Consider the following 144,179-nt stretch of genomic DNA (forward strand, 5'->3'; position numbering starts at 1 on the left):
TAGTAAGATGCTACATTGCTAATTATATAGTGCTTATTTTTATAATTGCTTTATAACTGAACAACAGAATAACAGAATTTGAAGAGACCTTGGAGATCTTCTAGTCCAACCCCCTGCTCAGGCAAGAAACCCTATACCATTTCAGACAAATGGTTGTCTAGTCTCTGCTTAAAAACCTCTAGTGTTGGAGCATTCATACTTCTGAAGGCAAGTTGTTCCACTGATTAAATGTTGTCAGGAAATACACACACACATACTGTTTTGTGTTGCAGAAGAAAGAAAGGATATATAATCTAATAAATAGGGATTATTTATTCACATTACAATTTCTCTTTATAGGCCTCCAGTGTGTTGAATGGAGGAAAATTTAAAATTGGGCAGAAACATGGACAGATAGGAGCTGAAGAAGAGATGAAGGGCTTGCTGCAGATATGTAAAACTGGAAGGAACCGTTATTGTTGTATAAACACTGAACATATCCTTTCTCTATATAGAAATAAATAGAGGATCTAGAGAATTAAACTAAACAAAAATAAAGGGATAGAACACAAATATTTGTAATTGCAATAAAAGCCATGCCATTGTTTCACAAAAAGTTATAATTTCAAAAAAAGAATGTTGTATTCGCAGCAAACTTATCAAACTAAGCAAATACAGTACATTTAGCTGAACTGTAATGAGCTTTAGGAAAAAACTGGTCCTGGAAAAAAGAATGCGTGAACTTCAGCCTGTCTTAATCGATGCCAAGAGTTATTCATTTTCAAACTTAAAACCACTTGAGACCACTTGAAGATTAATATATTGCTAAGTTACTGACAAACATTCTCTCACCTATGCCCAGGGAAAATTAGCGAAACTTTATTTTTATTAATACATTGCATTGGAATAATATCATACCCAAGTACAATTAGATGCCTTCATTCATCTACATAATTGCTGGGGAAAATCAATTCTTCAAATGTTTCCTATCTGCTCCATCCATAGACACACAGATTCCAAAACCATGTTAAAAATTTCAATTTCATTAGTTTAGACAGGGTAATTTTTTATATTTATTGGGCTGGAATGGCACTGAATATTTTAATGGAAAGTATTTAAAGGTGTGAAGCTCAACTCTATAATTATTGTTCCCCTTACATTTTCTCAACAAATTCTTCCATAGTGACTTCCCATAGTTGTACAAACTAAATTAGTCCCCAGAGTCCATAGCTAGTATGGAAGAATTCCATTCTGGTTGCTTTGGTATCATATCATGATTGATTTTTCTCTGGTTAGCTTCTCCACTTCTTTCATGAACCGGAGACATAACTCTTCTTGCCATGGCAAAGCCACGCACTGGACAGCCACAGGGAGTCCCACAGCCCCTTTCACTGCCTACAAAGACAGAATGAAGAAAGCATCTTTTTACAGCAAGTGTCAAATAGATAGTCCTCGAAATAAGAATGCTCACTTAAAGACCATCTGAAGTGCAAACAGACTGCCTGAAAGCTACTTACAACCCCCTTTCGAACTTATAGCTGTTGCGGCACTCCTACAGTCATTAGCCCTTATGACTGACAGCAGGGACACTACAGCCTTCCCTCGTCTCTCTGTCTCTCTCTCTCATCTTGTTCCTCTGGGACCCTGAAGGCCTTGGATTATTTTCCCACACGCCTGTCATCCATCACATCCTTGCCTTTCAAAGATCTCTGAGCCTCATGCTGGGGAAAAAGGGCAGGCCACATGGCTACCCTTCAGAAGGAATGGCCATTTTCAGGTTTCCCACAATTCCTTGTGATCACACAAAGGTGGTGTCTCAGGGTTGGAGAAGGCCAGGGCAGGTCTCCAGGGTTCTTCCCTACATCTAAAGCACACCGTGCTCCACTTAACAACTTGCCTTTTTGTTTAACAGCTGCATCTGCGAGATCATGGAGTGGGGGTTAAATGAGGCCATCTCACTTCATGACCATCATGACATGACCATAATGGACAGGCTCCACTATGGTCATATCTTGAGGATTACCTTTAAATGCTGCTGGGCACTGTCATGAGGCAATTCCAAGTACCTTTGCATGGAGTTTGTCCCCCAAATCATTGTAGTGTCCTTTGAAACTCTTCAGCTCCTCTTCGTCCTCCTTTGTCACTGTTGTAACTGGTACTACTCCAGCAGGGAAGTCCAAGTAGTTATATAACATGGTATTACTACAGACCTCTGTACAGACAAAAACCAGAAGGGAAATTAAATGGCTACTCAGCTCTCTTGAGCAACCTGCAGAGATTAATAGCACAAGGAAGACAGTACTTCATAATTCTAATCACACATGGTATCTCCTCCCCATTCTACAGATGAGAAAATTATTTGGAAAAACTGAAGCTGATCTCAACAACTAAAACAGATACAGAAGGTTTCCTGTTTACAGCTTTATGCGTTGTCTTTAACTTTCCTCTCTTTAAAAAGACACTCAAAACAGTTTTGTACTGGAACCTATATTTATTTATTTATTTATTATTTATTTATTTATTTATTTATTTATTTATTTATTTATTATTTATTTATTTATTTATTTATTTATTTATTATTATTTATTTATTAAATCGATGTATAGGCCGCCCAATCACGGAGGACTCCGAGCGGCTTACATCGAAGAAAATATAATAATAAAAAAATGACAATAAAAACATGTTAAAAACAACACACATACATTCGTTACAATTGGGGCTGTACCTCAACAATGAGGTCAACAGCCCCAGGCCTGCCGGAATAGCCAGGTTTTCACAGCTTTTCTGAAGGCCATGAGAGTGGGCAAGGTCCGGATTTCTGGGGGTAGCTCATTCCAAAAGGTCGGAGCAGCCACAGAGAAGGCTCTCCTCCGGGGAGCCGCCAGCCGGCATTGTCTGGCAGACGGCATCTGAAGGAGGCCCACCCTGTGGGATCTCACCAGCCATTGGGAGGAATGTGGCAGTAGGCGGTCTCGGAGGTATGCTGGCCCTAAGCCATGTAGGGCTTTAAAGTTAATAACCAACACCTTGAATTGCGTCTGGAGACCAATAGGTAGCCAGTGCAGCTCGCGGAGGAGCGGTGTGACGTGGGTGTACCTAGGTATCGCTCGCGCGGCTGCATTCTGGACTAGTTGCAGTCTCTGAACACTTTTCAAGGGTAGCCCTATGTAGAGCGTGTTGCAGTAATCCAGCCTTGAGGTGACTAGGGCATGAGTGACCGTTTGGAGTGCCTCCCAATCCAAGTAGGGCCGCAATTGATGCACCAGGCGAACCTGGGCAAAGGCCCCCCTGGTCACAGCCAACAAATGATGTTCCAGTGTCAGCTGTGAATCCAGGAGGACTCCCAAATTGCGGGCCCTCTCTGAGGGGTGTAAGTTTTCACCCCCCAGGATCAAGGATGGACTGTCTGGACTGTCCTTCGGGGGCAACATCCACAGCCACTCAGTCTTGTCGGGATTGAGTACGAGTTTGTTTACCCCCATCCAGATCCTGACAGCTTCCAGGCATCGGCACATCACATCGGCCGCTACACTGAGCTGGCACGGGGCAGAGAGGTACAATTGTGTATCATCAGCATACTGATGATACTTAACCCCGTGCTGTCGAATGATCTCACCCAGCGGCTTCATGTAGATGTTAAATAGGAGGGGGGACAAGACCGAGCCCTGCGGCACACCACATTTAAGGGGCCTAGGGGTTGACCTATGTCCCCCGACCAACACTGACTGTGACCTGTCAGAAAGGTAAGAGGAGAACCACTGTAAAACGGTGCCTCTCACTCCCACCTCCTCCAACCGTCGCAGAAGGATACCATGGTCGATGGTATCGAAGGTCGCTGAGAGGTCAGGAAGCACTAGGATAGAGGAATGTCCTCTATTCCTGGCCCACCAGAGATCATCGGTCAGTACGACCAAAGTGGTTTCTGTGCTGTACCCAGGCCTGAAACCAGACTGAAAGGAGTCTAGATAATCTGCTTCATTCAAGGTCTGTCGGAGTTGAAGCGCCACCACCTTCTCAACAACTGCTGATGATCATCTGACTACCTTAAAGACTGTATTGTTAAATCAGATTCCCAAAGTCTGCAGTCTATTTAAGAAGAATTTTAAAAATACTTTCTGAACTGTCACAAAAATTGTAGTTATATATTCTCAAAAGAATGAATGTGTACTAGTTTGTGAAGGATGAGTGAAGGAAAACTGTCATCCATCAGCTTTTAAATTGGCTCTTAACTGATGGAAAAGCAAGATCGAACATTATGATTCCATAAGGAATGATTTGGTCATCCCCAGATGAAGGTTTTTGACTAGACAGACATTTAACAAGACAGCTATATATTTGCTTCTTATAAATTGTTAATGAGATAAGATCCTTAACATCAACATGAAACATGCCAATGTGAACTCTTTTGCTTGTAAGCCAGGATGGAACTATGCATGGAATGTGGCAAGATCCATAACAGGAGTATATTATGGTTGTGCAGTGCTTCAGATTTAAAAGTGCAAGCTCTTTAAAGCAGCCACCCCTTTTCCTAGGGACAGGAGAGCCGTAGAAAAGGTGTGTTGGGTTCAAAGAGTTGCAAACAAGCACCATATTTGCTCCCCCCTGTGTTATCCCATGAACCCTTTGCCCAACCTCAAAGCACATCACAGCCCTAGGATTTACTCACATCTGGTTGAATAGGAGTAGGACACTCCATGGGCAAAGAATACCAACATGCTTTTTAAAACTTGGTTTTCCAAGTTTTTTTAAAAAATTACCTGGTAGTTTTGAAGCAAACCCATTCTTAAAAGCAGGACCTATAGCAGGACAAAGCAGCACATCCAGTTCCAATCTTTTCCATTCTTCAGTGAATTCTCTGATATATTCCTAATGATAAAAGATCAATTGACATATTAGGGTTACTTTATTGTTCAATCTATAAACCTGGCATCCAAAAAATACAGCGGACATATGGTAGGGGCAAGAAGACAGATTGCACAGCAAAGGTGGGCTTCTGAGTTGCTATTCTTTGAGCAACTATTTTATGAATGAACAACATGAATCCAGTCTCCTGGGAATTAAGCATGAATGTCTTTTTCTTCTTTCAGCTCTTGAATCAGACTGTTTTAAAATGTAATCCTTAGATTTGAACTGTTATTTCATCATCCCAAGCTGCCCTTCTGAAAATACACAGAGTCAAAAGTCTGGTCTTTTTCTCCCCATCCCCAAAGTAAAAGCACAGCCCCTACAGACTGCACAGAGCCACTGAGTAGAGAACATCCCCCACCCCCAAATATTATCAATAGCTCAACAATGGATTTCTTTACAAGAAATTCTAAATTTAGTAAGGCAGGTAACAACCTCAGTATTTCACACTGAAACACCAGGGAGATGAGGTTACTAGATGGCCGACTTACAATGCAATAGTATTTTATTATATTACAATACAATTATATTATTATTATTGTTTAAAAAAAGAAAGAATATTTTCCTGATTTAATGTTCAACTAGCAATCCAACACATTCTTGAAAATGCTAAACTGTACAGGTAGTAATTGTTTAATGACTGCTCTGTTTAACAACTATTCAAAATTGCAATGACACTGAAAAATAGCTGTTGTAGTGCCTCCAAGGTCACATGATCAAAATTCAGGTGCTTTGCAATTGGCAAACTGGCAGGCATTTATGACAGGCAGTGTCCTTTGGTCACATGATTCCCATTTGTGCACTTCACAGTTGGCTTCCAACACAGAGTCAGCGGGGAAGCCAGGAGTGAAATTACAAGTTACATCCATGTGATGTCTCAGTTAACCACCTGTGGTGATTCACTTAATGACCATACTCAAGATGATACAAATCCAACACAGCTATATGATGCTTTGCTTAACAACTATACCACTTAATGATAACAGTTTCTGGTCCCAGTAGTAAAGTGAGGACTATATATATTTCTGTCACAGAAAATTACATTGAGCACCAGCATAAGTACAAGAAAAATAGACAAGTTTGTGTAGCTGCAAAGCAGGACATGAGAAATGGACAAATTACAATCTCATATTTTAGCTTCTGCTCTTCCCCTGCAAAAAATTTTCTGCAGACACCACAAATCTTTGTATGCAACCATCTGATATTGAACTTAAAACAGTTATTTAAAGGACAGAATAGTTTCCCACGTAGGAAAGTCAGCACTGTTCTTTATCATGGAATATCCACAAAGGCAGCATTTGCAACAAGGCCACCTTTAACTGATTTGGCATCCTTCAAATATTTTACTTTCCAACATCTATTCTAGTGTCTAATGCAACTGGGGAGGCATAAGACTATAGAAGAATGATCTCAAGACTCATTGCGTTTTGCTATTATGCAGTAATTTTTAAAGAATGCTTTAAATCTGTAGTCTGACGCTGAAAAAGACCATGCTATTTTCTCGAATGCCTCAGAAAATATTTACATGTATAAGATTTTTATGCAGTTTGAAAAGATTCTAAAATTTACCTCAATTTCCGTGTGACATTTCCAGAGTTCTTTTACAGACCTAAAAAGTCAAAGAAAATAAATGAACAGCTGATGCATGGAATTGGCAGCCTATGTTCATGACCTGTAATAGCTTCCCCCAACCTGGTGCTATACAGCTATGCTGACTTAATTCCTCTGGGCAGAATGGAATTGAAAATTACCTGGGCACCAGACTAGACAAACATTTTGTATATTAATGGCAGTAAAGTTATCACATTAACTTTGGCAAAATAAAGCAACAGTTACTGAGTTCATTGATATGGAGATCAAGAAATATTTGTAAAAAGCATCAGTAGAAATAAAACGTAATTTTTTAAAAAAAGAAATCCCTTCTGGTAAACATAAATTTTCCTATACTCACTCACTAAGGGAGGCCTTAATCTCCCAACAAAATACCATATTTTTCGGAATATGACACTTTTTTCTCCTCTAAGAGGGTGAAAATTTGGGTGCGCCTTACATACTGAATGTAGCCCTACCCACCCATCCACCGGCCCCAACCCTTTGGCCTCTGCCTCCAAGCAATTTACCTCTGCAGCAAAAGGGGCTTGCAGAGGCTTCAATAAACTATAACAATCCCTGCAGCCTGTAACAGGTGATGATCAGGAGAAATTGAAAGTGAAACTTGCTGTTTGCTCCACATGGCAAATTGCTGAGAGGCAGATTTTTTTTTCTTGTGCTAATCAGGCTGTTTGCTGCAAGGAGGTAAGTCAACAACTATAAATGCCCATAGAATGTTCAAATTATTAGACTTATTTTTTAAAGACTGCTTTATTATTATTCTAGACAACTTAACAAAATGAAGAAGCTTTTTAAAATAAATGCTTGATCTGAAGAAGCCCCATGCTATTGTTTTAAAAAGTGCTATTCTTTTAAATAGCAGAGAATAACTACGTATACTTCCAGAAAGCACATAAATTTTAACAGCATCTGTACAAGTATAGTCTGAAATATAACACTACAAACAGTGTATATTGTCCGTACTGTTTTTTTGCAAGGAGACAAATTGCTCAGAGGCAGAGACAGATATTTTTCTCTTGTTTTCCTCCCCAAAATCTAGGTGCATGTTATACTCCGAAAAATACAGTATTTACCTGTCTTTGATGTTGCTCATAGTTCTTGAATAACGAGGAATCTAAGAAAAAATAAATGGAAAATGCCTTATTTGGGGTTGATGTAAAATTAAGTGGTAAAGATTCTTTGATATTATACTTCACCAAAATCTTAGAATGAAACCAAACTAGTCCAAGAAGCACAAATCTACTTCCTTAGCCTTCCCTGGCTGGAGAACAATATTCCCAACCAACTTGGAAGGTTGAAGATAAAGGGGGCTCAGTTGTTTCAATGCAGCCTGATATACTCTATATGACTTTCATTATATTAATTATGAAAATGCTAAAGCTAGAATATTCACAGTTATGGGTAGTGGTTAAAATCACAGACTAGCATTATGGAGACCCATAGTTCCAGTCCACCATCGCCCATGAAAACTGGCAGACAAACTGCAGTGACTGGGAGTTTCTGATGTGACTACCTGACAAATCTGTCATTCAAAATGTGGAGCAGGGAATTAATGGGTCAGCTATACTGAACGTAATTCTTACTAATAGGGGTGAAATGTTTGAGGGAATGGAAGTTATAGGAATGTTGTGCGAGAGTGCCATGTCACATTAGAACTCCCCAATAACACAGGCACAGATAACTGAATATAGGTTGGGAAACCGTGCTCCAGATAAATAAAGTAAGAGATATTACTTACTATTGGTCTCATAATCCAGGATAGGAATCTTCGCATCCAGTAAGGTAATTTAAGGACCATCATGGTAAACCTTAGTTTCGGATCTACAGGTTCACCTTCACTGAAAGGCAACCCAGACAATCCAAGCACATAAATAAAATGCTAAGATAATTTTCAAAATGGAAATTATCTTCCAAAATTTCAGGTATCAGCTATCACTACTGGCATCTAGAATGTCTGTTTGCCATGTTCTGATTAACAGTTCTGATTAATCTGTAAAAACCAACAGAAAAATCCTATAAATCAGATGTATAGATAGTCCTTGAGTCAAAACTGTGTTTAACAACAGTCTGGAATTATAGATGCTTTTGAAAAGGGTGCTTTATGGCCAATAAAGCTCTTATAGCAATCATAAAATGTTGCAATCCGCAGTCACATGATCGCAATCTGAGTGCTTGGGATTTACCATATTTTTCAGACTATAGGACGCACCAGAGTACAAGAAGCACCAAGATTCTGAAGAGGTAAACAAGAAAAAAAGTTTTTGTCCTCCCTGACCCCCAGGAGCACTCTGCAAGCCTTCCAAAACCTCTGAGTGTTCTGTTTTTCACAAAACCAAGCATACGCAGACGGTTTGGGAGGCCTGCAGAGTGCTCCTGGGGGCTGGGAAGAGCACAAACGGCACTATCAGTGGAGTTTGGAAGGCCAAAAATGGTTTTTCACAAAAATGGGGTGCGCAGAGGGTTTGAGAGGCCTGCAGAGTACTCCTAAGAGCTGGAGAGGGCAAAAACACCTCAATTTCTGTGAAAAATGGGACAGTTTTTCACCTCCCAAACCCCCCGTGCATCGCATTTTTGCCCTCTCCAACCCCTAGGAGCACTTTGCAGGCCTCCCAAACCCTCTGCGTGCCCCATTTCTGCGAAAAACAAGCCGGGAGGCACAGGGCGGGGTTTCCAGAGACTAAAAATGGCTGTATTTGTTGCATAAGACGCACCAATATTTTCACCCTCTTTTAGTGGCCAAAAAGTGCATCTTATATTCCAAAAAGTACGGTATAAAGAATCTTAATTCTCTCTGTTGTGAAAGCTATCCATTTATTCTAACCTTCATCCTAAACGTTTTTAACCAATTAGTGATTTATAGAAGGACCTCTTGTCTCATTACGTCTAAATTTCTTCAAGGGTTTTCAATGATGCATTTTTATCAAGAGCTGAGGGGGAAGTTCAGCATAACATCTTAGTGTTCTGTCAGATCCTAATATAAATATAAGCTACAGCAGCTCAGTTCATCTATCACACTAACCCAAAATCAAATGAACTACTATATATTATCACTTAAAATGATGTGCAAATTCATCCAATCTCTATTAATTGTATTAATTAATTTCAATTTTCCTATGCAAGATAGACATTTAAATTAACTCAGTTAATTTTGGCAGCTCCCAGGATCCATTTCCACTCTAAAAAAGTTATTGCAATTATCTTCCAACCCAGCAATGGGACTCACATTTTTTTTACTACCGGTTCTGTGGGCGTGGATGTGGCAGGAGAAGGATACTGCAAAATCCCCATTCCCTCCCGATCAGCTGGGACTTGGGAGGCAGAGAATAGATGGGGGCGGGGCCAGTCAGGGGTGGTATTTACCGGTTCTCAGGAACTACTCAAAATTTCCAATACCGGTTCTCCAGAACTGGTCAGAACCTGCTGAATACCACCTCTGTTCCAACCCTAGCTAAGAAATTGACTTCAATTACAAACTGCATAAAGCTGTCACACGCTGAAATTCATTAAAGACTCTTATTTCTTACTGGTTCCATGTCATCCTACTTTTAAAAGGCACATTCTAACAACTCCCATAAAATGGTTAAAACTTTTAAACAGGTTGTTCATTTGTAGTGAAAACTGATTTGAATACATTTAGGTATTGAATATATACATGGGCTGATTTCTTGCTTCTGTTATAGTGAAAGCTTTTTTAAAATCTGAATTTATTATAAAAGTAGTTCACTTCTCAAATTCATGTTTTTCTTGTTTAAAAAATCTATTATCTATGTAGTGTGGTTTTAAAAAAGGCAAATATTTGTCCCTGAATGTCTGTCTTCTTCATTCTTTTTACTAACGAAGGTCCTTTTTAAAATGAGAGTAAATATTATATAATAGTTAGGATGCCAAACTGGCCTGGGAAAAGACCCAGATTCTGCAGAGGTGAATTCACTTTGAGCCACAGAAACTCAATGGCTCAAATAAGGACCAATCACTTTTGCTCACCAAACTTATCTCACAGGACTATTTTGTTGGGCAGCAGAATACGGAAGGAGAACTGTCATCTTGGATACTTGGGAGAGAAGTGGTATTCAGGTAGTCCTTGACTTACAACCACAATTGAGCCCAAAATTTACACTGATAAGCAAGACAATTAACGTATTTTTTTGGAATATAAGAAGCACCTTTTCCCCTCAAAAAAGAGGGTGAAAATCTGGGTGCGTCTTATACACTGAATACAGCATTTTTGGCTTCCCAAAACTTCACCCCCTTTGCAAAAATGGCTCTGCATAGCTTCCAGAGTGCTCCTGGGGCTGGGGAGGACGAAAATGACTGAGCCATTTTTTGCATGTTTGTGCCCCCCCCAGCCCCCAAGAGCACTCTATAAGCCTCCTAAAGGCTAATCATGCCCCCCCTTTTTTTTGAGAAAAAATGGGCCTGTTTTTCACATTTTTGAGAGGTCTACAGAGTGCAAAAACTTTTTTTTAAAATTTGCCTCTTCAAAATCTTGGATGTGTTTTATAATCCAGTGCATCTTATAGTCCGAAAAATATGGTAAGTGAATTTTGTGATATTTTACTACCTTTCTCGCTACAGTTGTTAACTGAATCACTGCAGTTGTTAAATTAGTAATATGGTTGTTCAGTGAATCTGGCTTTCCTATTGACTTTGTTTGTCAGAAGGTCACAAAAGGAGATCACATGGCCCCAGGACACTGCAATTGTGATAAACACATGCCAGTTGCCAAGCGTCCAAATTTTGATCACGTGACTACAGATTGCAAGTGTAAAAAGTGGTCATTAGTCACTTTTTTCAGTGCCGTTGTAACTTCAAACAGCCATTAAACAACTGGTTGTAAGTTGAGGACTACAGTATCTAATAAAAAAATAAAATGTTGCCCAAGACTTCCGCCTACTGCGCTCCTCTCTCTAGGCATTCATATTCTGGCATTCATTCAGATTTGTGTATACTATTCTCTTACAATGGCAGCAATATTCTATTTGAGATTTCATTGCCCAATTTAAGCCTCTCACTTATATTGATGTGTTGTCCTGATACATTACTTTGAATTCTTGTATGATATTTATGTATCTTGTTCCCAGCTTTTAATTTGAACCTGACAACAATCCAGGGAATATTGGTACTAGAGGCACTAAATATTGAGATTTAAGATTAAATGCAGCTGAATTTTCTCTATTTAAACATGCTATCCTGTCTGTATTACTTCAGAAAGCTGTTTTATAATCTTACATCCCTTCACAAACACACATACAGGCAGTCATCATTTACCAATTGCCTTGTGTAGCAGCTGTTTGAACTTAGAAGAATGGAAAAAAACCCACTTTTCGACCACTCCTCGCAGTTATGATCATTGCAGGGACATATGGTCTTGTGGTCATCATTTACTGTTGTACAACTGGCTTCCAACAAGCAGAATTAATAGATAAAGCAGGAGTAAAATTGCAAGTCTTGTGATGTCTCCCTTAATGATTGCTGTGTGACAAACGCGAAGAGACATCATAAGCTCATCATGGTAACCTGATTTTTCCATTTAGCAATGGTGGCGCTTAGGAATGGAGTTGCCAGTTATAATTGTGGTCACTAAGTGACCTGTAGTATCATAGATCTATAATAAAAATAAAGCTTCCAGCAGAGTTAGGAGTGTTGTTGTTTGAAGCAGGGGGGAGGGAGGGAAGATTCAAACAGCTGAAGTTCACTAGTCCCAAATGTTTCATTCATAGCAACTTTCAGCGTCACAGAAATTAAAGCCCTGTCTCTCCACCTATCGAAAAGTAATTGGAAACAGACAGAAGAAAGGGGGTGGGAATCACATTCACAAAATGAGCCTTCTACTTCTCTTATTTCCTCAATACTTACAAAAACTGCAGCAAAGCGGCACCACCATCACCAAACAATGTCGCAGGAATGAAGTAGTTCATAAAATGGGTCATGTGACGTGGCTCAAAGGGGACCAACTAAGAAGAAATGAAAGAACATTTTCAATAAAAAGTGAAGTCTATGCCTCTTAAAGTTGCCAAGTTCAAAAACGTTGCTCTAAATTAACAAAATGCATTCATTTGCATGTGATTCAGTCTTACATTTGGGGAAAGTCTCACACAACTCTTACTAAAAGTCAATACAAATGGCAGTCCTGTGTACTAACTACCACTTGGAAACAATCTGAGGGCCACCCCAAATATAAAGACTCTCCTGCGATAAACAAATCCAATCATTTTTTAAAACTGTATGGTGAACACCAAAACTAGCATAATAAATACTGTATTTTTTGGACTATAAAACACACTTTTTTATCTCCCAAAATGGGGTGAAAATGTCTGTGTCTTATAGACAAAATATTGCTGAAGCCCCACCATCACCTGCCGACCATTTTTTGGCTTTTTTTAGTCCACTTTCAAGGCTTTTTTTGAACCACCACCCCTTTTGAAAAAACCGGCTAAAAGCCTAAAAATGGACTTAAAAAGCCTCAAAAACGGGCTGAAGAAAGCCCCCAATGGGCCAAAAAAGCCAGCAAAAGAGGCTAGAAAGCCTCAAAAAAGAGCTGAAAAAAGTCTCGAAAATGAGTAGAAAAAAGACTGGAAAAGGCCCGAAAAAATGTCCCCAAAAGGGTTGAAAATGTAGTGTGCGGAGGCCAAAAACTGTTTTTTGGTTGTTTTCCTCTTCTAAATTTAGGTGTGTCTTATAGTCAGGTATATCTTATAATCTGAAAAATATAGTAATTAATAAGCAAGTTACAGAGATGAAGGCAAAGTGAACCAGAATACAGTAATTAAATACTCAAAAGCAAAATCAGCCAAGTTGCTTTTGGCATGAAACTCCAACCTTTATTGTTAACAGTGCAGAGGAGTTAGTAGGGAGGGAGGGAAAAATCAGATAACAGTTTTGCTCTCTCCTTCTCAGCTCTTGCACCCTCAACAAAAATCTCTTGCATCTACTGATGTTGTCTGCTGAAACAGACACTCCCTTGCTATGACACATACCTCCCTCTCCCCTAATAAGTATACATACCACATGGCCATTTATTTCCAGAAGCTCCTTGGTTTCCATCACAGCCCGTGTCATGGAAGGGGTTGGCATACTATAGGAATTAGTCACATGATATCCTATTCTGAGGGGAGCAGAGCTGGTATAAACCTAGAGCAACAGACGAACAAGAGAAATTTTTCAAAATAATAAATCATAGTAGATGCCTTAAAAGCAGGACATCACACTAGATAAATCAGCACTAGATTAGCTACAGAAACATCCATTTCTCAACCACTCAAGTGCTTTATCTGCTGGTATAAATATTAGCCCACTGACTTAATTCTAGAGGCTAGCAGTCAAGGGTGCTTAAGCCAATAAAGTTCCTTAGCCAACAATTCTGAGGCACAGGACCAAATCAGGAAACGTTTGCCCAGGACATCAGTGACAGAGCACACTAACAAGGTTCAAGTGGGCAAACATGCACTGTGTTTTCGCAACCGAGAGATGATGCGGTTCACTATTATTATTTCTGAACTGAGAGACAAAACGGACACACTGAATTTTGAGGTATACAGTAGGTAATAGCAATAGCACTTAGACTTCTATACCACTTCACAGTGCTTTACAGCCCTCTAAGCGGTTTAGAGTCAGCATATTTCAAATCGCATAATGTTCATTCTCTGGAGATCTGCTTATATGTAGAAACAACCCAAGTCATTAGTAGCTTCCCAAAGGCAAAGTGGAGATATTTTCTTGATTATTCCCTTCTCTCATGCTGCTGCTCAGGGAACTCTCTGGTCAGCCCTTTAATTCCTATGTGGAGTATTTATTTTTTTAAATAATTTTTATTTTATTTTATAACATGAAAATTCCATTTTCAGTTAAACAATGTGTTGTCTGGGTAGAAATAATTTTAGGAAATAATAATCAAAGTGTTTACAACATTTTTTGTTACATTGGTATTATAATTATAATAATAATAATAATAACAACAACAACAACAACAACAACTCCGCCATTGCCGGTCCCAAGCCCGGATGAGAAAGGAGGAGGGTTGGGTCAGGTTGGCATCTGGTCCCGTAAAAACAAACCCGCCAACCCATACAATATGGTGAAAAAAACAAATAAGAATTCCATACCGCATCGGTCGTCGCGCGGGTTAACAAGGGCCGCGGCGGATGTTGGGGTCCCTGGACATCCGTCGACAAGTGGGCTACAAGTGGACCAGCCAACAAAATGACAGAAATATAGTGCAGATGAAAACCGTGCCATAATGGCCTGTTACTACAACTCAGAGCCAGAAAAAAGAGGCTATTTAAAGCGAATGTATGAATTATGGAAACAACAATATCCAGATTCAAATGTTAGTGAACAACGACTAGCAGATCAAAGGCGATTTATTATACGGAATAAAGTGTTTAGTGAAGTTGAACATGAGGAAATTCAGGCAAATTGCAAAACCCAAAAAACAATATCACAAGCGGAAATAACTGATATTCAAGACACAACTAAAGACATTATAGTAGAACTCCCAGAAGAAGCTCTCGGGGAGGAAATAACATCACCACCACTAGAACCAGTTATCACTGAACCAACTGATGAACTAACTCAAAAACAAAAAGAATTGAAGGATAAGATCATGGAGCACTTTCTGCTTAATGAGGAAAGGCAACGTTTACCATCACTAAAAACTGTGCCTAAGAAAATTTTGGCCCCTATCATGAAAATGGTTAATGCAGTGTTTTCAACAACCGAACCGGGATCCATCTTGTAAACAAACCAGTTAATGTACAGCGCAGCTGTAATAGTCACTAATGAACTAGGCATTAAAATTAAAGTACCTAGTCACACAACAGAAAAAGCATCAAAGCCAAAGTGGAAAATCCATTTAGAACAAAAAATCAAAAAATTAAGGGCAGATGCTAGTAACTTAAAGAACATGCATGAGCAACGGCTTAAAAACAACAAAATCATAGATTGGCTAATCAGAAGATATAGATTGGATACAAGAAACATCAATGAAGCTGTAGAGATTGTAAAACAGCAGATAAGAGCAACAGCTAGAAAAATTGAAAGATATGAGGCACGAATCATCCAATATAAACAAAATCAGCAATTTCGATCAGACCAACGGCGTTTTTATCAAAGTCTTAATGTAAATGGTGACACCAAAAGTGAAAAACCAGAAAAACAGGCCACAGTTGAATTCTGGAAAGAATTGTGGGAAAATGCAAAGGACTACAACAAGGAAGCAAAGTGGATACATGACTTTGAGAAAAGCATTAGCAACAAACAAATGCAAGTATTAGAAATAACAACTGAGATGGTCAAAAATCGAGTTAAAAAGGTAAAGAATTGGACATCACCTGGAAAGGACCAATTACATGGTTTCTGGCTCAAATATCTGACCAGTTTACATGCAATATTGGCCAGGCAACTGAATGAAATTTTACAAAAGGGCCAAATTGATGAATGGTTGACAACTGGAAAAACATACTTGATTCAGAAAGATGCAACTAAAGGAACAACACCTGAAAACTACAGACCAATAACATGCTTGCCAACAACCTTCAAATTACTCACAGGCATTATTGCAGATAACATGATGGATTATTTGGAAACAAACAACATCTTGCCAGTAGAGCAAAAAGGCAACAAAAGAAGGAGCAGGGGCACAAAAGATCAGCTTCTAATTGATACAATGATATTAGAAAATTGTAAGAACAGAAAAACGAACTTGAATATGGTCTGGATTGATTACAAAAAGGCATTTGACTCACTGCCACATAGTTGGATCATAAAATGCTTAGAAACAACTGGCATTAGCAAAAATATTACATCCTTTACTGAAAAGGCGATGAAACAATGGAGAACTCAGTTGGCAGTAGGGAATGAGATCTACGGAATGGTTAATATCAAGCGAGGAATTTTCCAGGGTGATTCACTTTCACCTCTTCTCTTCATCATCGCAATGATCCCACTATCAGTAATCTTTAAAAAAATGAAATTAGGCTACCAAACAGCCAAACAAGCTGAAAAAATTTCACATTTACTATATATGGATGATTTGAAACTCTATGGAAAGTCAGAAATAGAAATCCAATCATTGACAAACACAGTCCGAGTATTCAGCACCGATATTTCAATGCAGTTTGGCATGGAAAAATGCGCCACTGTATCCATAAAAAGGGGCAAAATCACTGCATGTGAGGGAATTGAAATGCCCAATGGCCAATTAATTAAATGCAAAGAAAATGAAGCCTACAAATACTTAGGCATTCTGCAGTTGGATAACATCAAGCATGAAGTAAAAACTATTGTCAGGCGAGAGTACACTAACAGAGTTAGGAAAATTTTAAAATATAAATTGAATGGTGGAAATACAATCAAGGCCATAAATACCTGGGCAATACCAGTTATAAGATATACAGCTGGTATAGTTAACTGGACACAAGCTGATTTGGACCTTTTGGACCGAAAAAACAGGAAACTAATGACAATGCACTACAGTTTACATCCACGTGGTGATACTGATAGACTATACCTGCCCCGAAAATCAGGTGGCAGAGGATTATTACAAGTGAAGCAAACAGTTGAAGAAGAAAAACATGCACTGGCTGATTATTTAAAAGAAAGTCAAGAACATCTATTAATCGAAGTAAAGAACAAAAATCTACTGAAGGCCCAACAGACGAAATAAGAATACAGAAAAGATGTGATAAAATCAAGAATGGAGAGTTGGCAGAACAAAGCACTGCATGGCCAATTTCTGGAAAAAATAAAAGATAAAGTGGACAGTGAACAAACTTGGTTATGGTTAACAACAGGTACATTAAAGAAAGAAACAGAGTCACTAATCCTGGCTGCGCAAGAACAAGCTATCCGCACAAATGCCATTAAGGCCAAAATCGAAAAATCCTCTGATGATGCCAAATGCAGACTTTGCAAAGAAGCTGATGAAACTGTTGATCACATACTCAGCTGCTGTAAAAAAATCGTGCAGACTGATTATAAATTGTGGCACAATTCAGTAGCACAAATGATCCATTGGAATTTGTGCAAAAATTATAATATTAAAACAGCAACAAACTGGTGGGAACATCAGCCTGAAAAAGTCACCGAAAATCAGATGGTCAAGATCTTGTGGGATTTCCGTATACAAACAGACAAAATACTGGCACATAATACACCAGACATCACACTGGTTGAGAAAAATAAGGTCACAATCATAGACATCGCAATACCAGGTGATAGCAGGGTCGCCGAGAAGGAACATGAAAAAATCGCAAGATACCAGGACTTAAAAATCGAAATTCAACGACTATGGCACAAACCAGCAGTGATAATTCCAGTGGTAATTGGCACACTGGGTGCTATTCCAAAAGCACTGGAATTACATTTAAAACAGTTAAAAATTGACAAAATCACCATCAGTCAAATGCAAAAAGCCGCACTGCTTGGATCTGCACGCATATTACGAAAATACGTTACGACGTCCTAGGCCCCTGGGTGGGGCCCGACTAGTAACCAATGCCAAATCCGGCGAAACAACTGGCCGCTGTGATACAATTGTATAATAATAATAATAGCAGCACCAGCAGCAACTTATCCATTTTAACAAACCTCCCTTGTATCATTAGTTCTTCTCTTATATTTCTGTTTCTAACTTCTGTTTTTATTAGCTAACCATTGATAAAATAAGTCCCATGTCAAAAAGTATTCAGTTTCTTTCTTTTCTTTAATTGTAAGTGTTAGTCTATCCATTTTGGCACATTCTAGGGTGCCCCCCCCTACATATTCATCTGTAGAGATCTTTTCACTTTTCCATTGTTGTGCAAATACAATTCTATCTGCAGTTAATACATGTAAAATCAAATATCTATTTCCCTTGTTATCCAGTAAAATGCTCAACAAAAATATTTTTGGTTTTAAATCTGTATGTTGCTTTATCATTTTTTTTATCAACTATGTATGTATTTTTTGGGTTCTTTTTCTGGGGTGATGCCATTAGTAGAAGAGCCTGGCAAAGCCACAGCATTTTAAGGGAATGGTAATGGTTCTGGCAAGGGCACCCATGTTTTCTTCAAATAACTTGTTCTACTTCTGATTTGAAGATCTGTGCATGGTTACTAGGATCACTGGTCTTACTTGTTCGTTGAAAGGAAGAGGTGGCACCGTGGGATCCAGATGAAACATTTTCTCACACAAGAGAGCTTTCAGGCAAAGGGCAAGGCCGTCAACATCCCGTGCCATTGGTCCCATGCCAACAAAAACTGGAAGTAAGAAACGAGTAAACAGAAAGCATTTAAGAATAGCTTTTTAGGACTTGGGGAAATTCTGAGACAAAGGTTTCAACCATTGAAGCTCACCAAAAAGTGATTAACTCCTCAAGAGTCAACTCATTCTGATTGAATATGGTAATAAAAAGATAATTAAATAAAGGTCAAAATATGAAACTGATATGGGGAGATTGTAAAGCAGAGGTTTGTGAATCACTTTTTTACATAATTAAACTGAATTGCTAATTGATTGAACATGACAGTAGAAGGACAATTAAGCATGGGTTAAAATATATGAAACATGGATATATATAGAATCTTTAACATGATGAATAAAGTGAGATGTGTACAGTTTGTTATTCTATATAGTAGATTAAGGGAATTGTAATGAACATTGAACAGCAAGGATTGCCATTTATACACAATTAAGGGTAATCTAATCTAAGATATGGAAAAATGGAGAGGGAACATGAAATATACTTACAATGGGAAACTATTGAGATTTAAAGACAGAATCACAAATTGGGGGCGTGTAAGGATGTATAATTATATAAATATAATGAGAATAGCTGGGAATTGTAATCAGGTCTACATCTCGGCCAAAAATAGGCTGGGGGGGGGGGAAGGTTGGGGTTTAAAAGTACAATGACTATATATGTACTGTGTTTCCCTGAAAATATAACCTGTTCTGAAACTAAAACTTTGCCACATTTTTTGCGTGGGCAAAAATATAAGCCCACCCCCAAAAATAAACCCCCTGGACAACACCCCCTTCCGGCCAGGCAGAGCGTCGCTCACCGACATAGCAGTATCCTGAAGGCGCCGGGGGGGGGGGAGGCGCTCACATTGCTTACCACCTTCGAGATACCGCTAGGGGAGTTGCGTTCTGCCTGGCCGGAGGGAGGAGTTGCCCAGCTCTCCCTGCAGCAGCAGGCACTGTCGCCGCGCTCCAAGCATAACGTATTCTCCGGTTCCAAACTCGGCTGCCGAGCTTTTCAGCAGCGGCCGCTCTAGGAGTGCGCTCTATGGTTGTGGGCTGGTTGCTGGAAGACTGTAAGAGAGTTTTCTGGACAGAGAGTCTTCCAGCATCCAGCCTACAACCATAGAGCGCACTCCTAGAGTGGCCGCTGCTGGAAGACTCGGCAGCCGAGTTTGGAACCTGAGAAGACATTATGTTCGGAGCGCGGCGGCAGCTGCTGCAGGGAGAGCTGGGCCTGGACATGTTGAGGCTAGGAGGCATGCCTGCTGGGGGCGGAACAGGCACTCACGCAACCCCCTTCTCCAGCCAGGCAGAGCTCCATGTACTGACCTAGCAGGTATCCCTAATGTGCCAAGCCACGGGAGCTGGGGAGCGGGCAGAGCGCCACGTGGCTTGGCGCCTTAGAGATATCCCCTAGGTCAGTGAATGGCACTCTGCCTGGCTGGAGAGGGGGTGTCAGATGCATCTTTGTTTAATAATCAAGAAAGAAACCACTCAACTCCATGATTCAGAATTAAGTGTACTTTTACTAATTACAAACAATGAGAAGCGAAGCAAAGCAAAGCTGAGTCTAAGTAAAAAGGTGCGAAAGCAATAGATATCATGTATGATTTAATCCCCTCCTCTTGACACCCCAGTTCATAGTCCAATAATTCATCCAACCGTCAGGTGGGAGGTGTCTTCAAAAATCATCATCAGGTTGGAATGCTGGACAGTTGGCCTCGGCGGGAAACTCCCTTCATCCACATGCGCAGAGAGATGGTCAGAATAACTCCTAATAACAATCCTCCAGTACATAATGATTCCCCTCCCAAATACCATGCCCCCCCCTTCCTGTTTCAATGGCAGCCGAAAAGCAGAAGCGAAGCAGAGGCTGACAGGGGGTTTGCCGGGCGGTTGCTCGTGAGCTTGGTCACCTCATGACTGCTTCGCCCGAGGCTGTGCCCGGCTCTTCGGGAGCCAGTTTGCAAGGGAGCAGCTGCCTGGCAACCCCAAAACAATAAGCCCTCCCCTATAATAAGCTCAAAGCCATATTTTGTAAATAAAAAGAAAATAAGACCTTGTTGTATTTTCGGGGGAACACAGTATACTTTTTTGTTCTCTTTTTTTTTTTTAAAAGGAGGAAGATATATGTCAAAATTAAATATGTATATCGAAAAGGAATTATAAGTACAACATAAACATAAAATGGAGCTCACTCAGAAGCTGAAATATACCAGGTAAATGAGATGAAGAGTGTGAAGTAGAGGAGAGAGGTAAGGGAAGAAGAGAGGGATAGGAAAGAGGGCATGGTGGGAGAAGAGGAGAGAAAGGAGGAGTGGAAAAGGAAGAGAGGAGAAGGAGAGAGGAAGGGGTAGTAGAGAAGGATGACAGAGGGAAGAAAGGAGGTAGAGAGGGGGAGGAGAGAGGGAGAAGAAAGTGATGGATAAGGTACAAATATGTTGTATGGAGAGCAGAAGAGCCAATAATTGCTTTTGGGAGTTGATGGTAAGGTGAATTGATGTAAACATTTAATAGTACAATATAATGTTGGCTATGTAATAGTATACATGAGCTTATATGTTATGAATATGGAAAAATAAAAAAACACTTTTTAAAAAAAGAGTCAACTCATTCCCTACTTTTCAGAATGAATGACCTCTCTTCCCCATTTGAACTCTTCATAACACCATAAGAAGAGCAATTTTTCAATAAAATAGGATCAAAAAATGATTAAAGAGTACTGTAAATAAAAAGACATTTGTTTACTCTTCTCTATTTTCAATCTTCTCTTTTTTGGAGAACTTTGTTGAGAAGGTGGCTGGTTTGCAGTTCCAGAAAGCCCTAGATGAAAAGGGCTTAATAGTACTCTTTTCAATCAAGTTTTAGACAGGTTTCATACCTTTTGAGGTAGTTCAGACAAGAAATATGGAACATGAATACTAAGATTGCAGCAGCAGAAGCCCACATGGCTGAAAGTATCTCTTGCCTCCTTTACTTCCACTCTGCTGAAAACAAGGAAAGCCTTTCTAAGGGCCTTTCTCCATCTTCCACTGTTCAGACTGCAATCATTTATCAAACAGCTGCCTGCCATATGGCTCTTTCTCCTGTCTCCCAAGGTCAATTCCACATACCATTACAGAAGAATAATCCATCTGGGGGGAGTTCAGACAAGAACTATGGAACATGAATACTAAGATTGCAGCAGCAGAAGCCCACATGGCTGAAAGTATCTCTTGCCTCCTTTACTTCCACTCTGCTGAAAACTAGGAAAGCCTTTCTAAGGGCCTTTCTCCATCTTCCACTGTTCAGACTGCAATCATTTATCAAACAGCTGCCTGCCATATGGCTCTTTCTCCTGTCTCCCAAGGTCAATTCCACATACCATTACAGAAGAATAATCCATCTGGGGGGAGGGGCCGATGCCATGACGAGACGACGCACGATCTCAAAGTTCTGAGATCGCACTCGACACTTTTATTGCTGGGGGGTTCCAACGGACCTAAATCATCCCGAAGAGATGGTGAACAGGAAGATTACATCTTGCTGATCTCGGGATATCACAAAATCTCCGAGAAAAGCAAGGCAAAGTCTTCTGCTGGCAATAAAAATTCCAGTCTATCGAGGCTGACAAAGTCGGCAATACGGAGGAGAAGTGTTAAGCTGGTGAGAAACTTTTATTGTTTTAAAAAAAATGGACTGCCTATAAAATTTAAAAACTAACTTAAATCAATGAATAGAAGAACTTAGCGGCGAATTTGATTTTTGTAATGGTTCTGGACAGTGGTTATCTTACTTTCTAAATGTTATTTACATGGATTGATTCTAAGTAAACCTTTTCAAATGGATGGATTACCCTAACATTTTTTCTGACTCTCTAAGCTACAAATTGGCTGTTTACATCTTGACACTTTTATTGCTTGGCTATTCTGGCTTAAGATCTGATTGTACAGCCTTTCCTCTGTAGTTTGTTTTCGCTTGCGAGTGTGTTTCAATCTTGCTGAGCTTCTAAGAAAAAATACAACTGCGTATAAACATGGTGTCTCTTCAAGCAATACCTTTAGCTTTGAAGAGGGTGTTTGATACAGAGGAAAGAATTGAGAGAAAATTGGACTATTTGGTGCATTTGGCAACAAAATGTGATGAAAAAACTGAGGATGTTCATCAAATACAAAATAACAAGATGGAAATTCAAAAAATTGAAATGGAAGAGTTTGAGTCTGTTGATATTCGTGGCAATTGGTTTATTTCTGAGGGAGGAAAGAATGGAATATTCGAAGAGGAATTAAATGGAGAGAAAACTTATTTGAAAGGACAGGACATAGAAGGAGAAGAAAGCATTAAAGAACTTATGAACTATGAAATACTATTTGCAAAATATTTGATAACACTGCTGAGAATTAAAGATAAGTTGACAAAGGAAACAGAAGGAGGGCGTCAACATTATATGAGAGATACTACAAACAAGAAGGTGCAAAGAGGACTCTGTACAGACTTGTTTAAAAAAATGTTTGGAGAATTGGATCCACAAATGGCAGTAGATGTAAGATTGTTTTGCTATTGGAGAGATATAGGTTGATAGATGGAAGAGTATAACTCAAAATTAGCTAAACTTAGTTAAATCCAGTGATAATAGGTATAGTTAAATAAAAATTGATAATTATAGTAATGTATACAATGTTGAGCTGTTATGATAAGTAATAATTGGATATGAGAAGGGAAGGTTAGAAATATTTTTGGACTATATATAAAGATTATTAATAACAATAATAATAAAAAAACAAAGTTAAGCTTTAACTAATAGGGAGAAAATGTTATGATATAGGATATAGTTAAATAAAGAAAGGGTAATGATAATAAATTATATACATGGAAGATTAGAAAATTTTGGTATTAAATATGATGGATGTTTAGCTAAAACAGGATATGAGGATTTTATGTTAATGGAGGATTTTATAAATAAGTAAATGAAATGCCAGCATGTGGTTATGAATTAAATCTTGGTATATTTTAGGATAAAGGACGTTTAAATAACTATAGTCAAATAAAAGTGGAGGCATGATAATGGTAATATAATAAATATTTGAGTTAAGATATTTGAATTAATATGAATTATATTTGATGACAGTGGAAGAGATGCACAAAAGCCTTTTGTAACCAGTTGATACACTTTCTACAGTATGTAAAGAAGGAGGATTTGTATGTTTGTTTTGAAAATAAAAAAAAAAATTACAAAAAAAAAGGAAGAATAATCCATCTCACGTATGCTATGGTACATTCAATGTCCTTCAACAGTTATGAAGGAAAATCTCAGGCTGGCAAGAGAAAATACTGTCGACACGGCCCAATACTGGACAAATGTCATTCAGTTTTAATCCTATTTATTCAACATACTTTTTACAATGTGTTTCATTTCTATGACCTACTTTATACCTATTTTATTTGCTGAGTGTTGAATGTTACATGTCTTGAATTTGTAGGTACTTCTGCCACAAATAAAGAACACTTAAACCAGTGTGTAATATTGAGATGTCATTGATTACACTTTTAGATTATCCCTAGAGCCAACTGGGAATCATTGATCTCTCAGTGGCTTTTGATCATGGTATCTTTTTAGAACAACTTTGGAGGCTGGGAGCGGATGATACCCAGTGTTGTAGTGTTCCCCTCCTTTCTCCAGGCCCAATTCCAGTTGTCATTGTCAGCATGGGAGAGCTCTAGCCATAGATCCTGACTTTGTGAAGCTTTCTAGACATCATCAACACACTGATGATACAAGTAGCTCTCAACTGAGTCCAAAATTTCCACTGCTAAGCAAGGCAGTTGTTAAGTGACTTTTGGCCATTTTGCAACTTTTCGCCACAGTTAAGCAAATCACTGCAGTTGTTAAGTGAATGGTCTGCCACAACAACCACAGTGACTCACTTATTGACTGTCATAAAATGAAATCTTGTCATGTAGTGAACTCTTGTCTTGTGACTGGAATGACTTATGACCAAAATGTTTGTTTCAATTACAGTCACACATTAAGGACTACCTGTAGCCCTTTGTTAGTCACAATTTGTTAATCACCCAGAGTCACAATTTGCAAGTTGGGCAGCCATATAAATCAATTAAATACATAAATAAATACCCTAGACTAGGAAGCAACTACCAACATTCACATTTTTCTGTATGTTCTTGTTAATATCCCATTGCTAATTTCAAAACCTTTTTTCTTTTAAAAGAGAAAGTGACAATAAAACATTCAGGGAGCAGAGCAGTGGTGGGTTGCAGGCGGTACGCCCTGTTATGGGCGTACCGGTGCCTCTTCAGCACTTCCGCGCATGCACACATAGCTCACGGTGCCTGCGCAACGCTCCGCCGAGCAGCTGGAGCATTGCAGAGGCGTCGCAAGAAGTAAGTATGCATATGCATGCTGCACACATTCATGTGGTGCACACCGGGCCCCATTGTAACTGTACTGGTTGTAACGGGATCCAGAACCCACCAATGGAGCAGAGAATGTGTTACTGGCATTAAATCATTAAGCTGAGTTCATACATTTTTAAAAAACTGCTACTGCCAACATTTTAAAATTTTACTTTGTGTTGTAATTTACTTTGTAAATTGATGAAACTGTTTTTGGGAGAACAAGGATGTCAAAGAATAACTTATTCACTGGAAGCAAACTTCCCATTTATCCAATCGAATAATAGTATCTTACCTCCTTTCTGACCAGCAATGCATGGAACAATTCCTTTTTTGCTACAGAGACATCAGAGAATAGTTTTAGTAAAGCTGTCTAGATTCCCAATTTTCAATATCAATCCCTTTTTCTTTACATTCGAAAGGGGAACTTATTTCAGCACTTAACACAGATGACATATTGAGAATGTTTCCGGTTTACCTAGTTGAACATGATTAGTTCATACGAATTAAAATAGTCAAGATTCCAGCCAAGCCTATTAGACTAGCAATAATCTAATAGCATTTAGACTTATATTCTGCCCCACTAATTAAAACATAACCAAAAAACATTAGAACTTCACAACATTTTGATTAGGGTACAGCAGGGTAAAACAGGACAGCCTATTCAGAGGTTAAACAGAATTCGCTTGAAGTGGACATAAGATTGCAGATGTAAAAAGCAATTCAACAAAGGTTGAATGATTTGATCTAGTCAATGATCTGATTGATTAATGTTTGCTATTTGAATTAATTATTAGTTCTCCCATTCTTGGCAACTCTAATATACAGTTATAATAGATCAGGAATAGAGCAGGACTCTGAGAGAAATTATATACATATTTTAAACTCTGTATTTTAAGAAATAGTGTTTATGTACAACCTAATTCTGTTGCTAGTGGTTTTTAAACCACAAATTCCGCAAAAGGCACTTGGGATACGAATGCTGCCTGCTATATCTGTGCCAATGCCCAGAATGGATCCTTCACTTTTAATAAGAGCTCCTTCACCTCCTGACGATCCACCAGGGCTTTTTGTGGGATTCAAAGGATGCACTGTTGCTCCAAAGATCGGATTACTGCAATCATAACTGAAAAGACAAAGAATATTGTCAGCAATTGGTTTTGGAATAGTTCCAAATATTTTCCTAATAGTTCTTCCAGGTAGTGATCTAAGAATATGATTCAATTAGCCTTTTTATAAAATTATACTGTATCCCTTGATTAATCTTAATCTGAAACAATGGTATTTACAATTTGCCTCTTAATAAGGATTTTTTTCCTTTTCTCTCAGAATTAAAAAAAAAAAGACATTTCTTGAATTCTGAAAAGGACATGGTGATTATTATAAGCAATTAAGTCCTAAGCAGCATCATAAAGACTTGGTCAAGCTCAATTCTTCTACTTCTTAAAAAATAAGCTTCCTTAAACTTTAACAATTATCACTTACAAAGTGCTGCCCAAAGGTGTGATGGTAGAGATAAGGGGTACTGTTATCTGGGTGAAAATACCGGTCCTTTGGTCAATTTGAATCACCCACTTCAGTATCATACAGTACAGTCTAATTAGTTGATGACAAACCAATTTGTATAGAACCACTATTTGCTTTGTCTTTGTTTTATCATCGCCAACACCATTTTACTCTTGTTTTAAATTCACTGGGTCTCACTGTATTCCAAAGAACCAGTTGTGCTTCAATGTTCAGGTGAATGTGATTTGAGTGTAGATATTGATCAGGACTATGCAACTGAGTGACCATAAGCCAAACCCAGGAGTGCATGTAACAGCATACTTGGTCATCAGGAGGAGGAAGATGGCAAAGGTCAGCTAGGGGATCAGGAGCTCAAAAGGGAGAGGGAAGACAGGGAAGGTGGGAAAGGGGTTGAAACTCTCCTGCGACTGTACAGTAAATGCAGGTGAGCTGCCAAACACCTGAACTTTGATCACAAGAGCACTGCAACAGCTGTAACTTCAAATGATTTACTTCATCATAAATCCCTTCTGTCAGTGTTGCTGTAACTTTAAATGATTGCTGAGTGAATAGTCTTAAGTCAAGGATTACCTGTATATAAAAATCAAAACATAGACAATGGCAAAAAAATATATACATGATTTACGTAAGTAGAGATTGGGGAATATTTGTTTTTACGAATGGAATTGCTCCTTGATGTTTCAACACCTGCACTACCACAGCGTCTTCTGCTGCTGGTTGGAAGAGATGCTTTGCAAAGCCCAAAGTGGTGTCATAGCCCTGTGATGAGGAAAAGATATAAAGATGAGAAGGAAATTCAGGTTCCTCATAGAAACATCAGACACCATTCAGTGATGCTGGGTTTAAGATGTCAAAAAGCAGCAACACATTAGTAATGTATTTATTAGTTCCCCTGTGGAACGTTAAGAATGTTATTATACAGAAGATCCAAGGATAAATTCTTGATAGAAAATTTCTCCCTGAAATCCTGAACAGCATAAGACGGGGTGCCCAAACTTGGGAACTTTTAAGACTTGTGGACAGCCGGCAAGGGAATTCCGGGAGTTGAAGTCCACAAGTCTTAAAAAGTTCCCAAGTTTGGGCACCCCTGGCATAAGAACTGCTCAGAGTAAGCTAGATTAATTAGCAGTATAATTGAATTTATACATCACACTAGGCCAGTTTGGTTTTGACTTTGCAAGTTAGTTGTGGTTTTTAAACCACAGCTTCCAATTTAAATTACATGATTCCACCCATTTCAAGAAACCACAAGGTCTTAGGGATGGCAGATAAACATGTGGGAAGAAAACATGGGGTTTTGTGTGTACGTAGACATTGGCTACAAGGTTGCTATACAAAGATGGAAAGAGGACATACCCACAATTGAAGATTAGTCTTTCAAATTAATGGAACTAGCTAGATGGTGAAGTTGACTGCTTTAATTAGAAAAAAAGCAACTTGACCAACTTTCTTGCAACTTGACCACTGTTAGATTTCTTACAAGACAAGGACAAAAATCAGATCTTGACTTTGAGTTTTGAGGACGAGATTTGATTTGATTTGACTAGAAAAATACTGAAAGTTCTTTTTTTTCTTTTTCCAGAATTTTTTTTTATTTTTTGTTACATACCATTTTAAATATTCATTCACATTAATTCTTCTTCTTTACATTTGTCATTCTTATACATTTATTATTTCATTTAATAGGTTTTAATATGCAGTTTGGGTTGCTTCATTTATCAACCCTTCCTCCTATTGTAACACCACCTTATTTCCCTTTCTTTTCTCCCTCCCTCCTCTTCTTTCCTTCCTCCTCTCCTTCCCCTTCCTTCTTCCCTTACCTTTCTCCTACTCTTCCTCTTCCCTTTCCAACCCTCTCTTTCTCTTTCCCTCCCTTCCATCCTCCTCTCCTTACCTCTTTCTTCTTTCCTCCCATCTTCCTTTCATTCTCTCCTCCTCTCTCCCTTCCTTTTCTATTGAGTCTCTTTCATATCTCAGTTTATGTTTCTTGGGATGGTATTTCTGCAGATCCAAATATAATTTGGTATCATTTCTTATTCTCTTACCTTCGCTAATCTATCCTATGTTTCTCGCTCCCCCATATATCTCGCTCTTGAATATATACTTGTATATTTAATATTTTCTTTTCTGTTTTCCCCTTCTCCCCCCCCCCACTTTTCCATTTAATAGTGCATTGTCTGGATTCCGTATCTTCTCTCTACTTTCTTTTCTAGTTTCCTTTCTCTAGCCAAACATAAAATTTTCCCCATATCTCGAAGTACTCCGATTCCTTTATCATTTATTTTCATTGTCAATCTATTCATCTCTGCACAATCTAGTATAAGATGCCCCTTTTTCCCTCAAAAGAGGCTGAAAATCTGGGTGCGTCTTATACACTGAATACAGCATTTTTTGCCTCCCAAAACCCCACCCCTGTTACCAAAATGGCCGTGCATAGCTTCTAGAAGACTTTCAGAGAGCTCCTGGGGGCTGAGTAGGGCAGAAATGAGCGAAAAATGGGCCATTTTTTGCTCAATTTTGCCCCACTACCACCCAGGAGTACTCTACAAGCCTCCTCAAGGCTATTCATGTCCTTTTTTTTTGGAAAGAAAACAGGCTTGTTTTGAGGCTGTGTCAGTATAAATAACAATGGCAATAGTGGACATCCTTGTCTAGTTCCCTTTGTAATCGCTATCTTTCCCGTCATCTCACCATTTACCATTACCTTTGCCGATTGGTTATTGTATATTGTTTTAATCATATTTATGAATCCCTCACCAAATCCCATCATCTGAAGTTGCATTATCATAAATTGCCAGTTCACATTATCAAAGGCATTTTGTACATCCAGAAATAACAACGCCATTTGCTTCTCTGGATGGGCTTCATAGTACTCTAGCGTATTCAATACAATTCGCATATTGTCTCTGATCTGTCTCTTAGGGAGAAATCCATTTTGGTCTATGTTTATGAATTCATTTAAAAGTCTCTCCAATCTTTCTGCCAATTACCTCCCTGCGACCAATTAGATCACATAGATTAGGCCTCCTCCGAGTTCCATCTGCCAGTCAGTGCCGACTGGCAACTACAAGGAGGAGAGCCTTCTCAGTAGTAGCTCCGACCCTTTGGAACGATCTCCCCGTGGAGATTCGTACCCTCACCACCGTCCAGGCCTTCCGCACAGCCCTCAAGACCTGGCTAGCCCGTCAGGCCTGGGGACAAAGATAATTGCCCCCACCCGAATGATGAATGAATGTTGCTTATTATTTTACTTTATGTATTGTGTGTGTTTATTGTTTGTATACCCCCTCCCCTCATTTTATGTAAGCCGCCCTGAGTCCCCTCAGGGAAAAGGGCGGCCTATAAGTATTAATAAATACTCAAATACTCAAATTATTGATGCAAAAATTTTATAATCCACATTTAATAATTGTTGTAGATCTGACTCTTCTTTTGATATAAGCGTTATATATGCCTCCGTCCATGTTTCTGGTATCTTTGCCTCCCTTAGTAAGACATTAAACAGTTCCAACATTACATTATTTAATACTTCCTGTAATGTTTGGTACAGTTCTGTCGGTAATCCATCTGGTTCTGGTGTTTTCCCCTTCTTTTGCCTTTTGATGCCTTCTGTTACCTCCATCATTGTAATTCTTTCTTCCAATGTTATCTTAAATTTTTCTGGGATTTTAGTTATTCTAGTTTTCTCTAAGAATTGTCTTATTTTCCCTTCTGCAAAATATCTTATTCAAATTTGTCAGTTTATTATAAGTTAGACAAAAATTAAGTGAAGAATATACTATGACTATTGTATTTTTTGTATGTTGAGTATTAGTTTTATAACGCATTTTAAGTATTGGTATTGTTCATTAGAGAGAGGCTATAGTATTATTACCATATTTCTTTACTGGAAAAAGTCAGAGGTCACTTATGTTATATATCATACTTTTCGGAGTATAAGCCGCACTCTTTCCTCCCCCCCCCAAAAAAAAGAGGGTGGGAATGTTCGTGTGTCATACACTGAATATAGCTATTTTTGATCTCCGGAAACCCCACCCCGCGTGTCCTGTTTTCACCAAAACCAGGCTTTTTGACAAAAATGAGGCACACAGAGGGTTTGGGAGGCCTGCAGAGTATTCCTAGGGGATGAGGAGGGTAGAAACGCAATGCATGGGATGTTTTTGCCCTCCCCAGCCCCCAAGAGCACTCTGCAGGCATCCTAAACCGTCTGCGTGACCCGCTTTTGCAAAAAACGGGCCTCCCAACCCATCCCCCAGCATTTCATATTTGCTCTCTCCAACCCCCAGGACCACTCTGCAGGCCTCCCAAACCCTATACGTGCCCCATTTTTGCAAAAAACTGGACACACAGAGTTTTGGAGGCCTGCAGAGTACTCCTGGGGGCCGGGGAAGGCAATAACATTTTTTTCTTGTTTACCTCTTTTAAATCTTGGTCCTTCTTATACTCCGGTGCATCTTATAGTCCGAAAAATATGGTATTTGTCTTTGTATTTTTTGTTATTTTTTAACTTGTCCTATTATTCCCTTCCCTTATATTAGTTTATATTTTAATGCTTTTAAAAAAATCACAATTAAGCAACCATTATGCAGTACAATGTGGTAACCCAGTTGGTATCAGAGAACTTTGTATGTTTTAGCAGACAGCAATCAATGTTAAGACTGCTGTGAAACATGCCTTAGAATAAGGTAAATTTTATTTTGGTTATCACAGAGCCAAACACATTTTTAAGATGCAGCTGGTTTCCCACACAATATGCAACATGGCTCTTTGCTTATTTATTTGATTTGCCTAACTGCAAAACCATTCAAGGTAACACTCACAAATATAAACAGTATCTTACAAGAAACCAACAATCGATTTTTTTTAAAAAAATGTGCATTAGTTTGCAGGCTCACATATCACCCTGCTCCAGGCCCTATCAGAAAGGGTTTAAACTGCCCAGAGTCACCTTAGAAGGGAGGTGGCCAACATAAAAATGTAACAAATAAATAAAATAAAGATTTTATAAAAGAGAGCAGGGCTCAGCATTACGTGACTTGAGCTATTAGATACAGGCAGATGAAAAAATGATCTCATATTGACTAACATGTACACCAGGGGTGTCAAACTGGCAGCCTGTGGGGCGGATGCGTCACGTGTAAACCCCACCCACCCCAGCTCCGCGAAGGGAAAAAACCTTGTGATATATGACACCACAAGTTTGACACCTGTGATGTATAGGCATCTGCTAGAAGCAATTCAAATCCAAAGCCAAGATGCTCCTTATTATATAATGAAATACAAGTTGTACATCCACCTGTTCTTTAGACACACAAAAGCTCTGCATACCCACCCAAGGCCCACCCCAGCTATACCTTGCAGTTAATGGATTCCTTTATGCTGACGGGAACTCCATAGAGCAAGCCCTTTTCTCCTTCACTGTTCATATGCAGAAGCTGGGATTCATTCTCTGCTAAGTAATCGACTATGCAGTTGACATCTGCAGTCACTTTCAAGGCCTAGAAAAAGCAGGGAAAGACAGCCCCTTTTATTCTCCTGTGAAATGATGCCTGCCTTTACAAAGAGGAGGAAAAAAAACAGAAATCTGAAGGAAAGTCTATTTGCTCTACTAAACTACCTCATGTCTGAAGACAATTGTTTCCTCTACCTCTTTATTTTCTCTTGTGAGTTGTGTTACCCTTTTCTTTTTCTCAACAAGGTAACTAATTCTCTTCTACATGGGCATTATTGTTCAATGCCAATGATTCTCATATCTAAAGACTGGAGTTTCCCAATGTAGAAGATAAGTAGGTTCTGAATATTCCTGGGTAAAAATTTTCACCCAGCAGGTATATATCAGTGCCAGAGGGTAAAAAAAAAAATTGCTTCACACTTCCCTCTTTTGGTCAAGAGGTTGAAGAAAAACTGACTGAATGACTCTTTGAATCAGGGTCAGCTCTTAATGCTTTACAATCACATTTAACAGCTGGTTTGGGTAACAATATGGAATATTACTACTGTCTTCTTCTAGGATATTTTTTCAATTTGCCTAACTAGCTTATAGCCCTAAGTTTTCCTGTTGGTCTCCGATCCAAATACTAAAACCAGGTTTCACTCTGCTGAAGAATAGGTGGTCTGACCCCGCCTCCGTCCGGTGATTAACGCCGACACAGGCTTAGTAATTTGCCACTCTTTATTTACACAATTACAATCCTGTTGGCTGAAAGCCCAACACGACTCACTGGCAAGGCGTTGGCAGCAACCCAGATTGCCACAGACAAGAGATACAAGACAAACAAGAGCTTCTCCAGCTTGTTATGAACGGTTGTGTCCTACAAAAGGTCTCCTCCCAAAGTCTCTTCTTGTATACTCTCTTGGGAGGAGCCAAGCCACAATCACCTGGGCTTGATTATCTCTTATGTAACTGCTGCCTCCGTTTCTCCACCCTTCTTTGCCTGGCGTCAGGGACAAGCTCCCTTTGATCTTCCCCACTGCTCCATGCCTCAGGCGCCTCTGGGTGGCTAGCCAGCCTCTCTGGTCCCTGAACCTGCCCAGGATCCTCCACATCTTCCATAGCCAACTCATAGGGTCCCTCGCTATCGGAGTCCATTGGCAGCTCCAACGACAAGTAGGTATTGCTACTTTGGATCTATTTCTGGTATAGGCCAATTTCTTCTTCCTTACTAGAAGTTTCACTTTTGTGTATTTATTATCACTTTATGAGAAATAAAGAAGAATCGAGAAGATTAATAGATTTAAGACTTGAAAAGATTACCTGATGTTGGCTTTTTTGGGAAACAAACTACTCTGTTTCCTTGAAAATAAGACCTCCCCAGATAATAAGCCCAATCGGACTTTTGAGCGCATGTGCTAAAATAAGCCCTCCCCAAAAATATTGCAACACCGCAGCAGCCATGAGCAGACCACGATCGCCGCTTCCTGCACCTCAAAAATAATGACCTCCCCAAAAAGTGCTTATTTCAGAGGTCAAAAGAAAATAACACCCTGTCTTATTTTCAGGGAAACATGGTATATACACCTATTTTGGAGTATTAGCCTAATGAGTATTAACTCAATGAGTGTTTTTTTCCCTCTGAATAATTAGCTGGAGAATCTGTTTGTGAAGTTTATTGTTACACTGATAAAATGCTTTCTATGCAAGAGAGATAAAATTTTCTGTCACTATTGAGACCCTTATAACAGCAACAGGAAATATGACCCACAAGAAAAATGCAGATTCCTAAAACAATTTTCAAATCTACTTTTTAAAAAATGTTTATGGATCCTCAAGAAACGTTCAACTTGAGTCATAATAATCCTACCCTACACATATTTCTCATTTTTGTTAGCTTAAGGAATGATCCCTCACCTTATCCACAAAGGTGTAGAAAACACTATCAGGTGTGAGTGAACCATCCCGAAGTTTCTGACAGAGTTCAAGCAAACTCAATGGTAAAATAGGTTCTGGTTGGTGATTTGGATTCTGAAAGAGAAAAAATCCTCATGTATAATAAAACACTGCTTCTTTTAGATACGTATATAATCTATCAATAAACATTTAGAATGTTTCTAATATAGCTATGTCCAGTCTAAACTAATCAATTCTATAATTGATGCTCTGATCCATATTAAAAACAATGCAAAGCAGATTCAACCTTACAGTGGGGCAAAAAAAGTATTTAGTCAGCCACCAATTGTGCAAGTTCTCCCACTTAAAAAGATGAGAGAGGCCTGTAATTGACATCATAGGTAGACCTCAACTATGAGAGACAAAATGAGAAAACAAATCCAGACACATTGTCTGATTTGGAATTTTTTTTTGCAAATTATGGTGGAAAATAAGTATTTGGTCAATATCAAAAGTTCATCTCAATACTTGGTTATATATCCTTTGTTGGCAATGACAGAGGTCAAACGTTTTCTGTAAGTCTTCACAAGGTTGGCACACACTGTTGCTGGTATGTTGGCCCATTCCTCCATGCAGATCTCCTCTAGAGCAGTGATGTTTTGGGGCTGTTGCTGGGCAACATGGATTTTCAACCCCCTCCAAAGGTTTTCTACGGGGTTGAGATCTGGAGACTGACTAGGCCACTCCAGGACCTTGAAATGATTCTTACGAAGCATTTCCTTTGTTGCCCGGGCGGTCTGTTTGGGATCATTGTCATGCTGAAAGACCCAGCCACGTTTCAATGCCCTTGCTGATGGAAGGAGATTTGCACTCAAAATCTCACGATACATGGCCCCATTCATTCTTTCCTGTACACAGATCAGTTGTCCTGGTCCCTTTGCAGAGAACAGCCCCAAAGCATGATGTTGCCACCCCCGTGCTTCACAGTAGGTATGGTGTTCTTGGATGCAACTCAGCATTCTTTCTCCTCCAAACATGACCAGTTGTGTTTCTACCAAACAGTTCTACTTTGGTTTCATCTAACCATATGACATTCTCCCAGTCCCCTTCTGGATCATCCAAATGCTCTCTAGCAAACTTCAAAGGGGCCCGGACATGTACTGGCACTGCAGGAATTGAGTCCCTGTCGGCGTAGTGTGTTACTAATGCAGTGTTTTTCAACCTTTTTTGTGCAAAGGCACACTTTTTTCATGAAAAAAATCACGAGGCACACCACCATTAGAAAATGTTAAAAAAATGGTTTTGTGCATGAGTGTGTATGTGTGCGTGTGTGTATGTGGGTTTGAGTGAGCGATGGTTCCGGTAAGGGAACTGTGTCTATTTAGAAAAGAAGGTAAATTATTGCAAACATGATATATGTTTCTAGAGAGAGAGAGAGAGAGAGAGGGAGGGAGGGAGGGAGAGAGAGAGAGAGAGAGAGTATCCCTCCTTCCTTCAGCCCAACACACCCTCGCTGGCATCCCGGCCAGACGAGAGGGACTGCAGAGGGTCTCCCTGAGTTTAGGGCAGCGAGTCAGGGCTGGGCCAGCTTGGGCACTGCAGAAAAGCAGCTGCAGCCAAAAGGGGAAGGGCAGGAACAGCCTGAAGCCACCCCCACACCAGCTAGAGGGGGTGCTGTAGGCTGCAGGCGGCGGCGAACAGGAAGGGAAGCGAATGGCAGCCAGCATCCCTGCCTTCTTCCTCCCAGAGCCGCTTCTTTGCCAGCCTCTCAGCTGATCGGTGCCAGGCAGCCCCCGCGGGGCGAGCGCTGCCGGTGGGGGGGGGAGATCCGGGGGAGAGGAGGGAAAAGGCGTCCCGAGCAGAAGTTTCCCTTCTCCTCCCCCTCCCGCTGACTTCTCCCCAGCAGCGCTCGTCTCCAGCCGCAGCAACCCTGGCGGCCCCCAGGGAGACTGAAAGGGGCGCAGCGCTCTCCCAACCGCCGAGGAAGGCAGAGGAGCCGGCCCTGGGCTGTTGGGAGAAGCGCCCTAACCCTCCCTTCCCTTTGGCAGCCACCTGGCAGAACGGGGAGATTTCTGACATTTTGCAGCTGGAACCAGCCAAGCGCCCTGCGCACATCGGCCGCCCGGGAGCCCCGAGGCTCACCACCACCATCTCCAGAAGCACCAACGGCTCACGCGCGCAGCTTAGAGGGAACGCTGATAGGCAGGTGTTTTTCCCACGGCACACCTTACACTATGCCACGGCACACTAGTGTGCCGCGGCACAGTGGTTGAAAAACACTGTACTAATGGTAGCCTTTGTTACGTTGGTTCTAGCTCTCTGCAGGTCATTCACTAGGTCCCCCCATGTGGTTCTGGGATTTTTGCTCACTGTTCTTGTGATCATTTTGACCCCACGGGGTGAGATGTTGCGTGGAGCCCCAGATCGAGGGAGATTAACAGTGGTCTTGTATGTCTTCCATTTTCTAATTATTGCTCCCACAGTTGATTTCTTCACACCAAGCTGCTTGCCTATTGCAGATTCAGTCTTCCCAGCCTGGTGCAGGTCTACAATTTTGTTTCTGGTGTCCTTCGACAGCTCTTAGGTCTTTACCATAGTGGAGTTTGGAGTGTGACTGTTTGAGGTTATGGACAGGTGTCTTTTATACAGCCTACAAGTTCAAACAGGTGCCATTAATACAGGTAATGAGTGGAGGACAGAGGAGCCTCTTAAAGAAGAAGTTGCAGGTCTGTGAGAGCCAGAAATCTTGCTTGTTTGTAGGTGACCAAATACTTATTTTCCACCATAATTTGCAAAAAGATTCTTTCAAAATCAGACAATGTGATTGTCTGGATTTGTTTTCTCATTTTGTCTCTCATAGTTGAGGTCTACCTATGATGTCAATTACAGGCCTCTCTCATCTTTTTAAGTGGGAGAACTTGCACAATTGGTGGCTGATTAAATACTTTTTTGCCCCACTGTATATAGTACATGTAAAATCTGTGTTTCAGAAAAAAAATATTAATGTGATTCTTGCTTAGCCACATTGTTGGCAGTGATTAAACACAGGATAATTAGGAAAGTATTAATACATTACCATTAGTTTACGTATAAGTTAGTAAAACTCTTCTTGTTATGATCTTTAACTGGGCAACACTTTTTGAAACAAGGTACCTCAAATGAGCTAACTTACAGAATGTGTCCAAAATCTGGGACTCATGATTCCAGAGGTATTAAAACTTGGGGAAGCTGTAATTGCTACTGTCTGCTGGTGCAGTCACATGATCTTTATTTTCAATGTTCCATGACAATTTCCCAGCCAGTCTCACAATCCTTTGCTCCCTCTCTCACCCAGCAGCAACCGCTTACTGTCTGTTGGAAAGGGAAGGAAAAGGGAAGAGCAAGAGAAAGGAAAGGACTCCATTTGTTTGACCACATGACTGTGGGGATTAAGGAGGTTTAAGAAGGCTCCATTTGTTTGGGGAATGTTTATAAAGATTCTCAGTCATCCAGGTCAGTCATCCAGGTCATGGTTGGCTCAAAGAGGCTTTTTTTCAAAAGGCAACTGGACTTTGTTTTTCTTTGAAGACATTTCACTTCCCATCCATGAAGCTTCTTCTCATCCAAGAAAATGGATGACTTCTGAAGAAGCTTCTTGGATGAGAAAAGAAACATCTTCAAGAAAAAACAAAGTCCAGTTGCCTTTTGGAAAAAAAAACACATATGTGGGACTTCTTTAAAAAGGCAGCCCCTACAGGTTCACAAGAACAACACCTGCTTTGCAGGCTGGTTCTGTCAGAAAGCCAACCCTATTCTAGGCCCAGTGCCTTTCTCAGAAGCTGCTAAGAATGTGTTGAAAGAAATGTCCTTCTGGATTCAGTTCCAAGTGGGGGGAAAAGATACGGGAAATATAGAGGCTGCTTGGAAAGATGATTTAATGATGAACAGGATCACATGGTTTGAGTTTCTGAACCGAAAAGGTGATCACATGCTTCAAGATGTTAGATGAAAAGGCAGAGATGCTGAAAGTCCCTTGTTCTATGCCCTCTCTGGGTTTTGAACCTGAGCTTGTATTCTGATTGGTTGTCAAACTCCCATAGTGGCATGCAGGGGCAACTCTGTAGGCTGTGTTTTGAGTCCAAGTTTGGTTGAGCATTGCTTCTTCCCAGGTGCCCTGTGATGAGATAGGTAAAGGGCTAATACTATCATGCCTTAATCCCATCACCCTGGACTTGAAGGGGTGAAGATCTTTGTTATGTAGACTGGCTCGGGCCTTTTAATGGTGGATTGACAATGGTGAGGGCTATTAAGAATGAGTTTCCTGCCTAAAAACATGTTTCTCCATTTCTTATCCTGGGAAATGTAATAGTCTGCCTTTTCAATATTTCCCAGGATATTTCATTTTTCTAGGAGAGGGGTGGGTTTTAACTTCCTACAAATGGAAAAGTAAGTTGGGTACTGCTGGGTGAGAAAAAAAGCTGGAGGCTTGCAAGCTCCAGATGGCCACAACCAGTTGATCTCTCTTTGGAGGATGACTGGCTGCAGGGAATCAATGGGACAGGATGGGTGCGTAGGTGAATGGTTTCGGATTTCATTTTAATTATAAAAATGAAACTAACCTTTTACTCAAGACAAATCCTTGACTGTGTGATGAAATATACAGGCATGGGCAAATGTCTAATAATGCATCCTGTGTCTAATATTCTAATCAGATAAACTTCAAAATAGAACCGTTTTATTAGACAAGGCCACATACATTATTTGTGATTTTGGTATAATAATTTTAATCTCATTTTAAGCATTGTTACCCACCCACCCAGTCATCAGTTTGAGTTAGGTGCCCATATAAATTGAACAATAAATAAATAAAAATATACTTGTCAAACACATGCATATCAAAACCTTCCAACTTCTCCACCTCACCTGCCTTTAACATAGTGATCTCCAGCAACTCAGAATTCAAAACTGAATTCATACAGAGCAGACTCTAAATCTCCAGAATCCAGATACTCAACTTCTCTTTCAGTTATTGGCTGCCCTCCAGAAGTCTTGCTAAACTAATCTATATGGGAGAGCATAAACCAACGAGTGCTGACACAAGCGGTTTGGGGCTAAACCTATTTGCCCCACCGAGCCTTCCTGAGAGAACCAGAAATCTGGATTTGATCGAATCCCAATCGAATCTCATTGGCCTATAGAAGTCTGCACCGGTTGCACCAACCAGGATAAACATCTATATCCAGACAGACGTTTCCCCCCCCCCTCTTAAGTGTGGAATGAATAAAAGGAAACTGCCTCCCTCTAGAAAAACTGCAAGCTTTAGAAGAAAGGTAAATCTCCCCGAGCCAGTCCATCCCCATTTCGAAGCTTTCGGCACTCTTGTTCCTCCCTACGGCTGTGAACGTGGGGATGGTCTGTTCATTGCAAGACCTCCGAGCGCCAGAACTGGGGGGGGGGGGGGAAGAGAAAAAACCCACGGCTTCTCCTCTGACCTGCTCTTGGAAGAGCTGTGCGGCTCTTCCCATTTGCTCGAAGGCGTTCTCCCGCCGTCTCCTCGCCTTCGCTATCTTGTCCTGGACCTGCCGCCACCTCCGCCATTTCAGCAGCAGGAAAGTGGCTAGCGAGCAGCCTAGCAAAGCAGTAACCAAAGTACTTGCGCTCATCCTCATCGTCGAGCGGGGCAATCCGCGCCGCCGCCGTCGCTTTTATACTCCGACTCCTTCCACTCGGCTCTGGTCAAAAGATACGAACCGGGGTGCTTTTCTACTGGACTCCGCCCCCTGCAAAAGATGCCTTCTCCCTCGGAAATTAGCATGTTAATCACGCCTGTTCTTGTGGTGAAAAACATGGTTATACAACACAGGTAGGCCTCGACCTACGACCACAACTGAGCCCAACGTTTCTGTTTCTAAGTGAGACATTTGTTAGGTGAATTTTGTCCCGTTTTAGGACCTTTCTTGCCACCGTTGTTAAGTGAATCACTGCAATGGTTAAGTTAGCAACACAGTTACATGAATCTTGGCTTCCCACATTGACTTGGCTTGTCAGCCGGTCACAAAAGGAAATCACATGAACCCCCCACTCCCAGGACACCGCAACTGGCATAAATATGAGTCAGTTGCCAACTGTCCAAATTTTAATCAAGTGACCATGGGAATGCGGCAATGGTGGGTTCCGGATCCCATTGCAACTGGTATGGTGCAACGGGGCCTGGCGTTGACCACATGAATGCACATAGCGTGCTTGCACACGTGCAGCAGCGCGCCCATGCGTCCTACCCTCCAGCGATGCCTCTGTGAGCCTCCATGACACTCCAGCTGCTCGGAGAGCATTGTGCAGGCGCAGTACACACCATGCACGGAAGCACTGAAGAGTTCAAATATAGGTAAGGACGGCGGGCGGGCGGGTGGGCAGGCACCTATATGCCCGTACTGAGGCGAACCGCCTGCAACCCACCACTGGGATGCGGTAATGGTTGTGCGGAAGTCTTAAATCACTTTTTTCAGCGTTGTTGTAACTTTGAATGGTCACTAAATGAACTTTATAAGTCGAGGATTATTTGTACAGCTGTTTCAAAAAGTTTTGCTAATATCCTAATATTCTAATTCCTAGTTTTATAAGACCCACTTTTTCAAGCATCCAAAAAATAGAACCTTCAGCTTTCCTCCTAACACAACTGAATTATAATTACCAAATCCAGCTCCCACAACAGGAAAAACCATGATTAATTCAACTGGAGGTAGGCGGGGAAGATTTATGATAGGTATGCTGATGTAATCATATATTTTCTAACATGTTTGTCCTCACTCCCAATAACGCTAGAATATTCTGAAAAGATGAAAGATAAGATAAAAATTCCAGGATTTCCATTTATAACATTCCCAGGTCTTTATTTTTTAAAAACAATGCTATGCTTATTAATATTGAATGTGAGGCTGAAAATAATCAACCACCAGAAGGCAGCAGAATTAATAGTTTCTGTCTTTGATGGTATCTTAATAACTTTATTATGGGTTATCTAATAACTATAGGAATGTGGCTCCAATTTTATGGTCCAACACTCTAAAGTACATTGCACCTTTAACGTCAGATAGGTAGATCAAACAGCCATTTCTGAAGTTCTTTCAGTTCAATTAATAAATCTTTCCTGAAGTAGCCTGCATTTATCAGTTTCCTAAATTGACAAATATGGCAAGCGAGCTAGAAAGAAATTACATTGGTACTTAACTCTAGAATTAAAGCTGCATAGCATACCCATAAATCAAACAGACTTTCATAAAAGTTCTATTTGTCGTTAGAAAAACACTGGCTTTTGACAACTTGTAAATGGTCTCTGAAAACATTAGTGTGGAGACTCTGTTCCATCAAATGTTTAGACAGGAAAACAATTGGAAAAACTACATATAAAAACAACAGGGCAGGACAGGGCAGGTCTCCCAATTCAAAAGCCTAAAGGTATATTTGGGAGCACTGAGGAATGTGAATATAGCACCAGTCTTCTACTCTTTAAGCCAAACTCAGCATTCCCAGGCTCATGTGGCTGACTTCCACAGCTGTCATGCAATCCCCCCCCAAACCCCCCCCCCAAATTTAGGAAGTGGCAGATGAGTCCTATGCCTGACCCCCACATGATCTGTAGCATGTTTTTACTTTTTTAGCTGTAGCCCTGCACAGCCCTGGTAATTAGCAATATAGCAGGGCACCTTCAAGAAGCTTTATGAGGATTTATTCACCAAGGAGCAAAATTCCTTCATCAACCATGATCACCACTGTAGGTTAAACTGGCATTAACCTATACTTATTTACCAGTTGATCTTCTGGAACCCAATGGGAAGTTGGGATTGATTTTGATACTCAATATATGTAAAATAATACAATAAAGTGCTTTAACAGAGGCTATGTTTTTACCATAATGTGTTTTTTAAAAAGTATCTTTGTCAACGTTCCAAATATCACCCAGAATTAGTAAGTAAAATCTTTATTACGGTCAAAGACCAGCAATACACATTAGTTTTTACACTATATTAAAAAATACTAACATTAAAATATAATTAAAAAGTATTGACATTAAAAGTGGATAATAACATTGTGGTCCAAAAATTGTTAAAGGTATGTCCAGATAATTGGTACAAGATGGTACTATACTTCTGTAGCCAATTTTTTTCTCACGGACATTGCAGCAGCACAGAACTTTGCCACTGCATACGTGGTAACCGGGTTGGTGTCCTGGAGGAGAAAGCCTAGATAAAAATGGTCTGCCCTCCCTGGCAATCTCTCTAATAAGGGGAGAATATGTGCAGACCTACAAGCTTTTTATAGCTCGCAGTGTAATAGAACATGTGAATTATCTTCCACTTCTTTACCACATATACAAACGCGTTCTGCTATAGGTGTTCTCTTATACCTGCCTTGGAGGAGTGCTGAAGGAAGAATGTTAAATCTGGCTCTGAAGAAAGCTATTCTTTGTTTTGGGGAGATCAGGTCATTTAGATATCTTGCCGATTCCCACACCCTGTTTAATTCTGTCCCTACTGTGGAGAGGCAACCTATTTAGTTCTTCTTGGAACTCCATGTCCCTCATTCTATTAATTACTACTTGGCACCCAGAATTAAATCAGAGTTCAAGGCATAGCTTTCATAAAAGTTCCAATTTAATAAGAGAGACATGTTGGTACAAACTGTGGAAAACCCGAATCTGAAAGCTTCCTGGATTTCCCACCCAGTTGAAAGTTCATGATCTTCTCCCCACACCCACAAGTCCATCACATGGTCCAATCTTCCTCTGCCACGCTGGCATTTCCACCCATAGTTCCGGTCAGGTGCAGAGGTGCGGAGACAAAAGATGACCTCGGGCTTCTAGAAAGGAATGTTTTAGTTTGACAACAACATTCTACAATTCTACTCCTTACTATTCCCCCTCCCAATTCCCCACTAATGAATCAGCGTAGTAAAGAAAGAGAGAGTGTGGCAGGCCAAAGAACCTAAAAGGAATATGACTGCAGACCTGACAATCTTAATGATAGAGGTTTCAAATTCATTTTTCAATATATCCAGGTACAGCGGGAAAAATCATCTGAAACTTTGAAGAGTACTGCTTCTCAGTGCTGACCTTAAATAGTCAACTGTGATCTTATTTATACATTTTGCTAAGCTATTGCTTTCTTTTAATCACTCTTTATGATGCATAAACAAGAGCAAAATAAAGCTTTTTATATTTCCTTGGAAAATACAAAATACCTGATGCTAGATATTCTTATTCAGAAGCCTCCACATCCCAAGTTAACCTTAAGGATTAGATTCCACATTAAACCAGGATTTTCGTGAAGAGTCCAAAATGACCACTGCTGTTGCCGGACAGATTTGAATACCGCCAACACCGTCGGAGCCTGAAAACCGCTCTGTACGGCGCTCTTAGACCTGGTGGTTGGGGAAATTCGGTCAGGAAGCCTCCCACCTCCCCCTTGCTCGCCGGCAGCCACCGGACAGGCAACTCACACTTCTGCTCCGCTTGCGACCAGCGGGAGTCAGCTGTCCCAGCAACTCCTTCAGCCTTAATTAACAGCGTTGGTCTTCAGAATAACTTGCAATATCTTTCCAAACGGAAAAGGTGGGGAGTCCAGCTCTGTTCTAGGACTGAGGAACTCCCCAGAATTAGTCCTAACGGGCGGACTGAGTTTTAAAACTGAACTTGAGGAGGCAAAGGGAGGCGTGGTTAAGAAAAATACACTCAGTTCTAGGGCAGTTGGACTGTGTTAACCCATGCTTGGACTCTCCAAGCAGCGCACAGGAGAATGTGCGTTTCACTGTACCAGAAACTAAGACATCCTGATTATGAATGTCAGCATAGATGCATTTTATTTTCCTTAGCTTCTCAGATGTGAAACATCATTTCTGCTTCATAGAAGATATCTACTATAATGGTAACCACACGATCACTGTATATCAATGAATCAGATGTATGTTGAGAAGGCTCCAGAAACATAGTATCCTTCTTTAAATTTATCCACTTGGCCTCTATGCTTGTTGATAGTAAGGGAAATTGATTAGATTACCATAGTTTTCAGTCTATAAAATGTACTCCCCCCCCAAAAAAAAAGTGGGTGGAAATGTCTGTGCATCTTATAGAGCAAATGTTGCCGAAGCTCCGCCTACCTGCCAGCCTCCACCCACCGTCCGTTTTCAGTCTCCTTGTTTTTGGCCTCTGTGCGCCCCGTTTCTAGCCTCAGTGTGCCCAATTTTCCGTGATCCCTACCGCCTGGAATGGGCCGAAAACGCAGAGGCGCACTGAGGCAGCAGTGATCCCTGCAGCCTGGAACAGCTGATCAGCGGCATTCTGGGAGGCCGATCCAACTGCCAATCAGCTGCTTGTGCTAAATCAGGCTACGATAACGTGCTGAAGCTGACCAGGCTCTTTGCTGCAAGGATACTAGCCAGATGAATACCGATGGATGCTGGGAGGAAGAGGCAGATTTCCCCCCCTTTTTTTGTCACCAAAAACTAGGTGTGTCTTTTGGCCCACAGCGTCTTAGAGTGCAAAAAATACAGTACTTTATTTGGATTGCAAAATTCTACCAAATAGTAGAGCAGCAAAAAAATAACAACAATAATCCATCAATTTTTCAGCCAGACATACAACCATAAATTAAGCCCTTATCAAATTCAGATTAGTCCTGAAAAGCAATAATTAGTTTAATCAATGGATATTTAGAAAACCATAGTATCAGCAAATCATTGACTTGCAACCAAAACTGAGCCCAAAATTTCCAGTGCTAAGCAAGGCAGTTAAATGAGTTTTGCCCCCATTTTACAACCTTTCTGGCCAGTTATTAAGTGAATCACTGCAGTCGTCACTAACATAGTTGTTAAGTGACTTTTCCATTGACCTTGCTTGTCAGAAGTCGTAAAGGGTGATCACATGACCCCAGGACACTGCAACCATGATAAATACATGCCAGTTGCCAAATTTTGCTCATTTCACCACAGGGATTCTGCAGCAGTCACAAGTGTGAAAAACGTTTCTAAGTTATTTTTTCCAGTGCTGTTGTAACCTTGAACAATCAGTAAATGAATGATTGTCAATTGAGGATTACATATTAATACACTTTGTACTCGATTATAGACAATAGGTGCACCACTGGAATAACTAGAAAGGCCAGGTTGGGAACCTTCTAGAGAATATGTTGACATCATCTTGATGCAGATAATGCCCCCCCCCCAGCAGCACTCTACAAGCCTCCTAAAGGCTATTCATGCCCTTTTTTTGGGGGGGGGGGAACGGGCCTGTTTTCACAAAAAAACGGGCTGTTTTTGCGAGGTCTGCAGAGTGCAAAAACATTTTTTTTAAATTTACCTCTTCAAAATCTTGGTGCTCCGGTGCGTCTTATCTTCCAAAAAATATGGCATGTGCTTCATGACTAGAACTTTTAATAAGAGATTGGACAATCATTTGTTCAAAATGGTATAGGGTCACCTGCTTAATTTGGACCAGAAGACCTCCAAAGTCGCTTCCATCTCTGTTATTCTGTAATTCTGATACACACGGCAGAAATGTCTCTACTATAACCATTCCCATCCTGGCAACCTCCAAAGGCACTGGGGTTCACAACTCCCAAATTCAAAGACAGGATATGATGGTATAAAGCAGTGGGTCTCAACCTTCCTAATGCCGCGACCCTTTAATACAGTTCCACATGTTGTAGTGACCCCCAACCATAAAATTATTTTATGTTTTCTGTATTTTTTCAAAAAATATGTGTTTTCCGATGGTCTTAGGCCAGTGATGGCGAACCTATGACACGCGTGTCAGTGCTGACACGCGTAGCCATTTGGGTGACACGCACAGGATTTCATGCGATTCATCCTCGGCTCCTGCACGGCCGCCGAGGATGAAAGAATCTGTGCTGGAGGAATGGGGGGGACGGGACGTGTGATCTCCCCCGCCCACACTCACTTACTGTATCGCCGCCGCCCCTTTCTGAGCGCAGGGGCTGCTGGTAAGGCGTGCGTGCCGTGCGCACACACGTCATCAGCGCGGCGAGGGAGGACCCGCAGGAGAGGAGCGCGGGAACAGTGCGCGCCTCTCTTCAGTCAGGCCGGCACAGCGAGTCTTATGTTTTTGTCGAAGTGACACACAACGCGAGTTATGCTCGATTTTTTGCCGATTTTTGACACACCACGCCAAAAAGGTTGCCCATCACTGTCTTAGGCGATCCCTTTGAATAGTTCGTTCGACCCCCAAAGGGGTCCCGACCCACAGGTTGAGAACCACTGGTATAAAGTTTTCTGAAACTTGAAGCTCTCATACATCTAAATTCTGCTCAGCTGGATATTCTCTAATGTATACATTAGAGAATATCCATTATAACCCAACACTGTAATGCAAGCACACAATTACTGTGTTTCCCCGAAATAAGCACTTGGCCTTATTTTCAGGGAGATCTTATTATTTTTCAGATGCAGGAGGTGGCGAGCGTGGTCACCTCATAGCTGCTGCTGTGTTGTAATATTTTCAGGGAGGGGTTTTTTTTGGGGGGGAAGGGCTTATTTTAGCGCATGTGCTCAAAAGCCCAATTGGGCTTATTATCCGGAGAGGTCTTATTTTTGGGAAAACAGGATATTTATATAATTAGATGTATGTAAATGCAACTTATTAGTAGTATGTAAATGGAATTTCTACCTGGTAAGACTGTCCACGCAGAGAAGTAATTCCTTGTAAAGAACAGGCATTGAATGCCATGAAAGGCCCAGCATGTAAAGTACAAAACAAAATGTCTGTGGCTTTGGTAAATTCCATTACGACTTTTGAAGAGATGTTTAATAATATATGGGAAATCCCTTTCTTCCTTTTACACTGTTCTTTCTTCAATCTAATTCATTCTGTGTAATTTGCAAAAATACATGGGTCCAAAGTTAGCTGTGAGGTGAGGCAGGATAAGTTCTCCAACTCTACAATTTGAATAGAAAGAAAATGTGTTCTGGAACAATGTCCGAAAATGGCTCAAGTCCTCTACTCTCACATTGATGCTGTACTGGATGTTTAATAACTCCACAGCTCTCTCAACCACATACTCATTTTGGAGCTCAGACAGAGAGCATGTGGAGTACACCACCTCTCCTCCTGGCTTGGCAGCAAGGACTCCAGCTCTGGAAAAAAACAAGAAAGAAATTATTGTGGGGGGATACCTCTCAACTGTAATGAGCCCCTTATACAAAAGAGTAAAGCATACACCATATGCCAGTGCAAGAATGCACAGGGAATCCTTATCCTACCCTATATTTTGAGTCCTAGATATACACAGAATCCTTTCTCTGCCTTGTTAATATTTCATTAATTTACTGAGTTCCTAGAAATAATGCTTATAGGCACCAAGAGACCCAGACATCTCCCATGGAATCCTATCTGTCATACTTGCCTTTTTATTTTGTTACTAAGTACACCAGCATTTAGCATTTTTGTGAATGGGAAACCCCTGAATACCTTATGCCAGCCCAGTCATTTTCTCAAAACTGAAATCTGGCCTCCAGCCAAAGAGAATGAAATCTTTGCCAGCAGTATTGTTTTTCCCCAGCCATCACATAATGAAAAAGCATAATTGATTATTATGGAATTTTTAACAATTTAGTTCAAGAGTGGAAGACTCCTGGGTGTAAGGATATTAATGTAGTTGAAAAATGCAGATTCATAATGGGTAATATTTTAATTATTTGGCCATTCTATCATTTCAAGCTCTTTGTCACCCATTAGATAATAAATCACCAGGATTGTCAACTGCCTTTGATTCTTTGAAGCTTGGGGTTGTCTTCAATGACCTTGCATAACATTATACATCTCAAATATTTAACTTATAGCTTAATTATTAGTTCTTCCAATTAGTAGTCTGATTTTACTTTATCTAGCATTGATTCCTCTTGCTAATGAAGGTATTCTCAACAATCCTCTCCAGCACCACAATTCAAAAGCATAGAATTTCTTTGTTCTGCATTTAAGACAGTCTAGCTTTCACAGTTATCTTATGATTGGGAAGACCGTGTACCATGGTTGGCAGTAAAGTGTCTTTATAAATATACATCTAGATTTGCCATGATATTTCTCCTTGGTAGCAAACATCTTTTTTTTTTCCTTTTGGTTATAAAAAACATCTCTCTGCAGTTTTGACTCTAAGAAAATAATGTGTGTTACTACTTCTCCCATATTGGCAGTGGGTTGACACAATTTTAGAATGTTGGTTAAAAAAAAATATCGACCAAGCATCAGACTGGCTTTTGTATTCCTATCTTTCATCTTCAACGCATTATTTAGTCTTCTTCACTTCTAGCCATTAATGTAATATAATGAGCGTATCTGGGGTTATTTATATTTATTCCAATAATTTTAATTTCAACTTCTGTTCTATTCTGGGGGCAATTCATTGGTTTATGAAAGTGAATCTTTTGAACGGTTTGATATATCTTGAAATTGGAACACCACAAATTGATCCCTGTTGGTAGACTTTACTTCTGGAAATTACAAGACCATCTTTGGAATTGCATGGCCAAGGCAAGAGGAATAAAACATTTTTGAGCTGTCTAGAACATTATTTTCTTTAATCATTCATAGACAACACAGTATAATCACTCACATGAGCAGTTGTAGCTGCAGCATTGGCAACATCTGACGTTCCCCTTTTCTTGAATACGTGAAGATATTGTTATCGTTTTCCAAGACTGACTTTCGATCATTTGTGCATGGCACGTCAACAAGTACCTAAATGGAACCAAGCAAATATTCCCTTGGGTAAATTTCTCCACAATTTCCTTACATTAAAGACAGCTTTATGCTATACTTTTAATTCTGTTTCCATGTACGGTGGAAATTCAAGCAAAGTTTTGAAGTTTGTTATTTTTCTTCCTTTGTTTTAGAAATTGAAAAGGCAGGTTGTAAAGTTGGAATGGTTGGAAACTAATCAAAGAGAGAAGCAACCTTGAATTAAGGAAAAACTTCCTATGAGTGAGGACAATTAACCAGTGAAACAGCTTGCCTTCAGAAATTGCGGGCAATCCATCATCAAATATTTTTAAAAAGAGACTAGACAGCCACTTGTGTGAAATGGTATAGGATGTCCTGCTTGAGCAGAGGGCTGGACTAGAAGACCTCCAAGGTCCCTTGCAGCTCTATTCTATTCTATTCTATTCCACTCTCCTCTACTCTGTTGTTTTGGAAAAAGTATGGTAGGAATACTGACCATCTCTTGCAATTCTAGTTACAGCAATAACTATTCTTAGATCAATGTATGTAAGCAAATGCTTAAAAGTAATTATAGTGCTATGGCTGCTGTGCTAAATCAAGACTTGTAAACCAAGATTCATATTTCTAGACTGCTATAAAGTTTTCTGAATAAAATTGAAACAACAACTCCTAGTTCATGGATTGGTACAGTCCATGGCCCCTTGGGAACCAGCCATGCAAGCGGCGGGCAGGTTTGTGAAGTTTCATTCACATAGGCGGCGGGGCATACACACAAAACCATCCCCTCTCTCCCGCCGAGGCCAGTCCACAGAGCCAGAAAGGTTGGGGACCACTGCTTTAAATGACAAAACTAAGCAAGCAAGTTCTATTCGGACAGAGCACTGCTTGAGCTAACCTAACGTTATGCCCTGTAGGGCTTTAAAGATAATGTCCAGCATCTGAATTCAGTCCAGAAGCTGACTGATAACCAATACCGTAAATTTAAAACAGGTACAGTGTTTCCCAAAAACAAGACAGGGTCTTATTTTCTTTTGACTCCGAAATAAACGCTTGGCCTTATTTTCGGGGAGGTCTTATTATTTTTGAGGTGCAGGAGACGGCGAGCGTGGTCACCTCATGGCTGCTGCTGTTTTGCAATATTTTCAGGGAGGTCTCATTTTAGCACATGCACACAAAAGCCCAATTGGGCTTATTATCTAGGGAGGTCTTATTTTCAGGGAAACAGAGTATTACTTTGAACCTGAGGGATTGCTTCTACTGCTGCATTTGAGGATATTACAATAGGGAACTAAATCAAGACATTACAGACGTTACAGTTAGTACTCAACTTACACCAGATCATTTGGTGACCTTTCAAAGTTACAACGGCATTGAAAAAGGTGACCTAAGGCTGTTTTTCACACTAATGGCAGTTACTGCATCCCCATGTGATCAAAATCCGGATGCCTGGCAACTGACTCACATTTATGACAGTTGCAATGTCCCAGGGTCATGTGATCTGCTTTTGCAACCTTCTGACAAGCAGAGTCAGTGAAGAAGCCATATTCAATTAACAACCATGTTATTAATTTAACAAGTGCAGTGATTTCCTTAACAAATATGGCAGGAAAAGTTGTAAAATGGGGTAAAACTCACTTAACAAATTTCTCACTTAGGAACATAAATTTTTGGGCTCAATTGTAAGCAATAGCAATAGCACTTAGACTTACCGCTTCACAGTGCTTTACAGCCCCCTCTAAGCAGTTTAAATACTCAGCATATTGCCCCCAACAATTTGGGTCCTCATTTGACCCATCTCATATGTGGGTATGGAAGGCTGAGTCAATCTTGAGCCTTGTGAGATTTGAACTGCCAAATTGTAGGCAGCCGGCAGTCCACAAAAGTAGCTGCCGGCAGTCTACTTTTAGCAGCCGGCAGCACTGTTCCCTCTAAGGTGCGCGCGTGCGCGGCCGCGCACATGGAAAGAAATCCCCGCGCAGAAGTTTCTAACTGCCGCGCAGAGATTTCTACCAAAGCAAACGTGGGGAAGTCCTTTGCAGGCGGCTAGAACTGGCCTCCCGCAAAGGACCTCCCCAGTCTTGTTTTGATGAGCCGCCAGTCCTCTTGCTTCTTCTCCTTCATCAGCAAAGCTCCCGCTGGCTTCCCGGCCCATGGCAGTGGTGCCTCTCCCTCCACGCGGAGCACCTGAGCTGGCTCCCGTGTTATCCCTCCCCCTTCCTCCTCTGCCGTGCTTTTGAGGCCGCGGGAGCTAGTAGGAAAGCGGCGGAGGTGGAGGCGACGGCAGGGGTAACCCAGAGCCCAGCTGACTCCACCTCAGCTGGGCTCTGGGTTACCCCTGCCGCCGCCTCCACCTCCGCCGCTTTCCTACTAGCTCCCGCGGCCTCAAAAGCACGGCAGAGGAGGAAGGGGGAGGGATAACGCGGGAGCCAGCTCAGGTGCTCCGCGTGGAGGGAGTGGCACCACTGCCATGGGCGGAGGCGCCAGCGGGAGCTTTGCTGGTGAAAGAGAAGAAGCAAGAGGACTGGCGGCTTTGAAATGCAACCCCCTGGTCCCGCCGGCCGCGGATTTGATTTGGCGTAAGTGGGGGCCGAACACATGCTGAGCCGACTTTGCGCAGTGAGGCGGAGTAATTAACACCCCCTCACAAAGAACGTGTGTGTGTGTGTGTGTGTGTGTGAGAGAGAGAGAGAGAGAGAGAGAGAGAGAATTGGATCAAAATTGGTGGCCAAAGGAGTGGAGGGAGGGAGGGAGGGAGGGAAGGAAGGAAGGGAGGGAGGGAGGGAGGAAGGAAGCCCTGCCCCCTGTGAAAAAAACTGAAGATGGAGCAGTGAATGAATAAACCATAAAAGCAACAAACAGTTAATGCGTAAGTAAGCTGAGGAGCAAGTTCTCAACTAAGGAAGCAATATAAGAAAGAAATATAAAAAGCTCAATATGCCAAAACACTTATTTTAGTCTTCATTTAATTACTTGTATTGTAGTCTGATGTAACGTCTTTTTAAAGTTAACGTTAGTTAGAAAATATAGGGTACAAAACTTAAATAATAAAAAAATTGTACATTCATTTTGAAAAATAAATGCAATACTTGATTAATTTCATATATTTATTTAAAATAGTTTTGGCATGGCATATGATTTTATTGACTCAGTTGGAAATGATGTGGATGTTGTATCTGATTCTGAGGTATATATATTCTTAAGTAACATAACATATAGCATATTGTCCAAACTTGCTAGACTATTTAATTGATCTTACTACTTTAAAGGGGGAGAGTTTCATGATAAATTATTTTATTACATTTATGTTGCATTTATATATTATATTTATTACATTTATATTCCACATTATATATTTGTATTGTTATTTTAGTGTATATTGTCAATTTCGATAGATATTATATTGATATATCAATACTGATTTTAATCATACTAAATAACAATTACTGCTATTATTTATCAGCATTACATATTTACAGTTTTTAATATCGAGTTAGTCGTATTTTAGAATAATAGCGTTATCTTTTAATAGGATAATTGGCAAAATCTAATTCACATGTGATGGGTTGCATTCCAAAGGAATGTGAGAGGACAGGTTGCCTGCAAAATGCCAGGACCCAGGCCAGGACCCTGTTGGTGCCATGTCTCTCTCTAGCCAGTCTAACAATCTAAAAGCTGAGCAGAGAGCCTTTTTTTTTTCAGGGTGAGCGGAAAAGTATAGTCTTTGAGTGGCACTTTTCATGCCTGGCATTCATCAGGCTGAAACCTCGCTAGCAATCGGCGCTTGACGCTTGGTATGTTGCGCAAATGTCCAGCAGACGTGACAGCAGTTCAAACTGTGGCTCTCTTAGGTGCTCAGGCATGAAACTGTGCCGCTCAAACACTATACTTTTCCGCTCACACTGAAAAAAAATTAGAGGGAACATTGGCCGGCAGTCTACCAGCACTCTAACCACTGCGCCACCATGGCTCCTGCAGAGTATAAATAATCAAATATAGATGATCAAGGATTTTATTACAGCATTCTGAAGTGGATATTGTTAATTTTAAGATTAAAAACTCCAAAAATCTTCTGTATCAGTCTGGGTTATAAACTCCCTGTACTGCCACTACAGGGAGAATTCTAGAGATGATCTAGTAAAGGGGAAAGGACTAGAAAGAAATTTGGGGGGGGGGGGGGATCTAAGAAATAAAAAAAATGAAGAAATGAAATGAAAAAAAATCTAAATGATTCTATTTGGCAAATGGAATCCCATTAAAAAATAAAGGTGATTCAATTTCCAATATCAAGAGTTAGAATAATACTCACCTTATCAAAAGTACCCGTATCAGTATGACACCAGTTCCTTCCATCCCACGAAGTAACCTGCATTATGTTTTGGATCTCTTTGGGAAGATAGCTGCGAAGGACATTACGTAGCCGGACCGTGCGAGACATAGAGACATCATTGGCTGTCAGCTCATCTATTTCAAGAAGAAAGCAGCTTAAACCAAGGACAGCATATCTCAGACTCTGTCAAAACAGATATAAATTTACATAGAAATGAAGGCTATCTTGCTATATGATGTGGGTGATCTCTCTCAAGTATCTATAGATCATTCTCCTTCACCTTTTCCCCACTTATTCACAAGTACATATATCTTACCTATCAAACCAATGTCACATATTCAGATGAAGTAATAGAGGAGGAAAGTGAAGAATTATCCCTTGACTTGTCATCAGATATACCCCCAAAATAATCTATTTGAACTTTATGTCCCTTTGGGACACAATTGCCATAATTGCCAGATGATTGCCAACCTCTGGCTGAGAATGCAAATGTGAAAGCCCTAGTGGAATCTGGATTGCCTCTGGATCTTGAGTAAATTCACACAACAGATTATCCATCTGTGATTTAATTTAATATGATATGTGACAGTAGCCCTAATACAGTGTACAGTGTTAGAGTGCAGTACTGCAGGATAGTTCTGCTGACTACCGTTTGCCTGCAATTTTGCAGTTCAAATCCCACCAGGCTCAAGATTGACTCAGCCTTCCATCCTTCCGAGGTGGGTAAAATGAGGACCCAGATTGTTGGGGGAAACATGCTGACTCTGTAAAACCACTTAGAGAGGACTGTAAAGCACTTTCAATCAATATGCACAGAACATGTAATATTCCCAACTCTATATTCTGAATGAGAAGTATATTTTCACAAAAAATATAACCCTTACTGGTTGGGGAATTCTGAGAGCTGAAATTATCTTAAAGTTGCCACATTTGAAAGGTGCTGAGTTATTCTACCTAAAACTTCAAAAGAACAGTTTCACCAACTCATCTACAAATGAAACATCTAAACTTGGAAAAGCAACATTAGTAAATTATGTTACTTACGACAATGCCCAGTCTGTAAAAGTGCCAGTGTCTTCCCACCTGGGGCTGCACAAAGGTCAAGGACTATGTTTCCAGGCTCTACATTGAGAGCCAAAACAGGTAAAATTGAGGCAGCATCCAGGAGATAGTAACCAAGAATTCCTATAAAGTCTGGTCTACAAGTCAAAGAAATATATTATGTGGAAATATACCACCATTGCAAATGCATATTTACTAACCCCCAATAGTCAAATATTCTTGTTGTAACTCGATTTATGTTTATACACATGACTGCTTTTGAAGATTTGCAAAGTATATGATATGTTTTATTTACAAAAGTCCCAAGTAAATGTTAGAGAGCTGCTGTTGCTGAGATAAATGGACCAGAATAACAGGAAGGTTTCAAAGTAGAAGCAACCTGCTATTTTAAGAATTTAATGTATATATGCAATTGTATATTGAAAAACAGTTTTATGACACCTTTTTGTGTTTTGTATTTAAGTTTTTTCTGCTTGATTTTATACAAAAACAAGAATACAACACCCTCCAAATATTAATAGATGACCTTCCATCTTATCTGATTACCCTCTATACTGGTTGGGGCAGAGGAGAAATATTTTAAGCACAGGTGTCTTGCCCTAGTTTTAGAGACTGAATATGCATCTGAATATGTATCTCAACTATTGCTAATATAATATTTTGGAAGATTTAGTTTATCAAAAGTTTTGATTTTATAGATTATAAGTATAATATGTTGTATTTTGAACATTTTATCAACTGTCTTGGTCAGGCTTTGGAAAATGACACATACATGATAAAATAAATATATGATCTATAATGGTGCATTTTTTTATGGTGCAGCCAGGACAAATACATTTAAATACATTTGTTCTTTTTTCTTCTGAAAGATCACTTTATTTATTTTATTAAATTAAGAAAACCTCTCTGAAGCAAAATAGTAAGTTTAAGAAGAACAGAAAATGGCTATTTCAGGAAAAAAATTATAAGCATTCTAAAAATTCATACCTAGCTTGACGAAAACGACTGATGTCTCCTTTAGGGAATGTGTAACATTTGATGTTAGGACTGACAGAAGCAAAATGCTGTACTTGAGTCTTTGAAAGTTCTATCTGAATTTGGAGAGATGAAGTTGGCATGCTGTCATCTTCTTCAATAGAGGAATCTAATTCCTTGATGACTTTCTGAGATTCTTGGATGAAATCTACTGCACTCAGGTCTTTCAGACTCTGAATGACTTGTTCAACATCAGAAAAATTGTTGACTAGAGCCCCATATTTTTGCATTGATAGGAGACTGATGCGAATTGAGGGCCAGAGGCTGCCAAACTGGTCTCCATAATTCATGTCAAAGACCTGGAGAGCCACTCTGGTACTAGTTGGCCGAGGATCAGTCGCTGCCTGTACAACAATTCAAAAAAAAAAAAAATCATCTAATGGAAACATTTTATAGTTGTCACTGATAATGAAGCATAATTTTCAAACTGGGATTGCCTACTGAGTGAGTTCTCCCTCATGTGCATACAGAAGACATAATATTTCAATGTAGTTGATAAATGTGAATGAAAACTCTAATCAGGAAGCTAAGCATGGTAGTGGATCTGGATACTTGAGAGACCGCCTTCTGCCAATTACCTCCCTGCGACCAATAAGATCTCATAGATTAGGCCTCCTCCGTATTCCATCGGCCAGCCAGTGCCGGCTGGCAACTACAAGGAGGAGGGCCTTCTCAGTAGTAGCCCCGACCCTTTGGAACGAGCTCCCCGTGGAGATTCGTACCCTCTCCACCGTCCAGGCCTTCCGCACAGCCCTTAAGAACTGGCTAGCCCGTCAGGCCTGGGGACAAGAATAGGCGCCCCTCCCGAATGATGAATGTTGTTGCTTGCTATTTTATTATATGTCTCTATGTCAATGTTTGTATTCCCCCTCCCTGATTTTATGTGAGCCGCCCTGAGTCCCCTCAGGGAAAAGGGCGGCCTACAAATATTAATAAAATCTAAAATCTAAATCTAAAATCTAAGCCCACACCATTATTTTCTACTTACTTTGAACTAAGAAAAACCCAGATGATCAACTCCACGCATTCCCTCCTTATATGCAAGAACCTCTAGAAGGTTTTCTTCAGCAAGAAAGCCTGAACAGGTAATTCTCAACTTACAAAAATTTGTGGCACTGAAGAAAGTGACTCATGACCATTTTCCCCACTTATGATCACTGCAGCATCCCCATGGTTATTTGATCAAAATTCAGAGGCTTGGCAACTGACTCATATTTATGATGGTTGCAGTGTCCCAGGATTATGTCACCATCTTTTGCAACCTTCTGACAAGCAAAATCAATGGCGAAACCAGATTCACTTAACAATTGTGGTACTATCTGAAAACCAACCTACAGTGGTTTACTTAACAACTATGGCAACAAAGGTCATAAAATGAGGCAAAATTCACTTAACAAATATTTCGTTTAGCAACATAAATTTTGGGCTCAATTGTAATTGTAAATCAAGGACTATCTGTATTCAAGAGTCAAGTTCAATCAGCTGAGTTAAAACTGTTAAATGAATATTCTTTCATTGAAACAATTGTTGAAATTATTTATCACATTACATTCCACATATCTAAATCAAAACAGGGGGAAATCATCTTATTCCAAGATACAGGTCTTTTTTTAAACAAAGAACATCAATAAAAGAAGCCAAATTTAGATTGCTGATAAAAGACTATAATCTGACTTTAAACACTACACATCTCAGTATATTTAAATAAAATGATATAGGCTAGTTGTATAACACTTGATAACCTGATAATAAAATTCCTTAGGACTTTCAAAAAATCATGCATAAGACTGGGCTTCTGGAGGTACATTTGTTTAGACAGAATAATCAGTGTAATCCAATGCAAAACTACTCAGTCATCCTACCGTAATTTCAATGTAAGACCATCCCTTTCATTTGGAAAAGCAGTTGTTTTCCTTTAAATCACTAGGAGGACATGGTCCAGTATCTTAAGAAAAGGAAAACTTGAGGCTAGCCTATAGTATAGTATATTTTTATTTTTTACCTTGGCCACTTTTAAGATGTGTGGACTTCAACTCCTACCATTCCCTAGCTAGCCATGCAGGAAATGCTGTGGATTAAAATTCACAGTTCTTTAAGCGGCTAGGTTTAAGAAACACTTCCTAATATGACCAAGGAAGGGTTAATTCTAATAAAGAGAGGAAAGAAAGGAAGGGAAGAGTCTAAGACAGTGTTTCCCAACCTTGGCAACTTGAAGATGTCCGGACTTCCAACTCCTAGAATTCCCCAGCATTCGCTGGCTGGAGAATTCTGGAAGTTGAAGTCCAGACATCTTCAAGTTGCCACGGTTAGGAAACACTGGTCTAAGAGAAGAAATCAGGTCGAAGTGGCTCCGTGGGGTTACGAAGGGTTTGCGCTCTAGCTAAAGGGGTTGGCATATTGATGATGCGGGGAGGCAGCGAACACGCGTGTGCGCGGGTGGCGCCCCGCTATCGTTCCTTATCACCCACCCATTTCTTCTTGTAATGGCGATGGCGGCAGGGTCCCAAGGCAAAAAACGAAGGCGAGGCTTTCCGCAAATACTGCAGGAGTAACCGCTTCCCGTTCGCCCGCTGAGCAACCGCCATGTTCGGCGACGGTATCAGGGGCCGGCGGAAGGACGCTCTAGCAACAACTCCTCCTCCTCCAAGAGTCACACCGTTTTAAGCCACCCTGGCTGATGTCGACGGGCAAAATAGTTCCGTCGCATGTAGAAATAACAACCGGAAACCGAGCAGCTTGACATTTGGAATGACAAGCTCCGAGTGTTTTTTCTTTTCTTTTTAATGTTGTTATCAACAGCATCTCGGTGGAGAAGGCCAGAAAATTACACATCCGCTCCCCACGTAGCTTCGTTTGGGGCAAGGAGTAACGTGTTCTTCGGATCGGTGGAATAGCCAGCTTAAAACGCCTCGGAGAGATTTTTAAAAAAGACAAAATGCGCTTTTCCAGAACCCTTTCCGATTGTCATGCTCTTAGCAATTGTGTATTAAAAAGTTATTAGGTGGACAAATTAATTTCAACACAGAAATGGAATATTGGCCATAAGACCATCTGTATTTACGGTAACTGAAAATTATAATGTCGACCAAGATTTCAGTGGGTCAGTTTAAGGTATTTTCTGCCCCTTTTATCCATCTCTACTATTGATCATTTAGGGCTTTTTTTTGCAAACTGTTGCAATTTCTGCAAATTGACAAAGGTGTTTTCTCACAATACTGTACATGGCAGAGACCAATCAAACAGAAAGCATCCCTTTAACGTTTTCCTGCAAGTGGCAGGTGCACTTCCCTTTCCCCCCTCAGATTTTGAAGAGGAATTGACCACCCGCTTCGCTCTAGACACCGACATGAAGGAGACTGTATGCAGGTATCTTTTTTTCCTTATTAGGATTTCTTGCCATTTGGGCCCAACCTGTGGAGGTTGTATGTTGCTTTATTTCACAACATGCTTCCCCCCCACACTTGTGAGCATCAGTAACAGAGGAATTCCTAATAGGGTGCTCTATTTAGCTAATACTTCTCTGCCTCTTTAGTCTTTGGGACAGACTTTCAACGAACAAAATGATTGTAAAAGCTTTCCCTTCTCCAAGGCATCTTCACCTCATTATGTTAGCTGCTTTTCTAGCAGCAGTTTCTAGCTAGTAGACTAGCGCTCTCTCACTATCCACACATACAGATGCAGTTAAAATTCTCAGTGATTTAAAATCTGAATATGCCATATTTTTTTCTGAGTGCTGTTTTAAATGAGGACACATAGTTATCACAACTGTTTTATTTTTTACAGTAAATGCTTAATGTGGAAATGTACAGAAACTGTTAATACTGCAAACTGTCCACAGAATACAGAATGTGATGCAGTAACAACAACAAAAGGATCAATCTGTCACAGAAGCAGATCACGTCTGTGAAGTTTTCATCGGATTTGAAGAAGTTGACATGATTGAATAAACATTTATTTCAGTTTGGAGAAGAGTTTGTGAGCTACCTGTAAACCAAGAAATTAACAAATAAAAACAAGAATTTAAGCAAAAAATATATTGTTCTACTTCTTGCACAATATATTCTTACAGTTTACTTACAGAAGTTTACTTTATTTACAAACAGCTGATCCATAACTTTTCTAAACCATAAGGGACAACAAAGTTTGAGAATTATAACTTTATTTGATTCACATACTCATTATTTTATACAACCTTGCATAAAAGTCATGCTAAAATCAACTTACACAATGATCTCTCGCTTCCAGGAAATCAAAGAGCTCCTCTGTACACTCTTCCAGTGTTTGAGATCTGGAGGATACTCGAGAATTACACTGCTCTAAACGTTCCAGAGCTTTTGCACATTCTTCTATTTTTGCACATTCTTCCCTGACAATTGTTAAAGGATCCTGGAAGAAAAAGCATCATATACGTAATTAATGCTCTACTAAAGACACTACCAAATGAGAGTGTCAAACTTACTCTTTCTTATAGACTGTCACATTCAGAACATTTTGATTTTTTTAAAGGTATAATTCCCCCAAACATGACAAAATAAATAGAGAGTGGCTCTTTTGAAACATGTTCTTCTCATATATTTGTTGGTCTCTGAGATGTCCCACTTGTTTATGGAGAGAAATCAGCAGCTGTGGTGGAGGCTCAATGGTAAAGCAGAACAGAGTTTCATGACATAGTCTCCCTACTGCATCTGACAGCTCTGGTCTGCTTTTAAGGACAGATTTAGTGAACTTCTGTTCTATGTACCACAGAAGGATATGTTATCACAGCCACCTATTCTAACCCTGACAGGCTGAAAAATAGATAAATAAAATGAATTCTGACAAATTGCTAAACCCACAAATCTGCCCATCTGTCAAAAATATTGCCAATTGCAGCTATGTTATGACAGGTGGATATCCTGCTAATGGCATTGTTGATGTGGCTTTCCTGCAGAGTAAATAAGGACGCTACTCTTCAATTACAAATCAGAACAAAGGCAACTGATATCACTAATAAGGAACAACAAAATATGTATTGGTGGGTGTTCTGCTACCTCTCCAACTGAAGAAGAACAGTTTCACTGAGCCAGGAAGAATTTTAAGCCTTAGAAGCAAAGTCCATATTAAGTTTTTGCTATAGGAATCCTAACATTCAGACGAAATCACATATTAAAACAAGGTTGGGATGTTCTAAATACAATAGTTCAGAATATTTTATTAAACAAAAACCAGCTACAAAGACATTCACTACATAAACACTAAATAGACATCGGATTTATCAGAAGTGATCTGCCTAATTTCTATCATATAATCTTTTTGTTCCTGAATTATTGGTTTTATAGTAAAAAGAACATATCCAATTGAGCAAACAAGTACATCAGATAGAAACAGTTTGTTTCTATCACTAATTATTAGGCACTTGTGATCAAGAAAAATAATTGATTTATTGACATTTAATCTACTTGTGAACCCAAATAATCCTTCTCACCATTATGTATATTTCTATCATTTTTAAAATTTTCATCCAGACAAAATACTATAAGTAGCAAGATTCTTCTAAAAATATTGTTGATTGAAATGTTATGAATTATTTCTCTTGCTCAATTATCCATAAAGTTACATACCACAAGTTCCTCCTCCTCCTCCTCCTGTACAGGTAAAAAATCGTAATAGATTCATTAATGTTCACATATCTACATAATATGAAGTAATTGAATTATAAAAAAATCAAAGAGCAATTTCAATTATAGGTAATGCTTGACTTACAGCCATTTATTTAGTGCTTGTTTAAAGATAATAGCATTGAAAAAAGTGACTTACGACCATTTTTTACACTTAACAACCATTGCAGCATCCCTATGGTAGTGTTCAAAATTTAATTTATTTATGATGGTTACAGTGTCCCAGGATCCTATGATCACCGTTTGCAACCTTCTGACAAGCAAATTCAATGGGGGAAGCCAAATTCATTTAGTCATGTTACTAACTTAACAACTGCAGTTATTAACTTATTAACAGTTATTAAGAGCCGAGGTGGCGCAGTGGTTAAATGCAGCACTGCAGGCTACTTCAGCTGACTGCAGTTCTGCAGTTCGGCTGTTCAAATTTAACCGGCTCAGGGTTGACTCAGCCTTCCATCATTCCAAGGTGGGTAAAATGAGGACCCGGATTGTTGTTGGGGGCAATATGCTGAAAGCCCTATGAAGCGGTATATAAGTCTAACTGCTATTGCTATTGCTAACTTAACAACTGTAGCATGGAAGGTCATAAAATGGGGTAAAACTCACTTAACTGTCTTGCTTAACAACATGAATTTTTGGGTGACTTGTGGTCATAAGTTGAGGATTACCTGTTCTTACTTTTTTATGTAGACCCTTTCATATGGCATTCTTTCAACGTTTATTATTTTATTTTTTAGACTAATAAGCATAGAAATGTATATAGCATAAAAGACAAGGAAAAACACAAAAATAATTTTAAAAAGAAAAGAGGAAGACCTGGAAATTATGTTACAAATAGAACTCCAAAAATTTTCTGCATTGATGAAAAGACTTATCAAAAATAAACAGTGTCAAAAACAGATATCAACAATTCACTGCTAAAAAAAAAGAGTTCCGGAATTTTCCTTCCAATGTTTTACAATTCTTTCTGCCAGTTCCTAGGACTGAAAAATCCACATGGAATTATATTTAAAGCAAGGATTTTTTTAAAAAATATTTAAGTCAATCAGTCCTGGAATGAAATAGTATTACTGTACTAGCTATGGAAGAGTGCCTTTCAGCTCACCATAAATAAATATTAATAACATTAGAACTCTTTGCAAAAAAAGGGATGATCATAAAAGAGTATCATATGCAATGAGGGTTTTTTTAATTTATATTTTATAAGATAGGTAAGAAAAATAGGCAATGAATTTACAAAACTGATAAAAGCTTAATTCATGACTAACAAAGAACAGAAGGGGATATTATAATCAAAAACAGAAGCCCCAGAGACTTTCAAACGATATGCACAGACGTATTATTTAAAGTATTTATATAATGGCCAATATTTTACACCTTAAAAAGAATAAGGAAGCGCAGCCCACCATATATAACTAGGGATTATTTTTCAACCAGCACAAGCATTGTGATAGGAGTTGTAGTCTTCCAGATCTGCAAGGCAACCAACCAGATGCCGAAATTTGCAGCAATGAAAAATTTACGCCGCTAACCACGGTCAGTTTTTCGAAATTCACCCAAAGGATGTTAGAGAGGATATAAATTGGCCAGTGGTTATTATTTTCCCGTGGGTCTGGCACTCGGGTTATATTATAAATAGTATACGTGCCTTCATACACATCTAAACGAAGGTCCGCTGTGTTCAAGTGTAACTCGCCACGGGTAAATGGATACACGGCTCTAATGTTAGCTACTGAATGGCCTTATGAGGAAATGAAAAGCCCAGATCAAGGGAACCAGCAGGCCCAAAACTGAAGAGAAAAAAATGCGGGGCTGGGCAGCGAAGAACATGAAATTTTAATGTGGGAATAACCCCCTTGTCTCACTGCAGCGCGGCTCACCTCTGGGTCGTCGCGGCGGCCGTCAATGGCCTTTTCGTCCTCCCTACCCATTTCAGCAAGTCTTCCTCAACCCCGGTTTAGCTACCGCAGAAGGACGCGCGAGGGTCATCCGCATATCAGCGGAAATCCCGCCTATCTCTAGCACCCTTCCGGTGGGAGGTTTCTCATGCCCGCCGACCTTCTTAAGATGGCTCGTTTTCTCCCAACCATCGCGTCCCGTCGCAGCGGGCGAGCCATGTCAGTATTATTTCCACCACATGGCACTGTGGGGCGCTCGACCTAGTTAGCATGGCAGCATCACACGTCCGCCTAACAATGAGTGACCTCCCAAGATGGCGTCATTCCGACGGTGTGTGGTTTCTGTGTTTGTTTTTTAAACACACAGTAGACCCGCTGCCCAAAGAATATGGAGATCAAATCTGGGGAAGAAATCGGCAGGGAGAATCCCCTCCGCCTATTTGAGCTAAGTGGGGCGGTAGTCAGCTCCATCATGGGACGAGTTGAAAAAGAAGTTTGGGGTAAGATGGAGGAGGGGCTCAGCCGTTTTTCTCTCCTCGTTGTGACCCAACGAGCCAAACAGATCTCTGCTATGAAATGGAGAATCTCTTGCCCTGTTGAAGGGGATCGGTTGAGATGCTTTGAGATGCCCTTAAAAAGTTTCTTCAGCATGCATAATAATAGGCAATGTACAGAGATGCTCCAACCACAATTGGGCAGGAAAATCCTGTAGAAATTCACGTTTTAGAGATTTTTGTAAGTCTGCAGTCCTTCAAATATAGTGCCTATAAAGGAATAAATCCTGCTGGATAAGATGGGGAAGGATTCCAGAATAAATTAGCAGGCATACAGTGACAATATAAATGTCAGTTGTCGTTACTGACACATTGTCCAGTATGGACAATGGAAATCCATACCCACTGAATTAGGTAGAATTTGGTTAGACTGGAAATCTAAAGCCATATTTAGACAGGAGTTATAGTATTGTGAGATATTTTAAGATTCTGAGTTCCTACCATCATGAGACAAAATGCATTGGATAAATGTTTCCCTTAAATCCTTTTCTTTGTTAAAAACAATATAAGAAGGAATGGAAACAATTAGAGGCTTATTTAAAAGAAATATGCTGATGTATAAATGATACAGAGTAATAGAGAATAATGAAAGTAAAGATAAAATTATAATTTACTAGTATAATAGTTATATTCTAAGATATAGTTATATAGTTATATTCTAAGATATTCACATGGTAGAAGAAAAGGTCCTGAAACTTTCTAAAATGAATATGGTTTGGTGGTTGTCTAGAGTGTGTGTGTGAACTGGAGTAGGAGCAGAGTACCTGTTTTCGGGAGTTTCAGTCCTGGGCTATAAGCGTTTTCTAAATATGCTTGTACCAAGTCATTTAAACCACTTTCTTTGTCATTAAAATACATTTTTATATTGGGTTTCTCCCTGCCAAAGAACTTCCAGGTCCTATACTCCAGGGTATCTTGCCTCTGCTAAACATATATTATCTGGAAAGAATTGAAGAGACTGCTGTGAAAAAAGGTCAGTTACAATGGTTTCATATGGGGAGGAAGATAACAAGGAAAGCCAAATGGTAACTAATAAGTGTTCATCCTGGGAAATATGGTTTCCACTTTCATACATGGCAGAACTATTTTATTGATTAGCAGACATTTGTACTTATTATTTCTCAATTTCCCCAACATATCCAAAGTTGGATAAATATGTTTCTGGTTCTTAATAAGATGGAAATGTATATCAGCCAGATCCCAACTACACCAGGGTGAAATGCTCACTTTTTGTAAAAGTTACAGTATGTCCAAAATCATTTCATCGGAATCTTTGAGCACAAACAATACTTTAAGGATCAGAATGGTATAATGAACAGTTGCTTTCCTATAATCAGAACCATATTCAAATATTTGGCTGCAATGCCTCCATTGGCTAGTCATTGAAGTCTTATATTTATCCTAAGTGTTTAATCTGAGCTCATTTAATATGTTACAAATATATTTTATTACTATTTAGATATGATTGCTGGAAACTGTTCTAGCTTCCTTTCACCAATCATTGCAGAGGATATTAGGTTTTTCTATGGGAATGAGGAATCTGGAATGTATAGACATTTCAAAACTCAGTTCTAAATACCTCTGGCTAGACAGTGTGTGTGTGTCTTTAGCATATTATTGACTTCTGCAATTGTATGGACAAGTTCATGCAGTTTTCATGACAAGATTATCAGAAATTGGTTGACGTTGCTTTCTTCCTAGGGCTGAGGGAAAGCCTGCCAACTTTGTGCCTAAAGCAGGGCTTGAACTCTCAGCCTCATGATTTCTAGGCTAGTGCTGCTTTAAGTGAGTTATTAAGCTAAAACATATGAAAGGCATCAATTTGCCTATCCTTTTCTTAACTGTTTTCTGTGGGATAATAAAAATAGGAGTTCAATATATCTGAACGGCAGCCAGTTAGAGAAGCATGATACTACAATATTAAATATTAAGCAATATAATAAAATAAGCAAAATATGCAAATTTACAACTTAAATATTGAAGCAATATTTTAACACATTTTTTGTGATTTCCTGCTTTGAGACAGATGCTTTTAACATCTATGGATTTTTAAAAGATATTTGTGTGTGTGCGCGCGTGTGCATACATAAATGTTACCTTACAATTTTATGCATGTGTGGTCAAGAAGTAAAACCCTTTGAGATCAATGGGATTTATTCCCAGATGTGTGCATGTGTATGCGCGCGCATGTAATCTGTTTGTTTCAAAACACTTATCAATAGCTGCACAATTGTTTTTGTAAAACTAATGACAGTTTTAATAGTTACTTTAAACATGCTATATATTTCTGTAGGACTCTCAACTGAACCAATATGGTGCAAGCTATGGTTTGACATCATGAAAACAAGACCTTCTAGATTAGAGGTGGGTTAAAGATATAAACCGTAAAATTGATATAGCAAATAGGATTATGCTCTTACCTTCCTAGTTAACTTCATAGAATTTCTTGAACAGGGATCTTCCATAGCTGCTTTTGTTAAATTTTGAACTTCAGTCCTATGTTTTTCAGATATTTGCTATGCTATAACTTCCTCTTCTGTTTATTGTCACAGAAATAGTAATTTGCAGAGATTTGTTTATTGTCCAATGGCTGTCCCACTAACCAGACAATAGCAGAAAAAGGAGTATTTTGTTTTGCAATTGCAAAACAATAAACATTCAATCAAATGTGATGCCTAACCAGCAAACAGGCTGAGTGAAGAACAAGTTACCAAAACTCTCATGCTAAAGAATATGCAAATTAACTGCATCAAGGTTTCTATGGTGAAATCAGGCTATCTTCAGAAGTAACATTTTTACTATTGACCTTTAGGTTTCAAGGCTCCCCATAACTGTCATGGACAGCTTTTTTATTTAGAGTTAACCTAATGCCATTTTTAAATTCTCTTAACAATAATACTATATATACTGCTATCATCCAGAGCCTTAGATTCACTCCCCAAACCTCAGATAGCAGCATATAAATTAATCAAGTTTCTTCCTCAAAGATACAAACTCTGCAGTGGAATGCAGCTGAACTTTGAAAGTCAGGCCCTAAGAAAAAATAGTAAAAAAAACCCAATACCTTGTCCTAAAATGATCATCATAATTGAAACAAGGAATCAATTATGTTGGTGACAAATAAAATCTTTTTGGATCTGAAATTTTAACGCTGGTTAGGGGCAAAAAAGGAATGAGCCAAATCAATATGTCTGAACTAAATTCTAAGCTAAGAGTATATACTATCTTTGAGAGTGGGTTTACCTACCATCTTTTCCAATCCTATTCCCATTTGGATTTAACAACCTTTTTCTTACACATCCTGATAGACTCTGCCTCTGTCTGATATTCTGAGCCACATTCCCAAATATGATAGATGCCTTCCCAATTCTGCATCTGTCTAGAGATGACTTTGAAACTTCCACCTAGCCTTTTCACATAGGGTCTGTTTTTCCAGTTAACTGCTCTGGCCCCAACATTCCACAGGGTTTCCTTCAGTTGTTTATTGTTTTCAAGGGGTGATAACATATCTACTCTGTTTATTTATTCATACCTATATACATATCATCTACAAGGCAGGATGTCAAACTGGCGGCCCGTGGGCCAGATGCATCACAGGCAAAACCCACCTCAGCTCCGCAAAGGGGGAAACTCATGAAATGTCATGTGACAGCAACATGACACCACAAGTTTGACAGCCATGCTATAAGGACCCCATCTATTTGTTCTCCAGCGATGATGATATGACATCTACTTTATCCATTCATTCATTTATACCAGGGTTGTCAAACTGATAGCCCGCTGGCTGGATTCGTCACACATAGGCAACGTCCACCTCAGCTCCGCGAATGGGAAAAACATTACAAAACGTGACACCGCGAGTTTGACACTCGTGATTTATACAATATATAAGACTGTCCACCTCCTAAGGGTGATTCAGAATGGTGCGCAAAGATTAAAAACAATCACTACCATTTAACAACCCCCAAGGCAAAAATCACAACCCAACAGGGAAGAGCCCACCTAACTATATGGCTCAAACATTAAACTTAGCTGTATGTAATAAGGGAAAAAGGCACTTCTGGGATCAAACCAGTCCCTTCTCTGAGGTTCTTCAGTTCTGAGGTATCCCGTGCCTATGGGCAAGCAGCAACTGAAAAAGTAGGTCCCTTTGCTGGCACCACCTCTTTTCTATAAAACCATTTCTTTCTTCCACACCAACTCTCTAGGGAACCAGGAGACGGTTGTAAAACAAACACAGGGCTCATCCTGGGTCTGGCTAAATACTGAAGGGGAAAGCCAACAAAAAATATTACTCAGCTAAGCTGAGGTGAGCGATAGAAGGCAATTGATCAATTCCAGGATTTAAGCAAAATTCGATTTTATGAGAGCCGGTTTGTTGTAGGGGTTCAAGTGCCTAAAAACCAGGAGACCGTATGTTCTAGCCTGCTTCAGGCATGAAAGCCAACTGGTGATTCTGGGCCAGTCACTGTCTTTCGGCTCAACCCACCTCACAGTTGTTGTTGAGAAAATAGGCAGGAGTAGTAGGCATGTTCACTACCAGGAGTTATACAGGTAGTCCTCAACGTACGGCCACAATTAAGCCCAAGGTTTATGTTGCTAAGTGAGAAAATTGTGCCCCATTTTACGACTTTTCTTGCCACATTTGTTAAGTGAATCACTGCCGTTGTTAAATTAGTAAAACACAATTGTTAAGTGAATCCGGATTCCCCATTGACTTTTGCTTGTCAGGAGGTCACAAAAGGGGATCATAGGCCCTCGGGACACTGCAACCGTCATATGTATGAACCAGTGGCCAAGCATCCGAATGTAAATCACATGACCATGGGGATGCTGCCCCTGTCGTAAGTCTGAAAAATGGTCAGAAGTCCATTTTTTTCAGTAACTTTGAACGGTCACTAAAGGAACTGTAGTAAGTCGAGGACTACTTGTATGTGTACATGTATATAAGTAAGCAAATAAGCAAACAGGAAGGAAGAGAATACAAATATTATAACAATAGATTTCAATCGTGCCTGATCCTCAGCCAACTCCCTCACAAAAGGCACCAACCTCTTCCCACCCAAAACTTGGCAGTTCCTGCTCCTTTTCCTCTATTGGCTGTCATGGGTCAGGTGACTTGGTTTATAGACCGTTGGTCTGCCCTGCAAGTGCCTTATGAAAAACGAACAGGCCAAAACCACTCCAATTTTCTTGTGTACTCTATAAAGTTACAACAGACTGCTAGGCAAAATAACATGAACCAATTTAAATAAAAACTGTACTTTCTGAACGGGTATCATTCAGTTACCCACCCCCGCAATGATGTTTTATCAACATCTGCAAGATTATCTACAGCCAACTGCACCTTGAGAACTTAATCTGCAGCAGTTAAAATCAATTTTAAAAAATAAAAATGAGCCAAACAATATTCAATAAAATCAGCATGGAATTCTGGGTTCTTCATAGTCTTTTAAATTCTCCAAATAAGAAACTGGGCACACCTCTCATGCAAGGACATTTCAAAAGGAGGGCTCACCAACCTCTCTAGCCAGCTTATCAGAATTAGTGGTCTATTGAGCACAGGGCCTACTGCCAATTTAGTCAATTTATGTAATCCTAAGTAATCCTTTAAATTTTAAAAATTAATCAATTGTTCAGGTATGAACCCAGAAATACACCTCTGAAAGAAATTTGAAGTACTTTTTCTAGAGTATACCTAGATATCATCAGCTTGCATTTATTTCCATATGATTGCAGAATATCAAGTGTTGGAGGAAGAAGTTCCTTGAAACTTTCTTCTCAAATGTGCTGCGTGGGATCTTGGATGTGTCATCGCATCAATGCTTGAGTGATCCTTGTTTTTTGCCCCTGCTGTATACTTCACGGCACATATCTGAACTTATTATTTACAACATGCTTGAGGGTATCTCAGAGCTGATGGCTGAATACAATCGATGTGTCCTTGAAAACTTGGCTGTCTCACTTAGAAGTCTGACCTTCCGTCACCTCCTTTCCTCCAATCTGTCTACTAGACATCAGTTGAGTTTATTCCTTCATCGCCTAATTCATCATGGGGCAGTGAACTACCTATCTATGTACTCATGGCCTGATCCTGACCCAGCACTTCTAGCTCTCATTCTGAAAATGAGTGCTGGGATTTGGAATCCTGGTAGGACATTAATGAATGAAGAATTTTGCCATCTCTGTAGAGAGAAATTGAATGTACAGAGCCAAAAGCTGGATCAGGAATGTAGGCCTCCTTTGGGTTCAGACCAACTGTTTCCTACAGCAGCATCTGGCCAATTTAGCAATAATGAGCTGAGGAATATGAAAATCTTGCCGAGTGTGCCTCAAGAATTTTCTTTGGGATTTGAAGTTGCTGGAGAGCTATTCACAACCAGCAACAAAAGCTTTAGTGAACCACCCGACTGCCAATTGGGTAACAGTTCCTACAAAACTCATAGGCCGCACAATGCTGGCTCAAAAGTTTTTAATGCTGAAGTATCATCTGTTAGCTTTTCCCCAGCAAATCCATCTCAAGGCAACCTTGCTTTGGGAAAATCTCCGAAGAGGCACAAAGCTATAATAACAAAGAAGCACAGCATCCATCAGAAAACTAGCACTATCACCACTGAGATGGAAGACCTGTATGACTTTGTCTTCACAATTGCAAAGGAAGAGGAAGAGATGGCATTCTATCACAAAATAAGGAATGTTGACAAAGAAGAACATTGTGATAATGAACCCTCTCTCCCAACAGAGGCTTCCAGTGTGACTGATACAGTTTCCTTAGGAGGAACTCGAACTATTGGCTTCACTTCTCTAAAGGCAATTAGCCATTTTCGAAGCGTATCTACCTTGGAAATATTCTCTGTCCCACTGACCAAAAATACATGCCAGATGCTTGGTAATCTGTTGAGCTCTTGGGTAGCTTTAGAAAAACTCATTCTTACTTTGAATGGTAAGTGATAAGCCACATCTTTGCCTGCAAATGTTAATCCCTTGTGTAGAATCTTCACATACAGAAGTGGATAAATGGCAGCCCCTTGGACTAATTACAGGTCTGTTGCTATCCATTCCATTCAATCGGAAGGATGTAATTTTTAATATTTGACATCTGGATGGCCACAGCTTCTTTACATGTGTTTTGCAATATTCAAATATGTTATGAACAAAAATTGGTTTTTAGAAAAGGAAGTGCTGCATGAGGAAAATGGGAATACTACTACTGAAAACCAAAAGCTTTCTTAAGTGGGTTTTTTTCATAGTGGCGAATTAGATGCCTCTGAGATACTTGATGGCAGGTTGGTGAAGATAAGAGTAGTTCTCAACTTATGACCACGGTTGAGCCAAAAATTGCTGTTGCTAAGCCAGATAGATTGCCCCATTTTATGACTTTTCTTGCCCAAGCTGTTAAGTGAATCACTGCATTTGTTAAGTTAATAACCCAGTTGTTAAGTGAATCTGGTTTCCCCACTGATTTTGCTTTTCAGAAGATCACAAAAGGTGCTCACATGATTCTGGGACACTGCAACCATCATAAATATGAACCATTTGCCAAGCATCAGAATTTTGATCATGGAATGGTGCAATGGTCATAAGTATGAAAAACAGATCACTTTTTTCAATTCCATTATAACCTCAAATGGTCATTAAATGAATGGTTGTAAGTTGAGAGCTACCTGTATAGCCTGTTCTGCCAATGTTCTCCAACAACTGATATTTGGAATCCTACTACCACCAACCAAGAACCAATGTTCTGTTAGCACAGAAAGTTTCAATAGGTGTCTTTCAAGTTACCAATTTGTACTTAAGATTTAAACTAGTAAAAAAGCAGCAGTTGGATAATTTGGACAGACTATTCTGTTTTGATCTGACTGCATACAGTAAAAATATTTGTTAATTTTAAGAAATAAAGCCCAAATTCAGATTGAGAGATTGCCTTGTACGTTGAGGACAAACCTAAAATGCCTATAGTGCATAAACAAAAATATCTTCATGCAAACTTCAAAATAAAGTTTTCCATCTGCAATCTCATATATCCTTAGAGCCGAGGTGGCGCAGTGGTTAGGGTGCAGTACTGCCGGCCACTTCAGCTGACTGTTATCTGCAGTTCAGCGGTTCTAATCTCACCGGCTCAAGGTTGACTCAGCCTTCCATCCTTCCGAGGTGGGTGAAATGAGGACCCAGACTCTGGGGGCGATATGCTGACTCTGTAAACCACTTAGAGAGGGCTGAAAGCCCTATGAAGCGGTATATAAGTCTAACTGCTATTGCTATTACCATTTTTGAATATTTTATCTAAGACCCCTTGTCTTAATCCATATCTAAATACCAGCTGAATTCATTTTGATTTGTAGAAATACCATAAAAGCCACATGTATTATGACTCAGGAAGCCCAGTTTGGTGTAGTGGTTAAGAAACAGACTAGAAACCAGGAGACTGGGAGTTGTCCTACCTAAGGCCTAAAATCAGCTGGTGACCTTGGGTTAATCATTCTCTTTCAGCCTAAAAAGCAGGCAATGGCAAACCATTTCTGAAAATGTTGCCAACAAACTGCAGGGTCTTATCCAGACAGTCACAAGGAGTCAAAATTGACTCAGAGGCACCAAAAAGAAAATTGACTTGGAGAAATTAAAGCAACTTTGACAAATTTAAGAGTATGTAATGTTGTGTTCATTGACAAAACCTGCAACATTACATATACAAATTCAACTAGTATTTGGTTTCTGGGAGGGAAAACCCAATTCTATTTCTGAGCTCTTAAGGTATAATATAGTATGGAAGACTAGAGCAAGTTTGATAGCCTATTCTGCCAATGTTCAAAAGATATTGTACACTTATTTGAAACCATGTAGTAATTTTGGTATGCATGCATATTTTAGATTTCTGTTTTCTCCTTTTAAAATTGTGCTTCAGGCTTAGGCTCTGGTATCTTCAGCATCCTTTCTGGGCTCCGAATTCTTTCTCAACACAACAATTACTGCCTCCGTGTGGTACACATCAGTGATATGTTTGCTCATTTCCCATGTATGAATCTTGTCCATTCTCTTTTGAGTGCTGTACCATTGCTTCGGATGCTTCTGGTCAGCTTTGATCTCAAAACTGCAGCCGAGTGGAATAGACTGGAAGAAGACATGGGCTCGTCATCCTTAGTAGAAAAAATTCCAGGTACAACATAGATCTTCAGCTTCACTTAATCTACAGCAGGTTTTATTTTACACATGATAATAATTAAGTTATATTTATTAGTTGCTCTATTTCAAAGAATTCTTTGATTCTGGTTTTCCAACTTGCTAAACATCTTTCCTTGATAAAATGGGTGGAGCCAAAGCTCATCAGTAGAACATATGCTTGTGTGCAGAAGATTTCAAATTCAGTCTCAAACTGAATATATATCTGTTTGCATATGTTTGTATGTGTATATATTCACTAAGGTTATCCCAAGTTCAGAAATGATTGCAGAATGAAACAAAAATTAAAGTGATTTGATCCACAAGTTAGCAACCATTTAATTCATTTTGACAAGTAAATTATTATGTAACAAAAATATGTTTATTAATTTTGGTGAGAAATTGAAATTTTTCAGTTTTCAAGAAATGTACAGAGGTTTCTTGTTATAGATAATGCCTGTACTTTAGGAAAAATATTTATGAATTCAGTGTACTTGGAAAGTTGGAGTGAACTTCCCCTTGCCCCTGATACTGTTCAGGCCATATGTTATTTCATGCTTACCGTAAAACTGGAAGTGAGCTGCTATGACTGCTTCCTTTTCTGATACAGATCCCTTAACTGATTTCTTCCTGATCAATGAAACTATGATTTGCTATGAATTGGCACGTTATAGACTGAGGAATTCCTCCAAACATGTATCATAAACTAGGTTGATCTCAGTTTGTAATTTTTGTTCAAACCATGTTTGCCAGTTTCAGCCTGTGAATAGTTGTCTTTTGCTATATTGACTTTTCCTACCTAGAGACTTACCTGGAGCAGCTTGAGATCAGGTTTCCCAGAGAACCTCTTCAAACAAGTCTTCTGGTGCCTGTACTGAAAGCCTCAGGGTCTCTCCAGAGTCTTTCTCTAGACAGCATTGCAATTTCTTGTCCTCAAGAGGTTTGGCTCCTCCTGCAAGCCCTCAAAGGTATGGGGGAAGTTATTTGCTTGCAGTAAAGCTAAAAGGCAACAGTACTGTACACATTTAACAGGAATATTAACATCTTAAGCACTTTGTCAGCAGTGTGAAAACCATGGCCAGAATTAAGTTGTAAAATATACTTCAAAAAGATGTTGGAACCATCTGCTTATCACACATAACCAAAGAGGAAAGTTTTAATCAGTGAAAAGTTTCAAGGCATGTCATAAGTTCTTATTTATCTTGGTAGAATATAATCCAAACCTGAAGAAACTAAGTTTTCATGATGTCAACCTTTCTGAACATTCAAAAGAAGTCCTCCTTATTCTACAGAGCCCAACTCTTCAAGGTATAATTACGTTCTTTTTTCCTATTCTAATTCTATAGCCGCTGTTGCATGTAATCAAAAATAATGGTTTTGTGGCGATTTTTCAGTTATGTATAGGACCACCCGTCATAAATTTGGCTAGGGTACTGAATTAGTTTATTTTAGAGAAGACACACAGACATACCCTGTTATGGGTTGATTAAAAAATGAACAGGAATTAACAAAGGCCTAATATTGCTTCCCTCTGCTCTGTCTGCATAAATAGAAACTGCTACTTCACCACAGCTAACATCCTTAGGGTGTGTGTGTGAGAGAGAAACAGCAGCCTCCTTTGTTCCTCATGACTTTTCCTTAAAGGTTTTAACAAAGTTAATAGTCAACAAGTTGTTTTTCTTGTGCAAGTAGAGTCATTATCTAATACATCTTTCCAACTTTTGTTCATTGTACATTCAATTAGACTGACTTCACCTAATGAATCAAAGGAAGAAGGAACACTTACATTAATTTTAGATTTTGGTTTTCCCATAGAGATCAGTTTTTCATTTTGTCGACTGTTTGAAAACTGTACAGCTGAGCTTCTGACTGAAATGATTATTGCCATGAAGAAGAACTCATCGTTAACAACCTTCAAACTTCCTGGAAATAGGCTGGGTAAGTAGTGGGAAATATAGCAACATTCTTGGAGTGCTTTCTTCCCTTTGTGGAGAATGAGTTAGGGCTCTGGCTGCTCTCAGATTTAGCTTTGACTGTTGACAAAATAAATTCTTGCCTGTGGTGATTCAGATGAGAACCTATTGATAATTATATATATTTGACTTTTCAAGAATCTAGACTATTGTCCCAAGCAACTTTCTTTCAAAAGGCAACTGGAGTTTCTTGTTTTGCTAGAAGTCGTTTCACTTTTCCTCCAAGAAGTTCCTTCAGTTCTGACTGAATGGTGGAGGATTTATATTCTTTGCAGTCATCTGGTCGTTGGCACTCTTTCCGAGAGTCACTGAGGCCACTTGGAGGTTTATCTGTGCCCTCAGGGTCAAAACTTGTAGTCTGCATTTTTGCCCACTAGAAATTCATTCATTATCCTGCACAATTCAAAGGGTATTTATCCCAAATTGTATAACTAAATATCTGTGGAGATTTTCAGTTGTCCTGGTGGATGACTGGATGACTGAGAATCTCCATAGACAAATCTAGCCTATTTTGTATTTCCTACTACTGGCTAAATTGTTTAGTGTACATTAGATTCCAACATGTTTTATTTATTTTATTGCTACTTTCGCAATACAGTTAGAGTAACTAAGTTTAGAAAGGGATGCACATATCTAGAATTACAACTTTTGTGCTTGTAGTAAAATGAGGTAAGGACTGATTGCCTGTCAATTAATTATTCTGTTTTTAAAAAGGAACAAAATTCTCAGGTAATCCTGTAGAAGCAATAAGCAAGTAACTAAGTGTGGAGAAGTTTTATCATTGATGATATCAGTATCTGCTTTGCTGGAGCTTTGGGATTCTTGTTTTAGTTTTGTTTTAAATATGATGAAAACATTTCAAAGGGATTATGGCTGGATATTACATACTGATTTATGACCTGCAATTATGTACTATTCAAAAGCTAGAATAGGCCGTTCTTTCATGATGATTTTGTAGCCTAACAGGTGTGAAACACAAATACACACAAAAGGGAAAATGGAATAGAGAATAAGTATAGTAAATATGAACCATTATGTGTTAATTAGGGTTGTACACAGACTAACTAATCCAATGTTTCTCAACCTTGCTTAATTAAGATGTGTGAAGTTCCAAGTTCCAGAATTCCCCAGCTAGCATGGTTGGGCCCATTTTTAAACCTTCTGACCGATTTCAATTTCTGTGGCAATTTATTAATTTAAAATATTGCTAAACCACTTGTCATGCCATGGGTCATTAGGAAGTGCATTCCATTATGCACAGTTTGAAATGCAATAATGTACCAATACAATTGATATATTTAAGTTTTATATATATTGGTAGTTGAGTAGTTGAGAAGTTCCATCATAAAATATTAAATGTTTTTGGCATCAACTTTATTTCAATTTATGTACATGCTGAAAACATACACTATATTGCCAAAAGTATTTGCTCACCTGCCTTTACTCGCATATGAACTTATTGTACATGACATCCCATTCCTAATCCTTAGGGTTCAATATGACGTCGGGCCACCCTTTGCAGCTATAACAGCTTCAACTCCTCTGGGAAGATTGTCCACAAGGTTTAGGAGTGTGTTCATGGGAATTTGTGACCATTCGTCCAGAAGCACATTTGTGAGGTCACACACTGATGTTGGATGAGAAGGCCTGGCTCTTAGTCTCCGTTCTAATTCATCCCAAAGGTGTTCTATCGGGTTGAAGTCAGGACTGTGTGCAGGCCAGTCAAGTTCATCCACACCAGACTCTGTCATCCATGTCTTTATGGACCTTGCTTTCTGCATTGGTGCACAGTCATGTTGGAAGAGGAAGGGGTCAGCTCCAAACTGTTCCCACAAAGTTGGGAGCATGGAATTGTCCAAGATGTCTTGGTATGCTGAAGCATTCAGAGTTCCTTTCACTGGAAGGGGCCAAGCCCAGTCCTGAAAAACAACCCCATACCATAGTCCGAAGTGGCGCAGTGGTTAAATGCAGCACTGCAGTCCACTTCAGCTGACTGCAGTTCTGTAGTTCGGCTGTTCAAATCTCACTGGCTCAGGGTTGACTCAGTCTTCCATCCTTCCTAGGTGGGTAAAATGAGGACCCGGATTGTTGTTGGGGGCAATATGCTGACTCTGTAAACCGCTTAGAGAGGGCTGAAAGCCCTATGAAGCGGTATATAAGTCTAACTGCTATTGCTATTGCTATAATCCCCCCTCCACTAAACTTTACATTTGGCACAATGCAATCAGACAAGTACCGTTCTCCTGGCAACCGCCAAACCGACTCGTCCATCAGATTGCCAGATGGAGAAGCGCAAATCATCACTCCAGAGAATGCGTCTCCACTGCTCTAGAGTCCAGTGGTGACGTGCTTTACACCACTGCATCCAACGCTTTGCATTGCACTTGGTGATGTATGGCTTGGATGCAGCTGCTCGGCCATGGAAACCCATTCCATGAAGCTCTCTACACACTGTTCTTGAGCTAATCTGAAGGCCACATGACGTTTGGAGGTCTATAGTGATTGACTGCAGAAAGTTGGCGACCTCTTCGCACTGTGCGCCTCAGCATCCGCTTACCCCGCTCTGTCAGTTTACGTGGCTTACCACTTCGTGGCTGTGTTGCTGTCATTCCCAAACACTTCCACGTTCTTATAATACAGCTGACAGTTGACTGTGGAATATTTAGGAGCGAGGAAATTTCACAACTGGATTTGTTGCACAGGTGGCATCCTATCACAGTTCCACGCTGGAATTCACTGAGCTCCTGAGAGCGACCCATTCTTTCACAAATGTTTGTAAAAACAGTCTGCATGCCTAGGTACTTGATTTTATACCCCTGTGGCCATGGAAGTGATTGGAACACCTGATTCTGATTATTTGTATGGGTGAGCGAAAACTTTTGTCAATATAGTGTATATAATTTACCTTAACATTTGACATTTATTTCCTTTTTCCCTTAGGGGAAAATCTTGGTTACAAATTTCAATTGATAAATAAACTTCCTATTTGACTCTAAATGAATGGTCACAAGATTACTATTATAGTGGGAAATAAAACTTGACCTGTTCATTTTCTTTTTTTAATACAATTGTTGAAGCTACTTAATTCCTATAGCATAGTGAACTTTTGGTCCCCAAAAGTTCAGCCAATTACTAAAGGTTCTTTTTAAATAATTTCTTAGTGAGTTTGGTTCTTGGAAATGTTTGTTAATTTACTCTGTGCCTTTGGGGTGAGGAAAAAAAAAAATAGTAAGTAAATGGAGGAGAATTCTTTCCAGGCAGTCATTTTTCTACCACTTTTCATATTCTTTCCCCTGGAGGATGTTTACTAAATCTTCATTAATGGATCCGTGCTTATAAGATATTGACTATAGAAAATATTTCATCAGAAAATATTCTAATCTAGAAACATCTCATAAGACACTTGTCTGAAGATTATTATTTTTTCCATGAAAAGGCATTTTGCATATTCCTATTATTTACACTTTGTTCTATCACACACCCCTCATACTTTGCTTTAAATTACATTTCCCCCTATTATTAGGGAATCTTAGATTGATTGCACTGGCTGACATTTTTGCTGGAAATTCATCCTCTTCTATCAGTCATCTAGATGTAAGGTATGTATGTGAAGAGAAGCAACCTCATGCAATCCTATGTAAAAAAAAAAGATAGCAATGAAATTAGTCTGGAAAAAAATGCTTTTTTCATTCAATAGTTTGTAGCTTCAATAGTTTTTTGCTTTCAATAGTTAGCATCAATTTGCAAGACGAAATAGCAATAGCACTTAGACTTATCTATCATTTTACAGTGCTTTACAGCCCTCTCTAAGTAGTTTACAGAGTCAGCATATTGTCCCCAACAATTTGGGTCCTCCTTTTACCCACCTCAGAAGGATGGAAGGTTGAATCAACCTTGAGCTTGTTGAGATTTGAACTGCCAAATTGCAGGCAGCCGGCAGGCAGCATAAGTAGCTGCAGTACTGTACTCTAACCATTGCACCACCGTGGCTCAAATCACTGTAATTTCAATGTGTGGAGATCATTAGTCATACCTCAGCACTCAACTGCTTCAGAACTTTTCAGATTCAGTATTCAATCTGCTTTGAAGCAGAATTTTGTCCCAGTGCTCATCTTTCTCTCAGTAGTCAACATCCAAGGAAGAACTTGCAACAAGCTTACGCAGGTTGCCTCGAGTCATGAACCTAGAATTTTATGTTAAGTAAAATTATTATTTATATGCAATTTTTTGATGATATGCACAGATGATTCCCTTAAATGGAACACAGATTTTGCCATAAAGTCTTAGGCATATAGTCCCGGAGATGTGCCAATGTCAAAAAATTCAACTCCTGATTTGTTATATAACTATACATGGTAATCATTCATACTTTTATTCAGAAAAAAATCTGTTAGCTCACTACTATGATGAATATTTCAAGTTCTAAGTCAGGGGTGTCAAACTCGCATCATCACAGTGTCACATGACATATTGCAACTTTTGCTTTGCTAAACTGGGCATGGGCGAGGCCAGCCTGTGACACATCTGGCCCATGGGCCGTGAGTTTGACAGCCCTGTTCTAAGCCATAAATTGCAATGAGGTACAGTAATACTGTTGTTAATTTCCATTCTAGCTCCAACTGTATTAAGCCTGATGGGCTTCTGGAATTTACCAAAAAACTGGAAAGTTACACAGCTGAACGCAGAGCATGTATCAAACTTACCAAACTGTGCCTCTATCAGAATTGGCTGGACCAAGACGCTGTCACTGCTCAAGAAGCCCTTTCAAGACTAAAAGCTATATGCAATGTAGTTAGTGATGCATGGGACTCATCACAGGCCTTTGCTGACTACATCAGTGTGATGTAAGAAGCACTTTAATGGAGAGTGTCTTCTAATAAATCTGCTTAACATTTTTTATTGGAATTTTATTGGGATATTTAAGCACCAGTTGTAAATAATTGTACAAAACTGTATTGTTTTGTTTGTGTTCAGATTTCTGTGTTTAGCATGAAGGATATAGTAAATGTTTCCTGAAATGTCTCATTTTCAAAATAACTTTTATAAAGTCAGTAAAGTATGAAATTAGCAATTATGTTGAATCAAGATGTAACAACTCAATAATGGAAAACTTATTAGCTTAAAATTGAAACCTGTCTTGCGATATGTGGATAAAAATATCTAGATCAGATTATACTATTCTACCAAATGAACCACACACAGTTTATGTCGTTCAGTTACCTTCTGTATTTTAGCAAGAATTTAAATGATACTTCTGCTTTCTGGAGTATGTTTACTATTTATGCAGACTTTATTGTTAAAATAAAAAGTATTACAGCGATAATCCTATTATTATTTGAATTAACTGCATATTATTGGGCAACCTAAATATCCATTGCTTTTTAATCCTCATGTCCTAGAAAACACATTTCAAGCATCTCCTTGTAAAGATTTTTAGTTTTTCAATATAACCACAGTAATTCAGAGGGCCCGTTCTAACATAAATACAATTATTTGGGATTCTTTTCTTGGTCATTAGTCTTTCCATACAAAGATTTCACATTTATCTTTCTCAGTATATGAAAATAGTTAAATAAAGAAAATGCTTTCCCATCTTTGTAAAATAAAGATCTTAGTCTACCAGAAATTACTATTATATTAGAGCCAAAACAATTTTATATATACATGTACACCATTTTCTTACTGTCAACTCATATCCATACCGATGTATGAAATACATTTATTGCTTCTTGTGATATACTATATGTACACCCATTTGGAATAATATTCTTTCCCTTTATTTTACTTATTAATTTGTTGTAAAAAAATGACAATTTTTTATTTTATAACTGAAAATGATCGTGACCTAAAAATTGTCCTTGTAATAGGTTTAAAACCGGATGATGCAATATTAGTCCATTCCAGCAAATACATTTTTAAAATGATGTCACAATGATATTCTACTTTGAGCATTTTCTCTGAAAGTGGTATTTGTTAACGGTTTAAATAGTCCATCTGACTTAGGTAGACTTCATGATACCAAGACATTCTAGAGGTGACATTCTAGAAAGATTACTCCAAATTTAACATTTCTGCTACTAGAATATTCTGTACACATTTAGCAGACTGACACTAAAAGTTCAAATATATTTTTTGGGAAAAAGAATATTGATGATGGTTGCCTGTAACCAAATATTTTAGCAAAGTATTTGTGAAATAATATTTATACAGATTGCTGTTAAAGAGATTGCTGTTAAAGAGATATAAAAAAACCAATATTTTAAAGAAAGAGTTTATTGATCCAATGGTTATGATATCCCTCGTTGTTCTTCATGTGATTGATGATAGAAAGTGAAAGTGACTGCAGCATCCCAGGCAGTCTTGAGGACAGTGTCCTTGAGGCCACGTTTTTCAGCACAGTGATGCCACTGAGATAAATCGGAAGTGCAGTCAGACCCCTCTGGAGGAGGTCTGACTTGATGGCCGTTCACACAGCGACGGCATTTGATCCTGCAATAAAAAGTACATTAGTATTCACCCCCGTTACAAGCCATGATTTTATGCTTTGTATTTGAGCTGCAGGGCTTGGCAAGTTTGGCAAATTTTCCATGCTAGGAACAATATAAATTAGGATTATTTGATTTAAATGGCTTCTGGTAGCAATGACTTAAGGTGGTGTGAATTACAAAATAATCCCCTCTTTCAAAAGCCAACAATGGGAAAATGTATCTATGGCACCAACAAAACCAATATTTTCAATGAGTGAAAATCCACCAATTGGAAGCCTTTACTATGTATGTAAAATATTATGTACAATAGTAGACCATCAAACATTGTTTTAAGATGGTTCAGAATACATTAAAATTCTCTACCCTTTAATTTTGTACAGCTGATTGGTACAAGAGTATTGTCCCAACCAACCCACTCACCTTAACATTCATGCAGGCTTAAAAGTTCCCAGGCCTAGTCTATCTGAGCTGTACATTACAAAACTCAAGATAAAAAAACATCAAATATTGGTTTCTACAAATGTGGACTTTTATATTCATGTTAACTGCAACACTGGCTGGCTGTCAAAAACCTCTATCACTAATGTTCAGATTCAGACTCAACATCTGCATACAGCTTACCTTAGTCTTTTTCATTTGTTTGTTTTTTAAACAATACTAACATTTCCATCTATATCCCCTGATTTCTGTCTACACCAGTGGTGTGTGCCAGATCCCATTCCAACCGGTGCCCGGCATCACCCATATGGATGCGCACAGCGTACGCGCACATGTGCACAGCGCACACTTGCATTGTACTTGCCTGCAACGTTCCAGCTACTCGGCGGAGTGTCGCATAGGCGCCGTACGCGCCATTCACGGAAGCGCCAAAGGCTTAAAAGGACAGGTAAGGTGGGCCCTCTGGGGCACCGTATCGAAACGGTACCCGGTGCTCGGGTAGGTTTCGGTAAACATACCGGGGCGTACCACCTGCAACCCACCACTCGTCTACACAATTTAGCTACCGGTATCTAAGCCCTTCTGAGACCTACTTGTCATGGGTATCACTTGTAGTGGCCTCATTGAGTGTGAATAGCTCTTTCAGTTGCCCCAGAGAGAAGTGTCTTTCCACATCTTGTTCTTCATCTACAACACAGCTGCTAAGTGCCTTCTTGTGTGTCTGCCGCTGGAAGATCTTTTCTTCAATTGTCCCTGTCTACAAAATAAAAATATATCTGGTGACAAGTTGTTGTGCAACCTGTTTGACTCTTAAAGTCACTACACATTCCTTAACATGATTTTAACAATCTAGCTAGCTTCAGCAGAAGCTATCAAAGTTGACATTAGCAATTCTCTCTCTTTTTTTTTCAAACACAAACACAGCAAAAACATTAGCCAATTCATAAGAGGTAGAATGTTTTGCAAATACTTTATTTAAATCTTGCTTTTGTCTGCCTAAAGATCAAATCTTTAGCATGTGAAGAAAAATAACTTCTAAGTACAGTCCTGCTTGTTACCCAAAAGTAGGCTGCTAGCACTATGTTAGGCCAAGATGGTGTTGTTTTAGATGCATATTGTTTGGAGTACACATGCAAAGAATTCTGAAAGTTGCAAGACCAACCCTCATTTAGGTAAGGCTCATAACTGTAGGTCTTGGCCAAGACAAGGTACATCCCTTATTATGAAACCATTTGAAAAATCAGACTCCTAGAAAAAGATCATGTTTTAATAAACTGAATAAATTTTCATTCTTCTTTCTCAAGCTACCAGTTTGAAACACTAATAATTTCCTTCTGAACAAGTAAAGGGTTATACTTATAATACTTAATATAATTCATCTATGTTGCACCTTATTTTCGACATGTTCATGGTACGGCATAAGAAACTCTAGCTGGTGTTGGCGAACCTTTTCAGCACTGAGTGGCGAAACGGGAGCATGGGCACATGCAAGAAACCAGAAAAGCAGTTGATTGTGTCTTCTGGTTTCTGATGTGCATGTGTGAGCCAAGATGAACTGGCCGGTGAGCATGTGCACGCTGGAAACCAGATGAGCAGCCACCGGGTGCACAAGTGAACACTGGGAAGATGATCTTCCAATTTCTGGCATGTGCATGCACACAAGCCAGCTGGTCTTTGCATGCACATGTATCTTCCCAGTGCATGCATGCACACCAGGCAGCTGCTCTTTCTGGCACTCCCACATGCGTGAAGACCAGCAGGCTGGCACTCTGGAACCTGGAAGCAACAGGCAATGGCTCGTGAGCCCAAAGAGATGGCTCTGCATGGCACTTCCGGTATGCATGCCATAGATTTGCCATCACGGCTCTACCCAATAGCAACTTAGATGTTATAATGAGTTGGGGAGTACGTAAATTTGTTTAATAATAATAAATAAATAATAAGACACCTGCTACAAACTTGTCTCTTCCCTGCAAAAAACTCAAAGCTTCATTTCGTATGCTCCAAGATACTAATGTCAACCATGAGTTACATAGGTCAATCTTACTGAAAGTAATCGATAGATATAGCACGTTTTCTTTTGGCCATCTCTCCACACTCTGGCCATAGCTTGTTCATCATTGGCTGGATTCCAATCAGGATCAAACATCACAAGCCTGTTTGCTCCAATCAGATTTAAGCCACATCCCCCAGCTTTGCTACTCAGCATGAAAATGAATTCAGGACTCTGTGAAACCAGAAAAAAAAGTATCAAGCATAGGTGACAGTTAAATATATTATTTGCAGAACAAGAAATCTCAAGAAGTCACAAAATAGTATTGCTCCATGGGTGTATGCCTCTGCAATGGCCCAAGCATGAAATTACCAAGACATGAGTGAGCAAGGCTTTCTGATTCAAGAACAGGTGCCACTACAATAGCCACAATTTCATCTGATTCTTTAACAGACTTTAACAGAATTTCTGGTACTGCAATTAGGACTGTAACAATTGAAGCACACTCTTTTATACAGGGGTTATGACTTTTTGCAAAGCACATTAAAACAAATTTACTAATCTATTACTGCTTTGTAGCTACATCCCTATGTCAAACTGAAGAACATCGCTTTCAGTTAAAACTGACAGTATAGAAAGACAGGGGCTTTTGTAGTAAAAACCTCCAGGATAGAACCTGATATTAGAAACTTCACTTACAGAAAGATTGTTGAAACGTTCCACTATCTTTGCTCTCTTTCTAATGGACATGGTACCATCCAGACGGACATACAAATACCTGATACAAAAACAGGACGTGAAGCTTAATATAAATATCTTACTGAAATAAAAATAGCTTTACCCCTATATAAGGAAAAAGATTCTCCCGTCTTCTCTTTCTTTCCCTCCCCAGGATTTTTTTGAACTCCCCCTCATTTCACTCCCAATATATACATTAGCCTCAGTGATTATACCTCCTACTTCTGCAGAGTTTCTCAAAAAGGTCAAGGGTCTGTGTGTAATTGGACACCAGGACTACTTTATCATCACTAGTGCTTCTAGTAACTGCCAGAATGTAGTCCAAAACCAGCATCTTTCCTGGAAGGAAACAATATGAATGTATGCATATTTTCCATAGGGCTGAGAAATCACCCGCTCTTGCAGACAAAATACAAGTTGATCTTGCTGTGATATTTACCTGACAGTTGAGGTTCCAAAGACTTAACACTATAGCCAGATGGAAACAACTGCAAAGCTCCTACAAACCCTTCTTCCTCTTCTACACACTTTTCGTAGATCAAGGCAGGGTCTGCAGAAGAATTCAGGAGTCACTGCACAGAACTGGTAGCTGCCAAGCATTTCATTTAATAAGGTAGAATTGTTTTAAGTTAGCCTTAAACAATGGGGAAGGTCCATGCAATACTATTCCTTCTCTTAACAGATATGGTCAGAGTAACAAGACACAGTGAATAGATTAAAATACAATACTAAATTTTAAAAAATGTACAAAAGTGGTTTGCCCCTCTTTGAGCGAAGTTGAGTAATTTTTTTACTTATCTAGATTCAGTGCTGTGACCAATTCCACACTGACTAACAGTCAAAGGATTACCAGTTATAAATCTCTTTACAGCTTTCCTCTCATGACTTCTAATGCTTTGATTTCTGCTGTAACTTCAAACTATCTAAACCTCATTTTGAAAAAAGAAGCATATTTGACTCAAATTTTTAATGCATAAGCAGATTATGCAATTTATGAAGACTGCTGAAGTAATGATGACATCAGACACAGATTATCCATAATGCAGATTACCGTAATTTCAAAATACAAATTTAGGCTCCATGAAATAGCAGTTAGAATATAGGTTACCAGAGCTGCAGAGGTGCACGTTCCTCACTGTAGCTATACTATATATATATATAGTAGAATATATATTGACTACCAAGCCAAACTATCCAACCTACTCCAAGACCCCGCTTACAAACCTCTAAACACAAACCCCACCACCTACCTGGAAAAAAACCACCAAATCCAAAATAAAAGCCTCTCCCATCAGTGAAGAGATCCAGCAAAGAATCATCCCCAGAAAGAAATCTTCCAGAAAACTCTATGGCCTCCCCAAGATACACAAAGAAGGAACACCACTCAGACCCATAGTCAGCTCCATAGGCTCACCTCTACAGAATCTTGCCAAATTCCTTCCCAAACAACTCCAACCCTATGCAGAATCCATCACTTCACATGTACAAAACTCACTCCACTTCATAGAAACAATAAAGAAACAAAACCTACAACCCAGCAACCTACACGTGAGCTTCGATGTCATATCCCTCTTCACCCAAGTGCTTATAAAAGAAGCCTTGACAGCTATCCAGAACAAACACAACCCCCCCCCCCAAACTTATCCTGGACCTGACCACACTGCTTAACCAACACATACTTCATCCATAATGGACAAAGATACAAACAGATAGAAGGAGCACCTATGGGATCAACCCTCTCACCTGTCATCGCAAATGTATACATGGAACATTTTGAAACTAACGCCTTAGATAAATCTGAACACAAACCCAAACTCTGGCTTAGATATGTTGATGACAGTTTTGTGATTTGGCCACACGAGAAAGAAAAACTGGACAACTTTCTCACACATCTCAACAGCCTACACCCCAAAATACAATTCACCGTGGAAATAGAAGCAAACAACCAAGTTCCCTTTCTGGACGTCCTAATCTACAAAAAACCCAATGGCTCCCTAGGACAAACCATCTACCAGGAAAAAAAACACACACCAACAGCTACCTAAATGCACAATCCCATCACCACCCTGCACAGATCAACTCTATAGCCAAGACCCTCATCTCCAGAACCAAACGCCTAGCCGACAAAGACCACCTGAAAACTGAATTACACACTCTCACAAAAGTATTAATCTCCAACGGATTCCAAAGAAAAACAATTACCAACCTAATTCAAAGGGGGACTCCCCCCAAAAACCAAGACACAGAACAGGACAACAGCATCGCCCTCCTCCCTTACATCAAAGGCACCACAGATAAAATCAGCAAAATTCTCCACAAACACAATATCAAGACAGTTTTCAACACTGACCAAAAAATAGCCAACATCCAAAGACAAAATCCAGCTAGAAAACCAAGGGGTCTACGAAATACCATGCAAAATCTGCCCTGCAACATACATAGGACAAATGAACAGGAGAATAAATGCACGCATCGCAGAACACAGTAAGAAAAAAAGAAAAAACTTCCTCCCTTTTCCAGCACCTTAAAGCTACAGGACATGAAATTAATTCTGAAGGAACCAAATTAATGTCCAAAACAGAACACTTCAACAAGAAAATAATTATGAAAGCTATCGAAATAGAGAAACATGAATAAACGTGATGATACCTCCCGCCTACCAGACATCTAGAAACCAGCCCTAGTCAACAAACGAGCCCCACCCACCACCCAGGCTGTTACAACATGAAACAACAATGTACACACAGCCAGCATAATCAGCACCAATCAACTAATCATGATACAACCACACAACCAATCACTCCACTTACTGAAACAAAGCCAGCACTCCACACACCCCCACCAAGATTTATAGAAAGACGACAGCTCCAATCACACTTTAAGCCGAAAACACAGCCTGAAGATGGCGAATGAGACCTCGCTGAAACATTGCCAAGACAATCTCAATCTTACATGGGAAAAGACCCGAATACAACAAGACCAACATATATATACACACAGAGATTTATAATATTACTGAAATCTGTTTATCCTTGAAATTATTATTTTGAAATTGTATATATGAATTGAAGTGGAGAACCCAGATTCCCACCAAGACTGGTAGGGTGTTAGCATATATATATATATCTCTATGTGTCTACTGTTGCTTGATTGGCCTCAATGTCAAACTTTCATAAATGTTTAGATTTGGGTTACCCTAAAATACTAACAATTTCCCAGTTGAAACTGTGATTCAATTTGTCTTTTTGTAGAGAGATTAAAGGATTTCCATCATGTCTTCTGAGAGATGACTTCCAAGGTCCCTTCCAGCTGTTATTCCGTTCTATTCAAATGATGGTTACATTCTGCCTGTCTGTCTTATATAGTAGCTGTTAAAGTTCACATACATACTGTATGTTGTAGATGACTCCTGTTTTTCTTCTTCTTTGGTAACTGGCTGTTTAAGTTTGCTTAAGATAAGTTTGCTTAAGATGTTTCCTGCAGACCAACAAAGGGATTTTGTTGGTCTACAGGAAAACAGACCACCTCAGAAAGTTTCAAGAACCCACTAAACTGGTTTCAAGAATATAATTTGTTTCCGTAGAAATTTAAGTACCCAAAGTCACGTACATAAGAGCAGAGGACCAGAATTATGACCCTTGGAAATTTTAGAGACAAGAAGTATAGTTTGGAACAATTGTTGTGCAGAGTCACTGCTCTAAAGAATGTGCTTTAGCACTCAAGGCACTATTAATTTTTACCTTCTTGCTCACTATGCAAGTACAAACTCTTCAGATTCATATTCCAAAGCATTCAAGGACACATTATTTTATTGTTACTAATTTTGTCATATTCCAGGAATTTGGACTTGGGATGGGAATAGGTGGTTGCATAAATATACATAGACATGATTGTCAGAATTACTCACGATTACAAAGCTTCTTCAGAGATGTGATTGAAGAGAGAGATGAAACATTCATCTTCCCCTCTTTCAGATCTTCTGCAGGTTTTGCTTGCATCAGAAAGTATTTGTATAACTCTGCTTGGAGAGGAGTTGGCCTGACACAGAAGAGAAAAATAAATATTAGATCATTCTAAAGATAAGTCATGTCATATACACAATATGATTTAGTTTCAAGGGAAATATGATGCATGATTAATACAGCTCTGAATCTATCAGACTTTTTTTTACTATCCAGATTTAAATACTAAAAGTATTTGTTAGTATTTGCTATCCAAATACTAGAAACTCAGTAGGGGAAAGAGAGGAACTTAGCTTTCAACTGACTTTGGTAGGAAATCAGGTAATTTCATAAGCCTTCAAGAATCCTATTTGCTCAGTTCTAGAACCTTAATGAAATTAATTCTTTTAACAAATATTCTCAAAATTACACCCATTTCGAATGTCTCATGAGGCGTCTCATACACTTTTTTTGGGGGGGGGCACAGAATATAGTTCTAAAGAAACAAATAGGTTGCAAAACATCTGACCATTTTTATTTTCTATGAATATGGAATAGAATTGTATGTGTATAGAAACTCCATAGGCACCTTCAACACTTTCATACAAATGGTGGTGGTAAATGGTATTTTTTGGCATATTACGTTAACTGGCTTTCTGAATTGATCTTATAAAACGTTAACAGACAGAAAGCCTTGTGGGTACCAAGAGTACAGTACTTTAGCACACAATACACTGGGCATCCTAAGTTGAATTTATACTTCAAGAAAACACAATGTAGTCAGTGATTTAGTTAAATGGTAAGCTCTTTGGTATTAGAAGAGCTGCTCTAAGCATGAACAAATCCAGATCAAACCCACTATATCTCATTTGTTTCACCCCTACCAACATTCATGACCATATGAGTAAATGTAGAGGATTCTAAATCTCTAATACCAGCCCATCACATTTATATATACTGTTATATAAAGTCCTATATGTCATAGGGCTTAGCTACTTGAAAGGCTGGCTATCCTGTTTACTTCAATGGATTTGCTTACTTTAGTCCCATCAATTAAACAATATGTTTCTCTTACTGCATTTGCTCTTTGTAACAGCTTCTCCCCAAGAATTCATATAGCCTCCACCTTGCCCACCTAAAGCCAGATTCCTTTATGATAGTATGCACAAATGGATTTCTAGGTTATTGTAAATATTTGTACACATGGCAATAGCTAGTAGGATGGAAATACTGTTGACAAAAAACAACAGCTGTTGTTGTGGAACACAGATAGACACTTGGTTCAAACCTACACAACTCATTCACTGCATAAAGCAAACAGGAAAGAAATGTGGGGATTAGAGGCAAGATTTGTTCTTTTTAATTAGTTAATGCTGATCATTTTGGAAAAAGTGCCATTGTGCTTTGAAAACCAGAAGAATATTAAGTATTGTTCTCTAAGCAGGCAGAATGGATATGGGATGAATGTTTCCTGTCTAAAGTAGAACAGTTTTTAAAACTGATTTAACTGCTTAACCACTGGGAAAGGCATACTGCTTACACCTACCCTCTTGCAGTGTTTTTCCCAGATCACTTTGCTTCATATGGAAAAAAAAAGTCCATTAGATTTCAGTTCTAACAATTCTAAATATAATATTCATGGTAGCTTCAATTATGCTAATTTTGTAGAAATTATTGAAATATTAACCAGACCTTATCAACAATGCACGTGGCTGTTTTGCCAAGTAGCATTAAATCTAGCATATAATACCAATCATAACATTTTTAATAACTGTACTATGGTTGGGCTACATTCAGCTTAAATTCAAAAGCCTCTGTGCACTGACAAATCCCTCTTTTTTTCATTAAGAGGAAACTTGTTCCTTATTATACATTTTGCCCTTTAATTTTATACCTGCAACACACCACCTGCTCAATTTTCACTGGCAGGTATTTGGAGAGAATATCTGAAGTTCTTCTTATTAGGCATCTAAAAAGGAAAGGCAAAGATAACCTTAATATTCTTAACACCATGGCCTCATCTCTTGACTACATTTCACTGATATTTCTTCCTAATGCTAGTAGGAAGACCTTCATCCAGAATATTTAGCAATATTTTCAGGATTCCTTTTTTGGAAAATACACGCAATTTCCACAAGAGAATAAATGCTTTTCTTGATTGAATCTTGCCAACTAGCCGCCGTCAAATTAACTTTCTTGACCAAATATTCAATATATTTTTGACCAAATATTCAAAAAAGGAAATAAGGAAGGCAACCCAATAAACGCAGAACAGGTATTCCTCAAATTAATCTGTTGTGTAAAAACCATTCAAAGTTACAGTGGCCTCAGAAAGAGTGCTTTAGATCCTGTAAAGTACACCTGGCCATTATAAAACATTGTGCTATCCCCAGCATTTTGTGTGGTTAACAACTGGCTCGTATTTATATGTTACCTACCACCGAAGAATCAGCTCTGCTCCTTCAGCCCCACAAAGGATTCCCCTCCATACACAGAGTAGTAGTAAATCCTTTGGCAGGCTGCAGGAATGGAGCTGAAATATTTGAGATTTCAACTGTTTCTGTAGCCAAAATATTTTCCCTCTATGCATGGATGAGAGCTGAATTCCTTCGACAAGTTGTAGGAACATATGAGAATGACAGACTGCCATGAGGAGGTGAAATCTTCCCAACAGGCAGACTTTTTGCTTTGTCCACTTAATAGCCACAACCGGTAGTGCTGGGATTATGGTTGTTAAGTATAGCAGCCACACGGACAACTTGGTAATGACTGCTTTGCTTAAATAATTAGACTCTGGTCTCAATTGTGGTTCTAAGTCAAAGACTACCTGTAAGTGCTACCATGTTTCCCCAAAAATAGGACATGTCCTGATAATCAAATCGGGCTTTTCCGGGCATGTGCTAAAATAAGACAACCCCACCGCCTCCCAAACTACTTAGACGCTGGTACCCACCATTTCCATTGGTTGCTTTACACGCAAACAACTGAGGTGAGGAGGCGAGGCCGGAGGGGGGGGGGACATGCCCCAATGACCCCACACGCCCTTACCATACCTACTGGTAAGGCTGATGGCTAAGTAAAGAGGGCCAGCCACAAAGCAAGCAGCAGCCAGCAACGCACCTAGTGCCCCACTCCTTCCTGCGCAAAATGAGCACCTCCCACCCCACCCCAATGGCAACAGCATTCTGGTGGCTTCCCTTCCCCGCTGTCTCTTTAGCAAGAGGAGTGGAAGGTGGCGGGGGAGAAACAAGGTGCGCGTCCTAGTGGTACCGGAGACTTGTAGTTCCGTGCCTTCCTTGCCATTTTCTCAAGGGAAGCACTTTGTAAAAAAAAAAAAAACCTTGCGAGTTCAATCAAACTTCTCGAACTCAAGAGGTTTTTTTACAAGGTGCTTTCCTGGACAAAATGGTGAGGAACACGATGGAACGCCAAGTCTCCGGTACCGCTAGGACTCGCACCTCACTTCTCCCCCACTCTACCTGCCACCCTTCTCGCTAAAGAGACAGTGAAGGAGGAAAGCAGCCAGGATGCTGTTGCCATTGGGGCAGGGTGGGAAGCACGCGAGACACGTGTCTTACCGGACACTGACAGCTCCGTCGCTTTACCTTGCACAGTAAAGAAAAACTTCTTGTGAGTTTGAGAAGATAATTGCTTGCACTCACAAGGTTTTTTTTTTACCGTACAAGGGGTTTCCCTGCACAGACTGGCTGAGAGACGCTACGGAGCTGTCAGTGTCTAGTAAGAACTCATGGCCCAGCCTGCTCCATCCACCCGCCCCACCTGCCACCCCCAAATTTCATCCCACTGTGAGACATGCATCATACCAGAGACTGGCAGCTCCGTCACATTCCGTACCATTGTGTCCAGGAAAGCACCTTGTAACAAAACCAAACTTCTCGTGAGATCGAGAAGTTTGATTGAACTCACGAGAGTTCCTCACCATTTTGTCCAGGGTTTTTTCACGTGTTTCCCTGAACACAATGGTGAGGAACACAAGGGAGCTGGAAAGGCAAGACGCGCGTCTCGCTTCTTGCCCGCCCCACCTGCCAAAAAATAATAACCCCCCCCCACCCCCGATAATAAGGCCAAGGCCATATTTCAGGGGGGTCAAAAGAAAATAAGACCCTGTCTTATTTTGGGGAAAACATGGTATATGATTATAGAAAAAAAAAATAGGACTATCAGTTCTGACTTGCAAAAATGAGAAGAATGATACAGAAAGCTCTAATTCTGTGCTGTCATCTATTGAGGTACTGTAGGTACCCGACCTACAGTTATGAGATGAAGCATACATTAAAGAGAATAGTTGAATGAGCTAAAGACATTATAGAATAACAAGCAACTCATACAGAATCAGGATAAGAACTTAAGAGAAAAAAGAAAGAAAAAGTATCATTATAGAGATAAAAGGATGCTCAACTTCACCTGTTGACAATATTAATCAGCTCTTTCAGTCTCTCTTCTCCTTTTTGCCTTCCAGCCTCATTTGCATCTGCATCTCTGCCTTTTAAAATGGGGATTTCAAAGTGCTTTTTAAACTCCTGGGCTGTCCCTGTACAAAAACAGATACATTTGGGAATTAAGTATCTGCTGTCCTAAAAATGCCCTTATCCCCCCCTCTTTTTTTTTTACTATATGAAAGTCTTTTTTAAACCTGGGATTTTTCAGTTGAAAAGAAAAGCAGACAGAACCTTCATTACCTAATGCTTCTGACATCAAAACCATTATTAAAACCATCTTCATAATTATTGAGCACTAATATACCTTACAGAATACATTTTAGAGTGTAATAATACTTTACTGAATGTGTTATTCAGGGACAGGAAAGCAATAATAAGCAATCCCAACTAGGTCAGCTAATTAACCCACAAAACTTCAAATAAGCCTCCTCCATTATCAACTTAGGTAGAAACCCTGTATAGGTAATACAGATAGAGCTTTGCTTTGACCTCTCTGTGATTTTATAACTGAAAAAGGACTATGGTAACCAAAGTATAATCAACCATTTTTTATTCAGGACCTTGCAAAGCAAGATTATATATTACATCCATACAAGCCACAGTGGCGCAGTAGTTAAATTGCAGTATTGTAGGTCAACTCTGTCAACAGTCTGAAGTTCGATCCTGGTAAGGCTCAAAGCTGACTCAGCCTTCCATCCTTCTAAAGTTGTAAAAGTACCCAGATTGTTGTAAACCACCTAGATAGAGAGTGCTGTAAAGCACTATGGGGAGGTATATAAGCTTAAATGCTATTGATATCATCCTACACAAAGAAAGTTCTCCACCAGGACTAATCAGTAAATGATGTCTCCATGCCTTATTCTGCAATGAATGACTTTCTCTGTGTGAGAGAAGGCTGGGGGGAATTGTTCCCCCTTCTTGTACAGATAAAATATATGATGCAATGGACGTTTCCACGCAATGAAGAGCCAAGGTGGCGCAGTGGTTAAATGCAGCACTGCAGGCTACTGCTAGATCAGCAGTTCAGCGGTTCAAATCTCACCGGCTCAGGGTTGACTCAGCCTTCCATCCTTCCGAGGTGGGTAAAATGAGGACCCAGATTGTTGGGGGCAATATGCTGACTCTCTGTAAACCGCTTAGAGAGGCCTGAAAGGCCTATGAAGCGGTATATAAGTCTACTGCTATTGCTATTACTTTCCCAAGCACTCAGCTATCTACCATTCATCTCAAGATATAGCAATAGCACTTAGACTTATAAGTGCTTCATAGTGCTTTTACAGCCTGCTCTAAGCAGTTTACAGAGTCAGCATATTGCTCCCAACAATCTGGGTCCTCATTTTACCCACCTCAGAAGGATGGAAGGCTGAGTCAACCTTGAGCCGATGAGATTTGAAATGCCGAACTGCAGCTAGCAGTCAACTGAAGTAGCCTGCGGTACTGCACTCTAACCACTGTTCCACCTTGGCTCTATAAATTCCCACCCCCAATATACAGCACCGTGTGTGTGTGTGTGTGTGTGTGTGTGTGTGTGTGTGTGTGTAGGTTTGTTGTCTATTATTCTTTCTCTATGGCTAGCCAAAACTATTTAATTTAAACTGGGATTGCCACAGTGGTGGGTTTCAAATTTTTTTAGAACCTCTTCTATAGGTGTGGCCTGCTTTGTGGGAGTGGTTTGCTGGCCATGTTACTGGGTGGGAGTGGCTTGCCAGCCATGTGACTGGGTAGGCGTGGCTAACTTGTAAAATGTGGTGAAACTCACTTAACAATGCTCTTGCTTAGCAACCAAAATGTTGGCTCAGAAACTGGCATTTGAAGCATGCAAGTCTTAAAGCTGTCAAGTTACAAGACCCTTGCACTCCTAACCCTTTAGAAAAAAAAACCCAGGGGTGTTCAAACTTGACAGCTTTAAGACTTGTGGACTTCAACTCCTAGAATTCCTCCTCTCGCTCTTCATCTTGATGATGTGCGGACGGGCGGGGGAGGGAGCTGGAACCGGTTCTAAATGGCACTGTAGATTTGTGGAACCTCTTCTATGGAAGAGGTTAGAACTGGCAGGAACCCACCCCTGGATTGCCAAGTTAGGATCTTTAATTTAGATGATTATTTTATTAAGATGTCCCCACCTAGAATGCCTGAGTTGACAAAATGTACTAGACTGAAATATTCAAGGAGATCATTTTGAATGGGAGTGCCAGAGATGAGAACTCGGCGTGGCGTATTCAAGCTGTTGAGAGCCTGGTATGTTTGGTTATCTGAGTTTTTCAGCCGGTGCCCCTGAAAAAAAAAAGAGAGAGAAAAGATCATCATGCATGGACAGAATAAAAAATAAGTGTTTTTTTTAAAAGGCTAATTAATGCAAGAAAATTATCTCAGTTCAATTATGAAAAAGGATAGGAAATATATTAGATGCACAAATGCTCATAGATCAAGGCAACAAGCACATACATTGTAATGTGTGTGATTAAAATATAGCTATATTTAATAGATTTACTGGTTATTGATTACTCTGCTGATAGAGTTAATTAACCAAATTTGTCATTTAAAAGATGTGAAAAAGGCTGTTTGGCAGGAAAAGATCCTATGTTCAAAGCCATGGAGTAATAATTTTCACTGATCCTATCCACCTTAGCAACAGAATCATCAATTTAGTTTCAATGAGTCCATTAGTCCTGAATCTATTTAATAGTCATATTTCATTTCTTTCAAAATTATAAGATTGGATTTATCCTATATTTAATCAAGGAAGAAAGTCAGCAATGTGATAATTACTTCGTGTCACCTTTCATTTTTAAAACCCATCAGAAACAGTTAACTTTCCTTACTGGAATTGGAAATCATGTTCTGAAGTCTACTTTAGAAGGAAGTAAAGAAATAACCCCATATAGTAGTAATGCCAACAGTCCTGATCTTTTCTTCAAACAGGATTTAATTCTCAACACAATGGACCACATGCCTGGACCTGTCTTTTCTTTCTGTTCCCTCAGTAAAAAGGATCCAACCAAGCCTATTGTATTCCCCTGATTAAGCAGAGCCTGCCGTTTTGTCTCCTGCTAATGAAAAATGGGCAGAAGCAAAAATGAATTGAACAAAGCCATGTTTTGGGAGACAAAGACAGCAAAAGAGACAGAAAAGCTATGGAAGATTGTAGCAATGAAGGTTGCCAATAGGCCCAAATTCATTACAGTGGGACAAAACCCTGAAGGAGGCTTGGATGATCAAATCGGCCTTCCATTGGGATAGTTATTTTGTAAAGCTTTGATTTGAAGATTTGATTATCAGTTTGGATTTTGCTTAGAAATCAAAGCTCCTATGAATACAAAATTGTGCCTGTATCCATTATATCTATTTCTTTGTGTTATTCTCTCATGGGGGCTGAGCGGGGAGACTAGAATAGATCGTTAAATTATTTTTTGAATGACACCCTTTTCTGTCCTTACGTTTTATATTTTTTATCTTCTGCACAAAGTTATCTGCCACAATTTGCCCATCTACTCATCACCTTAGTTATTTAAGTTCTACACAGAATTAAGAAATAGATGACTAGTAGGGACAGAAATTGGAATTGGAATTAAAGCTGCTGGAAGAAACACCAACAATATCAGAGGTGCTGATGATACTACTGGAAATGGGAAGGACTTAAGGAAATTTATGGTAAATATGAAAAAGTAAAAAAAAAAATCAATATTAAAACATCCTAAACCTATGCTAATAGGCAGTGTGAATCTAATGGAAATAAGTCGAGAAGAGGTAGTAAACAAATGTTACCTTCCTATGTTTAAAAGTTATCAGGGATGGTGATTGCAGTCAAGAAATAAAGCAACATCTTGAGAGAAAGACTATGACAAATCAAGGCAAAACAGTCAGGGTTTTACCAGTTGCAAGAGGTAGCTAAGAAAATTGAATTCTCAGAAAAAAAAATTGAAGTATGCCTTAGAATTGGGATGATGGATAAAAAATGTTTATAGTGACTTGTAAGTGCAAAACCCATTCCCGCACTGCTGATATTTAGCTTTTTTTAACAAAAACATGGGTGTTCCAAAGAACTCATTACCTCATCACATATGACCAACCCAACACTCCCTTTCTTGAGAGCTTCTGCATGGAGACGAAAAGTTTCATAGGAAATTATTAGGATGGGGGATGGGATTCTACGGCCTCGCTGGTTCACGAATCCCACTATCAGGAAAAAAAATGGCAAAGGAATAAAGATAAAAAATGTATTTAAGAGCAGAGATAATTTAATAAATGTGAAGGGAAACAACTGAAAGGAAACTTGCTTCCAGGCATTAGAATTTCTTAAAATGAGTAATTTATCCCACAAAGGTAACAGGCTTTTACACTTTCCATCCCTACTCTCCGATAAATCTACTTTCTGATAGTCCCCCACTTCTGTATTGCTTTGGATCTGAAAAATACTGTGCAGTATTCAATTATTCGAAGTAACTTAACAGTCTATTGCTAAGTCAGGACAGAGCTCTGTCCTATAAACCTATCCTTAATTTACCATGTACTATTATATCTCTGCCCCATCGTATCTTGGTTTAAAATAAAATTTTGCCATTCTCAGAATAAACCCATGAATATCAACATACTTGTCTCATTTATTTTAATGGGATTTCTTTAAGCAATTTGAATAGTGCACCAGCTCATACTTTTTCTGTAGTCTACTCTATGCTCTTTCTTAATTCATAAGTACAAAAGTTGCTAATTATTCCATTTAACAAGCACAGAAATCATCCTCAGCACAGTCTACTAAAAAAAAATCCCTATCATTATATGCTTTAGTCTGAAACGTATTGGCAGTTTAGTTAAAGCACTCCCCTTGCTTTGCAACAGCTGCATGTTGTGTTTATACCTAGCTTATTATCTATGTCCTCTTTAGAGCCTCCATCAATAGCCAGTGGCTGGATTCTTCCTCCAAGCCATTTGCCCACTTCATTGTACCAGTTTTTCACCAGGCTGGAAGGCGCAACCACGATTGCCTTGTCAATTTCAGGCTTGCAGTCTGGACTTTGGCGCAAAAGTGTCCAAATCAAAGTGATACATTGCAAGGTCTTCCCTAGACCCATCTCATCTGCCATGATGCAGCCATGACTTCCGGGGATCCGACGGCTTGTAACACATTCCCATAGGAACTTCACTCCCTGTATGAAAGTGCTTGAGTTCAATTTAAATAGGTATGTAGTATATTTAAAATCATATTGAGTTATCTAACTGAATTGTAGAGCCCAATATCTAACCATTTACAGGAGCAATGAACAATCCCACTCTGTGGAAATCACATACTTAGCCAGGAAATTATCACTAGTGGGATTCAAAATTACAGTATTCAAAAGATCTCAAACTTTCAAGAAGCAGCACCTGTGTAAACAGTGGCCAATTATGCCTATAATGTATGGGCTACAACATCAGTGAATTGTTTTACTTTATTCCAAGCAAAAATAAATCAAGATGACAAACTAAAGAAAAACAATCATAGTAAAATTGCTACTTATACTTCATTGTGCAATAGTTTGCAGAAGAACTGCCATGCCATTATTTTCTGCAGGATAGACTACTACAGTTAAGATCTAAACTTATGACCACATCACCAAGACTGGAACTTCCATTACTAAGCAAGGCAATCATTAAGTGAGCTGTACCCAATTTTATGACCTTTTTTGTGACAGTCGTTAAGTGATCTGGCTCCCCCCATTGCTTGTCAGGAGCCCTTTGGGAATGCTGCAAATGGTGATCTCATGACCCTCTAATGCTGCAACCATCGTAAATACTTGTTGTTTGCCAAGGGCCCAAATTTTTATCACGTCAGCATAGAAATGATGCAAGGATTGTAAGTGTGAGGACTGATTATAAGTCACTTTTTTCAACATCATTGTAACTTTGATTGGTTGTAAGTTGAGGTCTACCCAGAAATACTAGATTAGGCACTGTTATAGGTAAATGATCCCTTTCCTCAAAAGTAAGCTTTTATCATCATTACAGCAGTGACAATAACCACAATCAAGCTCCAAGTTTGATTCTGGTTGACAGAGGAACTCCAAATGCTTCAGTCATAATTAAAAATGTTGCCCCCCCCCCTTGTGAATGCTTGAAAGCAGGAAGACATAGGAAACTATGGAACAATTCCTACCCACCTCAGAGTTTCATGTTTGGTAGATATTATATAGATATTAATAATTACATAAGCTCGGTAATTATCTGTTTATTTATTTAGATATTGTTTTTGAAAATATGCCTGTTTTCAATGAAATTAAAACAAGACATAATAATATAAGCAGAGTACTGCTAATGTACATCTTAAAATTGGGAAATAAATGTGTCTCTATATTTGTATACATTGTATCATAGTTAAATAAAAAAATTAAAAGTAAAAAATGAAAAGATTTTGAATTTTTTCCTAATAGATGTAGTCATGCTCCTCAGAATAAGGGCTTCCCCAGGACAAGCAAAGCAGTTTGAACTTGTTTATGTAGCATGAGACCAGGCATTCCTCGGATTTGTGGTTTAACAGGGATTACAGTGTCTTTAATGGCTGATTATACTGTTATAGTTAGCTTCCCACTGTACTCACCACTCTCTGATGAGGTCGTAAAACACGGCTAAGACAAGGATCTACCACAACATGAACAGGCGTTTTATCCCTTCAAGAAGCAAACAGAGCACAGATCTGAAGAAATATAAACCTTAAAAGAGAAATTCTGGGAAATATCTTCAGGGGATGTGGGGATGACTGCTGCCAATGTTTTAGACTTATATAACACAGTTTTATTCCGCTCTCCAGAATTCACTGGGAACAATCCAGTTCAAAGCTAATAGAAAACTTAAAAGCTTAGCATATACCCAGCAGCTGTTTTAAACCATTTCATTACTAGAGTACACATAATTCAGAAATCAAAGGCAGAACATCATGTGCATCACAAATGGTAAATAATGACTACTAACAAAGTATTTGATCAATTTCATCTGCAGGTTAACAGGGTATATTGGTGCTTCTCTGAATCCATCATCTAATCTTGAATTTGTCTTATTTATTTGTTTATATGGCAGTTATATCTCACCATGGGGCTATTCTAAGCAGCTTACAAAAATAAAAACAGAGAAATTAAAAGAAGTGTAAACATGTCCTTAATAAAGTAACGGAACAATAAAATAAACAATGAAAAGGAAAAAAATAATACAATCATATGAAAATAAGAGATGGGGAGAGGTGGAGTTTGTTATAAATCTAGTAGTCACATCCAGGGATACTCCTCCACTGGGTGCCCTGGCTAACCGGCCAAGTCAAGTTTCTGGGTTGTGGGAAGATAGGAGGGTGGAGACACTTTGAAGGGTAGGATATTCCAAAGGGTAGGCATTATGGCAGAGGAGGTTCTTCTTTGGGGTCCCAACAGTCAGAGTTCTTTGACTGATGAGATCCGTCTCTGCTAACACGATTGGAGTGGACTTCTCCTAGCAAGACAAGTTGGTTCATCAGGTAGCCCTGACCTAAGGGCTTTCAAGGTTATAATCAACACCTTCAACTGCACCTAGAAGAATACTGGTAGCCAGTGCAGTTACAGAGCAGAGGTATCATATGGGCCCTTTTAGGAGCCCCAAAGACTGCTCTTGCTGCTGCTGTACTTTGAACCAGCTGAAGCTTCCTAATGAATTTCAGGTGTAATCCGATGTAGAGCATATTGCAATAGTCCAAACAAGAGATGACCAGGGCTTCAGTGCAGGGAGTCATGATCCAGGAAGGGTCTGTCAGCCTCTGCTTTGCTGCTGCTTCGGCTGCCATGAAACGGGGAGAGAGGGCATGGTATTTGGGAGGGGTTACTAATTGTGCTGGAGGAAGATTCTGGAGTTCTGCTGCCTGTCAGACTATGCATGCGGAGGAGGTTCCCGCCAAGGCTAACGGCACCGACATTCCATCTTGGTGATACCTTTCGAAGTTATCTCACACCTGACACTTAGGAGAATTATGATTGGACTGTAACTGGGATGCCAAGGGGTGGGGAATGGGTTATTCTATATATCAATCGCTTTCGTGCCTAAATAATCAGTCTTCGCTTTGCTACGCTTCTAATCATTTATAATTAGTAAAAGTACACTTGATTTCTACCTATGGAGTCTCGTGGTCTTCTTTCCTAATTACTCAATGAAGAGGTGCTGACAGTAAGCGAAGACTCACTCACACCCCACCAGGAGTTTTCAACCTACCGTGGGGGGTGTACTCACAAGAAGGAACGAGGAAAATGTCATTGCGAGCGAGCGATGAAGAGGAGACTGAAAGGGAAACTGCAGACCCATCTTTACCTGGAAGGCTGGCTGGCCTAGGAATAGAGGAGCCTGCGGTTCACCCTCGATGGACTTTAGGTGTGGGGCAAAAGGAGGATAGTGAGAGTTTGGATGCTGGAGTTACCAGGAGAAAACAAAAGAAAAAACCAGCCGACTGGGAAGAAGTCTTGACCGAGCGGAGGTCCCGGGAAAGAGAACAAACGGAAGAGTTTGAACAAAGGTACTCTATGCAAAAATTTAGGGAGGGTGAAGAGGCCGAGGGGGGATGGGAGCAAACAAACCCAGAAACAGCTTTCCCCCCCCCAGCCAGGGCTGCTGCCAGAGTAGGGGGGGCCCCCAGAAGACACAGAATGGCAAAAGTCCCTTCCTTGCCAGTAAAATATAACGGAAATCCCAGGGTCTCTTTGTTATACAGATTTGGAACTATATGGAAATTTATGGGCCCGATTTAGAAACAGATGAGATGAAGGTGCGAATGGTTTTACTTTCTTTGGAGGGAAAAGTGGCCGATTGGATGGTCAGCTTACACCAATGTAACTCCCCCCTCCTGAGGAATTTTAATGCCTTTATGACTGCATTAAAAAGGAGATTTGATGATCCGCTGATTGAGAAACGGGGGAAGGTGAAATTTATGGGCCTGAAACAGGGAGATAGACCGGTGGCTGAATATATTCAGGAGTTTCAACAGCTTTCTTCTTATATGAGAGGCTGGTCTGAAGATGCCCTGCTCAACCAGTTTGCATTGGGATTAAATGAGGACATTTACCAACAATGCGTTAACAGACACCTTCCCAAGCGAGTTACAGCTTGGTATGAAAATGCAGCAGACGTTGAGCTCGACTTGATTAGACTTCAACGTGTGAAAGAGGAGAAAGCAGAGAGATCACCCCCCCCCAGCTCAAAAGGCCCCATTCCGCATCAGGGGTGAAGGGAAGGGAAGCTCCGCCAGCAAGGCCAAGCCTTTCACGTGCTTCCGTTGTGGGAAGGGGGGGCCATCGCACCATGGATTGCCGCGTTAAACTTCCTGCAACCGCCCCGCCCCCTGCCAAGAGGGAAGGGAAGATGAGCAAAACCCCGGGGAGGAAGAAAGAGGCTGCTTTCGCTGCTGAAAACACCCCCCAGCGCTTCAGGCAGGAGGCGGAAGAAGAAGCGGACATGACCACCAGCTCCTCTGATGACTCCGATGACGACGCCTCACCTCGTTGGGTGAGTTCAAATAAAGGCCCCATGTTGATCCCAGTAGAGTTAAGGGTGCCACCCGATGGGGAGACAGAACAGCTTCCCGCCCTCCTTGATTCGGGCTGTTCGAGATGTATGATTAACCCTGCAATGGTTGAAAAACTGGGCTTGAAATTAAGGACTTTGAAAACCCCTATTGTTTTTTGCCAAATCGATGGATCCATTGCAGGGGGTGGCCCAGCCCATTTCTACACTGAACCTCTAGAGATGAAAATGGGCACTCATGTAGAATTTATCTCTTTTATTGTGGCTCCTGGAATGGACACACCCCTTATTTTGGGACTCCCCTGGCTTCGTAAATGGAACCCTCGCATTAATTGGAGGGAGGGGTGGCTGCGTATTCGGACCAGCACAGCCCCAGATGGAGAGGCCGACGCCCCAGAGCCTGCTGGCTCCAGCCCCGTACTGGCCGCCAGGGGCCAGGAGAAAATTGAGGGGGAAGAAAAGATTCCAAAAGAGTATTGGGACCTGAAAGGGGGTTTTAGTGAAAAATCTTTAGATAAACTTCCACCCCACAGACCTACTGATTGCTCCATCGATATTTTGCCGGGAGTAAAGCTTCCAAAGCCCCAAATATATTCAATGTCTCCTAGGGAAATGGAGGAAATGAGGAAATTCATTGATAAAAACTTGAAAAGGGGTTTCATTGAGCCAGCACGACCCAAGGTAGCAGCACCCGTGTTGTTCAGAGAGAAGAAAGATGGCTCCCTGAGATTATGTGTTAATTTCAAAAACCTAAACTGCATCTCAGCTCAGAACCTATACCCATTACCACTGATGAAGGACATGCTGGCCCAACTGGGAAAGGGCCGTATTTTCACTAAATTGGACCTCAGGGAAGCATACTATAGGGTCCGCATAAAGGAGGGGGATGAGTGGAAGACGGCTTTCAACTGCCCCCTCGGTTGTTTCCAGTTCCGGGTGATGCCCTTTGGCCTGCAGTCTTCATGCAATTAATTAATGAAATTTTGCATGACCACCTTTACAAGGGCGTTATCGTATATTTAGATGATATCCTTATTTACACTCAAACATATGACGAACACGTCACGTTGGTCCGCACTGTCCTGAAGAAGCTCCGAGCCGCTGAACTTTATGCCAAGTTGTCCAAGTGTGAATTTCACCAGGAGAAGATTGACTACCTTGGGTATCGTATCTCCCCCGCTGGTATTGAAATGGACCCCGGTAAGGTAAAGGTGATCACGTACACGTAGGCAATTGCAGAATTTTTTGGGTTTTGCCAATTTCTATCGTCAGTTTATCCCTTCTTTTGCCAAAATTGCGCTTCCCATCACTAATTTGTTGAAGTCCAAAGGTGGGCCTAAACCTAAACCTAGCAAGCCGTTGGATTGGACCATGGAGTGTCAAGCTGCTTTTGAGAAGTTGAAACGACTCTTTGCGGCAGAACCGGTTCTGAAGCATCCGGAGATGGACAAGCCTTTTGTCGTTCAGGCTGATGCCAGCGACGTGGCAGTTGGGGCCGTCTTGCTTCAGACTAACGACCAAGGTAATTTACAACCGTGCCCATACACCTCCCGTAAGCTCACGGACACGGAAAGGCGTTGGGCAATCTGGGAGAAGGAAGCATTTGCTGTACGTTGGGCTTTAGCCACGTGGCGCCACTTTCTGGAGGGCACTAAGCACCCCTTTGAGGTGTGGACTGACCATAAGAACTTGGAAGCTTTGAGGACTCCCAGGCGCCTCTCCCCTAAGCAGATGCGCTGGGCTCAGCATTTCAATCGGTTCAATTTCACACTCAAGTACATCCCAGGAGGGGAAAAATTTATGGCTGATGCTTTGTCCAGACTTCCTCAATACAACTGCTCTAAACTCAGTGTTATCCAGCCCGTGGTTCCCACGTCCAGCCTCGCTGCTCCTGTTGTTACTAGGCAGCAGGCGCGCTTGAAGGTGGAAGTGTCTCAAGATTTCCTCTCTGATCTCAAAAAGGCCCTTCCCCAGGATGACTGGTTCCAGCAGCATCAAGGTGAATGCACAATAAGAGACGATTTACCGTGGATTGGAGCGAAACTTTACGTCCCTGCCTCTCTTCGTCTCGTTGTCCTCCAACGGGCTCATGATTCCAAGTTAGCGGGTCACTTTGGATTTGTGAAGACGCTGCATTTGGTGAAGCGGCAGTTTTGGTGGCCCTCTTTGAAAAAGGACATTGAACTTTATGTTGCCAGCTGTCCGGTCTGTGCAGCCGCTAAACGGCCACCAGGGAAGCCGCAAGGTCTATTCCAATCTGTAGCCCGCCCTGTCGCCCCCTGGAAGGAGATTTCTATGGACTTTATTGTCGAACTTCCTGAGAGCCAGGGGCACACCGTTATATGGGTGGTTACTGACTTATTTTCCAAACAAGTTCATTTTATTCCGTGCCACAAGATTCCTTCTGCAAAGACGCTTGCTAAACTCTTCATTTCTCACGTTTACCGTTTGCATGGTGTGCCTGATCGCATCATTTCCGATAGAGGTGTCCAATTCACTTCTGTGTTTTGGAAGGAGTTTCTTAAGCGCATTGGCTCCGCCCAGGGTTTAAGCTCCGCCCACCACCCTCAGACTAATGGGGCTTGCGAGAGGACTAATTCTGTTCTAGAACAATATTTACGTTGTTTCATCAATTACCAGCAGGAATGATTGGGTGGACTTGTTGCCGCACGCGGAAGTGGCTTATAATAATTCCGTACATAGCAGCACTGGATTCACTCCTTTTCGAGTTGTATCTGGCCAAGACTTTGTTCCTATTCCCGAGGTTCCTCTTGAGTAGCCACAGATTTCGTCCGTCTCCGAGTGGAGTGAGCGATTGAGCCATATTTGGCCTTTGGCGCTTAGTACTTTGGATGCTGCGCATTGCGCGCATAAGAAACAGGCTGATAAGAAACGTGCGCAACCTTATCAGTACAAGGTGGGTGACTAGATTTATTTATCCACGAAGTTCCTTCAAACTACGCAAAAGTCTAAGAAGTTGGGGCCTAAGTACGTGGGCCCGTTTCCCATAATCAAGGTCATCAATCCTGTTTCGGTTCGCTTGCAGCTACCCAAGCACCTCAGCTGTGTTTATCCAGTTTTCCACGTTAATCTCATTAAACCTGTTCGTTTCTCATCTTTACGTCCACCTGTGGACCCACCGCCTGCCCCCCTGTTGATTGATGGTGAACAATGCTTCTAATCATTTATAATTAGTAAAAGTACACTTGATTTCTACCTATGGAGTCTCGTGGTCTTCTTTCCTAATTACTCAATGAAGAGGTGCTGACAGGGTCACAGTTGATGCACAAACCAAAGCTGTACAAAGGCTCTCCTGGTCCTGCCCACAACCTGCTCTTTGAGTAGGAGTCGTGAATTCAGTCTTAAATTACGAACTGGATCTGAACTGAGTAGTGCAGCCCCATCTTACAACAAATGAGTAAGCCTCATACATGTTATACATGGCTATTTCTACTAAGCTTATACTTCAGTTCAGGGTTTAAATTTAAATCAAATACTTAAAAACCCAATTTAAAGTGACTGAAAAGTACTACCCCTAGAATAAATCAAGTGTGAAAACTTACTTGTCTACTTTCAGTTGATCATGAGCACTTAAAGGTGGCGGTTCATATAGAACCAGAGCCCCTTCTTCAAAAGGGTCGTGGAGAGCATGCCTAACTCCTGAACGTTTGATGCCCAATGCTCTTAATCCCAGGGGCCCTGAAAGATCATTCAGAGAAAGCAGTTAATCTAACCATTTCGTTTTCAATATATGGAATCAAAACTGAGATTTTAGCAACACATTGACTTAATTTTCAAGGAATTGAGCTCCACATGAGAAATATGTTATCATGCCTGCTTTCTGGGACAAGGTCCTCTCTGAAATTTAAGTGACTGCCAATCTGATGGTTTCCTGGAATACCTAAAATACCCAATTGTTTCTCCAGGCCTTAAACCGGGTTGGCTAGGGTCCCTTGTTGGATGTGATTGTCACGTATTTTATATATATATTGGTATTGTGGGGTCAAATTGTCTATCTAGTCCAGGGGTAGTCAACCTTTTTATACCTACCGCCCACTTTTGTATCTCTGCTAGTAGTAAAAAAATTTAACCGCCCACCGATTCCACAGTAATGGTGATTTATAAAGTACGGAAGTAACTTTACTTTATAAAATTTATAAAGCAGAGTTACAACAAACCCCTACCGCCCACCATGAAAGTTGGAACGCCCACTAGTGGGCGGTAGGGACCAGGTTGACTACCACTGATCTAGTCAAACGAAATCCATTGCATGTTATCTTCTTTTTAAACAGACAGAATTGGTGTAGTGTCAGATGATACTAACATTGAAAAAGACTAAATAAACAAATAAACTGTATTTTATAAACAGGATAATGTATCATTTTCACTGGGCTACAAACATTTTCATGTGGACACATAAGTAGAAAGCAGCAGTCATGAAAACTCGAAGTTCATTCTTTACCTCATGGATGTCCACCTACAGCCACTTCAATTGAAAGAGGGGACTAGCTTTAATTAACCATTCCCTTTAACCTACCAAACTCTCTTTGACTTGCATGGACAAATGTTTATCACTGATGAAGATCCAAGGGGGTGGGGGAGTGGCCTTAGTTACAAGGCCAATGTTTCAATTACTTGTGAATTTTAGGCTGATTTCTCAAATAATTCTGCTTATATAAATGAAACAATAGGTGATAGATTATGCTAGCAATCCCTTTTGTTTTGCTAATATTATATACTATTATGCAAATTAATGATTTAAAACTCAAAAAAGGAATATTGTAATGAAGCAGAAAAATTATAAGACACATAAACAGCTTTGCAAAGAAACTTGGGAAGCAATTCAAAACCCAGAGTTTAAACACCCATGAAAATCAGTATAATTGTATCTTGGAAAGTTTCTAGGAGAGAGTGTGGTAGAAAATTAACATCAAAGCATAACAAAATACAGAGCATCAAGATGGGAAAATTCTAAATAGGACTTTGCTTATACAATCTGTCTTAGAAAATAAATATGACATGAAAGCTGATTAATTTACAATCTGGTTATGTTTGAAGTTAAACAAGTTCATGTTTTGTTTATTTATTAGATTTTTATCCTGACTTTATTACTTTATAAGTACCTCAAAGTAATGGACATACATAATACTCTTTCTTCCTTCTTATTTTCCCCTCATCAACAACCCTGTAAGGTGAGTGGAGCTCAGAGAAAATGACATTCCCAAAGCCACCCATACGGGTTTCATGCTTAAAATGTACGAAGTTAAAACTCAAGTTTCCTGGTTTCTAGCCTGGAGCCCTAACCATTTGACCGACCTGGGGTGTTTTGTTTTGTTTGGGGTTGTTTTTTTTTGGGGGGGGGGGCAATTTGACATCAATCATTCTTTTTGCTTTCATTATTCCTATATATGAGGCAGTGGTGGGTTCCGGATCCCGTTGCAACCGGTATGGTGCAATGTGGCCCGGCGTCCCCCACATGCACGCATGCAGCGTACCCATGCGTCCTTACCTCCACAATGCCTCTGTGATGCTCCAGCTGCTCGGAGGAGCATTGTGCAGGCACCGTACACTCCATGCATGTGCGCAGAAGAGCTTAAATACAAGTAAGGAGCTCAGGAGGGCGGGTGGGCCCACCAGAGCTCTCGGCAGGCACTGGTACACCCGTACCAGAGCTTACCGCCTGTAACCCACCACTGGTATGAGGTGTATTAATAATCTACCAGTAACACTAATGCTATAGGACAATAGCTTTCAGCTTTTTTCATGTGTGTGTGTGTGTAGATAGATAGATAGATAGATAGATAGATAGATAGATAGATAGATAGATAGATAGATAGATAGATAGATAGATAGATAGATAGATATTTTAGAGAGGTAAGATTTGATGCTTAAAAAAAAGAAAAACATTACCTGTATAATTTGGAATAGGAACCTTGAAAGGTTTTGATAAAATGCTGCGAATAAAGGCTTCCTAGAATTTAAAGTGATAGTCATTAAAATATCATTTAAGCTCATCAATAAGTTATCTTAGAGAACATTGCACTGACATTACTAGATTTATATTGAGGTAAATACATTTAAAATTGAAGAGATATGTGTTATTAATTATAGTGGGAAGTTTTAACAGATCTGTTATATGTGATTTATGTCTCATTCCAAGATTTAAAAAGTCCAGATCTTTTTTCATAATATATAAATTATTTTAAGGTACATAATTAAAAAGCAACTTAGATCTCCCATCATACAAGAGATATGTGAATTCACCCTATGATGAGGTCTCTCTAGCATCATTAATAAAAGAGATATGATCCAATAAGAGTAAACTAGAGTCATTAATAAAAGAGATATGATCCAATAAGAGTAAAAGAATTGTGCCAGATCTTAAGAAATCATAAATGTCACTTACATGTTTACTACTATCAAGGCAGTGAATTCGATTGGTTAACTGAGTCAAAGGTTTTCGGAAAGGAGATGAATAACATTCCTGGATATCAGTCTTGGTGTTACGTTTCTGCCTCTTTGGAGTCTAGAATAGATCAGACAAATTGCATCAAGATCTGGCTGTCTGCAACGAAGCATAACACTTGAGAATCTATCTGAACTCTTGTTTTTTAGCAATCTATAAAGCATGCCAACAAACAACTACAGTACCAAATGATTATTATTATCACTACTACTACTTATTGGAACTTCATAAGCCTTATAAAGAAAGCCATAAAGATCTACTTGTAAAACTTTGTTCACTGACCAGCCTATATCAGAATTTATATTTGATTGCTCCATAGTCAGATCTGAATAGATCTGACATATCACTCATCCATAGAGTACTGTAGATCTAATTTCACAGGGAGGACTATTAATATCTAGAGAGTTCAATAAAAGGAAAGGATAAGACAACTGATTAAAGAGTCAAATCTAGTCAGTGCCTCCTTGGAAACTACACATTGGCCTCTTTGAATGCACTGACAGAAGAGAAGCAGCATTTAAATAAATTAATTAAGAAAGGATACTTACTGCTTCAGGACACCAGTCCTCATCCTCTCCAGACCCATCACCTCCAGGTTTTCTCTTGGCCAGCTGACTGGGAGCTAAACTTCTCCTCTACCAACAGAAACAATTAAACCTGTTTATTCTGTAGAATACATTGACCATAATTCAGAAACATATGAATACATTTATAAAGTAGTTGGGCTATACCTCAGTCTTAAAACACATTTATTATCATCATTATCATCATCTACAATACCAGTCTAACAATGGGCAGCAGATGGCAGCCATGGCCCATAGGGCCTCTGTGCATTGTGCATCAATTGCATCTGTTTCTGAATTAGAAAACTAGCTCACAATCATTTATGTCTTAGATACCTCGGGTTAAGACTTTTGCACTGCACTGTACATGGGGTTGCCCTTGAACACTACCCTAAACTGCAACTGGCCAAAGCACAGCACACATAGTGAAATAATGGGCACACCTCACTATGTCCATCTATCATAACTGTTTTGTGAGTTGTATAGGCTCCCAATAGACTCCTAGGTGCAATTCAAGGTGCTGCTAATCACTTGTAGAGCCCTACATGGCAGAGGTTACTTGTGGGCCTGTCTCCCAGTCATCTCTGCCATCCAGAAGATGGCACAAAGTGGGTAAGCTCCAGCTTTTCCTCTTTTAAACAATGCCACCTAAAGGAACCAAGGAAGGCATGCCTTTTCAGGAAATTCATCTGTCCTTTGGAACAAACTCCCCCTCCAAGTTCAGATGTCAATACCCTCTTGCTCTTCCAGGGAGCCCTAAAGTCTTATGGACCAGGTGTAGATGGTAGAGGATCTGTAATGTTACCTATATGATTTTATCTCCAACCTCAATTGCGTTTTCGTTTTTGGGAGGTGGGGATGGTAGTGGTTCCTTCTTAATTATTTTTTCTCCTTTGTACACTGCCCAGTATCACAAATTCTGAGCGGGACGGCTTTAAAAAGTCTTAATAAATAAATAAATCTTGGAGGCTCCTTTCCCTGGGAAGCCTCGCTTACCATGTTCTCCCTGCAGAGCTAAGTGCCATCTGCGCACAGCTTTAGGTATAGGGAAAGAAGACGCGTTGCACCGGCGGCATTTAAGAGTCGCGGGGAAGGAAATTCGTGCAGGGAAGGGAAACGACCCACCGTCGCCCCGGGACAGAGAGAAACGCTCCAGAGAAATCACGAAGCTTTTCAGAGCTGGAAAGAGCAGGAACTGCTGTCCGCAGCTCCTTAAGCTACAATGGAGAGGAAGAGAGGTCCGACCGCGGCAATTAAAAGCGGAGCGTCTGGCGACAGCTCTCCAACAAAGAGGAAAAAAAGGAGTCGGATGGTAGACCCGCAAAGTCTCCCAGCAACCACGCTCGAGAAGCGGGACGGCTACCCGAAAGCGCCGGATCCTTTTTTTCCCCCTGGTTGGATTTGCCGCGCAAAGGGATCCGGGCCTTTGCCCCGCCCCCTCAGCTGAACCTAGGCACGGCCGATCGCACGCCGATCAGACAGCTTGCATCGATTAGCTCTGGGTTCCTTCCAAGCAGAGGGGACGGGCTCTTTCAAACTGGTCCCGAGCTTGGAAAGGGAAGGAAGGTAACCGAGCAAGCCAAGTTTGCCAGCAACATCAGAGCCAGCGTGAAGGGCGTGACAGTTTAGGTCAGGGATCGCCAACCTTTCGGATCTCAGGGACCACTAAACTCATAATTTTAGATCCTGCGGACCAAAGATAAATCGTATTTAGTGCAATATAAAAAAATGGAAATAATTATTCTGCGGACCACCAAAATTTTCTCACGGACCACCAGTGGTTGTGTGACCGCTGGTTTAGATCAGTGTTTTGCAAACTTGGTAACTTTTGTAGATGCCCTACAATAAATAAACATAAAGTAAATAAAAATAAACCCCAGAATTCCAGCTGGGGAATACTGAGAATGGAACATGTTAAAAGTTGCCAAGTTAGTAAACATTGGTTTCAAGATTATTCGGAATTGAAAGGCTTAAGAGCCTCCTCAGTTATAAACTCATGGGCTGGTCATCCCGGACATGTCACCTTCTGTAAGATTATTGTGAGACTAATGCAATAAAAATAATATTGGGATTGGAATGGGAAGATCAGAATTTGTTTACAGTCCTGCAGAATACAGCTGGTTTGGTGCAGTGGTTAAGGCACTGAGCTAGAAACTGGGAGACTCAATTCTAGTCTCACCATAGACTCAAAGGGACTGGGTCACCTTGGGCCAGTCCATGGCACTAGGGAGCAGGCAGTGGAAAACCATTTCTGAAATCTTGCAGAGAAAACTGCAGGGACTTATCCAGCCAATAACTGGGAGTAAAAAATTGATTTGAAGCACCAGACACCAGATTCCCTTGAGATATTCCATACATGAGTAGGAAACTCAAAAGCAAAATGTAAAAGACTAATAGAAAAAAAGTGTGGTGGCAATTTGCAGCCTGTTTTAGTGGTGAGCTGACAGGCTCCTAAAAGAAGAAAACCCTCAAGCTCTCAACACATTGAAAATGCTTCACTAATGGTTTATAGACTATCTTCTCCCAAATGTGAAATATCATTAATCTCCCAAAAGGAACAATTGTACTTTATTTTTAAAAATGCTAACAGGCTATAAGGTATCAAAAAGCATAATGTAATACAATAATGAAATAATTAGTAGGGAATCACGGTTCTTTTTATAGGCTTATTGTAGCTGTTTTATTACTAGCTTTTTGTGGTTGGCTTTCTTTGGATACTTTTATAATTTTCCATAACCAAATGTTAGCTTTTAGGTGTTTGAAGGGGAGAATGAGGTAAAATAACAATTAATATAAATACAAATACTTCTGTAAACAACTTACACAAAATAATAAAGATACGTCTTAGCTGGAAGAAATCAGTACGGCTTCTACAAAATTAAATATTTTCAGTAATTGCCTCCTCTCTGCCACCCTTCAAGTCAGTGTTGACTCCTGGCAACTGCTTGCTGTTTTCTTGGCAAGATTTCAGAAACAGTTTGCCATTGCCTACTTCTAGGGCTGAGAGAAAGTGACTGACCCTTAGGCACTAGCTGGCTTTGTGCCTAAGGTGGGACTAGAGCTCCTGAACGCTCCTTTTCTACCCTGGTGCCTTAACCACTACAGTACATGAAATTGGCTCTTTACATAGTCCCTCCAAAGAGCTAAAAAGCTTCTGATCAAAGCCTGTTTTTTCTATTGAACACAGCACATGAAGGATAACAGGAGTGTAAATCAGTATTTCAATGATATTCATTTAAGGATCAGTTATAGTCTTCCTACAAATCTTTTCTTTCAACCTGGGAAGACTGGGGACCCTCTAGATACTAATACACCAAACACTGAAAAAGATTAATACCTTCTTTTTCATTTACATAGTCCTGCCTTGTAATGATTGTGGAAAAATCCACTTCAAAAGGATAAAGGGTTAAAGGAAAATCATCTGAACTCTCTATGCAGGTAATAGGTGGAGAAAGAAAGGAAACAAAACACAAATGAGCTAATCAGAAGGTTGGGTTTCTTTTCTTAGGTGGTTATTTGTAAGAGGAGGTGACTCCATCTTGTCTTTCTCTTTTGGGGTGTGTTTTTCTCCTCAAAGGCTGATTGCAAATCAGGTAAGGGCAAAGCAAGCAGCAACTGGCCTGGAATCTAATAAATTGGAACAAAATATTAGAATTGACAAAGCTATACTACACTATATAATACACGATCACTTCTATTCAATTTACTAGATTGAGATCAGAGCTACAGTATGTGATTTTTTTTCTGATTTGTGTGGAGAGAGCAACTGACGGGGATTAGACTTTTCAAAAAAAAAATTTGTGCTCTCCTTTTTTCCTTTTTGACTTTCTTTTATATTTCTAACTTTGCTATATCTCGTAAAGTTTGAGAATTCTTAATCAGTGATGCTCATTGCAGGAAAAGGGATCTATTGTCTTCTTTGTCAGCCAACTCATCTTACCTTTTTCTCATTACCCTCAGACTGTGATCCAAATAATTTTCAATCCTCATTCCTTAACACTTTTTCCAGAATTTGTTTTTGAAACTCCTGTCCATAAACAATAAAGTAATAAAATACAATAGATGCAGACATACATTTATTTATCAAGTTCATTATGCATCTTTAGATTCCTAGTTGCAGATTTTATTTTAGTATCGAGTTCTGAGTACCATTGCTCAAAAAATGATAAATGACTCCTTCAGTCAAAAGCATTTTTTGTTGTTCTTCCAGCAAGTTTGCAAAATCTATTTAATTAAACTAAGTCCAGACTTAAAACATGACTGAGCATTGCATTTCACACACACCTGAATTCTAATATTGACAGCCACTCGGGAATGCTTTATTAATTCTGTGTAATTATACCTGACAATGTCCATTGGAGTCTCTGTTTACACAGTTGAAGTCTCACAGCTGCCATTTTGAGGAAGAATTACATTTTTTATTTTATTTAATGTTAGGCTGGTGGTCTTTTGTGCCTTACTGGCAATTCTATACACTCCTAGGCAGAATAATAATGCACACATCTGCAAGTAATAAAGCAGGCTATTTATCAACTGATCTGGAGACTAATCTGGAGGCTCAATTAAAAAACATAATAGGTACATCAGAATCTATTTTTTTTAAGCTAAAATATATATTATTTTATATTAAAATATAAAAACGAGTCTGAAAAGAATCTAAAAGGAAGGTAGGAACATTAGATGGATGCAGGGGAACATAAAGGTTAGTATATCTTGCAAATTACAAATCACTCTACTGTGATGAATTAGATGCTCATTTAGGTCTAGTTTTTGCCACAGATCATGTGATGAATTTTAAGCACTGCTGCACAGAATCAAGCAACATTATGTTCTATATCTATAATATTCTATATCTTCCTGCTGCTTTCAGATATCTTTCACTACAATTGCAGTTGTTAAATCTGGATCCAGATCTAACTATTGAAATTTGCTTTGTAAATATCAAGACCCATTCCCAAGGTTCAAAACAGCTAAGAAAGAGAAAGTCATACTTTAGTTTACAAGGATGAGTTATTATTTCAAAAAAGGAGGCTGTATAGCAACCCTTTGTAAGTCAGATAGACAAACAAATCCAATGGAATAACAACAACAACAACAACAACAATAATAATAGCCAGAGGCAACCAAAAAGCCCAGAAAATTTTCTTCACTAGTAGAACTCAAACAGTTTTTAAGCCCTTTAAGATGAAACATGTTCTGAGTGTTCAGATACAGAGATTTTGTAGAACAGGAGACAGAATAGTGGCTCCCCAATGGGCAGAAAAAATCCATCTATACTCTTATGAGAAGTCAAAAAGAAAAACCATAGTAATTGATGACTCACTACTATGAGGACTTAAACATACACTGACTGTACTCAGTTGCTTCTGAAGTGTACATTCTGCCAAGAGCAGAGCTCATGGGCATGGCAGAAGAACTTTCCAGAGTTATCAAAGTTTATTGACAATTATCCATTCCCTCTGAGATATATGAATCCACTACAGCTGTCTCACTATATATTTTGAAAATCACAGGATGTTAAGACCTTGGGATTTGGGTTCTATTTTCATCCAACCTTCCCATCTCTGAAAGACAATTGAAATGAGGACCGACAATATAACAAGACTCACTATATAAATAATGTTGATGGAAAAGATTTGGTTTCTGGATTCATGATCTACAAGTATGTATTAAGATGATGAATTGCTGCCACAAGATGGTAAAATGTGTTTGGTCAACCCTTGGTTAAAGGAAGTCATTTGTTCAAAAGAAAGAGTAGTTTATAAAGGAAAGTTTCATTGTGGTGTGGAAAATGTTCATTCTGCTTAGAAAAGTAATTGAATAAACCTGGCATTGGTGCAGAGAGCATCTAAGTTAAAATAAATGGAGGACTAAATAAAAGCAATTATGTTGTTGGTCCTATCACTGTCTTCTCAAGCAGAGAGACAATATGGATGGAATTCTCCAAAAACATTTTTTTTTCATTTTTTTTTTCATTTTATTAGCATTTATAGGCCGCCCTTTTCCCTGAGGGGACTCAGGGCGGCTTACAATGATAGGGGAAGGGAGTGCAGGACAAAACACAAAAAGAAAATGTGAATAAAAATAATTAGCAATAAAAACCCAACATTCATTCAACATTCGGGAGGGGCGAGAGTAAAGTCTTATCCCCAGGCCTGACGGGATAGCCAGATCTTGAGGGCTGTGCGGAAGGCCTGGACGATGGTGAGGGTGCGGATCTCCACGGGGAGATTGTTCCATAGCGTCGGGGCTGCAACTGAGAAGGCTCTCCTCCGCGTAGTCGCCAGTCGGCACTGACTGGCGGATGGAATTCGGAGGAGGCCTACCCTGTGTGATCTGATGGGACGCAGGGAGGTAATTGGCAGAAGGCGGTCTCTCAAATAGCCAGATCCACTACCATGGAGCGCTTTATAGGTGGTAAGAAGGACCTTGAAGTGCACCCGGAGACCAACAGGTAGCCAGCGCAGCTCACGGAGGATCGTTGTTATGTGGGCGAACCGTGGTGCGCCCACTATCACTCGCGCGGCTGCGTTTTGGACTAGCTGAAGTCGCCGGATGCTCTTCAAGGGCAGCCCCATGTAGAGCACATTGCAGTATTCCAGCCTAGAGATCACAAGGGCTCGAGTGACTGTTGTGAGGGCCTCCCGGTTCAGGTAGGGCCGCAACTGGCGCACCAGGCGAACCTGGGCAAATGCCCCCCTGGTCACAGCTGATAAGTGGTGGTCAAAACTGCAGAACTTTCAAAGAAGGGCAAAGCTGAAGTGATGAGAGATTTTAATTACTCCAATATATTCTGGGAGAGAATCTCTGCCAACCATATTACTTCCAGGAAATTCCTGATTCTTTTACAGTTTTGTGTTGAAGTCTTTGTTTCAGAGAGTGGAAGAAGGCATAAGGAGATTCAGCTATCCTTGACTTGGTATTACTCAATAAAAAAGACTTAGTTTAAGATATGTAAGTACCGTAGTGAGATCATTGTAAGAAAATGATAATATAATACTAGAATTCCTGATTTTAAGGGAAATCAAAATTAAATGTAGTCAAGCATGTACATTGCACTTTAAAATAGCACATTTTAATAATGTCTGAAAGTATGACACCGTGGCAGAAAATTGGTGGGAATTTCTAGAGATGACGAGTATTAAAAGCACAATTGCAAGCAATTCCAGTGAGAGAGGGAGGGGAAAAACCAGAAGACAGCCAAAGAAACCAATGTAGCTTCCCAAAGAAGTTTAGTGAAGATCTGAAAAAAAAAATAGAAGAAAAAAAGAAAGAAAGGCAGATCAAAGTGAAAAAATATGGGCAGGTAGCCTAGAACTGTAGAGATGGTGTCAGGATAACTAAATCTCAGAATGAACCGAAGCCAGCAAAATATGCTAAGAATAAATACAGGGGAAGGAGGTACATAGAAAATATTTTTTTAAAAAAAATCAATATACCAGCCCAGTCAACAAAAAAGGAAAAATATTAGCAGGTAACAAAGACGATCCAAAACTGTACACATCCTGTTTCATTTCAGTCATCTTCTTTTTTAAGAGCATGTTCCTTCAATTAATTGTTAAGGCCAGAATAAAGGGGAAGGTTTGATGCTTGAGCTTGATAGAAATTTGATAAGTGACTCCTTTCCTTGAATTTAAATCTCTAGGAACAGATGAATTGTATCCTAAGTACTGAAGGAAATTCGGTGACTCAATGGTCAAACTCTTATATATTATATTTGAAAATTCTAATAACCCTAGAAGACAGAAATAATATTCTGAATTATTTTTAGAATAGTGAAATTTAACAGACTAGAGTGCAGTTACTCACTTAGCAAACAAAAATCACACTCAAAGGTAATAGTACTTGAAAAAAAATTGGCATTTAAAGTTTCTCATCTAGGTTCAAGCTGTAAATATGTCACACTTCAAAGTAGGCCAGACTGGGAAACCAATGTCATGCAGGTCAGTGATACTTTTATTATAATTTTGAAAGTCTGAAAGCACTTCCCCGCTCCTTGCTTTATCTTCATGTGAACTAGGCAGGGGCTTGTCTGAGACATTGACTCACACTATTTTCTTGGCACGAACTCAGACCTCTTTTTTCTGACCATTGCTCTTCCCCCTGTCCTTCAAGGCCATTCCTTCTGTCCTCTTCAAAAAACATTTATTCCACCCCAGAAATTGTTCAGCTAGATTTGAAGCTTGATTGCAGGCAAGAATTAAGACCTAAAACAAAATGTGATTTGCATACTGCAGTGTAAAAAAAAAAATCTCTGCTCCAGAATTTAAACTCCATGCTTTTTTCCTTCTAATTTTCCAAGTTAATGGATTCTTGGCTAATCTCCTGCAGTCTTTGCGAGTCAGCTGAGAAATATATAAAGAAACTTCCCAAACAAAATTTTCATCCTACTCATTTATTCCCATTGTTCTCTAGATTGATATATATATTTCTGGGGGTTGGGTTTTTTTTTTAAAAAAAAAATCCAATTAAAAGGAGTGGTTCTGCTTCTTCTATAAGAGGAAAGAAGAAGCAGTCAAAATGGAGCAGAACTTCCTGTGTTTAAAATCCCATCTCAAAACAGAATCTTTTAAGATTTTCTTTGAACTCTTTTATGCCTGAACATTTGAAAGAGAGATTTTGCCTCTTCCACAATAGTTTATGTAATAGTTCTTTCTAAGTTGGCAGCAGTTGGTTCTAGCCTGATTTATAGCCCTTGTGGTTACTGATATCTGAATATGAGTTAGCAGTGTGATATGCCTGCAAAAAAGACAATTGCAATTTTTGACGGCATCAATGCAAATATAATTTATAATTCCAGGGAAGCAATTCTTCCATTTTATTTTATTTTGATCAGGACTTACCTTGGGTATTATGTACAAGTCTGAACACAATCCTTTAAGAAGGAGTCAGAGAAATTAGAACTGGTGTTTTGCCTTGAGAAAAGAGAACTGAATGATAGCACTGTTCAAATACTTGAAAGGATGTCACATTAGAAAGTTCTCCCTTGTCCCAGATAGCAGGTTGTGGAATAATGGATTTAATTTTCAGAAAAGCAGAATCAGGCTGAATGTTAGAAGCATGTTCCTCACAGTAAGAGCAGTTCGACAGAAGAATCAATTACCCTGAAAATTGGTGGCTTTTCTTTCAAAGAAATGAAGTGGAGGGTATTAGGCAAGCTCCCTGTTGGGAGAGTGAGTGCGTTCAGAGAAGCGTTGTGAGAGTTGTGTTGGAGAACACACAAACCAGCATACAGAGACACTGCAGTTTAAATAGGCTTTTACTTTCGTGGAAATAGAGGTATCAGAGTCCATCAAACAGTCCAAGTCATACACGGATAAGACAGTCAGTCATCAATGTCTTTCAGTTAAGGGATAATCCAAATAACATAGTCCATAATAATACAAACAGTCTGGTACTCACAGTTTGCTAGCAGTTGCAAAACTTACAATAGCTCACGGCACTTTCTAACAGCCAGCTTCCAAAACACTCAGATCAGCATCTAACAAAACAGAGAGCTAACAGTTGTTCTGGCTCCCTCTTATGGCTGATTGAGGAAACAGCAACGAATCACATTTTACAGCATGATTTAAAGAAACAGGTACAGCATTGCTATATGATTTATATATTGCCAACCCAACCGTTAGATTATATTCCTAACAGAGTGTACAGAGCCATCACTCTGGAATGCTTTGGTTTGGATTTCTGCACTGAGTAGGGGGTTGAACTTCATGGCCTACTCTAAAATTCCAACTGTAAAATTCGATATAGGTTAGTGAAATATTTGAAATGCTTTATTGTATCCTAGGAGTTGTGGTGGTGCAGTGCTTAGAATGCAATATTGCAGGTTGACTCTGCCCACTGTTTAGAATTCGATCCTGACTGATTCAAGCTTGACTCAGCCTTCCATCCTTCTGAGGTTGGTAAAATGAGGACCCAGATTGTTGGGGACAATATGCTGACTCTGTGAACCATTTAGAGAGCACTGTAAAGCACGATGAAGAAGCATATAAATCTAAGTGCTACTGCTATTGCTACTGCTATCCTATGATTCTCACATCTCCTTTATTCCTCTTTTATAGGCCAGATCCTGTAACTCAAGAGTAAAATGGTTGTTTGCACACTAGTCCTGGCAACTGCCTGGATACGTCCCTGTATTTTCTTGGCAAGATTTCAGAAATGGTTTGTTATTGCCTACTTCCCAGTACTGAGAAAGAATAATTGGTGCTGGCTTTGTGCCAAAGATACAACTAGAACTCATAATCTCCCAGTTTCTAGTCTGATGCCTACATCAGGTTGAGAAATTTGGCTGTCTAATTTCCTCTTATATGTTTTCAGAGAAATTGAGGTGAAATGTATCTGTTTTGACCTAATTTCATGTCCATCACTGCTTTGAGATTATTCTGAGAAATGATGAGTTTGATAGCCTATTCAGGGTTTTAACCAGTTAACTTTGCAGATGTAACTAAAACTTCATTAACATTTTATTATTTCCATTACTGAGATCTTCAATTCCATCTACTCTGTTCTTGCTGAAAATGTGAATATTGGGGTAGGTATGTATGGGTGGAATGACACTAAAGGACAATATATTTATCTTAACCACAGAATATGAGTGAGAGATACTTTTAAAAACTCTGTCATCCACATACTTAAATCAAATATAGATGATAATGTACGGTAGTGTAGTTTTTAGATATTTTCATTTCATGAAAAAGTATTTTGAAGCAAGCCTGAGATATTAAATCCAATAAACTTGAAAATATTTATTAATATTATTCACTCTTTTTTAATGAAAATCAAACAATAAAGGCTGCATATATTTTTACAAATATATTTAGATGAGCATAGATTTTTTTTCCAGCTGGAGGCTACTGTCATTTACTGCTGTTGTCAAACAAAACAATAAAACAAAACAAAAAACCCACTTAGAAGCACAATTACAAGATCCCTGCCTGTTTCTTTAATTTCCTTTATCTCCAAGCAGAAACCAAGATATTGTTCTCTGTCAGCTAAATCGATCTCAGTTCATGGCTGAACAACAGGATTTTGCCATTTCATATCTTTTACTCTTATGTAACAGAAAATCCCATTAACTCAGTATGTTCTTTCAAATAAGTTCATCATATCATCATCTTTCTTTAATGAGGCTGGAATAAAAGCTTCCTGACCAAACTGGAGGATTGCTTGAGGAACAGTTGCTTGTTCTGAATCCAAACTCAATATCCTTGACAACAATGTCTTTCTTTCTCCTGATTCACAGCACTCAATAGAAGGATGGAGTAGAGATCCAGTGCCAAATTCCATTATCCAAGGCTGGACGTCTGTCTGTGACCTTGAAGGAGACAAAGTCTCCAGTCAGTCAGTCAGTCAGTCAGTCAGTCAGTCAGTCAGTCAGTCAGTCGTGCTTATCAGGTACTTGGGAGCTGAAAGCGCAGCAACACAAGGAAACAACAACCAACAATTTAACAGCCAGCCATCAGCATTCTAATTAACAACTAAAAGATATATACTACCAAGTGCCATGCATGTAGAACAGTCCCGTGCACATATTCTGGAGAGAGAGAAGTTCTCTGATGATGCTTTCCAGCACGAGCCCAAAAGGTTTGGAAGAATAAAACTTTGAGCCCAGTGACTGACTCAGATTGGACCCTGTAACATTATCCTTGGACACATATATGTGTCTTCATTCATGAAACAAACAAGCTTTTGTTCTCCAAGGCATTTCCTTAGGGGCCAAAGGATTGTCTCTACGTATGTTACTTCAAACTAAGAAGGTAGACCAGACTAAAAAACTAATGCCATATAGGTCAGAACTACTTTTATTGTCCCAAAGGTGCTTTTTTCAAAAGGTAACTGGACTTTCTTGGTCTTTGCTTGAAGATGTTTTGCTTCTCATCCAAGAAACTTCTTCATTTCTGAATGAATGGTGGAGAATGTAAGCCTCTCTTATCTAACCATTGCCTTAGTAGCTGATCTTCCTCCTGTCCTTCAAGGCTATTCCCTATAGCCTCTATAGTTACACTTGATCATGTGAATCAATGGACATGTGAACTGTGCTACTTACTGTCTTCAGGTGAATTTAATTCTTAGTCTTGCCTCTATAATTTTCTTGACTAGTGACTGGAAGAATATTTTCTTCCTAGAAAGGCGACACATTTTCTTTTCCTTCATTGCTGATAAAGTCTGTTGGCACTCATGTCTTCTCTTTTCACAGCAGGAACCCATAATGCAAGAAGTTGGAGCAATGTTTAATTCAGTCTTTCTGCATAGTGCTCTGCAGATTAGCCTTTAATAAAAGAAAACTGGGCACCTGCTCCTCCACAGGAGCTACTTAGCTGCCTCTCTAATTTTTCTTACAGTAATTTCTGAAATATAAAGAACTGAATGGAAACACACACATACACACACATACACACACACACACACTTATTTATTTTCTCTTCAGTTGCTGAAAATGTAAGTATTTGAGAAGCTTCATATTTCTTTCTGTGACAGACAAAATTTTGGCAATAAACACAATTGGTGGATTTAGTAAACTCAAATATTCAGTAAATTTAATAGAACCATGGTACTGCATGGCTGTAAGTTTCCTTGTAGATCCTATGTATTGGGCTTCATACCTGCTTTTTAGGGCAGCACGTAAGGAAGAAACACGTTAGATACATATTTGGAAAACCAGTCACAAAGGTAGTCAGGTCATAGACCTTATACCTTCCCCTAAGGAAGACATGAATATGCCCCAGTTCACTGATACGGCAGCTGAAAGCCACTTTTATTGATTCATTATTAAAAGTAGAATGTTCCCTCTTCATATGACACATTCTTGCACCCATTTTTGGGGGTGTAATCTAGCATGCCTTATTGCCAATGTGGTTGCTGATGGGTGGGAGTAGAATCTGCCCAGTTGCTGTTGGGAACATTAGGCTGCCAAGGGCATATTCCCTCCAAATTTCTTGGCATTGCCAGTTACAGTATGATCCTTTTGACTTAAATTGTGGGACAGATTGGGCATCTGGCTTCTTGAGAAAATGTTTGATTGTTCTGCAAAGAAGGATAATTTAAGCTAGCAAAGAGAGTTGATGGTATTTTCAATTGGGCGTGCTACATGGTTTTTTTGCTGTTGTCTCTACCAACAAAGAGTTCCCCGTGGCAATAATTCTTATATTCTTATGGAGGAACAAGTGCCATTCTGTGTACTCCATTCCATATTCTTCTCACCCACAGGTTATTTCTAGGGACTGCTACTTATGAGGACACAATTAGACTCGCTGCCAGCTCTGCCATTCCCTTGGGGCATTAGTCAAGGACAAATCTTGTTTGTTATCAGTTTCTCCCTCCACTTTCAACCCATTTTCTTCCTCTGAACCCACGACCAAGCTGACTAAATTTATCATCCAAGCTTTTTCTGTATTTAATCCCAGTCACAGTGACTGAGTCACCCCACATTATTGCGAGTTATTGCTATCTGCCAATATTTGGTGAGGGTGGAAATCAAGCTGGAGGAATCCATTTGCTTGTTTAGCTTTGAACACTAAGGGCAGTACCAGCCACTGTTTTTTTTTCCTGTGGCAAAATAAGGCTTGGTTCATTCTGTTATATTGGCAAACTTTCTGTCAGTTCAAAAACTAAAGATAGCCCTTGACATATGATCACAATTGATCCCAAAATCAATTGAGGTGGTGCAGTGGTTAGGGTGCAGTACTGCAGGCCACTTCAGCTGACTGTTATCTGCAGTTCAGCGGTTCAAATCTCACCGGCTCAAGGTTGACTCAGCCTTCCATCCTTCTGAGGTGGGTGAAATGAGGACCCAGACTGTGGGGGCAATATGCTGACTATGTAAACCGCTTAGAGAGGGCTGAAAGCCCTATGAAGCGGTATATAAGACTAACTGCTATTGCTATTCCATTGCTAAGCAAGACAGTTGTTAAGTAAGTTTTGTCCCATTTTATCACCTTTTTTGCTACAATTGTTAAGGGAATACCTGCAGTTGTTCAGTGAATCATGAAGCAAATCTGTCTTCTCACATACTTGTTGAAAGCAAGCTGGGAAGGTTACAAATGGTGATCACATGACCCTGGGATAGTGCAACTGTCATAAATAAATACCAGTTGCCAAGTGCCCCAATTTTGATCATGTGACGATAGAGATGCTGCAATGATTGTAAGTGTGAAAAGCATTACGCTTTCTTCAGTGCCGCTGTAACTTTGAACAGCCACTAAAATGAATGGTTGTAAGTTGAGGACTACCTATAGTGGACCCATCCATTTAACTCTGGCTATAGATCAGTACTCAAACTGGTGTGTTATCATATTTGTTAAAAGTAAATGACTTTTACTTTTAGCATATGAGGACTATTCCTGCCATAGAAAGCATATGAGGACTGCAGTGGACATGAAACATAGAATGTTCTCACTTTTGGTGAAAAAGGCTTATGAGGTTTTTCATAGGGCAGCAACTGAAAGGGAAGAAAAAAGAGATTTTGATCTCCCTCGTGTTTTGAAGCAAAGATGAATTTCAGGGTTTTAACAGCCACTGAAAAAGTACTGGGTAACAGAATGTCCTCTTTTGATCCATTTTTCAGTCCAACAGAAAACTTACTTCTACGGATCAGTGCATGTTCAGGAATATTGAAAGGTTAACCTACTAGAGACTGACTTAGTCAAGGATATTAATGGATAATGTTCTGACCTCAGTTTGTGACTCACTGAAGTTTCTGCAATCTGAGCTCAGTATTCCCCAATAAAGCATAACAGCTAAGGGTAAGTTATTTCCAGACTAGTTAATGTCTGGAAATAGTTAATGTGTGCAGCAGCTGCCAAAAAAGCCAACACCGTTCTAGGCTGCATAAACAGAGGGTTAGAATCAAGATCACTTGAAATATTAATACCACTTTATAATGCCTTGGTAAGGCCACACTTGGAATACTGCATTCAGTTTTGGTCGCCACAATGTAAAAAAGATGTGGAGACCCTAGAAAGAGTACAGAGAAGAGTAACAAAGATGATTAGGGGACTGGAGGCTAAAACATATGAAGAATGGTTGCAGGAACTGGGTATGTCTAGTTTAATGAAAAGAAGGACTAGGGAAGACATGATAGCAGTGTTCCAATATCTCAGGGATTGCCACAAAGAAGAGGGAGTCAAACTATTCTCCAAAGCACTTGATGGTAGAACAAGAAGCAATGGGTGGAAACTAGTCAAGGAGAGAAGCAACTTAGAACTAAGAAGAAATTTATGGGATTCTACTGGAAGTTCCTCAGCGAGACAGATGGAGGAGGTGTGAGCTCTGAAGAGCCTCACATGAACTATGTCTGACAAGCCAATGCCGAGATCCTTTTGGATCATAACCTCCCTGTGGGTGTGTGGGTGTGAAGAAGGGGCAGCGACTCATCAGAGACACTTACAATAATAGAAAAGAAAGAGAGAAAGGAGGAGAACATGAAAGGAAGATAGAGGAAAGAAGAAAGAAGCGAGGAGAGGAGGATGGAAGGGAGAGGAAGAGAAGGAGAGAGGGTAGAAAGGGGACGAGGAAGCGGAGGTGTGGGGGAAAGGCAAGGGAAGAAGGAAGGGGAAGGAGAGGAAGAAGGAAGAAAGTAGAGAAGGGCGGGAGGGAGGAAAGAAAGGGAAAATGAGGTGGTGTTAAAACAGGAAGAATGGGTGGTAAATAAAGCAACCCAAATTGTATATTATAACTGATTAAATGAAATAATAAATGTATAAGAATGATAAATATATAGAAGAATAACAACTATGTGAATGTATACGGTACTTAAAATGCTATGTAAGAGAATAAAAAATAAAAACATTTCTGGGGAAAAAAATGTTTAATTAACCAACAGACATAAATCAGAATTTGGAAAAGGCAAAGAACCTTGTGAGGTTCTTTGGGGTATCAAGAGCTATGAAAATACGGAATTTTTTGCCTGAGGAAAGAACAAAGGATCAAGATGTCTCCCTGTTCTCTTCCTCTCCACATTAGCTGAATTAGCTAAATTTAAGGTGGACCAGAACTCTGAAATAAGAACTGTACAACTAACTATAATTTTGGAACTGGGCATTATGGAAAGGTGGGAATTTGAAGAATTATGAGAAATTATAAAAAAATATGCATAAATTATTAAAATCAAGTTTAAATAGAATTTTGAAGTTAGATATTGAGGAAAAGCAGGAAGTGAAAGAAGAAAAGGGGGGAATAATGAAGTGGTAGAAATGGTGGAAAATAAAAAGCAGATAAAAAGTTCACTGGGTTTGGTATAGGGAAAATTGAAGATGGGGGTTATGCCCCAACAAAGGGAAATACAAAAGATTTCACTGGGTTTGACAGTGGCTTGGGGAAAATTGAAGAGGTGGATATGTCACAACAAAGAAAAGGGAGAAGACAGGAATAGAGAATTGGGACAAAAGATTTACTAGGAAAAAATCAGCTAATTAGAAATTGTTATGTGGGGAATATAAAGCTGAGATATGTTGTTTACTCCTTTATATAATAATTAAACTGAGTTGCTAACTGATTGAATATGATAATGGAAAGATAATTAAATAAAGGTTAAAATATGTGGAATATGTACAAATATGAATGTTATGTGGAGAATACAAAATAGAAGTACGTGATTCACTCTTATACATGATAATTAAACTGAGTTGCTAATTGATTGAATATGACAATGGAAAGATAATTAAGTATAGGTTAAAATATACGAAATATGGATACATATAGAACTCTTAAGATGAACAAAGTGAGGTGTGCACCACTTGTTATTCTACATAGTAGATTAATGGAATTGTAATGAACAATGAATAGTAAGGATTGTTATTTAAAGACAATTAAGCATAAGCTAAGTTAAAATATGGAAAAATGGAGGGGGAACATGAAATATACTTATAATGGAAAATTATTGAGATTATAAAGACAGAACTACAAATTTGGGAGGGTTTTAGCAACAAATAGAATAGAGCCCTCATAACAGATCAGAGCAAAATATGGCATGTTTTTATCTCGGGGCCAAGAGGAGTAAATTATAGTAATCCTTTTATCATGCAACACAATTTAAATATCAAGATGATCAATAAAATATATAGATATATGGGACACTGAATACCTAGGACTGTAGCATCCCTTTGATTCCAATATTCCCCCACCAGTGGTGGGTTGCTCTTACCGTTGCTACTGGTATGCTGCTCACGGTCTGTTTGTGCACATGCTGGACGTGCACTGCGCACGCATGCACAATCCACTGCCCCTGCAACAACCAGCTGCTTGTTGGGACTCATACAGGCACCGTACGCTGTGCGTGCATGCGCATTTTGCCGTTTCCCATAAAAACAGCTATAGAATGCCAGCGGGTGGGTGGGCCAAATGAGCCACCATACCAGTACACTCTCAGCTGCTCCTGGCCACTACCAGTACAGCCGTACCTGCAGCAACCCACCACTGCTCCCCACCCCCAATGAGTGGGTGATATGTATGGAGAGGAGGGAACCCTCTGCCTGATTGGGAGGTGATGCGGAAAGAAAGGGGGTTCAGTGGCTGTGCCTACTATAATAGCCATGGATTTGATCCAGATCATCAAGAGCCTGACCTACAATGGTAGTCTTTGGATCTGATTTTCCTATTGGGGCAGAAGAAGAGAAGGAATTTTGTGTAACTCTGGGTTTCTATTGTAAGAATGGCTTGCAAATGAAAGAAATAATATGTTAAACTGGATTTGCCTTATTTTATAGGCAGTTAATTTTGATGAATGCTTATTAACTCAATCCATACATGTTTGGCATCCCTCTACCCTTTTTTAGGATTATGGCTTGTTGCAGAGTGTCTCCATCCATCTCGATGTTTATATCTCACTGCACACACATATGTACAAGAACACATTTGTGTGTGATGAGTGGATTATCTTTCAAGTAAATACCACATTGCTTCCTGCCTATGAGCCATGAAAATATATGCAATTTTAAATTAGCCTTTGAAGTATCACAAGCCTATTGGTTGCTTTTGTTGCAAATGACTAACACATTAACTCTGCTGGAACTTGTAAAGAGCCATCTGCTACTAGAAGAATCATTTCTTTGGCTCTTCCTATTGTCAAAAGAAGGAGGGGGGAAAAAAGAGAAAATAAGCATTAAGGACCACTAAGGAAGCAATTCTTTTCAAATTGATCCTCCAAATTTTACACAGTCCAGGACAGCTTTTGTATTCTATAAATGGTTATTATTAACCCATGGAGATGTCAGAGTATGAAGAACGATTGAAGATTTTTTTTTCACCTCCTGATATGTTCTGCTTATTATAAGCATTCTTCCTGATTAGACCAAATAACTTGTGTTTAATGGTTTAATCTGTGGGTGAAACTGCTGCTTCCTAGGAAATCTGTAAATCATTTATCTAGCATGATTTAAAAAAACGGAGAAAGCCATGATTTCTCCATTTCCTCTGAGAACAGGGTTGAAAATGATTCAATGGTGGGAAACAATATCATTTTCCTCTTTCAACCATTCATTAGACTACAATTGCTATTAAATATCAAGACCATTCATTTCCCTGCTCATATTTTCTGAACTTTCAGGGACAAAGACAGAAAGTTCTACAGCATGATGAAGATCTGAACACTCAGTTAATAGCTGTTAAAAACTGCCCTGTAAGTGCTATGATGGTTGATCTCCTACACATTGATTCAGAAGTAAGAGCCACTTTCAGCTTGTTGGCCTTCTGGCACAGCACAAGCTCCAGCATAACAAAAGCAGAGGTGGGTTGCTCCTGGTTCAGACTGGATCGGGTGAACTGGTAGTAGTGATGGCAGGAGGCTCCGCCGACCCACCCACCTGGACACTTCTATGCATGCACAGAAGTGTCACGCGCACACATGTGTGCGGGAGTGCATCCAAACTGGTAGTAAAAAAATGGCAACCCACCACTGAACAAAAGTCCACATTCTGATTCAAGTATGCATCTATTAGATAATGGGAAAATGGATTCTGGGAAATATTAAACATCATCCAGTCATTGCAGTTCTTGCAGGCTCAACACATCAATCACCTGAAAGGCATAACCAGAAACTCTAGAGCTGTATGCAGAGCCTTAAAATCTTGAATGTTATTATCCATTAGGCCAGTGTTTCTCAACCTTGGCAATTTAAAGATGTGTGGACTTCAATTCCCAGAATTCCCAAGGGTTAGGGTTAAATTGTATACATCCTAAAATTATATATATATATATATATATATATGAGAGTGGGGGGGAACCCAGACAATAGCTTTAAAAGTCTAAAGCTCCAGATTACTACTGCAATGATAGTATGCAAAAATAAATGTGCCAAGACCTACAAGGATCTTAATGGAACTCTGCTGGATACAAGTCTCAGAATTCCTCCAAAAAATACTGGTGAATTGTCATTTTTATTGTGGCTATAAGAAATAAATTATGAAACATAGAGAGGAATTGATGTGTTGAGTGTATTTAATCAATACATAAAGCTAATGTAAATCAATACTCTCACTGTTCGCAGATTTGTTGTTTGATTATCTTTTCCAGAATTCTCCCAGGTATTTATGTAAGACTGATAGGTCTGTAGTTTCCTGGATCCATTCCCCCCTCCTTTTTTAAAAAAAGAAAAAGATGGGAACTACATCAGCTCTTTTCCAGAATACAAGAAGCGGGGGATTGCATTGAATTGCATTTGAGAGTCCTGATAATTTGCTTCTTCACAATCCTTCTGCTTAATCAGAGCTCCCTCCTGGAAGCCTGATTGTTATTCTTCAAACTTCTTTGGAAAAAAAAAGATTCTCAGAAATTAAACGTGTAAACATTTTCCCTGTAGTGAGAATTCAGTCTATTTCTTAAGGATGCTTCACAGGCAATCAGAAGAGATGGACAATAGATTTTTCAAAATAACCAGCTCCAGATGATAAACACCGAAGGCGTTAAAATTATTGAAGAAATTGGATGAAAGTTTTAAAAAGTGGTATTGAATCAATCTTCTTTTTTCCCCTCAGTCCCAATTTGCAGTATTTAAAATTGTACTATTTGTACACAGCTAATACACGGAAGCTGATATTAAAAAAATAATAAATTACATTTGATTTAATTTTCTTGGTCCAAATATTTAAGAAGTTTCTTAAACATTCTGTACTTCCAGTTTGTATCTCTTGTCTTCCCAGTAGTTAATAAGACCTACAAATGGGTCTGTTGTCCAGGATCCCACCCTCCATTCTGAAATCAAGGCTGATTTTTTTTTTTAATCTTGCAACTCAGTCTTCAGTTTCCCAATAAATCTGTAAATGGTTTGAACTCAAATGAAACAAGCTGCCTTCATCATAAGCCATAGTGGATTTATTTTAGATTCCAAGTATCACCTTTACCTATATTTATAACATTACTCCATTGGTTATGAAATAGTCATAATCTCACTGCATGCTTTAAAATGCAATGTTTTCGCACATATATCTAACATTCGCTTCTTGAACCTAGTTGTGAATCCTCTCCTCTACTGTCATTGCAAAATGACAGTGAGAGCTCCTACCATCCTTATCATTATATTATAGCAAAAGAGACGAGCGGTAATTTTCTTAATAAAATACTAACAATTTCTGCAGGGATGTTCCATTCTCTCTCAGTGCAGAGAAAGTAAGACTAATTCAAATATGTAAATGTGGAGGGAAGATACACAATGAAATGTATCTCTCCCCCTCCCACTGCCCAGTCAATTCTTCTCTGTCTAAGCTAGTGCATTAGGAAGAAAGTTCTATTAGCACTTCTCACTGCCATTCTGTTATGGTTTTTTTTCCTCATTACAATTGCTTCCTCAAGTGGATTGGCCTGATTTCATGGAAATCCTCATGCCAATAACTCTGAGGGATGCACAATGGAAGCAATTCTTCAAGCAAATTGTTTGGGATAATTTCATTATACCATTTAGTCACTGGGTGGCACAGGCAGTCATATCTCATTGGAGTCTGAAGTTTCCTGTTACTGTTCTACATTTTGCAGAAAATAACATTCTTGCCTAGTTTTGTGGCTGACTTTTTGTCATTGTGATCCATGTGGCATGGAGCTAATAAATGTGTTTGTTTTGACTTGGATTTGTCCCAATGCAAGCTTCTCATAGGCTGTGAGAGTCTCTGACTTGAACTTAGTCAAAGAATAGAATATAATAGAACAGAACAGATCAGAACAGAACAGAATAGAATTCTTTATTGGCCAAGTGCGATTGGACACACAAGGAATTTGTCTTTGGTGCATATGCTCTCAGTGTTCATAAAAGAAAAGATACATTCGTAAAGGTACCCAAAATTTGACACAGCACAGCAGATAAGCATCTGAATGAAACCACCTAAAGCAATGGATTGTTTATAACCATTGTCAACAGGAAAACACAGTCCCTTCTTTGATTACACTTTGAATCCACCCATACATTTCTTTTACCTGTCTTTCACATGGTTTAATTGACACATTGCCTTACATTTCTCAGGCTTGGTTGCTCGGTGACAGTTGGCTGTTGAGATAACCACCTGCCCTTGGAATGTCCCATGAGGTATGTGCATGAGACAGGGGGTGCAAGAGCACAGCATTAAATAAAACTAACATTACAGTATATATGACCCATTGGTCAAGGAATTTCAGCTGGCAGCATTCAGCATTTTTCAGACCTGAAAAATTGGCTCTGCCAACTGGCCGGGGCCCCAAATGGGGATGTATCATTTTAGAGGTGATTAACAGACTAGATTACCTCCACCTCCACCATGTGCATCTTGTTCCATTCCTCCTATCCTTGTCAGCTTTACACTAATGTAATGCTATTGTTTATTCTTTTAGTATTTTTATTGGTTTTTAATGATTGTAAGCCACCTAAAGTCACCTCCAGGGTTGAATGAATGAATGAATGAATGAATGAATGAATGAATGAATGAATGAATGAATGAATGAAATAAATTATGTTTATACCATGCCCCTACCACGGCACAGCCCAACCATATCAAAATTAATAAGTAAAGATTAGTCACAATTAAAACTCCATCAAAACCAAACCCCCCATTTAAAAGCAATATACACCCTAATATTGTCAGCTTCTGCTTTGCTGTTGCTTCAGCTGCCATTGAAACGGGGAGGGAGGGCATAGTATTTGGGTGGGGTTACTTATTGTGCTGGAGGAAGATTCTGGAGGTCTTTGGATGGACAGACTACGCATGCGTGGATGTTTCCCGCCTGGGTTAACGGCACCGACATTCCATCTTCGTGATGTCTTTTGAAGTTATCTCACACCTGACACTTGAAGGACTTATGATTGGACTAGGCCTATGATGCTAGGGGGTGTGGAATGGGCTATTCTATATATCAACTGCTTTCGCGCCTAATTAACCAGACTTTGCTATGCAACCGCTCTTTAGCCATTTTCAATTAGTAAAAGTACATTTGATTTTCCACAAATGGAGTCTCATGGTTTTCTTTCCTAATTATTAAATGGAGAGGTGCTGACAAGTAGCAAAGTCTCAAACCCACCTTTCCAGGAGATCAACATCTACCGTGGAGGGTGCAAATGTCTTCGCCAGCCAGAGAAGAAAAGGAGGCAGAACTCCCTGCTGAGGAAGAACGTCCTCCCCCCGAACTCTCGCTTCATGAAGATTTGTGTCAACTGCAGATATCAAGCCCGGCTGATCCACCTCCCCCCAGGTGGTCTACCTCGGTAGGACAAAGAGAGGAAGGGGCCAGCTGGGATGCGGGGGTTACCAGAAGAAGACCCCAACAAAGACCGCTGGAGGTGGGAGCCGAATGGAGACCCCAGGAGAGAGATCTACCTGATTACTGGGGACAAAGGTACTTTGGGCAAATAGGTGGGGAAGATGAAGAGGTCAGGAGGGGATGGGGCCGAGAAATCCCACGCGCTGATTCACACACACACCCTCGAGCTGACTCACCCCCTGCAGCTGGGGCTTTTGCCGGAGTAGGGGGCCCACCTCCCAGGAGACGCAGAATGGCTAAGATTCCACCCTTGCCTGTGAGATATGATGGAAGCCCTGCGAAGCTGGGGTCTTTTATCATGCAAATCTTTAATTACATGGAAATCTATGGCCCAGATTTTGAATCAGATACTATGAGGATAAGAATGATTTTATTATCCTTGGACGGCGAAGCGTCTGACTGGAGTGCTGGTTTACATCAGTCACCTTCCCCCCTCCTGAGGAATTTTAATAGGTTTATGGAGGCCTTCAAAAGGCGCTTTGATGACCCCCTTACTGAAAAGAAAAGCAAATTGAAATTTATAACCCTCGAACAAGATGACAGACCGGTGGCCCAGTATATTCAAGAGTTTCAACGCCTTTCCCAGTACATGAGAGGGTGGAGTGAGGAGGCACTTTTGGACAAATTTGCTTTGGGCCTAGATGAAGATATCTATCAGCAATGTGTCAATCGAAATCTCCCCAGACGCTTAACTATTTGGTTTGAGCACGCTGCTGACATTGAGCTGGATTTGGCCAGGCTCTGTTGCGCTAAAGAGGAGAGACGCAAAAGAAAAGAGCAAGCTGCAAAAACCACCCCCACCCCTAGCCGGAAAGCCCCTTTCGGAGGGAAGGGTGAGGGGAGATCCAGACCAATAACGTGCTTCCGTTGTGGGAAATTAGGCCATCGCGCCCCAGACTGCCGTGCTAAATTACCAACAACCTCCCAACCCCCATCCAAGCGGGAGGAGAAATCTGGCAAGTCCTCGGACAAGAGGAAGAAGGAAGCTGCCTTCGCTATGGATTCCAGACCCCCTCCATTCAGCCACGCCTTGGGGGGAGAAGCGGACGCCTCCCCCACCTCTTCTGACGAGTCAGATGATGACACATCGCCTCGCTGGGTGAGTTCAAACAAGGGCCCCATGCTAATCCCCATAGAGTTAAAAGTGCTGCCCGATGGGAAACCGGAGTCCCTACACACCTTGCTTGACTCAGGGTGCTCCCGGTCAATGATCAATCCTGCTATGGTGGAGAAGTTGGGCCTCAAATTACGTACTTTAAAACCCCCCATTGTCTTTTGCCAAATAGATGGGTCCATTGCGGGGGGGGACCCGCTCATTTCTTTACTGAGCCCTTGGAAATGAAAATGGGCTCCCACACTGAACTCATCTCCTTCATTTTGGCCCCGGGGATGGACAGGCCTCTCATTTTGGGCCTACCCTGGCTTCGGAAATGGAACCCTCGCATAAATTGGAGGGAAGGCTGGTTACGCATTCGTACAGCTCAGCCCCTGGAAGGGGAGGGCGTTCCTGATAAACTTGTTAATTGCGATCCTGAGGTGGCCGCCAGAGGGCAGGAGAGGATTGAAGGAGAGGAAAAGATTCCTAAAGTGTATTGGGACCCGAGGGAAGTTTTCAGTGAGAAGTCTTCCGACAAGCTTCTGCCCCACAGGCCTACTGATTGCTCCATTGACATTCTACCCGGGGTTAAGCTACCAAAACCCCAAATATATTCCATGTCACCCAGGGAGATGGAGGAAATGTGAAATTTCATTGATAAAAACTTGAGCCGGGGATTCATCGAACCTGCTCGCCCCAAAGTTGCTGCCCCTGTGCTTTTCCATGAAAAGAAGGATGGTTCTCTCAGATTATGTGTTAATTTTAAAAACCTGAACGGAATATCAGCTCAGAATGTATATCCGCTTCCATTAATGAAGGACATGTTGGCCCAATTGGGGAAGGGCCGCATTTTTACTAAATTGGACCTCAGAGAAGCTTATTATAGGGTACGCATAAAGGAGGGGGATGAATGGAAGACGGCTTTCAACTGCCCTCTTGGATGCTTCCAGTTCCGGGTCATGCCTTTTGGCCTGCAGGGGGCCCCTGCAGTCTTCATGCAATTAATCAATGAGATCTTGCATGACCACCTCTACAAAGGAGTTATCATATATTTGGACGATATCCTTATCTATACTCGCTCCTATGACGAACATGTCGCACTTGTGTGCACTGTTTTGAAAAAACTCAGAGCTGCTGATCTTTATACCAAATTATCCAAGTGTGAGTTTCACCAAACCAAGATTGACTACCTTGGGTATCGCATCTCTCCAGCCGGCATTGAGATGGACCCTGAAAAGGTGAGGGCGGTCACTGAGTGGGACGCGCCTCGAACTCGTCAACAATTGCAAAAATTTTTGGGATTTGCTAATTTCTACCGTCAGTTCATTCCTTCCTTTGCCAAAATTGCGCTTCCTATTACTAACTTGCTGAAATCCAAAGGTGGTCCTAAACCTAAGCCAAGCAAACCTCTTGACTGGACCATGGACTGTCAGGCGGCTTTCGAAAAGCTGAAACGCCTTTTTGCTGCGGAACCAGTGCTGAAGCATCCCGACATGGACAAGCCTTTCGTCATCCAAGCTGATGCCAGCGACGTCGCCGTTTTGTTGCAATCCAACGACCAAGGTAACTTGCAACCTTGCACGTACACCTCCCGCAAACTCACAGACACCGAAAGACGTTGGGCGGTTTGGGAAAAAGAGGCTTTCGCTGTACGATGGGCCCTGACCACTTGGCGGCATTTTCTGGAAGGCGCTAAGCACCCTTTTGAGGTGTGGACTGACCATAAGAATCTGGAAGCTTTGAGAACACCGCGCCGACTCTCTCCCAAGCAAATGTGGTGGGCCCAACATTCCAACCGTTTTAATTTCACACTCAAGTACATCCCCGGTGGGAAGAACTTCATGGCAGACGCCTTGTCCCAACTCCCACAATACAACTGCTCTAAACTGAGCATCGTGCAACCTGTGGTTCCTACTTCCAGCCTGGTGGCTCCGGTGGTTACTCGCAAACAGGCACGTGCTAAAGTCGGCGTGCCTCAAGATTTTCTTTCTGACCTCAAACTCGCCCTTCCCCAGGATGACTGGTTCCGGGAGCATCAGGATGAGTGCACAATGAGGGACGACTTGCCATGGATCGGCGCCAAATTATATGTCCCCACATCCCTTCGCCCCGTTGTCCTCCAACGGGCTCACGACTCCAAGTTGGCGGGTCATTTCGGTTTTGTAAAGACTTTACATTTAGTGAAAAGACAATTTTGGTGGCCATCTTTGAAAAAGGACATTGAACTTTATGTTGCAAGTTGTCCCGTTTGTGCGACCGCGAAACGCCCCCCAGGGAAACCACAGGGATTGCTCCAGTCCGTTGCCCGACCTGTTGCCCCTTGGAAGGAGATCTCTATGGACTTTATTGTTGAACTCCCCGAGAGCCAGGGGCACACCGTCATTTGGGTCGTTACTGATTTGTTTTCGAAGCAAGTTCATTTTGTGCCCTGCCACAGGATTCCTTCCGCTAAAGCACTAGCTAAACTCTTCATTTCCCACATTTACTGCCTACATGGAGTACCTGATCGCATCATCTCCGATAGGGGTGTCCAGTTCACCTCAGTGTTCTGGAAGGAATTTCTCAAACGTATTGGCTCCGCCCAGGGCCTTAGCTCCGCCTACCATCCTCAGACTAATGGTGCTTGTGAGAGGACTAATTCTGTCCTTGAACAGTATTTACGTTGTTTCATCAATTATCAACAAGATGACTGGGTGGACTTATTGCCGCATGCTGAAGTGGCCTACAACAATTCTGTCCATTCCAGCACTGGGTTCACGCCTTTCTGGGTTGTGTATGGTCAAGACTTTGTTCCTATTCCTGAACTGCCTCGTGACCAGCCGCAGGTTCCATCCGTCGCTGACTGGAGCGAATGTCTCAGCCGCATTTGGCCTTTGACCCTGGCAACTCTGGATGCGGCACATCGTTCCCATAAGAAACAGGCAGACAAGAAGCGGACACAGCCTTATCAATACCGGGAGGGTGACATGGTTTATTTATCCACTAAGTTCCTTCACACCTCGCAGAAGTCCAAAAAGTTGGGGCCGAAGTACGTGGGTCCGTTCCCCATCGTGAAGGTCATCAATCCTGTCTCTGTCCGTTTGCAACTGCCCAAGCACCTGAACCGGGTTCATCCGGTTTTCCACATTAACCTGATTAAGCCTGTTCGTGTTTCCCATTTACGTCCGCCTGATGCCCCTCCGCCTGCCCCTTTGCTCATCGATGGTGAACGGCACTTTGAAGTTCGTCAAATTCTTGATTCCCGCAAGCAGCGTAATCGCATCCAATACTTGGTCGCTTGGAAGCATTTCCCTCCCTCTCATACCGAGTGGGTTGACAAGTCCCATGTTCATGCCCCCTGACTGCTTCGGAGGTTTTATGAGGCGTATCCTGATAAACCCTAATTTCTCTTTCCCCTCCCTCTTTCTCTTTGTGTTTTGTTGTTCGTCTGTTTGTCTGTGTTTTTTTTTCTCTAGGCCTGACAGCCTTTTTTTCCCGGGGGACGGCCGGATGTCAGCTTCTGCTTTGCTGTTGCTTCAGCTGCCATTGAAACGGGGAGGGAGGGCATAGTATTTGGGTGGGGTTACTTATTGTGCTGGAGGAAGATTCTGGAGGTCTTTGGATGGACATTTTTAATTAGTAAAAGTACATTTGATTTTCCACAAATGGAGTCTCATGGTTTTCTTTCCTAATTATTAAATGGAGAGGTGCTGACAAATATATTTAAAGTCACAAAAAATGATAATGCACCATTATAAAATGAGCCATTTGACTTTCCTAAAAAGTGTTACCACAAAACAATCCTATATCTAACTTTAACTGCAGTTTTCAACATACTCTACAATGTAAGGTACCCATTACAGCTGTAATATTACTTTATAAAAACAGTCTAAATTAAAAATTGAAATAATGCTAGCAAAACCTTTTTTTTCTTCATGAGCAAACTGCAAGCATAAATTATTTTTGTTATGTTCAAACAAACAAACAAACAAACAGAAGAAGATCACTTTCGGAGGCTTAAAAGGAATTGTGTTCTTTAACTTTGCATTTTTCTCTTTGCATGAAAAATAATTCATGCCTCTACTATAGCCATCCTAAGCACCAATGGACTATTAAGATGAATGACAGCTATGTTTCAAAGTATTGTGTTGTACATTACTACCTGGGGAAAGATTGGCTTCTGAAACTTTCATTATGCCATTTATACTTCCATCAGTCTAAAAAGCCTTGCAAGGAATCTAGGTTCCATCATCCTGGAAGCCACTGAAAAAGCTGTTTGCTTGATGAAATATCCAGGTATGGGATGTTCTTCTAGTCAATTATGAGCTATTTGCAGTTTTCTTATTACTCTGTATACCCTTTTATCATGTAATGCTCCATATCATTGGCTTTTATGTAATGACCTTAATTTGAACAGGACATAAGCAGAAGTAAGACCTAAGATCTATGCCAGACAAATTCATATGTATGGTCTGCCACACCCAGAGTCATGTATTTAAAGTGTAGATGGTGTTCTTAATACCTATTGAATTGATTTGATGTAAATCAGACATGCCCTTGTTGTGACAGATGAAGGTGGCCCACAAGATAAAACTTATGAATCACAGCTTTCCATTGCTATGTGCAGTGCTCCCATATATCTTTAGAATGTTTTAGTGTTGTCTTGTTTTCTGACTGAACCACTTTATGCCTGACCTACTTCTTAAAACAAAAACAATCAGGTTTTTCAGAGACCTATTTCAAAGGTCACTAAGTGATCCTTTGGAATGCAACCAGGCCACATTAATATAACCAGAGCTCATTGCACTAAGCAAGCAACTCTTGTGTTCACGCATGCAGTATCTTCACTCTTCTCAGTCTAACAAGCTTTAAATTCTCCATGTCTTCTGAAGGAGAAAATTATGGTTATCAACCAGCAGCAAATGTGAATAGTATACTATAATCCATTTTTGGAAGCCAGCTTAATATTGGAGTTTGCTCCAATGCTTCCAATTCTTCCCATATGACCTCCCCTATCAAGATCCAGATTTAATCACAGTTTGAAAAGAAGTGAAGAGACTAAATTCACATGTAAAAGGTTTTATTAACTCAGCTGAACTCAGGATTAAAGCAGCTTAGTTACATGCAGATTTATTTCCTTCATTAAATGACTCTCCCTCCATTTGTGAAAAAGAGGAGCAATAATACACTGTGGAATATTGTGATATGTTATATTTTTCTACTTGCTAGCCTTCATCTGAAATTCCATTGCAAAATGTGGAAGACAACGTGGAATGGAAAGGAATTTTGCCTGCCACTTTACTCCCCCCCCCCACTGATGAATTGATAGATTGAATCATTCATCTTTCATCCTGTTTTTATACTAGTAACTCCATAAATATTCAAATATATTTACGGCAATCCTGATTGTCTCCCACAAAGTCACTTTTCCTACTTGTGAAGGGCCATTGTAGTATAATCACTTCATTTGCATTCAGCCACTACCTCCATCAAGAAGTGGAAAGACATCTGTTCAAAGTATAAGGGAATTCACCTTTGGAGAACAGGTGGCCTTTTTTTGTCTTTTAAATCTCATTTTAAAGAACACTTTAACAGAAGCAAAGGCAAATATCTTGAAGGTTTGCAGGAGAGGCAAAAACACAGAAGGTTTCCAATGGTAACAGAAAAAATACATTGTACAGTATCATAAAGGGGGGGGAAAGTAAAACGGGAAGAAAGGTTTATGGGCATGTGTGGGTGGGTTTCAAGATAAGGAAATGACCATTTCAAACTGGGAATCAACTATGCCTCTGATTGAAGCCTCTACTACACCAGTACCTCTTTATCTGTTCTCAAATGCAGCTTCCCCACCTCTAACTACATGTACTAATTGGAGAGATGTGCTTTTAATTCCAGCATAACAAAATCAAGATTTTTTTTAAAAAAAATGCTTTAGAACAATTCCATCAGCCTCAAAATCCCCTCAGTTCTAAACTCAAATGTCAGATAAAAGAAGGGAAGTTGAATCATATTATTTATTAGCAACCCAATGAGCACAGATTTCTAGATTAGGCAGTACAAAAAGTCCAGTTTGCTGGTTGTACACGTTTATTTTAAACTTAACTTGTTAAATGGTCTAAGAGGAAGGGAGATTTGTATTGCAAAAGGGAAAGTCATCTGTTATCTTTCTCACCATTATATGATTGTTAATAGTAATTGTAATACTCTATGGTTACAGCCAATTAACCAGCATACTATTTGGGAAGTATCTAATAAGTCTTTAAAACCATTTATACTGCAGTGATAATTTCCTTTTTAAGTGGCTTTTAATGCCGACTGCACTTATAAGTCTTTTACTCTGTACCTTAATCATTAATGAGGCACAGAAGTCAGAAGAGAGCTAATGGTACCTTTGGCTTGAAGTGTCATCCATTAACAATGCAATCAATTAATGAATTTCATTTTCATGAAGAATAGGTATTAATCAAACCCTGCGGTAGAGAGGTTTAATGACTTCACATCATATTCAGCGGATAAAGGGATATAAAGAGAGCCATCTTTAAGTCAAGTCGAATCCATGCCAGGGGAATGCAAGAGTTTTGCCCCCAGATTGATCCTTGGCACTTGCCCAGCTTCCTGATACATCTGCAGAATTTTTCTTTTTCTTTCTAGAGTAATTTAATTCAGTAAGAAAAAGAGAGAGATGTTCCCAATTTATAACATAATTTATGTTCAAATAATCCAGGATGAATATTTCACATTCCCCCTTTCCCTTTTACTAACAGGACAAAGTCAGGCACTAAAAATTAAATAGAGGGGATAGGATAGTGTTGGCGAACCTTTTTAGCACCAAGTGTGGAAACGGGAGCGTGCGCGGTGTGGGGGGGAGCACTGGAGCACTGTGCACGTGCAAGAATGCCGGAAACTGGAAGAGCAGTTCCCCAACACGCATGTATGCATCAAGAAGCTGAGTTTCCAGTTTCCGGCATGCATATGCATGACGGTCACCTGGCCTTCCAGTTTCTGGAGTGCATGCACAAAGACCAGCTGGCTGGTACATGTGCATGTCGGAAACAGAAGACTAGGTGATTGATGCGCACATGCATGCCAGGGAGCTGCTCCCACGTATACACCCTGAAACCCAGGAAAGCAATGTGCAATGGCTGCCATGCCCAGAAGAAATGGCTCTGTGTGCCACTTCTAGCATGTGTGCCATAGGTTCGCCATCATGGGGATAGGAATGCCATTTAAAAATCCCTCTTCCTCCCCATTCTTACCATATGCAAGAGAACTTTTCTCTTTCATCTTCACCTTCTAGTTACTAAATCCTAAGCAGTGGTCAAGTGAACAAGCAACATTATTTGACCTATAATTGGTCTACATTACTCTCCAGGCTTTCTCTCAGATCAGGTAACAAATGCTTGCTGACAATCCTTTCTTGCTATCAAGCTAGCAGAACCCCAAGACGGCATAACTTGCTAAAGAAAAGTGGTCATCTTTTCTGGCTATGTGGTGTTATATTGTAACCTGAGAGGCTCACCTGAAAATGCCTACTCTGACATGACATTGACAGTCCAACCTACTTCACAGGATTGTTGTGAAGGTAAAAAGAGGGAAACTCCGGTATCATATAATCTACCTTGAGCTATTTGTGGAAAAGGTGGAATAGAAATGTGATAACGATGATGACGACGATAAATGTTCTGCACATAATCCTAGCTGTTTCACAGGGGGGAAAGCTGTTTGTACCCTGCAGGGAGACAAAGCTAGAGACTTTTGGCAACTGGATAAGTGACTGAGAATCTGCATCTCCTTTTTAAATGTAATTTATTTATTTATTTGGTTTCTCAAACATGTACGAGATAACTGGTATAAGTATAAACATGAACATGAGCACATGAAATGAGTACAATTAAATGGCTACAGTAGGACAGGGACGGTAGGCACGCTGGTGCACTTATGCATACCCCCTTACAGACCTCTTAGGAATGGGGTGAGGTCCACAGTAGACAGTTTAAAGTTAAGCTATGGGGGTTTGAGGAAGTAACAATGGAGTCAGGTAGAGCATTCCAGGCATTGACAACTCTAGCGCTGAAGTTGTATGTTCTGCAATCGATTTTTGAGCAGTTTATCTTGAATTTGTAGCTATTGTTTGTCTGTGTATTATTGACAGGTAGGACATTGTAGCAGACAGACACTTTTTGTGTGCTATGCTTAGGTCATAGCATAGATGGCGTAGTTCACAGTTGTCCAAGCCCAAAATTTCAAGACTGGCGGCATAAGGTAGTCTATTGTAAGCAGTAGAGTATTCTCCTCGTGAAATACTTCTGGATCCACTTGATTGTATTAATGTCCCATATACAGTGTGGATTTCAGGTAGCTGAGCCGTATTTGAGGATTGGTTTGGCAAAGGCTTTGCCAACTTCCTGCAAGCAGTGCCAAAACTGGTTCAAGCAATTCTATTACCTGTACAGGGCATAGAGGGTTTTTGATGCCACAGGAACTCTTCACTTGTAGCCTGTCTTCTGTGCATCTAAAAAGCATAGAGTTCATACAAAATACAGCACTGTAACCTTCGTTTTGTTGCTTGTTTATAAGGAAGCCCTAGTCCTCTATGCCTGTTCGTCAATTGCTTTTTAGCCCCTAAAAGGTATGACACAGTATTTAAATCCTGATTGAAGCTTCTTTCAGCTTCAAGACTGTTCCTTGTTGGAAGCTGAAAGATGTCTAGCAGCAGTGCTTTGAAGGAGGTTTTCTGTGCCTTCCTTGATGGGGCCTAAATCCAGGAGATAAATGGTTCACTCAGGAGATTGACAGATTTCTTATCAGCCTTTGGCCATGCACTTTCCATTCCCCCCCCCCTGTTATGTTCAATCAAAATGCATTCAGTCTAAGATTAGGGAGTTTCAGTGAAATAGCTGTCCTCCCTTTTTTATATACTGAAGAATAAACGTAACAAAATCTGACAGGAATATAAAGGTAAAGGTGGCTTGAGCACTGAAAGATCACAGTTAATTTATTATTACAATTATTTCAGAAAAAGGTGTGTTTCTGAAGTGATTAGAACCCGATATCTATATATTCATTTGTACCTGCAGCACTTCAATGAAGATTTTTTTTGTCATACGTGATCCATATTTCCAAGATTCCTAGTTGCTGGGAAAAATACAATCAACATCTATTGTTCTTGTACTTTCTATCTACAGCTATTCATTGTCTTTTCATCATTAAATAGTTTAGCCTAATTATGTACACTCAAAAAGAGCCTACAATTATTGGACAACCATGAGACCCTTGCTGTAATTAACAGCTTTTCCACCACCAACCTTCCTCAGTCTCAAATAGCTAATTCTTCAATTCAGACTTAAGAAATTCCTCTGCTTTTCATGGACATTTGCAATGCTTGACAAGCAGAAAGACTATAGAATGTAATGCCTTGTACCTTGTTTGCCTTGCTTGCCACTGAGGTGAAGCTAGACTTTGATACAAATTAAAAAAATATGTCAACTGCATATGGAATATTAGGACTTTTAGTTCTAAAAGCAGAAATGGATTTCTAGATGGTGTTTAACACAATCACTATATCAATTTATTCTATTTTCACACACACACACAATGGGCATCTCTATTATTTCATATATATTAACTAAAGTTTTATGCTTTGTTTAGGTAAGAGTTGGTTTCTGTTGGAGTTTTATTTCAAGAACTTACAACATAAAAGCAAGTCAGAAGGTGAGCAATTTGGACCCTATAACATGGAGCACATAGGGTTTAATCCTTTGCTTCATATTATCCCCCCCCTCCCAATGAAATCTCTTTGGAAATAAGCATTAACTACCAAAGGAAGCCTGTACTGAAATATTTTACTCCAAGTTGCATATTTAAGGGAAATAATTTTCAAGCAGGTGATGTTTTCATTGCCTGCATCTTGGAAATTAAGAAGTATTATATATGCAAGTATCTGTAATTAATGACATTATATTGTTCCTTCATGTGCAACATAAAACATACATATCATGCAACCACTGTAGAATATTTAACTTGCTACTCATAGGAGAAGCTGTCTACATTCCCTCTTTCAGTTTTCACTGAAGGCTTTATTGTCAGGGAATGTCTCAGCCCCTCTCCAAATTAATCACCTCCTTACCTTGAAAGGTGCGTCTTGGCTGTTTTTTATACTCTTCCAGTTCTCAAACGTTTTTGCAGTTCCTTCTTCAGCCTTTATCATCTTTTAAAACTGCATTTTATGAAAATGATACAGAAAAAGTACCTGGATATTTGATGCAAGTCTGAAAAGAGGAGGAGGGGGAAAAGGAGGAGAGGGAAGAGGGGAGGAAGAGGAAGAAGAGGGGGAGGAAGAAGAGGTGCTACAAATCCAGCCCTTACAGTTATTCTAGTACTTACAGTAGCAAAAAATTTCCTCCAGGCCTGGGAAGAGGCACTGTACTTTGATTATGAAAGGTTTGGTTTTCATAGTTGCCTCATGGATGTGTTTTTCATATACAAATAAACAAAACAAATGGTGAAGAGTGATGCTAAGCGACTGGGCATGTTCCACACTTCCAAGGGCATGGGAGAGGAGGGAGGAGGGGGGAGGAATATAATTGTTAATACCATCATCACAACCACCTGATCAAAGGCCCAATCCTTTTATACAAGAGACACAACAGATGTAAAAAAAAAAAAAAAGGATTGGCGCTTCCATCATGCAGTCATAGCCACCATTATGACCCTCCCCCTTCAGCCTTCGGCAATGCCTGAATACCTCACTACAAATCACAAAGTTACTGCAAAGAAAACAAAAGTCTAAGCTCAGTTGTCCCTGTGGACGAGAATAAACGCTTGAAAGTTATTAAAACGGAGACTTTTGAGACTTGGGGCTGCCGGCTTCAGATTTGATTTTAGACTTTAATATATTACATGAGACTTGAGAAGTTCTTTCCAGCTGATAGAACAGCAGTGGGTAACCTACTTGGGTATTTCCTCTGGCATGCTGCCATTCCACATCATGTCTCCAGGACTATTTATAGAACCTTCTTCCACATTAATGTCAAAGAAGCTGTTCGCAGAGCCAGCTATTGCCAAGTTAAGTGCATTCCAAATTCTGGTCAATGGGAAACTATCTGGCAAAAAGCTGAAGGCAAGAAGATTGTGGTGGGAGATCAGGAAGGGGACTTACCGTGCATAACACCACTAGCCCATTACAGCTTTATTGTCTAGAAAACCTACTACACCATGAGAGCGAGAGAATATTTTAAAATGCTCTCAGACTTCCAGATAGATAGATAGATAGATAGATAGATAGATAGATAGATAGATAGATAGATAGATAGATAGATAGATAGATAGATAGATAGATAATGATGATAGATAGATAGGTAGGTAGGTAGGTAGGTAGGTAGGTAGGTAGGTAGGTAGGTAGGTAGGCAGGCAGGCAGGCAGGCAGGCAGGCAGGCAGGCAGGCAGGCAGACAGACAGACAGACAGAACAATCAGTGCTG

At 39.9% G+C, this 144,179-nt stretch overlaps 5 protein-coding genes and 2 long non-coding RNA genes across 11 annotated transcripts; 3 read left to right on the top strand and 4 right to left on the bottom strand.

Annotated features, from left to right (window-relative positions):
* Window positions 1-836: 836 nt before the first annotated feature.
* On the bottom strand, window positions 837-39,706 carry LOC106554261 (fatty-acid amide hydrolase 1). Of its 2 annotated transcripts, none has more exons than XM_087719721.1 (15): window positions 39,433-39,706; window positions 33,983-34,096; window positions 31,989-32,132; window positions 27,260-27,393; window positions 26,027-26,233; window positions 25,403-25,443; window positions 18,607-18,731; window positions 13,501-13,626; window positions 12,352-12,449; window positions 8,234-8,333; window positions 7,569-7,609; window positions 6,454-6,493; window positions 4,737-4,845; window positions 2,046-2,191; window positions 837-1,374 (listed from the first exon to the last, which is right to left on the bottom strand). In XM_087719721.1, exons 1-15 carry the CDS (start codon window positions 39,607-39,609, stop codon window positions 1,246-1,248), a joined length of 1,731 nt encoding a protein of 576 aa, XP_087575847.1. In that variant the 5' UTR covers window positions 39,610-39,706; the 3' UTR covers window positions 837-1,245. The 2 variants fall into 2 exon arrangements, with proteins under 2 accessions (XP_087575847.1, XP_087575848.1); XM_087719722.1 differs by lacking the exon at window positions 39,433-39,706 and adding an exon at window positions 37,134-37,236.
* A 5,866-nt stretch (window positions 39,707-45,572) lies between these two features.
* On the top strand, window positions 45,573-46,345 carry LOC148044607 (uncharacterized). Its single transcript, XR_015697271.1, has 2 exons — window positions 45,573-45,712; window positions 46,146-46,345. It is a non-coding gene; the product is annotated as an uncharacterized LOC148044607 (long non-coding RNA).
* A 381-nt stretch (window positions 46,346-46,726) lies between these two features.
* Window positions 46,727-57,686, bottom strand: NSUN4 (NOP2/Sun RNA methyltransferase 4). Its single transcript, XM_014069345.2, has 6 exons — window positions 57,558-57,686; window positions 55,042-55,433; window positions 54,037-54,191; window positions 52,972-53,126; window positions 48,559-48,683; window positions 46,727-47,083 (listed from the first exon to the last, which is right to left on the bottom strand). The coding sequence occupies exons 1-6, from the start codon at window positions 57,672-57,674 to the stop codon at window positions 46,807-46,809; spliced, it is 1,221 nt and encodes a 406-aa protein (XP_013924820.2). The 5' UTR covers window positions 57,675-57,686; the 3' UTR covers window positions 46,727-46,806.
* A 377-nt stretch (window positions 57,687-58,063) lies between these two features.
* On the top strand, window positions 58,064-59,121 carry LOC148044608 (uncharacterized). The gene is made up of 2 exons (XR_015697270.1): window positions 58,064-58,455; window positions 58,873-59,121. It is a non-coding gene; the product is annotated as an uncharacterized LOC148044608 (long non-coding RNA).
* Window positions 58,846-62,767, bottom strand: UQCRH (ubiquinol-cytochrome c reductase hinge protein). Its single transcript, XM_014069346.2, has 4 exons — window positions 62,627-62,767; window positions 60,690-60,713; window positions 59,314-59,475; window positions 58,846-59,073 (listed from the first exon to the last, which is right to left on the bottom strand). The coding sequence occupies exons 1-4, from the start codon at window positions 62,675-62,677 to the stop codon at window positions 59,041-59,043; spliced, it is 270 nt and encodes an 89-aa protein (XP_013924821.2). The 5' UTR covers window positions 62,678-62,767; the 3' UTR covers window positions 58,846-59,040.
* Window positions 62,768-62,877: 110 nt separating this feature from the next.
* LRRC41 (leucine rich repeat containing 41) lies at window positions 62,878-79,650 on the top strand. Of its 4 annotated transcripts, none has more exons than XM_087719723.1 (10): window positions 62,891-63,144; window positions 64,085-64,171; window positions 65,492-65,562; window positions 68,938-70,141; window positions 72,101-72,352; window positions 73,158-73,322; window positions 73,564-73,662; window positions 74,152-74,292; window positions 77,851-77,926; window positions 78,941-79,650. In XM_087719723.1, exons 1-10 carry the CDS (start codon window positions 63,033-63,035, stop codon window positions 79,173-79,175), a joined length of 2,442 nt encoding a protein of 813 aa, XP_087575849.1. In that variant the 5' UTR covers window positions 62,891-63,032; the 3' UTR covers window positions 79,176-79,650. The 4 variants fall into 4 exon arrangements, with proteins under 4 accessions (XP_087575850.1, XP_013924814.2, XP_087575849.1 ...); XM_014069337.2 differs by having other exon boundaries at window positions 62,896-63,144; window positions 74,170-74,292; XM_087719724.1 differs by lacking the exon at window positions 77,851-77,926 and having other exon boundaries at window positions 62,878-63,144.
* A 700-nt stretch (window positions 79,651-80,350) lies between these two features.
* RAD54L (RAD54 like) lies at window positions 80,351-110,316 on the bottom strand. The gene is made up of 18 exons (XM_087719725.1): window positions 109,912-110,316; window positions 108,901-108,987; window positions 108,293-108,412; window positions 107,797-107,857; window positions 105,450-105,585; window positions 98,957-99,026; window positions 97,241-97,529; window positions 96,437-96,561; window positions 94,509-94,659; window positions 92,351-92,477; window positions 89,820-89,894; window positions 87,892-88,022; window positions 84,424-84,534; window positions 84,200-84,323; window positions 83,946-84,024; window positions 83,301-83,480; window positions 81,847-82,010; window positions 80,351-80,816 (listed from the first exon to the last, which is right to left on the bottom strand). The coding sequence occupies exons 1-18, from the start codon at window positions 109,912-109,914 to the stop codon at window positions 80,615-80,617; spliced, it is 2,235 nt and encodes a 744-aa protein (XP_087575851.1). The 5' UTR covers window positions 109,915-110,316; the 3' UTR covers window positions 80,351-80,614.
* Window positions 110,317-144,179: the final 33,863 nt, after the last annotated feature.

The sequence above is a fragment of the Thamnophis sirtalis genome, unplaced genomic scaffold (assembly GCF_051295495.1).
Source record: "Thamnophis sirtalis isolate CommonGarterSnake01/CBP01778 unplaced genomic scaffold, rThaSir2_p1.2 scaffold_7, whole genome shotgun sequence".
Taxonomy (NCBI): domain Eukaryota; kingdom Metazoa; phylum Chordata; class Lepidosauria; order Squamata; family Natricidae; genus Thamnophis; species Thamnophis sirtalis.

What these genes read in the sequence shown, in the direction of transcription:
- RAD54L (XM_087719725.1), bottom strand. An exon ending in CTGATTAATATTGTCAACAG is followed by an intron (nt 89,895 to 92,350) that starts GTGAAGTTGAGC and finishes TTTCCTTTTTAG; the next exon opens with ATGCCTAATAAGAAGAACTT. An exon ending in GAGCAGGTGGTGTGTTGCAG is followed by an intron (nt 88,023 to 89,819) that starts GTATAAAATTAA and finishes CTTCTGTGTCAG; the next exon opens with GCCAACTCCTCTCCAAGCAG.
- UQCRH (XM_014069346.2), bottom strand. Translation starts at nt 62,677, where the DNA reads ATGGGTAGGGAGGACGAAAAGGCCATTGACGGCCGCCGCGACGACCCA. An exon ending in GCCGCCGCGACGACCCAGAG is followed by an intron (nt 60,714 to 62,626) that starts GTGAGCCGCGCT and finishes TTACCTGTACAG; the next exon opens with GAGGAGGAGGAGGAGGAACT. An exon ending in TGGAAGCGAGAGATCATTGT is followed by an intron (nt 59,074 to 59,313) that starts GTAAGTTGATTT and finishes CTTGGTTTACAG; the next exon opens with GTAGCTCACAAACTCTTCTC.
- NSUN4 (XM_014069345.2), bottom strand. Translation starts at nt 57,674, where the DNA reads ATGGCGGTTGCTCAGCGGGCGAACGGGAAGCGGTTACTCCTGCAGTAT. An exon ending in AGTCGTTTTCGTCAAGCTAG is followed by an intron (nt 54,192 to 55,041) that starts GTATGAATTTTT and finishes TTTGACTTGTAG; the next exon opens with ACCAGACTTTATAGGAATTC. An exon ending in TTTACAGACTGGGCATTGTC is followed by an intron (nt 53,127 to 54,036) that starts GTAAGTAACATA and finishes TTCTTGAAATAG; the next exon opens with ATGAGCTGACAGCCAATGAT.
- LRRC41 (XM_087719723.1), top strand. Translation starts at nt 63,033, where the DNA reads ATGGAGATCAAATCTGGGGAAGAAATCGGCAGGGAGAATCCCCTCCGC. An exon ending in CCTCCTGCAAGCCCTCAAAG is followed by an intron (nt 73,323 to 73,563) that starts GTATGGGGGAAG and finishes TTATCTTGGTAG; the next exon opens with AATATAATCCAAACCTGAAG. An exon ending in ACTTCCTGGAAATAGGCTGG is followed by an intron (nt 74,293 to 77,850) that starts GTAAGTAGTGGG and finishes CCCTATTATTAG; the next exon opens with GGAATCTTAGATTGATTGCA.
- LOC106554261 (XM_087719721.1), bottom strand. Translation starts at nt 39,609, where the DNA reads ATGAGGATGAGCGCAAGTACTTTGGTTACTGCTTTGCTAGGCTGCTCG. An exon ending in CACAGCTCTTCCAAGAGCAG is followed by an intron (nt 34,097 to 39,432) that starts GTCAGAGGAGAA and finishes TTTCTCTTTCAG; the next exon opens with AATCCAAATCACCAACCAGA. An exon ending in GTTTGCTTCAAAACTACCAG is followed by an intron (nt 2,192 to 4,736) that starts GTAATTTTTTAA and finishes TTGTCTGTACAG; the next exon opens with AGGTCTGTAGTAATACCATG.